The sequence below is a fragment of the Oncorhynchus clarkii genome, chromosome 20, assembly GCF_045791955.1.
Source record: "Oncorhynchus clarkii lewisi isolate Uvic-CL-2024 chromosome 20, UVic_Ocla_1.0, whole genome shotgun sequence".
Taxonomy (NCBI): domain Eukaryota; kingdom Metazoa; phylum Chordata; class Actinopteri; order Salmoniformes; family Salmonidae; genus Oncorhynchus; species Oncorhynchus clarkii.
In genome coordinates this window covers 32,337,838-32,459,733 of record NC_092166.1, presented here as the reverse complement: position 1 = coordinate 32,459,733, position 121,896 = coordinate 32,337,838, and the positions used below count along the sequence as shown (strand labels likewise).

General features: G+C 43.8%; 7 protein-coding genes, 1 long non-coding RNA gene and 1 pseudogene across 11 annotated transcripts in view; 4 read left to right on the top strand and 5 right to left on the bottom strand.

Moving 5' to 3' along the window:
- Positions 1 to 20,148: 20,148 nt before the first annotated feature.
- Positions 20,149 to 24,295, bottom strand: LOC139377388 (leukotriene B4 receptor 1-like). The gene is made up of 5 exons (XM_071120417.1): positions 24,146 to 24,295; positions 22,273 to 22,931; positions 21,815 to 22,015; positions 21,643 to 21,686; positions 20,149 to 21,524 (listed from the first exon to the last, which is right to left on the bottom strand). The coding sequence occupies exons 2-5, from the start codon at positions 22,912 to 22,914 to the stop codon at positions 21,260 to 21,262; spliced, it is 1,152 nt and encodes a 383-aa protein (XP_070976518.1). The 5' UTR covers positions 22,915 to 22,931; positions 24,146 to 24,295; the 3' UTR covers positions 20,149 to 21,259.
- A 2,567-nt stretch (positions 24,296 to 26,862) lies between these two features.
- On the top strand, positions 26,863 to 39,333 carry LOC139377387 (nuclear factor of activated T-cells, cytoplasmic 4-like). The gene is made up of 13 exons (XM_071120416.1): positions 26,863 to 27,559; positions 28,653 to 28,816; positions 29,743 to 30,252; positions 30,333 to 30,508; positions 30,628 to 30,790; positions 36,392 to 36,492; positions 36,601 to 36,702; positions 36,885 to 37,072; positions 37,255 to 37,395; positions 37,595 to 37,650; positions 37,758 to 37,884; positions 38,037 to 38,732; positions 38,893 to 39,333. The coding sequence occupies exons 1-13, from the start codon at positions 27,379 to 27,381 to the stop codon at positions 38,961 to 38,963; spliced, it is 2,676 nt and encodes an 891-aa protein (XP_070976517.1). The 5' UTR covers positions 26,863 to 27,378; the 3' UTR covers positions 38,964 to 39,333.
- Positions 39,246 to 41,888, bottom strand: LOC139377054 (neoverrucotoxin subunit beta-like). Its single transcript, XM_071120106.1, has 3 exons — positions 41,843 to 41,888; positions 41,470 to 41,529; positions 39,246 to 39,812 (listed from the first exon to the last, which is right to left on the bottom strand). The coding sequence occupies exons 1-3, from the start codon at positions 41,886 to 41,888 to the stop codon at positions 39,316 to 39,318; spliced, it is 603 nt and encodes a 200-aa protein (XP_070976207.1). The 3' UTR covers positions 39,246 to 39,315.
- A 270-nt stretch (positions 41,889 to 42,158) lies between these two features.
- Positions 42,159 to 52,524, bottom strand: LOC139377053 (E3 ubiquitin/ISG15 ligase TRIM25-like; annotated as a pseudogene).
- A 304-nt stretch (positions 52,525 to 52,828) lies between these two features.
- LOC139376241 (myeloid-associated differentiation marker homolog) lies at positions 52,829 to 58,037 on the bottom strand. The gene is made up of 2 exons (XM_071118559.1): positions 57,728 to 58,037; positions 52,829 to 54,924 (listed from the first exon to the last, which is right to left on the bottom strand). Exon 2 carries the CDS (start codon positions 54,788 to 54,790, stop codon positions 53,909 to 53,911), a length of 882 nt encoding a protein of 293 aa, XP_070974660.1. The 5' UTR covers positions 54,791 to 54,924; positions 57,728 to 58,037; the 3' UTR covers positions 52,829 to 53,908.
- Positions 58,038 to 59,899: 1,862 nt separating this feature from the next.
- On the bottom strand, positions 59,900 to 69,094 carry LOC139376240 (uncharacterized). Its single transcript, XR_011627895.1, has 2 exons — positions 68,790 to 69,094; positions 59,900 to 61,350 (listed from the first exon to the last, which is right to left on the bottom strand). It is a non-coding gene; the product is annotated as an uncharacterized lncRNA (long non-coding RNA).
- Positions 69,074 to 79,306, top strand: LOC139376239 (peroxisomal biogenesis factor 19-like). Of its 3 annotated transcripts, none has more exons than XM_071118557.1 (8): positions 69,074 to 69,421; positions 70,962 to 71,059; positions 71,285 to 71,447; positions 74,639 to 74,724; positions 74,886 to 75,059; positions 75,191 to 75,349; positions 75,441 to 75,485; positions 75,597 to 79,302. In XM_071118557.1, the coding sequence occupies exons 2-8, from the start codon at positions 71,024 to 71,026 to the stop codon at positions 75,681 to 75,683; spliced, it is 750 nt and encodes a 249-aa protein (XP_070974658.1). In that variant the 5' UTR covers positions 69,074 to 69,421; positions 70,962 to 71,023; the 3' UTR covers positions 75,684 to 79,302. The 3 variants fall into 3 exon arrangements, with proteins under 3 accessions (XP_070974658.1, XP_070974657.1, XP_070974656.1); XM_071118556.1 differs by having other exon boundaries at positions 69,092 to 70,108; positions 75,597 to 79,306; XM_071118555.1 differs by lacking the exon at positions 69,074 to 69,421 and having other exon boundaries at positions 70,687 to 71,059; positions 75,597 to 79,301.
- A 3,086-nt stretch (positions 79,307 to 82,392) lies between these two features.
- On the top strand, positions 82,393 to 102,384 carry LOC139376238 (coatomer subunit alpha-like). Of its 2 annotated transcripts, none has more exons than XM_071118552.1 (28): positions 82,393 to 82,696; positions 85,309 to 85,422; positions 85,524 to 85,597; positions 87,450 to 87,530; positions 87,704 to 87,780; positions 87,886 to 87,995; positions 89,938 to 90,047; positions 91,518 to 91,617; positions 91,900 to 92,118; positions 92,356 to 92,506; positions 92,674 to 92,740; positions 97,096 to 97,171; positions 97,312 to 97,394; positions 97,530 to 97,755; positions 98,000 to 98,138; positions 98,243 to 98,405; positions 98,494 to 98,640; positions 98,732 to 98,921; positions 99,015 to 99,110; positions 99,246 to 99,458; positions 99,589 to 99,678; positions 100,195 to 100,301; positions 100,415 to 100,561; positions 100,642 to 100,965; positions 101,053 to 101,163; positions 101,294 to 101,455; positions 101,553 to 101,747; positions 101,920 to 102,384. In XM_071118552.1, the coding sequence occupies exons 1-28, from the start codon at positions 82,657 to 82,659 to the stop codon at positions 101,977 to 101,979; spliced, it is 3,672 nt and encodes a 1,223-aa protein (XP_070974653.1). In that variant the 5' UTR covers positions 82,393 to 82,656; the 3' UTR covers positions 101,980 to 102,384. The 2 variants fall into 2 exon arrangements, with proteins under 2 accessions (XP_070974653.1, XP_070974655.1); XM_071118554.1 differs by having other exon boundaries at positions 82,504 to 82,696; positions 87,886 to 88,133; positions 88,345 to 90,047.
- Positions 102,385 to 115,368: 12,984 nt separating this feature from the next.
- The window catches only part of LOC139376224 (nicastrin), an 18,194-nt gene continuing 11,666 nt past the window's right edge, over positions 115,369 to 121,896 (top strand). The window contains exons 1-4 of the mRNA XM_071118537.1: positions 115,369 to 115,522; positions 116,212 to 116,313; positions 120,926 to 121,049; positions 121,179 to 121,297. Of these exons, the coding sequence (XP_070974638.1) occupies positions 115,465 to 115,522; positions 116,212 to 116,313; positions 120,926 to 121,049; positions 121,179 to 121,297 (403 nt within the window). The 5' untranslated portion in view covers positions 115,369 to 115,464. The remainder of the gene's footprint in view (positions 115,523 to 116,211; positions 116,314 to 120,925; positions 121,050 to 121,178; positions 121,298 to 121,896) is intronic.

The following is a 121,896-nucleotide window of genomic DNA, read 5'->3' as shown; positions in this document are numbered from 1 at the left end:
TCTCCCCTTTTAAATGTGCTTATGCTCATCCTTGAAAAATACCATAAGGTCTGAAATAGACACCCAAGTCGACATATTGTACAAACAATTATCTAGGCAAAGTAATACAAAATTATTTTTGGATCTACTGCTCTGCTAACAAGCTAGCTAAAGAGTAGTCAGTGGCTAGCTAAGACGGAGAAAGGGGACGGAAGAAGTTCAACACTTTATTCAATTCATTTTAGCACAGCACATGGATTCATCATGGATTGGGCAAGGGTCTTTGATCGTGCTGGTGAACGGTAGCTGACAGTGTCGGCTAAAAATTATGTTGGAACCATTCCGATTTCTGCCGGACCATACAGTTTGACGCAACTGGTGTGTAAGAGGCGTTAAACTAAGGCGTTGGCGGGACATATTACCGCATTCATGACTACCTTGGTTGGTTGAAAATAAAAGTACAGGCTTTGTTACCTGCAATACCTTTCAGATATTAAGAAAAGGAAGAAAAAATAGTTGGTGGCTTTTCGTCCTTGTTTGAAAGGGCTAATACTACATACAGTCTAATCCCCTCTTGGCAACATTGAGAGCATTACATGAACCTCTCTCTTTTTTATCCCACCACTCTTCCCTGATAAAGAGAATAGATCCCTCCTCTCCTCATTATCTCCTGGACTTCGGTTCAGAGTTAGAAACAGCTCTCTGGTAAGGATCAGAACAAAAACATAATTTCAGTTGTCTGTCTGTGTAGTGAGACCTCACATTAATATTCTTCCTCCTTTCCCCCAGGGCATCACACTCCTTTTGGACTGATACATTGAAGGAGATGGTGTGTGTGGACAACTCCGGGGCAATAACACTATAGCAGATCTCCTTCTTAGGGGCATGCATGTCCAGTCATTCATGTCAATGTACAGACAGACTGAGAGATTAAAATAGTCATTATACTGCCCTTTGTTGACCAGGCGGCAGTGAAAAAGATGAACCTGTCTAAGTTCCCGTCTTTGTGTCTGATTATGTGAAAAGCTAACAATGTGTTGGCTTTAGTGGTGATGATGATGCTGTGTATACTTTCAGCTGCAATTTGACTGGGGGTGGGGGACTTTTCTCTGTCAGAATTGGCCAGTCAGAAGGAGAGGGGAGATACCATACTCACTCTGTGGAGAAAGACCAGCTCCTCCTGTATACAATCAGTAATATTACCAAGAATTACCCCAACCTCTTTTCTTTGAACTCTGTTCATGTTGAAGGTGTTGGTTGAAAATGAGACCAAAGAGGGCCTCCAGATACTTATGGATACCAGAAACGCACAACTGCTAAAAAAAACGACTATCAAAAAGATAAGTGTCAAAATTATTCCATGGGGCGACGCACAATTGGTCTAGCGTCGTCCGGGTTAGGGAGGGTTTGGCCGGTAGGGTTATCCTTGTCTCATCGCGCACTAGCGACTCCTGTGGCGGGCCGGGAGCAGTGCATGCTAACCAGGTCGCCGGGTGCACGGTGTTTCCTCCGACACATTGGTGCGGCTAGCTTCCGGGTTGGATGCGCGCTGTGTTAAGAAGCAGTGCGGCTTGGTTGGGTTGTGTTTCGGAGGACGCATGGCTTTCGACCTTCGTCTCTCCCGAATCCCGTACGGGAGTTGAAGCGATGAGACAAGATAGTAACTACTAACAATTGGATACCACGAAATTGGGGAGAAAAGGGGGTAAAAAATAAAAACACATTTTAAAAAATTATTGGCACCTATAAAAATGATTTGAAATAAAATCGGACAAAATAAAATCTGCATTAACATTGTACTTTTATAAATTATTCTAAGTTTAAGGAACTGTACTGTGGACTTCCATGGCTTCTTGGGGTATAAAAATGAGGTAACACGCAAGTAAAATCCCTTTGTCATACATCACCATGGGAAAGGAAATTTACTCACAAATGAAGAGAGAAATGGTTGTTGACTTTCATAAATATGGCTATGGGTAGAGAAACCCACTGAAATGCCAAAATATTCCACTTACCTTTATTCGGGCAACATTTTCAGAAGTTTAAAGTCCCTGGAACAGTGGAAAACTTGCCTGGTAGAGGACCCAAATAAAGGTAGTTGGGGAAGCAAAGAAAAGTCCACAGGCCACAGAGAATTACAGAAGAGAATTACAGAACTTGGTCGCATCTAGGGGACACCAAGTCTCATAAATCTACAATTACACACCACCTCCATGCCAATAAAAAAGCCTTTATTGACATCAACCAACAAATGTAAACATCTGAAGTTTGCTCAACGGCATTGGCACTTGGATTGGAACAGAGTGCTATGGTCAGATGAGACGAAAGTAGAGCTCTTTGGCCTCGCACACCATCGGTGGGATTGGTATCGAAAGAAGTATGCATATGATTTATGAGACTTGGTGTCCCCTAGATGCGACCAAGTTCAGAAAGAAACTCATAACTACATTCAAATATGGTGGTGGAATTAATGCTATGGGACTGTTTTGCTTTCACTGCTCCTGGGGCCCTTGTTAACCGCTACGTGATCGGTGTGGTTGTTGCTAACGTGCGCTAGAATGACGTTGTTAGTAAGATCCAACTTTCCCGGCCATAGACCTGTCTTATTTGTGCGGAAAGCTTAAATTCGTGTTAATCTAACTGCACTGTCCAATTTACAGTAGCTATTGCAGTGAAAACATACCATAACAACAAAAAACTTTAATCACGTTACTTGGTTTGATACATTCAACTCTGAAGGTAAATAATGTAGTTACATTCAGTAATCCTGCTCTGATTTGTCACCCTGAGGGTCCCAGAGATAACATGAATCATAGTTTTGTTTGATAAAATCCATTTTAATAATCAAATGTAGGAACTGGGTTCTATAGTTTGAACCCCTGCTGTTTCAAGTTACATCAAGAATATGCATATCCTTGCTTCAGGTCCTGAGCTACAGGCAGTTAGATTTGGGTTTGTCATTTTACTCAAATTTTTAAACATAAAAAAAAGGATCTGATCCTTAAGAGGATAATTATAAGGTCAATAGCATCATGAACTCTACCAAGAACATTTTAGCCAGGAGGCTGAAACTTGAATACAACTTGAATACAAGTTAATCTTCCAGCAAGACAAATGACCCCAAGCACACATAAACATCCACATAGAAATGGTTTTGACCACAAAATCAACCTTTTGTAATGGCCATCTTAGTCTCCGGACTTGAATTCCATTGAAAGCCTGTGGTTTAAATGAAAGAGTCCATAAGTGAAGACTGAAGGATATCAAGGATCTGGAAAGATTTTATATGGAGGAATGGTCTAAGATCTCTCCCAATGTGGTCTTCAATCTCATAAAGCCTTATAGAAAAAGGCTAGGTGCCATTATCCGCGTAAATTATTATTATTACTTGTTATCATTTTTTGGGGTACTTTTTACCCGTTTTTCTCCCAAATTGGTAGTTACAGTCTTGTTCCATCGCTGCAACTCCCATACGGACTCGGAAGAGATCTATGCGTCCTCCGAAACTCGACACCGCCAAGCCACACTGCTTCTTCACACACTGCTCGCTTAACCCGGAAGCTAGCCGCACCAATGTGTTGGAGGAAACACCGTACAGCTGGCGACCGAAGTCAACATGCATGCGCCCGGCCCGCCACAAGCAGTCGCTAGAGCTCGATGGGACAAGGACATCCCGGCCGACCAAACCGTCCCCTAACCCGGACAACGCTGGGCCAATTGTGCGCCGCCACATGGGTCTCCCTGTTGCGGCCAGATGCCACACAGCCTGGGATCAAACCAGGGTCTTTAGTGACGCCTCTAGCTCTGCGATGCAGTGCCTTAGACCGCTGCGCCAGTCGAGAGGTCCCAATTATTATTACTTGTTAAACTGAATATTGTATTAGTATAAAATAATACAATTTTCCCAAAATGTTTTGCATACATTACAGCTCGGTAATTGTATTATTTATCATATACAGTCTTTTTTGCTCATCTTCATCAAGGGTGCAAATCAATTTGGAGGTGACTGTGCCTAGCCACGTACTTTTAATATCTAAATACATGATAGTCATTGAAATTACTCTGTCTTATCCCAGAAACAAGAAAAGGCAGCCAATGACCCCAGAAGACTGCAGTATGTTATTACACATTTTATTACCACGTTTGAACACACACTGATGTCTCATTTGCTAGTGTATTTCACCCAGTATTTCCACTTCTCTCAAGCCTACAGCCCACAATCTATGCATACAAACACAAAAATATATACGATTTATATATACTAAGTGTACAAAACATTAGGACCACCTTACTAATATTTGTCACCTAACCCTTCGTCTACACTGATATTGCATGGGGCTACAGAGGGTTGTGTGGACAGCCCAGTACTTTACGGTGGCCGAGCTCCCTGCCATTCAGGACCTCTATATAAGCGGTGTGAAAAGAAGGCCCGGAAAAGGCCCGGAAAATTGTCAAAGACCCCAACCACCCAAGCCGTAGACTATTTTATCTGCTGCCGCACGGCAAGAAGACTGGTGCGTCAAGTCTGACACCAACAGCCTCTTGAACAGCTTCCATCCCCAAGCAATACGACTGATAAATACCTAACTAAATAGTTACACAGACCGAGTTTACCTGTCACGCCCTGACCTTAGTTATCTTTGTTTTCTTTATTATTTTGGTTAGGTCAGGGTGTGACGAGGGTGATATATGTGTTTTTATCCTGTCTAGGGGATTTGTTTGTTTATGGGGTTTTACCAGTCTAGGTGTTTTTATGTCTATGGTTGCCTAGATTGGTTCTCAATCAGAGGCAGCTGTTTGTCTCGCTGTTTGTCTCGTTGTCTCTGATTGGGGACCATATTTAGGTAGCCATATGCCTTGGATAGTTTGTGGGTTATTGTCTATGTGTAGTTAGTTGCCTGTCAGCACTTGTGTGATATAGTGGCACGGTCGTTTTTGTTTCTTTGTTAGTTTGTTTCGTGGTTTTCCTTCAGTAGAAGAATGTATGCTTATCACGCTGCGCCTTGGTCTCATCAATATGAGGAACGTGACAGAATAACCCACCAAACCAGGACCAAGCAGCGTGAAAAGGAGGAACAGCGATTAATGGGGAAATGGACCTGGGAGGAGGTATTAGATGGAGCAGGACCCTGGACACAGTCGGAAGAGTATCGCTGTCCTAAGGAGGAGTTAGAGGCAGCGAAAGCGGAACGGCGATACTACAAGGAGAAATACAGGAGAATAGAGGGACAGCGACGATATGATGGTACACGGCTAGCACGGAAGCTCGAGAGGCAGCCCCAATATATTTTTTGGGGGGGGGGGGGGGGGGTGGGAGTCAGGTAGGAGACCTGAGCCAACTCCTCGTGTTTACTGTGGGGAGCGTGTAACTGGTCAGGCACCGTGTTATGCAGAGATGCGCACGGTGTCTCCAGTGCGCTATTCTAATCTGGTGCACTCTATTCCAGCTCCTCACATTTGCCGGGCTAGAAAAGGCATCCAGCCAGGACGTATTGTGCCAGGTCTATGTTCTGGATCTCCAATGCGTCTCCACGGTCCAGTTTATCCTGCGCCTCCTCCCCGCTACTCGCCCTGAGGTGCGTGGCACTGGTGGTACTGGGCTGGTGACAACACCACGCACCAGGCTTCCTGTGCACACACCCAAAGCCCGGGGTCTCCAGCGATGGTCCCCAGCCCGGGGCCTCCGGTGATGATCCATGCAGCGACGGTCCCCAGTCCGGGGTCTCCAGCGACGGTCCCCAGTCCGGGGTCTCCAGCGACGGGCCAATGTAAAGAAGGGGGGCGGCGTCCAGAGCCAGAGCCGCCACCAAAGCTAGATGCCCACCCAGACCCTCCCATATAGGTTTAGGTTTGCGACCAGGAGTCCGCACCTTTGGGGGGGGCAGCTGTTTATCGTTGTCTCTGATTGGGGACCATCTTTAGGTAGCCATATGCCTTGGATAGTTTGTGGGTTATTGTCTATGTGTAGTTGCCTGTCAGCACTCGTGTGATATAGCTTCACGTTCGTTTTGTTTAGTATTTTTCCTTCATTAAAAGAAGAATGTGTGCTTATCACGCTGTGCCTTGGTCTCATCAATTTGATGAACATGACATTTCCTTGTATCTCTATTGACCTTTTATTTCAGTTTTCTCTATGCAAACCCACAGGGCCCTACACACTCACACACTGTCTCCAATACACGCGCAAACACTCACTCCATTTGCTCACTCACACATAATATGCACATACATTTATACTGACTCTACACACCCGCACACCAACTCACATGCAAGCTGCTGCTACTCTGTTTATCTTATATCCTGTTGCCTAGTCACCTTACCCTTATATCTACCTCCATCACTCCATTGTCCCTGTACATGTAAATAGTATTGTAACTGACTTTTTAAACATTTCCTGTCTATATTATGCTTTATTGTGTATTTCATATTCTTATCATATTTTTTTCACATTGATCGATATGGAAATCTGACTAGCATCTTCCAGAAAAAGTGTAGTTCGTCAGCCAGCTGGTTTATAATAATTTATTGTCCCGCTATGGAAATACCTTGTACAGGACTATTAACAGAATTTGTAAGACGTTGGGTGACTAATAAAAACAGATACGGAGGGAAGCTAAAGTCATTCCGCTACCCAAAAATTGTAAAGCCCCTTTTTCTAGCTCAAATAGCTGACCAAAAAAATGGTGTTTGACCAGATACAATGCTATTTCACAGTAAACAAATTGACAACAGAATTTCAGCATGCTTATAGGGAAGGACACTCAACAAGCACAGCACTTACACAAATGGCTGAGAGAAATTGATGATAAAATGATTGTGGGGGCTGTCTTGTTAGAATTCAGTGCATCATTTGACATTGTTGATCATAGTCTGCTGCTGGAAAAACGTATTTGTTATGGCTTTACACCCCCTGCTATAATGTGAATAAAGAGTTACTTGTCTAACAGAACACAGAGGGTGTTCTTTAATGGAATGCTCTCAAATATAATCCAGTTAGAATCAGGAATTCCCTGGGGTAGCTGTTTAGGCCCCTTGCTTTTTTCAATTTTTACTAACGACATGCCACTGTTTCACGACTTCTGCCGAAGTCGAAGCCTCTCCTTGTTCGGGCGGTGCTCAGCGGTCGACATCACCCGGTCTTCTGGCCATCATTGATCCATTTTTCATTTTCCATTGGTTTTGTCTTGTCTTCCTACACACCTGGTTTCAATCCCATTCATTGCCTGTTGTGTTTTTAACCCTCTGTTTCCCCTCATGTCTTTGTCAGAGATTGTTTGTTATTCAGTGTTGTGTTGTTTTTGTATTGGTGCGTGACCTGTCCTCGTACCCACTTTGTTTATTGTTACATTTCGTGTTTGGAGTATGTTTCATTTATTGTTATTAAATAACTCCATTACACAGTTGAATTATCCTGCGCCTGACTTCCCTGCCACCTATACACAGGACTGACAGAATCTCTGACCCAACATGAAGTCAGCAGGAGAAGGTACTCCGGCCATGGAGGTGGAGGAGCGAGTCATGGAACACACGGAGATGATTGACAATCTAAGCGCCGCCATGGATCGCGTTGTCCATAATATGGACGGCTGGGAGAGACAGGGAGTTTTTCCAGCGCCTCCACCAACACAACCGGGGTCTCCCCTGAGCGCCCTTTCCCCGCCTGAACCCAGCAGGATCCATTTATCCCTGCCTAAGGGGTACGAAGGAGATACTGCCGGCTGCCAGGGTTTTCTCCTCCAACTAAGCTTGTATCTGGCCACGGTCCACCCAGCTCCATAAGACCGTGAGAAGAGTTACGCCCTCATCTCGTGCCTCACCGGGAAAGCCCTGGAGTGGGCCAGCGCTGTGTGTAGAGAAGAGGATGCGACGTTACCATTTTTAGGAGTTCACCCGCCATTTCAGGACAGTATTCGACCAACCACCCGAAGGCAGAGCGGCGGATGAGCGCCTCTACCATTTGAGGCAGGAGTCGAGGAGCACACAGGAGTTTGCTCTGGAGTTTAGGACCCTGGCTGCCGGCGCTGGATGGAGTGACAGGGCCCTGATCGACCATTACCACTGTAGTCTACGCGAGGACGTCCGTCGGGAGCTGGCCTGTAGAGACACCGCCCTCACCTTCGACCAGCTGGTGGACATGTCCATCAGGCTGGACATCATGCTGGCTACTCGTGGACGTCTAAATCGGGGTCTGGTTGTTCCATCCTCCCGCACCCTCTCTCCTGTACCCATGGAGTTGGGAGGGATGGTGTGCAGGGAGACAGGAGGGGGTTCCCGCTCAAGCATCATATATGGTCGCAGAGGTCACACTGCTGGTCGGTGCCGGGTTGGTTCCTCTGGGAATCAAGACAGCAGGCAGGGCACTCTGGCGTCACCCCAGGTGAGTAGGCACCATTCTCATCCAGAGCCCTCTGTTGCACATATGTTTGTCTCTGTCACTTTTCCTTAATTTTCCCTGCATTCCCAGTATAAGGCGCTAGTAGATTCAGGCGCGGCTGGGAATTTCATTAATAAAAGTTTAGCTCATAGTTTAGGATCCCCATTGTTCCTGTGGATATGCCTTTCCCTGTTCATGCCTTAGATAGTCGACCATTAGGTTCAGGGTTTATCAGGGAGGCCACCGCTCCATTGTGTATGGTAAAGCAGGGGGGTCACAAGGAAAAGATTAGTATTTTCCTTATTGATTCTCCTGCGTATTCTGTGGTGCTAGGCCTACCCTGGTTAGCTTGTCATATCCCCAGTGTTTCTTGGCCACAGAGGGCTCTCACGGGGTGGTCGCGAGAGTGCTCAGGTAGGTATTTAAGGGTTTCCGTTGGTGCTACTATGGTGGAAAGTCCAGACCAGGTCTCCACCGCGGGCATTCCCGCAGAATATGCCGATTTGGCTCTCGCCTTCTGTAAAAAGAAGGCGACTCAATTACCACCCCATCGACGGGGGGATTGTGCGATAGATCTCCTGGTAGACGCTGCACTTCCCAGGAGTCACGTGTATCCCCTGTAGCAAGCGGAGACGGTGGCTATGGAGACATATGTCTCCGAATCCCTGCCTCAGGGGTACATTCAGCCATCCATTTCACCCGTCTCCTCGAGTTTCTTTTTTTGTAAAGAAGAAGGATGGAGGTTTGCAACCGTGCATTGATTATCGAGATCTCAATAAAACCACGGTGAGATATAGTTACCCGCTACCTCTTATCACTACAGCGATTGAGTCAATGCACGGGGTGTGCTTCTTCACTAAACTGGATCTCAGGAGTGCGTACAATCTGGTGCGTATTCGGAAGGGAGACGAGTGGAAGACGGCATTTAGCACCACCTCAGGTCATTATGAGTACCTTGTCATGCCATATGGGTTGATGAATGCTCCATCAGTCTTCCAATCATTTGTAGACGAGATTTTCAGAGACCTGCACGGGCAGGGTGTAGTGGTGTATATTGATGATATCCTGATATACTCCGCTACACGTGCGGTGCATGTGTCCCTGGTGCGCAAGGTGCTTGGTCATCTGTTGGAGCATGATCTATATGTCAAGGCTGAGAAATGCTTGTTCTTCCAACAATCCGTCTCCTTCCTAGGGCATCGGATGTCCACGCCAGGAGTGGAGATGGAGAGCGACCGCATTGCAGCCGTGTGTAATTGGCCGACTCCCACCATGGTAAAGGAGGTGCAGCGATTCTTAGGGTTTGCCAACTACTGCCGGAGGTTTATCCAGGGTTTTGGTCAGGGTGCTGCTCCCATTACCTTACTGCTAAAGGGGGGCCCGGTGCGCTTGCAGTGGTCGGCTGAGGCGAACAGGGCTTTTAGGCAACTGAAGGCTCTGTTTACCTTGGTTCCTGTGTTGGCTCATCCGGATTCCTCTTTGCCATTCATAGTGGAAGTGGATGCATCCGAAGCTGGGATAGGAGCAGTGCTCTCTCAGCGCTCGGGTACGCATCTGAAGTTCCTCCCCTGTGCCTTCTTTTCGAAGAAGCTCAGCCCGGCGGAGCGAAACTATGATGTGGGGGACCGGGAGCTGTTGGCTGTCGTAAAAGACTTGAAGGCGTGGAGACATTGGCTTCAGGGGCCTTAACACCCTTTTCTCATGGACTGACCATCGCAATCTGGAGTACATCCGGGAGGCGAGGAGACTGAATCCTCGTCAGGCAAGGTGGGCCATGTTTTTCACTCATTTTGTGTTTACCCTCTCTTACAGACCAGGCTCCCAGAACGTTAAGGCAGACGCACTGTCCCGGATGTATGACACAGAGGAGCGGTCCATGGATCCCACTCCCATACTCCCAGCTTCTTGTTTGGTGGCGCCGTTAGTGTGGGAGCTGGACGCGGACATTGAGCAGGCGTCATATGCAGAGCCCTCTCCCCCTCAGTGTCCAGCTGGGCGTCTGTACGTTCCGTCTGCTGTCCGCGACCGACTGATCTATTGGGCCCACATGTCACCCTCCTTTGGTCATCCTGGGATAGGTCGGACGGTGCGCTGTCTTGATGGGAGGTACTGTTGGCCCACTTTAGCTAAAGACGTGAGGATTTATGTTTCCTCCTGCTCAGTGTGCGCCCAGTGCAAGGCTCCTAGACACCTGCCCAGAGGTAAGTTACAACCCTTACCCATTTCACAACGGCCGTGGTCGCACCTGTTGGTGGATTTTTTAACTGATCTTCCACCTTCACAGGGTAATACCACGATCCTGGTCGTTGTGGATCGTTTGTCTAAGTCCCGTTGTCTCCTCCCTTTGCTCGGTCTCCCAACGGCCTTACAAACTGCGGAGGCCATGTTTACACAAGTTTTCCGGCACTATGGGGTGCCTGAGGATATAGTGTCTGATCAGGGTCCCCAGTTCACATCAAGGGTCTGGAAGGTGTTCATGGAACGTCTGGGGGTCTCGGTCAGCCTTACCTTAGATTTTCACCTCGAGAGTAATGGGCAGGTGGAGAGAATTAACCAGGATGTGGGTAGGTTTCTGCGGTCTTGTTGCCAGGACCGGCCGGCGGAGTGGGTGAAGTTCGTGCCCTGGGCAGAGATGGCCCAGAACTCGCTACGCCACTCCTCCACTAACCTTTCTCCCTTTCAATGTGTATTAGGGTATCAGCCGGTTCTGGCTCCTTGGCATCAGTGTCAGACCGAGGTTCCTGCGGTGGACAATTGGTTCCGGCGTGCGGAGGAAACCTGGGAGGCCGCCCACGTCCACCTTCATTGCGCCATACTGCGCCAGAAAGTTGGTGCAGACCGTCACCGCAGTGAGGCCCCGGTGTTCGCACCAGGGGACAGGGTCTGGCTCTCGACCCGAAACCTGCCCCTCCGCCTGCCCTGCCGGAAGCTGGGTCTGCAGTTTGTGGGGCCGTTTAAAGTCCTGAGGAGAGTGAACAAGGTATGTTATAGGTTACAGCTACCCACTAATTACCGTATTAATCCCTCGTTCCATGTGTCTCTCCTCAGGCCGGTGGTGGCTGGTCCGCTCCAGGAGGCTGAAGTGCGGGATGTTCCTCCGCCCACCTCTGAACATCGAGGGGGTCCCGGCGTACTCCGTTCGATCCATCTTGGATTCGAGACATCGGGCGAGGGGCCTTCAGTACCTCGTGGACTGGGAGGGGTACGGTCCGGAGGAGAGATGCTGGGTTCCGGTGGAGGACGTATTAGATCCTTCCATGCTGCGAGAATTCTATCGTCTCCATCCGGATCGCCCTGCACCTCGCCCTCCGGGTCGTCCCCGAGGCCACGCGTCGGGGGGGGGGTACTGTCACAACTTCTATCGAAGTCGAAGCCTCTCCTTGTTCGGGCGGTGCTCGGCGGTCGACGTCTTCTAGCCATCATTGATCCATTTTTCATTTTCCATTGGTTTTGTCTTGTCTTCCTACAGACCTGGTTTCAATCCCATTCATTACCTGTTGTGTATTTAACCCTCTGTTTCCCCTCATGTCTTTGTCAGATTGTTTGTTATTCAGTGTTGTTTTTGTATTGGTGCGTGACCTGTCCTCGTAACCACTTTGTTTATTGTTACATTTAGTGTTTGGAGTATGTTTCGTTTATTGTTATTAAATAACTCCATTACACAGTTTAATTCTCCTGCGCCTGACTTCCCTGCCACCTGTACACACGACTCTGACACATTGACTTTGAGTAAAGCCAGAGTGTCTATGTATGCGGATGACTCAACACTATACACATCAGCTACTACAGCAACTGAAATGACTGCAACACTCAACAAAGAGCTGCAGTTAGTTTCAGAGTGGGTGGCAAGGAAAAAGTTACCATAAATATTTCTAAAACTAAAAGCATTGTATTTGGAACAAAACACTCACTAAACCCTAAACCTCAACTACATCTTGTAATAAATTATGTGGAAATTGAGCAAGTTGAGATGACTAAACTGCTTGGAGTAACCCTAGATTGTTGACTGTCATGGTCAAAACATATTGATGCAGTAGTAGCTAAGATGGGGAGAAGTCTGTCTATAATAAAGCAATGCTCTGCCATCTTAACAGCACTATCAACAAGGCAGGTCCTACAGGCCCTAGTTTTGTCGCACCTTGACTACTGTTCAGTCGTGTGGTCAGGTGTCACAAAAAATGACATAGGAAAATTGCAAATGGCTCAGAACAGGGCAGCACGCCTGGCCATTGGATGTACACAGAGGTCATATTAATCATATGCCTGTCAATCTCTCCTGCTGAAAGTGGAGGAGAGATTGACTTCATCATTACTTTTATTTATGAGAGGCATTGACACCGAGCTGTTTGTCTAAACTACTGGCACACAGCTCGGACACCTATGCATGCCCCACAAGACATGCCACAAGAGGTCTCTTCACAGTCCCCAAGTCCAGAACAGACTATGGAAGGCACACAGTACTACATAGAGCCATGACTACATCCAAATCAAGTAACTGACGCAAACAGTAAAATTTGATCTAAAAAACTGATAAAAAATACACCTTATGGAACAGCGGGGACTGTGAAGCAACACAAACATGGGCACAGACACATGCAGGCGATAACATACGCACTATACATACACATGGATTTAGTACTGTAGATATGTGGTAGTCGTGGAGCAGGGGCCTGAGGGCACACAGTGTGTTGTGAAATCTGTGAATGTATTGTAATGTTTTTAAAATTGTATAAACTGCCTTAATTTTGCTGGACCCCAGGAAAAGTAGCTGCTTTGGCAGCAGCTAAAGGGGATCCATAATAAATACAAACACAAATACTGTGGTATTCCAGTGAACGAAGAACTTACATATTTAGGGATAACCATTACTAAGGATCAAAAGTCTAGAGGCTTCCTAAATTTTAACCCTGTTGGTTCCAAAATAATATCCTATTGGTGAGCCAACTTGTAAATGCTGTTTTTTAAAACTTATTTATGAGGAATTCTTATCACTCGACAAGATCCCTGTAACACCTAAAGATTTTGCAATCGTTTTTGATCCCATTCCCAGGGGTGATGCTTTATTATTCCGGAACGTGTCAAGACCTGACCCTCAGAACGTACCTTTGATTACCCCTGTTGACTCACCACCAATAGGAAATATATATTTTTCTTTTGGTTCATACAAAAACAATAGAGCCATACATGCCTTGTTTCAACCGGATGTATCTATCTATACCTCATGTCATGCATTACTGGAATATTTTTATTGATAACATCTGTTGGAACATCTGTTGGAAACAAATGTTTGGATGTTGCCTCACACATACCTACTTATTAACAAAATCAAGGAAGTTTATTTTAAATGATTCATACATATTATTCTGCCAACCACTATATGAAATAGACAATCTCAAATTGTACCTTTTGTAACGACCACCCAGAGACAGTGTTAGATCTATTTTGGATTTGTATTCATGTAAATAATCTGTGGCAAGACATCAGTAGATTTATAATTTATCATGTTTAGGAAGATGTTACCCTATTATGGAGAGAGTTACTGCTTGGATTCTTTGACCTACAATAGAAATCATTTGTAAAAATCTTTTGGCCAAATGTAATATTCACAAAGGTACATTTACAGAAAAAAAGTTGTCTTACTTTACAAAAATAAATGTAACAATATCTCAAGGCAATTTAATACTCTACCAACAAAAAAGCTGTTGAAATTATGAATGTGTATATATCCCTTATGTTAAACTCTGAGCGGCTGTTTTTGGCCCTGTACAGTGCCTGGTGAGTTTGGGCGATACCAAACATATAACTTTAAAGCTACAGGCTACAGCTATAGTGACATAGCATTTCAAAGCTAGAGGCCTTGTCTTTTTGAAAATCGAACTCAAAACTTACTGCCGGCAATGTCAGAAGAATCACCCCCACCCCCCCAAAAGTGCAAACATTTAGTATGTGTCACGTTCTGACCATAGTTCTTTTGTGTTTTCCTTGTTTTAGTGTTGGTCAATACGTGAGCTGGGTGGGCATTCTATGTTGTATGTCTGGTTTGTCTATTTCTATGTTTGGCCTGATATGGTTCTCGATCAGAGGCAGGTGTTAGTCATTGTCTCTGATTGGGAACCATATTTAGGTAGCCTGTTTTGTGTTGGGTTTTGTGGGTGATTGTTTCTTGTCTTTGTGTCTATGCACCAGATGAGACTGTGTTCGGTTTTCACAGTTATTGTTTTGTAGTTAGAGAGAACACGGTTGGCAAGGAAGCCCGAGAGTCAGCCCCAAAAATGTATTGGCGGGTGTGCACACAGGAAGTGTGGCGAAGCCAGGTAGGAGACCTGCGCAAACTTCCTGTGCTTACCGGAGGGCGAGAGAGACCGGGCAGGCACCGTGTTATGCTGTGGAGCGCACAGTGTCCCCAGTGCGAGTGCATCGGCCGGGCTAGAGTGGGCATCGAGCCAGGTGCCATGAAGCCGGCTCTATGCATCTGGTCTCCAGTGCATCTCCTTGGGCCGGCGTACATGGCACCAGCCTTGCGCATGGTGTCCCCGGTTCGCCTGCACAGCCCAGTGCGGGCTATTCCACCTCGCCGCACTGGCAGGGCGACCGGGAGCATTCAACCAGGTAAGGTTGAGCAGGCTCGGTGCTCAAAAGCTCCAGTGCGCCTGCACGATCCGGTCTAACCAGTACCACCTCCACGCATCAGCCCTCCGTTGGCAGCTCCTCGGTGCTCAAAAGCTCCAGTGCGCCTGCACGGTCCGGTCTAACCAATACCACCTCCACGCATCAGCCCTCCGGTGGCAGCTCCCCGCACTCGCCCTGAGGTGCGTGTCCTCGGCCCAGTACCACCAGTGCCTGTCCAGCGCTGCCAGAGCCTTCCTCCTCTCCAGCGCAGCCGGAGTCTCCCGCCTGTCCGGCGCTGGCAGAGCTTCCGCCCCTCAGTCCAGAGGCACCAGAGCCCCTCAGTCCAGAGACGCCAGAGCTCCTCTGTCCACCGCTGCCAGAGCCTTCCTCCTCTCCAGCGTTGCCGGAGCTCCCCGTCTGCCCAGCGCCGCCTGAGCTGCCCGTCTGCCCAGCACCGCCTGAGCTGCCCGTCTGTCCAGAGCTGCTGGAGTCTCCCGTCTGTCCAGAGCCGCTAGAGTCTCCCGTCTGTCCAGAGCCGCCAGAGTCTCCCGTCTGTCCAGAGCCGCCAGAGTCTCCCGTCTGTCCAGAGCCGCCAGAGTCTCCCGTCTGTCCAGAGCCGCCAGAGTCTCCCGTCTGTCCAGAGCCGCCAGAGTCTCCCGCCAGGATCCGCCAGAGCCGCCAGTCAGCCAGGATCCACCAGAGCCGCCAGTCAGCCAGGATCCTCCAGAGCCGCCAGTCAGCCAGGATCCTCCAGAGCCGCCAGTCAGCCAGGATCCTCCAGAGCCGCCAGTCAGCCAGGATCCGCCAGAGCCGCCATTCAGCCAGAAGCTGCCAGAGCTGTCAACCAGCCTGAGCTACCCCTCAGTCCTGAGCTACCCCTCAGTCCTGAGCTACCCCTCAGTCCCGAGCTGCCCCTCAGTCCAGTGGGGCCCTTTGTTAGGGTTACTAGGCCAAGGTTGGCGGAGAGGGTCACCACTCAATGGACGCTAAGGAGGTGAACAAAGACTATGATGGAGTGGGGTCCACGTCCAACGCCAGAGCCGCCACCGCGGACAGATGCCCACCCAGACCCTCCCCTATAGATTTTGGTTGTGCAGTCGGAGTCCGCACCTTGGGGGGGGGGGGGGGGGGGGGGGGGTACTGTCACGTTCTGACCATAGTTCTTTTGTGTTTTCCTTGTTTTGGTGTTGGTTAGGACGTGAGCTGGGTGGGCATTCTATGTTGTGTGTCTGGTTTGTCTATTTCTATGTTTGGCCTGATATGGTTCTCGATCAGAGGCAGGTGTTAGTCATTGTCTCTGATTGGGAACCATATTTAGGTAGCCCGTTTTGTGTTGGGTTTTGTGGGTGATTGTTTCTTGTCTTCGTGTCTATGCACCAGATAAGACTGTGTTCGGTTTTCACATTTATTGTTTTGTAGTTAGTTCATGTTAAGTGTCTCTTATTAAAGAACATGAACTCTAACTACGCTGCGTTTTGGTCCGCCTCTCCTTCCCAGGAAGAAAGCTATTACAGTATGCATGGAAAGGGTACACCCTGATGGTCATTAGCAATGCATTTCCTTCTCCATCCACATGCGCTTTTTAGCTAGCTCATCGTTTACAATTTGAAAAGGGGGAAAAGAGGTTTGAAGTTTCTTCACCTGTCTGTGTCTGTGTTTTTTAAAACTCCATCTCTTAAAAGCCCTGATTGATATGGACATTTTAAGATGTGAGGTTTGAAATTCTGTTCAGCCATTTTGGCACAGTGACTCACTACCCAAAGCAGACGCAACTGGTTTAAACTGGCTAAGAGACGTCATATGCTCTCCTACTGCTATCTATTGGATTAACAGGGAATCAGACGGAGGATATGTTTATGTCAATGGATAGGAAGAGACTTCAGCTTTCTCCTAAGATGTACAGTGGGGAGAACAAGTATTTGATATTTGATTTAGCAGGTTTTCCTACTTACAAAGCATGTAGAGGCCTGTAATTTTTATCATAGGTACACTTCAAATGTGAGAGACGGAATCTAAAACAAAAATCCAGAAAATCACATTGTATGATTTTTAAGTAATTAATTTGCATTTTATTGCATGACATAAGTATTTTATCACCTACCAACCAGTAAGAATTCCGGCTCTCACAGACCTGTTAGTTTTTCTTTAAGAAACCCTCCTGTTTCCACTCATTACCTGTATTAACTGCACCTGTTTGAACTCGTTACCTGTATAAAAGTCCCCTGTCCACACACTCAATCAAACCTCTCCACAATGGCCAAGACCAGAGAGCTGTGTAAGGACATCAGGGATAACATTGTAGACCTGCACAAGGCTGGGATGGGCTACAGGACAATAGGCAAGCAGCTTGGTGAGAAGGCAACAACTGTTGGTGCAATTATTAGAAAATGGAAGAAGTTCAAGATGACGGTCAATCACCCTCGTTTTGGGGCTCCATGCAAGATCTCACCCCGTGGGGCATCAATGATCATGAGGAAGGTGAGGGATCAGCCCAGAACTACACGGCAGGACCGGGTCAATGACCTGAAGAGAGCTGGGACCACAGTCTCAAAGAAAACCATTAGTAACACACTACGCCGTCATGGATTAAAATCCTGCTACGCACGCAAAGTCCCCCTGCTCAAGCCACCGCATGTCCAGGCCCGTCTGAAGTTTGCCAGTGACCATCTGGATGATCCAGAGGAGGAATGGGAGAAGGTCATGTGGTCTGATGAGACAAAAATAGAGCTTTTTGGTCTAAACTCCATTCGCCGTGTTTGGAGGAAGAAGAAGGATGAGTACAACCCCAAGAACACCATCCCAACCGTGAAGCATGGAGGTGGAAACATCATTCTTTGGGGATGCTTTCTGCAAAGGGAACAGGACGACTGCACCGTATTAAGGAGAGGATGGATGGGGCCATGTATCGCGAGATCTTGGCCAACAACCTCCTTCCCTCAGTAAGAGCATTGAAGATGGGTCGTGGCTGGGTCTTCCAGCATGACAACGACCTGAAACACACAGCCAGGGCAACTAAGGAGTGGATCTGTAAGAAGCATCTCAAGGTCCTGGAGTGGCCTAGCCAGTCTCCAGACCTGAACCCAATAGAAAATATTTGGAGGGAGCTGAAAGTCTGTGTTGCCCAGCGATAGCCCCAAAACCTGAAGGATCTGGAGAAGGTCTATATGGAGGAGTGGGCCAAAATCCCTGCTGCAGTGTGTGCAAACCTGGTCAAGAACTACAGGAAACGTATGATCTCTGTAATTGCAAACAAAGGTTTCTGTACCAAATATTAAGTTCTGCTTTTCTGATGTATCACATACTTATGTCATGCAATAAAATGCAAATTAATTACTTAAAAATCATACAATGTGATTTTCTGGATTTTTGTTTTAGATTCCGTCTCTCACAGTTGAAGTGTTCTTAAATACTTTGTTCTTTACATAGTTGATTGTGCTGACAACAAAATAACACAAAAATTATCAATGGAAATCAAATGTATTAACCCATGGAGGTATGGATTTGGAGTCACACTCAAAATTAAAGTGGAAAACCACACTACAGGCTAATCCAACTTCGATGTAATGTCCTTAAAACAAGTCAAAATGAGGCTCAGTAGTGTGTGTGGTCTCCATGTGCCTGTATGACCTCCCTACAACACCTGGGCATGCTCCTGATGAGGTGGCGGATGGTCTCCAAAGGGATCTCCTCCCAGACCTGGACTAAAGCATCCGCCAACTCCTGGACAGTCTTTGGTGCAACGTGGCGTTGGTGGATGGAGCGAGACATGATGTCCCAGATGTGCTCAATTGGATTCAGGTCTGGGGAACGGGCGGGCCAGTCCATAGCATCAATGCCTTCCTCTTGCAGGAACTGCTGACACACTCCAACCACATGAGGTCTAGCATTGTCTTGCATTAGGAGGAACCCAGGGCCAACCGCACCAGCATATGGTCTCACAAGGGGTCTGAGGATCTCATCTTGGTAGCTAATGGCAGTCAGGCTACCTCTGGCGAGCATATGGAGGAAAGAAATGTCACCCCACACCATGACTGACCCACCGCCAAACCGGTCATGCTGGAGGATGTTGCAGGCAGCAGAACGTTCTCCACGGCGTCTCCAGACTCACGTCTGTCACGTGCTCAGTGTGAACCTCCTTTCATCTGTGAAAAGCACAGGGTGCCAGTGGCGAATTTGCCAATCTTGGTGTTCTCTGGCAAATGCCAAACGTCCTGCACGGTGTTAGGCTGTAAGCACAACCCCCACCTGTGGACGTCGGGCCCTCATACCACCCTCATGGAGTCTGTTTCTGACCGTTTGAGCAGACACATGCACATTTGTGGCCTGCTGGATGTCAATTTGCAGGGCTCTGGCAGTGCTCCTCCTGCTCCTCCTTGCACAAAGGCGAAGGTAGCGGTCCTGCTGCTGCGTTGTTGCCATCCTACGGCCTCCTCTATGTCTCCTGATGTACTGGCCTGTCTCCTGGTAGCGCCTCCATGCTCTGGACACTATGCTGACAGACACAGCAAACCTTCTTGCCACAGCTCGCATTGATGTGCCATCCTGGATGAGCTGCACTACCTGAGCCACTTGTGTGGGTTGTAGACTCCGTCTCATGCTACCACTAGAGTGAAAGCACTGCCAGCATTCAAAAGTGACCAACACATCAGCCAGGAAGCATAGGAACTGAGAAGTGATCTGTGGTCACCACCTGCAGAACCACTCCTTTATTGGGGGTGTCTTGCCTATAATTTTGGTACTTTAATTCAGTAAAGTACATATTTTTTTAATAGTTTTATAATCCTTAGCAGATTCTTATTGAAGTCACCTAACATGATCCATTCATTTGACCAATGCATTCAATTACTGTGGTGATAATATTGTTAATGGAGTCTACTTGGTCTGTAAATCAATGACATGTAGAGCTATTTTAACAAAAAAACTTCAAAATGTAGAGGGACAATGTCACGTGAAATCTTCATAGACAGTCATATATCGAGGACATACTCCCCCACCTAGAGTACACCTATCAATTCTATATATTATGTAACCCTGGATTTTTAACTCAGTGTTAGAAATGTTCCTACTCAACCATGTCTCTAAAATTGTTAATAGATCAACATCAAATCAAATCACATTTTATTTGTCAGATGGACCGAATACAACAGCTGTAGACCTGTAGACAGTGAAATGCTTACTTACAAGTCCTTAACCAACAATTTAGTATTTACTCAATTAAACTGAAGTAAAAAAATGAAAAAAGAAAACATCTTGGTCAGAGCCTTGGTTACATCCACCCTGCTTGCAGAGATTTTTCATCCCTGTGTGAATGATTATGTGAGTCGGTGGTCTCAGTCTCTGCTCTGATCTTCCTCACTCCTCTCTTTGGGAACAGCCGTCTTCCATCAAGATATTTGTCGTTGGAGTCACACAGGATGACAATGTTGTCCTCTGTGTGCTGCTCTCGCTGTGTGCTGCTCTGGCTGTGTGGTGTCTGGCTGTGTGGTGCTCCGGCTGTGTGGTGCTCCAGCTGTGTGGTGCTCCAGCTGTGTGGTGCTCTGGCTGTGTGCTGCTCCGGCTGTGTGGTGCTCCGGCTGTGTGGTGCTCCAGCTGTGTGGTGCTCCGGCTGTGTGCTGCTCTGGCTGTGTGGTGCTCTGGCTGTGTGCTGCTCTGGCTGAGCGCTGCTCTGGCTGGGTGGTGTCTGGCTGGGTGATGTCTGGCTGTGTGCTGCTCTGGCTGTGTGGTGCTCTGGATGTGTGCTGGTCTCGCTGTGTGGTGTCTGGCTGTGTGGTGTCTGGCTGTGTGCTGCTCCGGCTGTGTGCTGCTCTGGCTGTGTGGTGTCTGGCTGTGTGGTGTCTGGCTGTGTGGTGTCTGGCTGTGTGCTGCTCCGGCTGTGTGCTGCTCTGGCTGTGTGGTGTCTGGAGTGATGCTCTCCATGGGGCAGGGGTTGAGAATATGTGTTTGTGTGCTAGTGCTGTGGTTGTTGGGTGTGTGGCTGTCAACGCAGGGTGTTGAATGCCTGTGTGCAATTCAACAAACATTCAAGCGGCACAAACAATGAATTAAAGTAAAAAAGGCACATTTGACAAACACATTTACAGAAGAATTGTGGCAGAGAAGTTGGGTCTAGTGAGAAACTTGTGTCTCACATGAGGTGCACTGAATATTGTAGGGATCGTTTCAGATGGTCCCATATGCAAGTAGAGGAGCAGATCTATATAGCAATAAAAAAAAATGTAAGAAGTCTGTGTGCAGGAGTGCATCGTCATGATGAGTGGACAGCATGTGCAGTGCAACCCTGCATATGAGTGTCTATTTTCATTTCATCATAGCATTGCCCCCAGTGCTGCTGAAAGACAACGTCTCTTTGAGTCTCTTTCCCTCCCTGTCCCTGGTTGTCTGCTGGCCCTTCCTTATCCCAGTGTCCAGAGATGTCCCTTCGAAGAGGCGAGCCATGAAGGCCATGCCGTTCTCTCTGATGTAGGACTTCCCAGCGAACGTGTAGAGAATAGGGTTGGCACAGCTGCTGATGAAGGCCAGAGCGGAGGTCACAGCACGACTGGACCGCCATATCATATATAGTCTGCAGAGGGAGGGATGCAGTTCATGTTGCCATTAGTCTTTTTACTATCATTGTATGGTGCTGCTTATGTTATATTAAGATGGAAGGGGAAATGTTGGGTCAGTTGGTGAGCACTTACCTCTTTTTTGTTGCTGAATCGTCTTTCAAATGCTCAGCCACCACCTAGGAGAAGCAACCACAGAGCAAAACCTTTCCTTCATTCCTTCACTGTAAAATAGCACAACTTCCTGTGCTGCTCACCACATTCTGAGTGAAACGTCAAAATTAACCAATCCCTTATGATCACACACCTGTATTATGTTGATGACGTGATAGGGCAACCAGAAGATGGCAAACATCACAACGATGGCCAGGATGAGATTCTCACTGCGGACCTTGCGATGGAATTTGGTCTGTCTGAGGCGTCTCAGGATGCAGACGTAGCTGCTCACTATAATCCCGTACGGAACCAGGAATCCCACTACAGTCTCAAAGGTGTACTGGAACACCAACTGAACATGAAACATGAGGTAACGATTAACTGCTCACATGCATAGCATAGTGGAATACCAGGCGTATTTGAACATGAATGAGTCTGTCATAACAAGATCTCGAGCAAAAATGTAGGATTGGTTAGGATTTATGATTTTAGTAGTCATATCATGACCGTACCTGTCTCAACATAAATAACAATGCACTTAAACCAGAACAATATATTATGTACCTAACTCCACTATTAACTTAATATTCACTTATCTCTTGAACTTACATGTTGAGGCATTCTGTGATCTGAGGCACAAACCCGTTGGGTTTTGTTCAGTTCGTCACGATCATCCCTCTGCTCCCTGAACACCAGAGCTGGGATAGCCATGAAGAACACCAGGACCCAGAGCACAACTATTGCCCGCACTACCATCTTCTTGCTGGCCAGGGCCGCTACCCGCTGGGGCCAAACCACTGCCACCAGCCTGTGCAGGCTCATCAGCGTGATGAGGAAGATGGAGGCATACATGTTCGTGTTGCACAGGTAAAACACCCCCTTGCACATGTAGGTGCCAAAGTCCCAGTTCCGCCTAGCCAAATAGATGATGAAGAAGATGGTGAGGCACATGAGGGAGCCGTCGGCGCACGCCAGGTTGAGGATGAGGATGGTGGTGACGGAGCGTCGGCGGGCACGGGCCAGGATACTCCAGATGATGAAGAGGTTCCCTGGAACGCCAAGGAGGAAGACCAGGCCCAGGATCAGGGCCCCAATGGCTGTGGTGGCGCTGTTACTCACAACACTGGGATCCTCAACAGTGCTGTTCGAGAACAGGACATTGATGTAATCTTTGATCTCTGTGTCATTGAAGACATCAAGGAAGGAGATGGATGAGTCGGAAGAATGAAGGAAGTCACTGTCATTGGCCATTGGGATTGTTATTGATTCTGAGGGAGAGAGGTGAACAGAGAGAAAGAGAAAGAGTCATATATAGTACTATTTGGGTGAAATTCGACCTGTTCTTATGAAGCTTGGATTTGGGAAGTGGCATCGAGCTTGATCTTCGAACCCAAGTTAGGTGGATTGTTTTGCATATTACATATTGTTTGCACCAATTGAATCCAAGTGCCAAAGGGTTGGACTACGGTTTGATTTGGGATTGGAGATACATAGCTCTCTCTATCTCCTATTACTCTTCTCTCCTTGCGGTAGACAATGTTTTTGCAGCACACATAAAATGTGATGCCACTGAATCAGGCAAGCAAATATTCACATTAGGCCTCCTGGCAAACAGTACACTGGCAGAGCACTGAGACGGCATGCTAAAACATGCCAAATGTTAACACTGCTCCTTCGAAAGACTCTCTCTTTCTCTCACAATACTCAACATTGGCACAACCCCATCCTCCTATCATCAAAGGCATTGTACTTGTCTTCCTCCATGCTGTAAGTTCTGTTTCTAACTTTCTGTCAAGCTATGCAGAGGAATGACACCAAATAATGGTTCACAGAAGTGGAAATCGTGTCAGTCATCACACTAATTTGACAGGCTATTAACAGGGCAACAAGTTCCCCTCTTCCAGTTATTTTAACAAAGAAAAAAGGGGGGGGGGGAACGAAATTGAAACAGTTAAAATTGTACTGTATTATAATTGCACTATATGCTGGTTGAATTGCTAGAAAGAATACAACTGTTCTTTGGGAATGTGAGAACATAAAACACACCCTACTTTCCAGACTACGGCACTATAGAAGCTTTAGTGTCTTTCAAAAGCAGATCAGTGTAGAGATGTGTAAACATGAGGAACCAAGGCAGAGTTAGGTCAACAGCAAGGAACACAGAACCACACAGAGACAGGAAGGGCTCACCAACAGATGGAGAAGAGGGGGAGAGAGGAGACAGAGAGAGATGGAACTTGATGCAATGAAAAAATACATGAAGAGAAGAGGAAAGAAATGTAAAAGTTGTGTAAAGGAATGGAAAGAGAATGGAAAATGAATGAGGAACGATTAAAGAGATATGTAGAGAGAGAGAGAAAGAGAGAGAAAGAGAGAGAGAGAGGGAGAGAGAGAGAGAGAGCGAGACAGAAAATGACAATGAGCATACAATGATAATACAGTATGTGCCAGATAAAAGTTCAAGAGATTTGCAGCCACTCACCTTATTAACCAATTAAGCATTTAGAGGATGATGAAGATGATGATAAAGAGCAATGGATCTGAGTAGGGCATGTATTATGTGGTGGGATCAGTTTTCTATTTTTCTATGCTCTCTTTTTGTTTCTCTTTTCTGACAGCTCGTATCCCAATCCCTCTCTCTTTCCCTCTCTGTTCTTCTTTACAACTGCTTTCCCCGATATTGTGCCTAAAAAATGTGCTGCCCCATGCTGTGAGGGGCAAGAGAGGTGTGTTCTCTCTCTCTCTCTCTCTCTCTCTCTCTCTCTCTCTCTCTCATATTTTTTTTTACCTTTATTTAACTAGGCAAGTCAGTTAAGAACACATTCTTATTTACAATGACAGCCAACCCCAGCCCAGACCCAGACAACGCTGGACCAAATGTGCACCGCACTATGGGACTCCCAATCATGGCCAGTTGTGATACAGCCTGGAATCAAACCAGGGTCTGTAGTGACACCTCTAGTACTCAGATGCAGTGCCTTAGACCACTGCGCCACTCGGAAACCCAAATGATACTTCATCTGCTAGTGAAATCTAATAACAATTATGTTATTATGCTCTGCAAAATTTGTAAAAAACAATTGCTGTACAAATTGTTACAATCTTTAAACATTTCCCATTCTCATCCATCACAGTGGATATTTCTGTATCCCCAGGTTACCTATAAGAGTGTGTTGATGACGCAAACATACAATTTTCACAACCATGATCCACCAAACCACACAAGCGCAAACATGTACACAGAGAGAGTGTTAGACACGAATCACACACATGCACACACTTGCTCACAGAGCTCTGACACTTACCCAGGAATGTTGGTTATTTCCGGGGTAGGGCACAAGGTAAAAAGAGGACAGCAGAAGCAGAGACGGAAAGTTAAGGAGTGAGTGAAAAATGATACTCCCTTGTCCAGGTACATAAAGACATGGACCTCACCATCACACACACATTTGATTTCTTCAGAACTGACAGTTGTCAGTTCCTGTCTAACACACTCACCACCAAAACATGCATCCAGCCACTCTCTTTTCTGATTTTAGCTCTGTCGTTGAAATATAAATGTATTATCATAAACACTTCCTTCCCCCTGGTGTTTGGATACACTGAATATATGACATGAGTTTTTAGCAGACACTCTTATCCAGAGCAACTAGGGTTAAGTGCTTTGCTCAAGGGCACATCAACAGATTTTTTTTTTTACCTAGATGGCTCAGGGATTAGAACCAGCGACCTTTCGGTTACTGGCCCAACTCTCTTAACCGCTAGGATACCTGCCACCCTCTTTCATCTCCTATACCTCTCAAATTCAAATCTGGACCCCAAAGTCAGTTCCAGTTCTTTTTCCATTCTTCCCCTCTAATCAGAGACTCATTTAGACCTGTGACACCTGGTGGGTGCAGTTAATTATCAGGTAGAACAAAAAAAAGAGCCGGTACTCCGGACTTCCAGGGTAGGATTTTAACACCCCTGTCCTGTACTGTATATATTCCCTTTCTGGGAATGTTATGGAAAGACTGTTCCACCTTTTTACCTCATGGTGGCAACATATCCACATAATTCTATCTTCCTCCGTCAATGAGTATGACATTCAACTGTTGACATCAGCTGAAACCCAGCCTGAGGATTTGACCCACATATCATCCTTCTAATTTGTAACACTCATTTGCCTCCCAAATAAAACGCTACTGATTATATCAACTCTAAAGAGCTCTTTTTTAATTTCTTGCCAAAACTCCATGAAGGCCAGATAATTCTGAAAGACACCATAAACCTACTGAATTATCCCAATCCCCCCTAATTTAAACTATAACCCTAAATAATAAGCAGTCTTTAGGTAATGCTCAATCTTGATTGTGCAACAACATTCACCAAATTGAACTATCTTAATTTGGAAAAAAGATACCAGTACCCACATCCCCAAGAGTATGAACTATAGAAAGTGAGACACAAAAAAAAAGCTTCCAACTCCTGTATAGCATAATGATTGTGAGAACTGGAGGAGGGGTGAGCGACGGAGAGAAGGGGGGGATAGAGAAAGAGAGGGAGGGAGCATGTTTATTTAAGCTTTTCGTCTCCCGTCTCAGACAGAGTGCAGACAGACTACAGAGGATAATCAGAAACAGATCTCGCAAGGCAAGGCGAGGAAGGGAGGAAGAGAGGGAGGGGGTGAGCCTGGGAGAGCTGGAGGAGGGAAAAGAGAAAGGGGGAGAGGGGTAATGGGAGGAGAAAGGGAAGAAAACAGAAGAGGGGTGGGGGCTGTCATGTAAAACACCACAGGAAACAGCCTGGCCTCTTCATGCTCTCTGAGTGACAGCGAAGCATCATTGTCCTTCTTGTGACAGAGAGCACTGGGACATTCAGTGAGGCCACAGCAGGGAGGAACAGCCCACCAGCCAAACATCTGGCTCAAGAGGGCCAGTTCATTACTTGTATTACACTCGAGTTGATGCCATTTAAAAAGTTTGGTGATGGGGGAGGGAGGGAAGGCAGAAAACGCCTGGAAATACAAGGATGTGATGTCAAACTGTCAGAGGAAATGTATGCAATAATCTACAGTATATGCCACATAACTGATTAATTATTTATAAGAACTTGGTAAAAAATCTCAAAGCAACCAAACCTCCTCAGCTCATGGACATAAGCAGCGGGAGAGAGGAGGGGGTCTCCTTGACTGACAACCCAAATGTCCTATGGAATTCCAGTAACGGTCCAACTGTGCTGAGAAACCCACCCAAAGGCAATTAAGGGTAAAGTACTACAAAAATATTTGATACACTTTTTTTTCTGGTCGAATAGAAGAAAGGATGGCGAGAGAGCAATAGAATGAAACACTGATCGCCTGTGATGGAATAGATAGATAACGGTCCGATCGTTTACGAATTTCAAAGAACTCAACGATATAGGCTAGCCTACGCATAACATTTGTCTTCTCCAAAACTTCGAATGAAATAGATGAAGCGGTGGTCCAAAAATATGTCTTATCGGCGCAAGACATTATAAAAAGTTACAGAGAGAGTTTCTGAGCAAGAACGACCACAATAACGAATGTTGGACCTACCCTTGAACGTATACATTTTGCGAAAACGTCGATGTTTTTTTTTTTAAAGGACCAAGGAAAGTGTTATTATTATTGGATCACACTTGGGTAGATCTCAATCTTTTCAGCCAGGGTGTTCTCTTCATCAGTCTCTCTGATTTATTCAGCGTGCTGAGGGGATGGGGGCCGCGCCGGGTTCGGGCTGGGAGGAGGGGGAGTTCGAGTTCAAGTTGGTTTTTGAGGAGGACCCGCCGCGCCAACTCCGGGGCCCATCCCCGCTGCGCAACGCGGACCAGGAGCACACCGTCGCAGGGGAGAGGACAGAGAGCTCCCTGTCGCTCCCAACGTCGAGCAATACTGGTTAGAACACTTTCTTGGATAGTGTGTGTGAATGTGTGTGACAGTGAGAGAGAGATTGACAGAGAGAGAATGACAGAAAGGGGAAAAGAAGATGGTCAATGGTTCCCAATGTTGACGCCTAATCCACACTGTAATGATTTGTCTCTGTGTGGTGTATGTCATGAGAATTATTTAGTTTGACTTGATCTGAGTATGTTCACCATTGGTAAAAGTATGAGGCCTCCTGTTCTCTCTGCCCCCCCCCCCCCCCCCCCCCCCTCTCTCTCTCTACCTGGATATAGATAAGTTATGTGTCTGGATGTAGGCCTAGTGTGTGCTTGTCTGCGTGTGGGGGATGTGTGTGTTCGTGTGTATGGAGTTTGCGTGCTGTGTATTGCATGCTTGTGCTTGCCTGTATCTTGTGTGATTGTGTGTGTGTGTGTGTGTAAGGGCAGAATTCAATGTGGTTCTAATCAGCTGTGCGTGTGAGTGAAGTTAACAGCTGCCATCTGGATTGAAACCTCAATCTCTGTTTACCGAGCATGCACCACACCTCCCTCCCTCCATTCTCCCTCCTTTACTTTCTCCCTCCCTCTCCTTCACCCCCTTTCTTCTAACCCCCCCTTTCAGCTTTCATACACACCCCTCTCACCCACCCACGCATCTCTTTTCCGCCCACACTGGGCATAAAATAGTCATACCACACCCTATATCCTTAAACGTACTACAAGAGAAGTTACCACGGTGCGTACTGTACCTCTTCACTGCTGCACTAGGCTGACCAATGATCCATAATGGACACTGGACAGTGGTGGACACGGTGCTTTACAGTGACCCTAACTCCCTGGTACTGTCTACTGCACCACCACGCCACAGCAGGGTAATGTTTAGTGTAATGTGCAGTTAAAACACCAGTAAGGGACATTTCCTTACCTATTGTATTACCATTCTTGAGAGTTAGGGATACTTTTTCTAGTAGTAGTTTCACTCTTCAACGTGAATGTATTTTGTCTCTGTACTCTCTTAACAGTGAACTCAGTAGGATACAGCTTACCATGTCAACTGTAACTGAGAGACTCCTGACACTTGTTCCACCTTTTGTGTTTGGTCACAGACAGCCACCTGGCGGCCACTCATGTAGGCCAGCCAATCGGCATCCCTACCCCACCGTCTTCTTCAGCCAGTCAAAGGGCTGGGATGCATTCCCCGCCCCCCAGGCGTGCCTTGGTGAGGGAGTTCAGCGGGACTTATGAGAGTCTTCCAGCGCGATCTGTACAAGTGAGTGGTCAGAGATGGGCCAGTTACTCTCCTGGTCAGTGAGAGTGGGACAGAGATGCTGGAAGCCATACCTGTCCTTACAGTATGGTCCCTACTGTACATGTCTCTATTGTTAACCCTATCAGTCCCGAGACCCCAGCAAAAATCAGCTTTTCATTTTACATGACTTTCATTTATCTGCATATCTAGCCGTTATATTTAGCCTCACAATGAGGCGTTTTACCATTTCATTCTAAGGACAACAAGGGCTACAAGTACAACACAAAACCATTTGACATAAACTGTCGCCTTCAAATGTCAACACAAAAAAGGTCCAAAGCAAAGCAAAAAATTTTTTTTAAATCAAAATAATGCTGTAAGTACAGAAACGATTTTCTCAGTGGGAAATGAATATCCACCTAGTCAGTGACAACCGTGTGGAGTATGTGACAGCAACGATGTGAGCTTTTTACAGTATTATAGACGCTATGTCCTACAGATGTGCTATGATCTTCTATGTAGAAATAGCCCTTACCTTCCAGCGACTCCTATGCAGCTTGTGAGAGTCATAGAACAAAACATGTCCATGTTTCTGAGAGTCTCAGCTTTTCATAGATATGTTTAATAGTTTGTAACTCTAACCATTTGGACTCTACAGACGTTTCTGTAAAAAGACCCGTTCCTGGACCGCCTCTGGGATCTGCCCTTGTCTCACAAACACCGCTCTAGCTTAGCCCCGGTTAATCACACAGACTAATGGTTGTTACCAACAGAAGCAGAAGAAATAGACAAATTCATTGGTACAAGAGGTCTGTAGCTCAAACGCACAATGTTAAAGGGGTTAGAAGTCCAAATCGCACCTGCGTTGCAGTGGGACTCACTGGGTCAATGTTCTGACATATGTCTGTCTGTATGTCTGGTTTTCTCCATCTCTCTCTCTCTCCCAGGTCTCAGAGTCCCGTGTGTTGGAGTGCCCTAGCATCCAGATCACTACTATCTCTCCAGAGGATGACACTGCCCCAGCAGGAAGTAACTACTGGGACACAGGAGGTGGCTGGGAGAGGGAGCGCCTCTACCTCCCCTTACTGGACCCATTCTGCTACCGCGACGGCGGCACCGGCACTGGGTCCCTGAGCCCAAGCCCTGCCTCCAGCCCCTCTTCTCGTGGCTGGCTCAGTCCTGCGTCCAGCTGTGATTCGCTGCTAGTAGAGGAGGAGGATCTCAATGAGGTCACTTCCCATTTCTGCCTGTCGCCCTCCTCCCGGCCAACTTCCCCGGGGGGTAAGAAGCGCAGGAACTCCCCCCTGGCCTCCCCCTGCACCTCCCGCAGGAGCAGCTACTCTGAGGACCACTCCTGTAACCAGGAGGAAGGAGACTCCACCTCTCAGTCACAGGGTCCCAACAGCAGCTTTGAGCTGAGCATCCCACAGAAGACCAGGAAGACGTCACTGGAGCAGGTCAGCTGGTGGTTTGTAGATCTTAAGTTCCATAGTTTGTTTTCATGCTCAACCAGAAGTCCCTGGCTTGTGTCCTCCAGGTTTCCCCCAGGGAGGTGGAGCAAGTGCAGGCTCCAGCCCATAGCTCCCACTGCCCACTCCCAGAGCCGCTGCAGCAGAGGAGAGAGGCCCCTTCCATGGGCATGGACTACCTGTCTGTGCCCCCTGCTCTGGGCTGGGGGAGGACCAGAGCCAGCGCCCACAGCCCTCTGTTCAGGTTACACAATGTGTTTATACAGTATCCCTCAATAGTGTGTTGCCATTATTATTCTTTGGGTGGCCAGGATGTTCCCCTCAGCCCCGCCCACACATCTGACTGATCCATTGTTCTTACAGATCCAATGCTCTGCCACCACTTGATTGGCCTCTGCCAACTCAGTTTGACCAATATGAACTGCGTATCGAGGTGCAGCCCCGCCCACACCACCGAGCCCACTACGAGACGGAGGGAAGCAGAGGAGCCGTCAAGGCATCACCAGGGGGACATCCGGTTGTTAAGGTATAATAAGTCAATTAAATTGATTATGGTTTCAATCCCAAACTAACACATACTGTATGAACTGAGTGTGCAAAACATTAAGAGCACGTGCTCTTTCCATGACTGACCAGGTGAATCCAGGTGAAAGCTATGATCCCTTATTGATGTCACTTGTTAAATCCACTTCAATCAGTGTAGATGAAGGGGAGGAGACAGGTTAATGAAGGATTTTTAAGCCTTGAGACAGTTGAGACATGGATTGTGTATGTGTGCCATTCAGAGGGTGAATTGGCAAGACAAAAGATTTAAGTGCCTTTGAACAGGGTATGGTATTAGCTTCCAGGCGCACCAGTTTGTGTCAAGAACTGCAACGCTGCTGGGTTTTTCCATGCTCAACAGTTTCCCGTGTGTATCAAAAATGGTCCACCACCCAAAGAACATCCAGACAACTTAACACAACTGTGGGAAGCATTGGAGTCAACATGGGCCAGCACCTCTTTCGCCATTTGGCCCGGTCCCTTCGTCGACACGGCGCACCGCCGTACCACCACGACTGGTCCGCAGACGTAATTCCATCAGCTGTGCCTTCAACCGGCATTTGCTGGACGTCAGAGCAGACGCTTCTACTTACCCCGGCCTGCTAACTTTAAACGCTGTGTCTCCCGCGTGCTAGCGTAGCAACGACTGCCCCACGGCTTCCCTGTTCCATCTATTGCTGTACACTGGACCCTATGATCACTTGACTACATAGCTGATGCCTTGACTACATAGCTGACTGTTCATTTAACACGGTACTCCACTTTGTTTACCTTTGTTTATCTGTCGGCCCTAGCCCCGAACTCAGGCCCTGTGTCTAGTTAACCGACCCTCTCAGCCCATTCATCGCCATTTTACCAGTTGTTGTTGTCTTAGCTGATTAGCTGTTGTTGTCTTAACCTTTGTTGACTTAGCTAGCTCTCCCAATCAACACCTGTGATTGCTTTATGCCTCGCTTTATGTCTCTCTCAAATGTCAATATGCCTTGTATACTGTTGTTTAGGATAGTTATCATTGTTTTAGTTTAATGTGGAGCCCCTAGCCACAATCAACATGCCTTAGATACCTCCTTTGTCCCATCTCCTACACATGCAGTGACTTCACCCAGTATAACCAGCATGTCCAGAGATGCAACCTCTCTTATCATCACTCAGTGCCTGGGCTTACCTCCACTGTACCAGCACCCCACCATACCCCTGTCTGCACATTATGCCCTGAATCTTTTCTACCACGCCCAGAAATCTGCTCCTTTTATTCTCTGTCCCCAACACACTAGACAACCAGTTTTGCTAGCCTTTAGCCATACCCTCATCCTACTCCTCCTTTGTTCCTCGGGGATGTAGAGGTTAACCTAGGCCCTGCGTGTCCCAAGGCACTCTCATTTGTTGACTTCTGTAATCGAAAAAGCCTTGGTTTCATGCATGTTAACATCAGAAGCCTCCTCCCTAAGTTTGTTTTACTCACTGCTTTAGCACACTCCGCCAACCCTGATGTCCTTGCCATGTCTGAATCCTGGCTGAGGAAGGCCACCAAAAATTTGGAGATTTCCATACCCAACTACAACATTTTCCGTCAAGATAGAACTGCCAAAGGGGGAGGAGTTGCAATCTACTGCAGAGACAGCCTGCAAAGTTCTGTCATACTTTCCAGGTCTCTGCCCAAACAGTTCAAGCATCTAATTTTAAAAATGAATCTCTCCAGAAATAAGTCTCTCACTGTTGCCGCCTGTTATAGACCCCCCTCAGCTCCCAGCTGTGCCCTGGACACCATATGTGAATTGATTGCCCACCATCTTCAGAGTTCGTTCTGTTAGGTAACCTATACTGGGATATGCTTAACACCCCAGAAGTACTACAATCTAAGATAGATGCCCTCAATGTCACACAAATCATCAAGGAAACCACCAGGTACAACCCTAAATCCGTAAACATGGGCACCCTCATAGATATTAGCCTGACCAACTTGTCCTCCAAATACACATCTGCTGTTTTCAATCAGGATCTCAGTGATCACTGCCTCATTGCCTGCATCCGCTATGGGTCCGCGGTCAAACGACCACCACTCATCACTGTTAAATGCTCCCTAAAACACTTCTGCGAGCAGGCCTTTCTAATCAACCTGGCCCGGGTATCCTGGAAGGATATTGACCTCAACCCGTCAGTCGAGGATGCCTGGTCGTTCTTTAAAAGTCATTTTCTCACCAGCTTAAATAAGCATGCCCCTTTCAAAAAATGTAGAACTAAGAACAAAACACCCTGTGGTGGACTGCAATAGCATTGAATAGTCCCCGCGATATGCAACTGTTCAGGGAAGTCAGGAACCAATACACACAGTCAGTCAGGAAAGCAAAGGCTAGCTTTTTCAAACAGAAATGTGCAACCTGTAGCTCTAACTCCAAAAAGTTGGGGACACTGTAAAGTCCATGGAGAACAAGAGCACCTCCTCCCAGCTGCCCACTGCACTGAGGCTAGGTAACACTGTCACCACCAATAAATCCATGATAATCTAACATTTCAATAAGCATTCATGCTGAAAGACCCAGCCACGTTTCATCTTCAATGCCCTTGCTGATGGAAGGAGGTTTTCACTCAAAATCTCACGATACATGGCCCCATTCATTCTTTCCTTTACACGGATCAGTCGTCCTGGTCCCTTTGCAGAAAAACAGACTCAAAGCATGATGTTTCCACCCCCATGCTTCACAGTAGGTATGGTGTTCTTTGGATGCAACTCAGCATTCTTTGTCCAAACACAACGAGTTGAGTTTTTACCAAAAAGTTCTATTTTGGTTTCATCTGACCATATGACATTCTCCCAATCTTCTTCTGGATCATCCAAATGCTCTCTAGCAAAATTCAGACGGGCCTGGACATGTACTGGCTTAAGCAGGGGGACACGTCTGGCACTGCAGGATTTGAGTCCTTGGCGGCGTAGTGTGTTACTGATGGTAGGCTTTGTTACTTCCATTTCCTAATAATTGCTCCCACAGTTGATTTCTTCAAACCAAGCTGCTTACCTATTGCAGATTCAGTCTTCCCAACCTGGTGCAGGTCTACAATTTTGTTTCTGGTGTCCTTTGACAGCTCTTTGGTCTCGGCCATAGTGGAGTTTGGAGTGTGACTGTTTGAGGTTGTGGACAGGTGTCTTTTATACTGATAACAAGTTCAAACAGGTGCCATTAATACAGGTAACGAGTAGAGGACAGAGGAGCCTCTTAAAGAAGAAGTTACAGGTCTGTGAGAGCCAGAAATCTTGCTTGTTTGTAGGTGACCAAATACTTATTTTCCACCATAATTTGCAAATAAATTCACATACAATGTGATTTTCTGGATTTTTTTTCCTAATTTTGTCTGTCATAGTTGAAGTGCACCTATGATGAAAATTACAGGCCTCTCTAATTTTTTTAAGTGGGAGAACTTGCACAATTGGTGGCTGACTAAATACTATTTTGCCCCACTGTGTCTGGCTAGACTGTAAACTCTCCTTCCAGACTCATATCAAACATCTCCAATCCAAAATCAAATCTAGAATCGGCTTTCTATTTCGCAACAAAGCCTCCTTCACTCACGCCGCCAAACATACCCTAGTAAAACTGACTATCCTACCGATCCTCGACTTCGGCGATGTCATCTACAAAATAGCTTCCATGTGTAACTCTGTGTTGTTGTTTGTGTCGCATTGCTTTGCTTTATCTTGGCCAGTTCGCAGTTGTAAATGAGAACTTGTTCTCAACTAGCTTCCCTGGTTAAATAAAGGTGAAATAAAAAAATAAAAAAAATAAAAAATCCCTGTAGAACGCTTTCGACACCTTGTAGTCCATTCCCCGACGAACTAAGGCTGTTCTGAGGGCAAAAGGGGGGTTGCAAATCAATATTAGGAAGGTGTTCTTAATGTTTTGTACCCTCAGTATATACAGTGCCTTGCGAAAGTTTTCGGCCCCCTTGAACTTTGCGACCTTTTGCCACATTTCAGGCTTCAAACATAAAGATATAAAACTGTATTTTTTTGTGAAGAATCAACAACAAGTGGGACACAATCATGAAGTGGAACGACATTTATTGGATATTTCAAACTTTTTTAACAAATCAAAAACTGAAAAATTGGGCGTGCAAAATTATTCAGCCCCCTTAAGTTAATACTTTGTAGCGCCACCTTTTGCTGCGATTACAGCTGTAAGTCGCTTGGGGTATGTCTCTATCAGTTTTGCACATCGAGAGACTCACATTTTTTCCCATTCCTCCTTGCAAAACAGCTCGAGCTCAGTGAGGTTGGATGGAGAGCATTTGTGAACAGCAGTTTTCAGTTCTTTCCACAGATTCTCGATTGGATTCAGGTCTGGACTTTGACTTGGCCATTCTAACACCTGGATATGTTTATTTTTGAACCATTCCATTGTAGATTTTGCTTTATGTTTTGGATCATTGTCTTGTTGGAAGACAAATCTCCGTCCCAGTCTCAGGTCTTTTGCAGACTCCATCAGGTTTTCTTCCAGAATGGTCCTGTATTTGGCTCCATCCATCTTCCCATCAATTTTAACCATCTTCCCTGTCCCTGCTGAAGAAAAGCAGGCCCAAACCATGATGCTGCCACCACCATGTTTGACAGTGGGGATGGTGTGTTCAGGGTGATGAGCTGTGTTGCTTTTACGCCAAACATAACGTTTTGCATTGTTGCCAAAAAGTTCAATTTTGGTTTCATCTGACCAGAGCACCTTCTTCCACATGTTTGGTGTGTCTCCCAGGTGGCTTGTGGCAAACTTTAAACTTTTTTTAGCACTTTTTATGGATATCTTTAAGAAATGGCTTTCTTCTTGCCACTCTTCCATAAAGGCCAGATTTGTGCAATATACAACTGATTGTTGTCCTATGGACAGAGTCTCCCACCTCAGCTGTAGATCTCTGCAGTTCATCCAGAGTGATCATGTGCCTCTTGGCTGCATCTCTGATCAGTCTTCTCCTTGTATGAGCTGAAAGTTTAGAGGGACGGCCAGGTCTTGGTAGATTTGCAGTGGTCTGATACTCCTTCCATTTCAATATTATCGCTTGCACAGTGCTCCTTGGGATGTTTAAAGCTTGGGAAATCTTTTTGTATCCAAATCCGGCTTTAAACTTCTTCACAACAGTATCTCGGACCTGCCTGGTGTGTTCCTTGTTCTTCATGATGCTCTCTGCGCTTTTAACGGACCTCTGAGACTATCACAGTGCAGGTGCATTTATACGGAGACTTGATTACACACAGGTGGATTGTATTTATCATCATTAGTCATTTAGGTCAACATTGGATCATTCAGAGATCCTCACTGAACTTCTGGAGAGAGTTTGCTGCACTGAAAGTAAAGGGGCTGAATAATTTTGCACGCCCAATTTTTCAGTTTTTGATTTGTTAAAAAAGTTTGAAATATCCAATAAATGTAATTCCACTTCATGATTGTGTCCCACTTGTTGTTGATTCTTCACAAAAAAATACAGTTTTATATCTTTATGTTTGAAGCCTGAAATGTGGCAAAAGGTCGCAAAGTTCAAGGGGGCCGAATACTTTTGCAAGGCACTGTATCTAAACAATGACTCTCTTTTCTGTCTCTCCCAGCTGACTGGGTACACAGAGAGACAGCCTCTCTCTTTGCAGGTGTTTGTGGGAACAGCTGATGACAGGTCCATCCGACCTCATCCTTTCTATCAGATTCACAGGTAGGCGACCGTGCGACAATACTACAGTGAATCTGTGATTGTATGTGCCTCCTCAGTGTTTTGGTGTGTTTTTGTATTTATTGTAAAAGCGTTTCTTCTGATCCTCAGGGTGACAGGGAAGATGGTGGGCACTGCCAGTCAGGAGAGCGTCCAAGCTGGCACCAAAATACTGGACATCCCCCTCAACCCAGATACCAACATGACTGCGCTGTGAGTAGCAGAGAAACAAAGAGAATGGACACAGAAGGTTTGTATGGAGTAACAGAGTGGGCAGAAAGAGTAGCTTTCCTGTGTATGTATATGTGTGTGTACTAAGTAAGTGTGTAGATGGTATTTTGTATGGTGTGAGTGTGTGTCTATGTGGTGAATAAGACAGCCTTTCTGTCTCTCAGCATTGACTGTGCTGGCATTCTGAAGCTGAGGAACTCGGACATCGAGCTGAGGAAAGGAGAGACGGACGTAGGGAGGAAGAACACGCGTGTGCGCCTCGTTTTCCGTACCCACCTCCCCCTGGCCCCTCACGTGGCCCCGCCTGGACGGGTGCTGGCCCTGCAGGTCGCCTCCCTTCCTATAGAGTGCTGTGAGTAGCCAGCCAACAATCACAGTCAACTCTCCCTGTCCTGACACTTTCTTTGAGTTTGTATTTTGATAAGGTATCATATTTATCAATATCCTAGCGAATCATCTGTCTCTCTCTCTCTCTCTCTCTCTCTCTCTCTCTCTCTCTCTCTCTCTCTCTCTCCTCTCAATCTCTCTCCTCAGCCCAGCGCTCTGCTCAGGAGCTGCCAGTGGTGGAGTCGGTCAGTCTTACATCCTGCTCTGTGGAAGGAGGGGAGGAGCTACTGTTGGGTGGGTCTAACTTCCTGCCCATGTCCAGAGTGCTTTTTATGGAAAGAGGGACAGGTAATGACGTGTGTGTGTGTGTGTGTGTGTGTGTGTGTGTGTGTGTGTGTGTGTGTGTGTGTGTGTGTGTGTGTGTGTGTGTGTGTGTGTGTGTGTGTGTGTGTGTGTGTGTGTTTGTAAGCATGATTGTGTACAATTCTTCAATGTTCAATGTGCACCATCCATTAAATAAGGTATAATTGATATCCTTATTTACCAGATGGAAAGCTACAGTGGGAAGAGGAGGCACATGTTGACCGTGACAACAGTAGTGAGGTAAATAATATGTTTCTGGGTGTATGTGTGTTTGAGTGTGCGAGCATAAGTGTTCATGCACATGTACGAGAATTGTAAGGTACATTGTTAATGTTGTCCTCCCCCAGTGCTTGCTGTGTGTGCGAGTTCCAGCCTATAGCGACCTCTCAGTGAGCCGCCCAGTATCTGTGTGCCTTTACGTCTCCAACGGGAAGAGAAAAAGGAGCAGCACTCACTGTTTCAAGTACCTGCCGGGTGAGTCTCGCCTCACTTCATCCATCAGCCTCTCAGCTGAGACTGGAACTATCTTTGTTGTTTTTGGTTCATTTTGAACAATTAATCTCCATGGTATTTATCTACGTGGTCAGGGACCAGACTACATATTACCACTTATTTTTTACCCTCAGTCATGTTTAAAGAGGAGGACCCTCTGCTGTCGCATCCCTCTGCCTTGCCCCTGGAGGGGGTGACACTCTGCTCCATGAGGGGGCCCAGCAGGGTGGACAGCGGTGTGCACCGGGGGAATGATCCCATGCTCGAGGAGGGAGGACTGGCCTTCCACCTTCCCCCCTACCCTTCAGCCTGCTCTCCCCCCTACCCCGGCCAGAGCTACCAGGAGTACTGCCACAAGCCGGAAGCTGTGGAGGAGAGCAGAGGTTCTCTGTCGGAGAGACACCCCAGCTTTGAGAACTTGGAGCTGGGCTTCACTGAGCTACTGCCTCCCTTTTACCCCAGAGTCCACCAGCCTCCCTCCCCCTCCCCTTGGCTGGACTCCCCATACCTGTCTTCTTCCCCCTCTCCCTCCCACTCCTCCTCTCTGAGTCCCTTCCCCTCCAGCAGCCCCATCTCCTCCTCCCCTCGTCCCCCCATGACTACCTCTCCCTTCCCCCACTACCCCTACCCTAATGAGGTCTGCCCCTCGCCTCCTTCCAACCCTAGCCCGTATCAGGACTTCTACCCACCACCGTACTCCCACTATGAGGTATGGGACCACCAGGGCAGGGGACCTGGGGAAAGGGAAGCTCAGGCTGGACCTAAAATGCAGGAGAGCCCCCTGGAATTTGCCAGCTCATCATCCTTTCACCACATTACATTAGAGGAAGGTGAGAAGTTTGTGGGAGGTGTTCATTGGTGTTGGTCTCCATCGTTACAACAGTGACAATACATTTGTACCATGTTTGTTTGTATAGATTTATTGATACAGTATACAGGATGAATTCATATATAAATGTCTGACTGGTTGCTTTGTCTTTTTGCCTGCAGTGAATGAGTTCATAGGAGAAGACATCAGATCCTTCCATTCGGGCTCACAGATGGACAGCCAACCGGGATGACAAGCTCCGTACTGTCCTGTCTTGTTCTGTTTTTATAGTATGAAGTGCGTTATTGATATCATATCACACCTTTTCCTATGCACTTGGTTTCTGACGTATTGCTCAAGTATGGCAATACTGAATGGGGATTAAATAAAAGGGCACGGTTGTAAGTATGATCGAAGGTCACTGTTACAGTTTATATAAGGGAGACTAATGTTTTTTAACCTGTTTTCAATATAAATTATACAAGTAAATGTCTGTTATGGGTCTGTTTGTGTATATTGCTTTAGTGTGCTTGTGTGTGCTTGAATAGATTTCCTTTCTCACCACCTGGGAGTCTAATATCTGTTATCACTGGAGCAAAATAAATTTAGCTCTGTCCAAAGCCCCTTGGTTGAGTGGCCCGAGTGAATACAGTCTGGACAGTATGGAGGAGGGTAATTGTTTCAGAGACGCTGTAGAAGGACAGATCTCCAGCCCTGTGATCCAGGTACACCCCTACCCTACAGGACTCAGGGCCAGGGGCAGGTAGTTTAGTCTCTATGTTGTTATGGAAACTACAGGCTTCTTTGGTGCAAAGTAAACCCCAGTACGTATCATTGAGGCCAAACTGGGCTTCTGGACCAAAGCCCATCCTGCTGACGTTGTTGTAAGAGACTGCTATGTAGGCCTTCTTCCCTCTCCACTCTACCTCCCAGTTAAAGTGGGCCCCAGACAGACCATTCTTACACAGCACCTGGAGAATGTGGAACCTCTCTGGATGGTTGAGGCACAGTTTGGGTCCCTTCATTGTCACTTCCTGGTCTCCCTCAGTCAGGTGGAGGTTGTAGAAGACTGTGTTTGGGTTTAGTGTGAGCTGACAGGAATCTGTGGAGAGAGAGGAGAGGGAGAAAACAGAGCAGATATAATTAGGATGTGTGATTGGTGTAGAATAGACCTTACCTTGTGCGATAACATAAATGTACAGTCGTGGCTAAACGTTTTGAGAATGACACAAATATACATTTTCACATAGTCTGGTGCCTCAGTTTGTATGATGGAAATTTGCATATACTCCAGAATGTTATGAAGAGTGATCAGATGAATTGCAATTAATTGCAAAGTCCTCTTTGCCATCCAAATTAACTGAATTGCCCAAAAACATTTCCACTGCATTTCAGCCCTGCCACAAAAGGACCAGCTGACATCATGTCATCAAGGCTGGAGATCACTCTGTCATGCTGATTGAGTTCGAATAACAGACTGGAAGCTTCAAAAGGAGGGTGGTGCTTGGAATCATTGTTCTTCCTCTGTCAACCATGGTTACCTGCAAGGAAACACGTGCCGTCATCATTGCTTTGCACAAAAAGGGCTTCACAGGCAAGGATATTGCTGCCAGTAAGACTGCACCTAATCAACCATTTATTGGATCATCAAGAACTTCAAGGAGAGCAGTTCAATTGTTGTGAAGAAGGCTTCAGGGCGCCCAAGAAACTCCAGCAAGCGCCAGGACCGTCTCCTAAAGTTGATTCAGCTGCGGGATCGGGGCACCACCAGTACAGAGCTTGCTCAGGAATGGCAGCAGGCAGCTGTGAGTGCATCTGCACGCACAGTGAGGTGAAGACTTTTGGAGGATGGTCTGGTGTCAAGAAGGGCAGCAAAGAAGCCACTTTTCTCCAGGAAAAACATCTGGGACAAACTGATATTCTGCAAAGGGTACAGGGATTGGACTGCTGGGGACTGGGGTAAAGTCATTTTCTCTGATGAATTCCCTTTGTCCGGAGAAGACAAGGTGAGCGCTACCATCAGTCATGTGTCATTCCAACAGTAAAGCATCCTGAGACCATTCATGTGTGGGGTTGCTTCTCAGCCAAGGGAGTGGGCTCACTCACAATTTTGCCTAAGAACACAGCCATGAATAAAGAATGGTACCAAGACATCCTCCGAGAGCAACTTCTCCCAACCATCCAGAAACAGTTTGGTGACGAACAATGCCTTTTCCAGCATGATGGAGCACCTTGCCGTAAGGCAAAAGTGATAACTAATTGACTCGGGGAACAAAACATTGATATTTTGGGTCCATAGCCAGGAAACTCCCCAGAACTTAATCCCATTGAGAACTTGTGGTCAATCCTCAAGAGGCGGGTGGACAAACAAAAACCCACTAATTCTGACAAACTCCAAGCATTGATTATGCAAGAATGGGCTGCCATCAGTCAGGATGTGGCCCAGAAGTTAATTGACAACATGGCAGGTTAGATTGCAGAGCTCTTGAAAAAGAAGGGTCAGCACTGCAAATGTTGACTATGCATCAACTTCATGTAATTGTGAATTACATTTGACACTTATGAAATACTTGTAATTATACTGAAGCAGCAAACTTTGTGAAAATTTATATTTGTGTTATTTTCAAACTTTTGGCCACGACTGTATACTTTAGCACCAATGCGTCCTGGTCACCATAAAGAAAGAAATGGATGCCCAATTGAGTGAGATTTTTGATATTAGATAGATTTTTGAAGTATTGCTCTGAGAGGACAGATACATTGTAAGAATTCAGATATTGTCTGGGGCTCTGGTGTGTGGACAATCTCCACTGTATTGACTGCATATGGGAAATGTTCAGTGAATAACAACAAACGGCTATCCACAATTATGCACTAATTCATTTCATAAAACGATTGAAGAGCAAAACACATTTTTGTCAGTTTTATGAAATAGGTCATATACCACTGCCAGGTGGCAGGTAATGAAGCTCTATTTAAGTGCTGGTGTTGAATATTTTACATATCAGTGTTGGACCTGCTCTTAGAATCTGTAACCAATTCTCTTTCCAGACGTCTTCCAGTCTCTCTGTTAGTTCAGATGTGGCTTTTGACACCGCTCCAAAACAACAGGTCTGACCCAACAGGTCTGACCCTGGATAGATCTGTAGTTCCAGGACTGGGGGGTAGGAATGGGCATATCTAGAGAGGGAACAGTGAGCGAAGGATACAAAATGATAGAAATTTGAAATCCAGATCGAAAACCATATAGTTTTATGATCAAATATACTTGAGGAAGCTGAGGACGAAAGACTGAGCTGGAGAAGCTTTTACACACACAGGATCACATCAGATTCCTCCAAAAGCTTCTCCAGCTCAGTCTTTCTTCCTCAGCTAAGCTACCTCTTGCTCCAGTCTCCTCCTGGACTGTGATCGGCTCTCTCACCTCACAGTACCTCTAAGGAGTGAATCAGATCCCCCTCACTTTAAAGATCCTCTCAACGTCCTCCATTGCTGTCTGTGCAGAGTGCTGGTGGGAGACAGAGAGGAGTCACAGCGATGATTAAGCCTTTGCTTTTGCCAAGAACGTTCTGTGATGAACAGAGTTTCCTCCCTACATTGTGGCTCAGTGAACAGAGATTCCAAAGCCTCCCTCAGCTCCTGAACCTTCTTCTCTCTACCTGGGATTTTCTCCTGGGATTGGTCACAAATTCTCTCCAACTGTCTCTATTGAAAATAAAAATAGAGATAAGGACAGGCAAGCTGTGACTATCATGTTAAAATATTACTACTGTAGATTTTAGACAGAAATGTACTTTGGAATTCCACAAGGGTTGTAAACGATTTTCTTCAACTCATATGCTTCTTTCTCAAGTCTATTGGTAAACCATATGAAACTCCCTGAGGATTGATGTCTGCGCCCCTGCGGAAATCTAATTAGCATAATACAAAACATCACCATGAAAATATGTCAGTTTAAGATAAAGATGTCAGTTTTTTTGCATTGGAATGCGTCTCAATCCACCACATCTGCATATGTGACACTTCCACATCTGCGCTGAAAGGTGACAGAGCTAGAGCGGTGTTTGTCAGACCATGAGACATCCCGAAAATCAGTCTTCTCACAAAATCATCAGTAGCGTCCGAACGGTTTGGCCTACAAACTATTATGGAAAGATGAGAACACCATGGTGTCCTCCGTTTTGCCCTACGACCCCCCACAAGCGTCTTTGGACTCATCTGAAGTCGGTACAGCTGATCTGCCAACTTCTGTCCATAGCGTCCGAACAGTTTTGGCTACACACTAATATGACCCCTCTATGCAAAGGTGAGGCTCTCACGAACACGTACATGTCGGTTTTGTTCTAGGACAGGGCTCTCAAGACTCGTCTGAAGGTCTCCCAGTACCAGTCAAAATAATTCATGGAAGTATACAGTATATGGAGACTGTTCACTGAGAAAAATAAAGGGTTAAATACATGTATTTAAAAAAATATGTTTCCTGATCTTTCTTCTATCTCTCAGATATAGGACACACACTTCAGATCAAATTTCCTTTAGATATATTTTTTGGGGGGTGGGCGGGACTATCTGTTGTTCCATGTAGTGAATCTGTTATTCAATGCATTTGTATGGGCTAATAGCAGTAAGCCCAAAAACATTTAATCAAATATTTTTTTCAATATATTTTTTGGGATACTTCAAGGGGTCTTAAAATTCTAAATCAAATAGCAAAATGATCCTTGGTATGACCTTAAAACAATTCCAAATAGCTTAGTAGAACCCCTCCCCCAGCTTAGACAGGGCTTAGACTATTTTAGTGTAAGAAATAAGGGGTTAAATACATGTAAAAATGCTAAATGATCGTTGGCATGATTTTCTGAAAACAATTGCATATAGCTTAAACTCTTATGGGTTAAGACCATGCATTTGATAACAGTTCTCTGACATTACATCTGTATGGAAATGCTTCTCTGTGTCTCTTTCTCCAGTCTGATGAAGAAATAGAGGATGCATGTTGAATCATAATCGGAGGGTGATGACAAATATTTACTTTTGCACACTTAGAGAACACACCCCCTTTACAAAGTTGCGCAACTAAGAAGAGTAATACAGCACTCATATCCTCTGGTCCCTATGGGGTGTGTGAATGCAAGCCCCACCTGTCGGTCTGTCCTACCTGTTGTAGCTGAGACTGTATCGTGGCCCCTGTGTTTATCCATCACACACAGCAGACAGACCCTCCTGATCAATATGGCAGTAGATCTCCAGTAATCTGTCATGCTGTGCTGTTGCCACTGAGGTTACCTGTGACACTTTTGATAAAAACATACCACATCATCAGTGTCATTGATATTGCCATTGATATGAACAGTCATTTCCAACCAAACATCATTCAACTAAAACCACCACCACAAGGGGGTAGCAGCATCCTCTGCAAATGACAACAGATGTGTTTCTAACGCCATTTGTTTGGTGGCAACAGCTGATATCAGGCTTATGATAAAGAGCCGTTGGGCTAACAGTGAGGCCGTTAACCCAGAGCCTGAGTGAGGTTGATATAAAACAATATCCTCATAGGACACTAACTATAGCAAATCTGTTTTTGGGCTTTGGGGATTGAGAGTCGGATAGGGTCGGATAGGGTCAAGAAGACCTAAACGTGATAATGTGTAATGGGGATAGGATGACGACAAATGAAGAGTAGAGAATGGGGAAACAGGATCCACTTTTCTTTTCGCTTCACAACGTAGCAAGAAGGTATTAGTATTTCAATGATTGTACTTGACTTGTTTAAAGGTCTTTCTCACGTCGGCTGCGGAGAACGTGATCACACAGTCTTCCGGAACAGCTGGTGCTCTCATGCATGTTTCAGTGTTATTTGCCTCGAAGCGAGCATAGAAGTAGTTTAGCTCTTCTGGCAGGCTCGTGTCTCTGGGCAGCGCTCGGTTGTGCTTCCCTTTGTAGTCTGTAATGGTTTGCAAGCCCTGCCACATCCAATGAGCATCAGAGCCGGTATAGTACGTTTCGGTCTTAGTCCTGTATTGACGTTTAGCCTGTATGATGGTTCGTCGGAGGGCATAGCGGGATTTCTTATAAACTTCCGGGTTAGAGTCCCGCTCCTTGAAAGCGGCAGCTCTAGCCTTTAGCTCAGTGCGGATGTTGCCTGTAATCCATGGCTTCTGATTAGGGTATGTACGTACGGTCACTGTGGGGATGGCGTCATCGATGCACTTATTGGTGAAGCCAATGACTGATGTGGTGTACTCCTCAATGCCATTTCAGGAATCCAGTCTGTGCTAGCAAAACAGTCCTGTAGCTTAGCATCTGCTTCATCTGACCACTTTTTTATAGATCTAGTCACTGGTGCTTCCTGCTTTAATTTTAGCTTGTAAGCAGGAATCAGGAGGATAGAATTATGTTCAGATTTGCCAAATGGAGGGCGAGGGAGAGCTTTGTATGCGTCTCTGTGTGTGGAGTAAAGGTGGTCCAGAGATATTTTTCCCTCTGATTGCAAATTTAACATGCTGATGGAAATTCAGTAAAACTGATTTAAGTTTCCCTGCATTAAAGTCACCGGCTACTAGGAGCGCCGCCTCTGGGTGAGAGTTTTCTTGTTTGGTTATGGTGGAATAAAGCTCATTCAATGCTGTCTTAGTGCCAGCCTCACTCAGTCTGTGGTGGCATGTAAACATCTACGAAAAATACAGATGAAAACTCTCGAGGTAGTCAGTGTGGTTTACAGCTTATCATGAGATACTCTACCTCAGGTGAGTTATAGCTTGAGACTTCATTAGATATTGTGCACCAGCTGTTATTTACAAAAATACATAGTCCGCCGCCCCTTGTCTTACCAGACGCTGCTGTTCTATCCTGCCGGTACCGTGTATAACCAGCCAGCTGTATGTTGATAGTGTTGTTGTTTAGCAATGACTTTGTGAAGCATAAGATATTACAGTTTCGAATGTCCTGTTGGTAGTTTAATCTTCCGCGTAGGTCATCGATTTTATTCTCCAAAGTTTGCATGTTTGCTTGCAGAATGGAAGGAAGTGGGGGTTTATTCGTTCACCTGCGAATTCTCAGAAGGCAGCCCGCCCTCTGGCCCCTTTTTCTCTGCCTCCTCTTCACGCAAATCACGGGGATCTGGGCCTGTTCCCGAGAAAGCAGTATATCATTCGCATCGGGCTTGTCGGACTCGTTAAAGTAAAAAAAGGATTCTGCCAGTCCGTGGTGAGTAAGAGTCATAAGAGACGATAGTGGCAACATTAAGTAGAAAATACGTTTAAAAAACAAGTTACAAGCAACGCAAATAAACGAACGAAAAAACAGTCGATTGGGGACACGTACAATGTCAGCCTTCTTCTCCGGCGCCTAGAGGTTGGAGTGGGTATTCTAGTGGCCACATGATTGTGCCAGACATTTTCTGGAACAGAACAAACTCATTACGTCCAAAGTGGGAGTTGTTGCCCTCTCCTCTCCTGGTCATCTCTTTGTACGCCACAGCCATGTTAATGTCACTACCCCTCTACTCGGCCTCCCAGTAGTAGTGCCTTGACAGAGCCTCAGTGCACAGCACTCCAGTGATCAAACCTCTCTGGGTAGTCAGGACAGGAGTGGTCCCTGGCCCTCACTGGCACCACCCTGTTCTCCCCAGACATAAGCTGAGCTGACAGGGAAGAGGGAAGAGGATGGAGGGAAGGAAAGGAAAGGAGGAGTCAGTTTAGTAAAGTACAACACTAATATGAAAGGAATGGTAACAAGAGGATGAATAGAATCAACAGAACACTGCCACGATGCAGATTTAGCCCTGAGCTAAGACCAGATGCAGCACTCTTGTCATTAATGGAGTTGAAACTGACTTAAAGTATAATAAGATCTCTGGTCTGATCTGGGGCTCTGCAGGAGTTTCACTGTGCCTGCTATGAAGGAATAAGAATTGGACTTTTACAGTGAGGAGTAGTAATGTTCTATAGAAAATGTTAGAATGACAGTGAAGTGTCCATTCTCACCTGCCCTAGATTTGTTGGGCCATTCCCCTTTGAACATGTCCTTCAATCTCTACCGACGTCACACTTTACCAAAATCCCCCAGAGGAACCGATGTGATTCTGGGTGTTTCTGTGAGTTCAGTCGATGTAGAGATTGACTGGCACTTCTAGAAACCAGGAGAGAGGAACGAGAAAACAAATACATAAAACAGTACCAGTCAAAAGTTTGGGGACACACCTACTCATTCAAGGTTTGTCTAACAGTTTTTGCTTTGTCATTGTAGGGTATTGTTTGTAGATTGATGGGGGGAGGGGGGAGCTACAATTTAATCCATTTTAGGATAAGGCTTCAACGTAACAAAATGTGGAAAAAGTCAAGGGGTCTGAATACTTTTCGAATGCACTGTATATACAGAACCAGTCACCTACTCATTCAAGGGTTTTTCTTTATTTGTACTATTTTCTACATTCAAAACTATGAAATAACACATATGGAATCATGTAGTAACCAAAAAAGTGTTAAACAAATCAAAATATGTTTTTCTTTTTTGATTCTTCAAAGTAGCCACCCGTTGCCTTGATGACAGCTTTGAACACTCTTGGCATTCTCTCAACCAGCTTCATCAGGTAGTCACCTGGAATGCATTTCAATTTAACAGGTGAGCCTTGTTAAAAGTTCATTTGTGGAATTTCTTTCCTTCTTAATGAGTTTGAGCCAATCAGTTGTGTTGTGACAAGGTAGGGGTGATACACAGAAGATACCCCTATTTGGTAAAACACCAAGTCCATATTACGGCAAGAACAGCTCAAATAAGCAAGAGAAATGACAATCCATCATTACTTTAAGACATGAAGGTCAGTCAATCCAGAAAATGTCAATAACTTTGAATGTTTCTACAAGTGCAGTCGCAAAAACCATCAAGCGCTATGATGAAATTGGCCTTCATGAGGACCTCCACAAGAAAGGATTACGCAGAGTTACCTCTGCTGTAAAGGATAGGTTCATGAGAGTTACCATCCTCAGAAATTTCAGCCCAAATAAATGCTTTACATTTTTTTAACTAGGCAAGTCAATTTAGAACAAATTCTTATTTACAATGACAGCCTACCCTTGGGAAACCCAGAAGACGCTGGGCCAATTGTGCACTGCTCTACGGGACTCCCAATCACAGCCGGTTATGATGCAGCCTGGATTCGAACCAGGGTGTCTGTGGTGACACCTCTAGCGCTGAGATGCAGTGTCTTAGACCGCTGCACCACTCGGGAGCTCTGCTTCACAGAATTCAAGTACCAGACACATCTCAATGTCAACTGTTCAGAGGAGACTACGTGAATCAGCCCTTCATGGTCGAATTGCTGCAAAGAAACCACTATTAAAGGACACCAATAAGAAGAAGAGACTTGCTTGGGCCAAGAAACACGAGGAATGGACATTAGAGCGGTGGAAATCTGTCCTTTGGTCTGCACAGAGTAGGTGAACGGATGATCTCTGCATGTGTTTCCCACCTTGAAGTGTGGAGGAGTAGGTGTGATGGTGTGGGGGTTCTTTGCTGGTGACATTGTCAGTGATTAATTTAGAATTCAAGGCACACTTAACCAGCATGGCTACCACAGCATTCTGCAGCGATACGCCATCCCATCTGGTTTGCGCTTAGTGGGACTATAATTTGTTTTTCAACAGGACAATGACCCAACACACCTCCAGGCTGTGAAAGGACCAAGAAGGATTGCTGTCTCTGGCTCCACACCCACTCACGCCTGGCCAAAATACAGAACTGCAGACCTGAATGTGCCTCAGAAAAAGCACAGCGGGGAGGCGTCGTTGTATTCTCTGCCACAAGAAATCTCCCATCACCTGCACTACTTGTGCTGTTACCCTCTGCTTCACATCAGAAAGAGACTGCTATGGGACTTGGCAGCAGCAGCACAATCTGGTGTGGAGGACTGTGGGTGTTATAAATACTCTAATTGTAAATAGTGTGTAAATAGTTTTTTTCCCCACTTTGTGTTTGGTTTGTGGTGTGTGCACTTATGACATTAGATCAGTGTTGGCTGCTAACTTGGCCCTTATCTTAAATAGTTCACTTCTATGTTGGGAGGCATTGGATCAGCGTTCTCGTCGCATCTCCTGTTAGTGCCTTTTATGTAGGGAAGCTAATGATCCATCATGTATGACATTCCTGGGAGTTTGGAAACTTAAATGTTTTATTACCATAGCATTTTTGCATGTTCTCTATAGTTATGTAGTTGAAAATGTATCAATTGACCAATTTGGCCACCTGGGTACATTTGGGAAAACCCGTGAGGGACACCTGGGAGACTTCATACTAAATATTATGTCGCTCTCTCATTCTTGAATGTATCAGTCTGAAACTTTGCACACACACTGTTTCCCTGTTGTGGACACAATCCCCAGCTTCCTACCTCAATGTATTGCCTTTCTTTTACATTTCAAAGATGACAAAATTATAAGAAAACTCACGTTTTTTTGTTTAAAAAAATATTTTACCAGATCTATTGTGTTATATTCTCCTACATTAATTTCACATCTCCACAAACTTCAATGTGTTTCCTTTCAAGTAGTATCAAGAATATGAATACTGTATCCTTGCTTCAGGTCCTGACACAACAGTAGTAGGCCTGATTACCAACAATGACAAGGCAACCTACAGGAAAGAGGTGAGGGCCCTATCAGAGTGGCGCCAGGAAAGTAAACTCTCCCTCAACTTCAAACTAAATGAAGGAGCTAGCAGAGTGAGCATTATAGACACTCAGAGCCTGCAATGGCATTACCATAATCTCTAGGCTGTGCCAAGTTCAACGAGATGCCCGCTAGACCGTAGCTTGCTTGGTCTGAGCTCATAATGAAGCCTGGCCCTAAATTGCAGGTGCTTTTGGGTGACAGAGGGAGAACAGTTAGGGTTAGAAGCACAATTCGACCTCAGGAACATTCCTGAGGTCCTCCCGATCAGTGCAAGCCTAACCTTGACCGTGTGGCATTAACCCTTAACAGTTAACTACTCCTTTTTTTGCCAAAGATATTGATTATCAATGACCAATGGGATGCCAGAAATAACACCTTTTACCGGTGCCCTGCTCCAAAAATCAAAGCTGTTCACTTCATGCATCAATATTTTTTGCGAGCCACAATGCACGCTCCTTTTGCTCTTTAGATACACACGATATCAACACCATACCACTCCTGGTTACTTTGATTGAATCCACTTTTCCCAACGCCTTCTTCACAATCCTCGTGACTTCCAAAGGGTTTCCCAAATACACATCTTTATCCTCAAAAAATTGCTACAACAAGGAATGATTCATTTTTCCAAAACAATTTTTGCCCTTTTTGTTCCATTCTTGGACTTCGCTAACTGTACTCAACCGCTTTCAGCTTTAAATTACACTTCTGCTTCCGCCATCTCACAGTCCTCCTCCAATGCCAGTCGTGGCCCAGCACACAACTGATTTCTGATCCCTTCTTCTTCTTCTTCATCTTCTTTGGACTTTATATGGCGATTGGCAACCAACTAAGAATCGGAACCTATTTTTCAATTTTCGCCTAAAATGACATACCCAAATCTAACTGCATGTAGCTCAGGACCTGCAGTAAGGATCTGCATATTCTTGATAACATTTGAAAGGAAACAGTTTGAAGTTTGTGTAAATGTGAAATTAATGTAGGAGAATATAACACATTAGATCTGGTAAAAGATAATACAAAGAAAAAAAACACGATTTTGTTTTGTTTGTACCATCATCTTTGAAATGCAAGAGAAAGGCCATAATGTATTATTCCAGCCCAGGAGCAATTTACATTTTGGCCAATAGATGGCAGCAGTGTGTAGGCAAAGTTTTGGACTGATCCAATGAACCATTGCATATCTGTTCAAAATGTTATATCAAGACTGCCCAAATGTGCCTAATTGGTTTATTAATACATTTTCAAGTTCATAATTGTGCACTCTCCTCAAACAATAGCATGGTATTCTTTCACTGTAATAGCTACTGTAAATTGGACAGTGCAGTTAGAGTAACAAGAATTTAAGCTTTCTGCCAATATCAGATATGTCTATGTCCTGGGAAATGTTCTTGTTCCTTACAACCTCATGCTAATCGCATTAGCCTACGACACTGATCCCGAAGCTGACTTGCCAAGTTAAATAAAGGTTAAATAAAAAATAAAACAAAAATATGACTGAGCTTATGTGTGACACGGGTGCAACTTTTACTGGGGACGGAGGGTGGCATGTCCCCCCCACATTCTGAAAATGCATTTAGTATCACATTGGAATATGATACAAAACGAGGCAAGGGTGTGGTTTAGGACCATGTGGACGCCTCCGAGTGGTCAGGTAGACTGTTTGGAGTGTTTATCCGACTGGATAAAAATAATATAACAAGAAGAAGAATCATGTCCCCCCCACTTCTAACACTGTGATGCAATGCCTTAGACCACTGCACCACCCGGGTGGCCTTAGTTCTATAGATTTTGATAGAAACTTACCTTTAACCTTTAGATTTAATTTTGTTGAAATTATATCCATCAATCCCAGTCTAGAAGGCGCCAAACATATTGCTTCCTTATAGTTTTCAGTCACAGGAATGGGCATAAGTATTCTTTGTGCACATAACATGCTTTCAGAAATGGCCATATTCTATCATGGTTAAACAACTGAGGTTGAATGGCAAGAGATTATTGTTTTTCAGTCCTTACCTGTTTCTTGGTGCTTTGCGCTGTAGCTGAGTTTGTATCATGGCTTCTGTGTTCATGCATCACACACACAGACACACAGATCAGTACAACAGTAGATCTACAAAAGCCTGTCATGATGAGAGTAGATTCGCTCCTTCAGCTGCATGGTCACTTCAACCAGGTCTATCCTTCCTTGGGGTAGGACATTCCTTGGGAGAGTGGAGGTGAGCTGCACAGTAAGAGGCCAGAGACACCAGACAGGATCTGATTGATTTGAGCTGACCAATGAGGCAAAGATCAGATGCCACATCTCCAGCTCCAGCATATGGGCAGCTTTGACCAGAGGGAGCAGCTTAAAGTCCTCCTGTCTTCAGTTCCTCAACCAACTCAGCTAAAATGGTGTTTCTCTTCAGAATTGGTCTTGGAGTGAAGGTCTGTCTGCACTGAGGACAGCTGAAGATCTTTGAGGAGTAATCTTCACCCCAGCACCCCCTGATACAGCCTGTACAGTAGCTGTGTCCACTGGGAATAGTTACTGGTTCCTTCAAATTGAGTAACAGAATTGCTCTCTATCCGAGGACCTGTTTGTGCCATTCTATACCACAGAGGCAGAGGGAGATTGCATCAACTTCTCTGGAGCAGACTGTGGCATCTCATTTATAAACCAATATATATAAGGCAGCAACCCACAACCACACCTCCTACAGCAGTTTGGGATGTGGGTGGGATGCTACTGTGTGTGTGTGTGTGTGTGTGTGTGTGTGTGTGTGTGTGTGTGTGTGTGTGTTTTGAGAGAGATCAGGGGAGAGAGATTGAGAAATAATCTTGGTGTTAATGGTTTACTTTTATAATGAACAAGGACTGTTGCGGAAAATGATAATCAAGTGAGAGAGACTACCTTGTTTTCTTCTTGAGGCAATGAGTTGTGGGTCGCTCCTCTTTTCAGTTTGCTGCAGCTAGCAACTGGAAGGAGTTCAACAAACACTTAAACTGGACAGTTTTATCTCAATTTCTTAATTCAGACTCAATCATGGACACTCTTACGGACAGTTGTGGCTGCTTTGTGTGATGTATTGTTGTCTTTACCTTCTTGCCCTTTGTGCTGTTGTCTGTGCCTAATAATGTTTATACCATGTTTTGTGCTGCTACCATGTTGTGTCGCTACCATGCTGTGTTGTCACGTGTTGCTGCCTTGCTATGTTAGGTCTTTTTGGTCTCTCTTTATGTAGTGTTGTGTTGTCTCTCTCGCTGTGATATGTCCTATATGTATATTGTATTGTAGCTAGAGTGGAACCATTCCTTCAAATAAACACAGCATTAGTAAATACAGAAATGTCTTACTATTGTTAAGCATTAACTATTAATATTAAACAACTGAAGTAAATACGTAATTTATCTCTCACAGGACGAGAGCACAAGTAAATAGTTAGACACAAGAAGTGACTGTCACACAGGCTTTAATAATATATCACATGACTTTTATTGAACACTGGATTATATTCTCCCAAAACACTGATGTGGTAGGCACATTCTCAACAGGCACAGTGGAATAAAAAAAAAAACGAAACAAAGGACATGTCATGTATCAGTAACAGCAGGAAGTAGAGCCGAAGACAATGCCGCGAAAAGATCTCCCTCTCTATGACAAAGTGGACATTCTCATCCACGAGAGCAGACTGACACAGTAGTACAAACCAATGGGCCAGATTAAGGATAATACATGTAACTAACAACCTACTTTTTTATTCTAAGATGTTTTTTTTAGAGCTCATCACCGTCAGAGAATGAGTTATAGCAAACAATTGTCAAACAGTAAATGCGCATGACCTTTTGAATATAGTCTTTCAACATACAATAAACTCTTGACCAAACAGCTTGGCAGAATATGAAAATATATTTAAAAAAAATGTGAAAACGGGAATATAAAATCACCAAAAAGCTAGGCTAACACACAACTTAACATGAATTCCTAAACTTTCATTTTTTTCAAACTTTGGAGCAGTGTACACATTTTCTAGGAATTACTTAAGGGTTTGATTGACATTTTTTGTTGTTGTCACTTCTTAACTCCAAACTAGGTAGGTGTGAGTTGTTCTGTAAACTAAATATTACATCTACTAACAGTATTGCATCATTTCTAAAAAGCCATGCTTATAAAAAGACCATTCAAAGTTAAGATGTAACTATAGTAACATCAACATACTCAATAAATCCATCCTGTCTATGGAACACTGTGTGTGTTTGTGTGTCAGATAATCAGAGATAAAACTAAAAAATAAAAGATCTGGTCCATCTAATCTGAGTTCTTGGGTCCATAACACCATCATTGTATAAGGCTGTTTTCCTTTGCATGAAATACCACAGCAATCCCCTCAATGTATAGTCCCTCTCTGGGTGAGTAGGTGACCTCTGTCTGAACATTGATATATAAATGACGCAAAATACAGTAAGCAGTTTATTTCGTTACCTCTTCATTTCTACTCCTCAACCTCTCTCTACATTGTAATCAAATCAACTACCTCCCTCTTCCTTCCTCTTACACAGTAACAAACACCAGTCGGGCAGAGTAGATCAGGTCTGCCAGGTAGAGCACAAGGTTGACTGCGGTGAGCACAGCCACAGCCATCTGCCTGTCCCAGTCGCACAGCCCTGCATATCTGCCACAGCCATAGGGCCTGGAGGATCCCCCGTGCTTCTTGTCAAACTTAAAAATGGGCCAGATGATGGTGGCGGAGAGGTACATGGCGACAGCCAGAACGGCGTAGGCGGACAGGAAGCGGGCAAAGGGGAAGGGCAGGCAGCCGGTGCACTCACAGATACACAGCACTATAATGGCCGCCGACAGGATGAAACAGATGCAGAAGACGGCCAGGCACCACCTCAGTGCATCATGTGAGTCGTAGGACACTGGGTCGCTGATGAAGACGAAGATGACGCAGGCTACAAAAGTCTCACACACCTTGAGCAGACCCGGGGCGGTGGCCATGTAACCTGCTACCTCTCCTGGCCTGGCTTTGCTGATGCTCACCTCACAAATGTAAGCGATGGTTGCCAGGCAGGAGAAGACGGTGGCCACAATGCGGTAGTTTTGAGTCTCGCTGCGGTAGGTCTGACCCTTGAGGAAGTAGAGGGGGAAGATGATGGAGGCAGAGAGGCAGAGCAGGGAGGCGTAGCAGGCAAAGGTGATGGGGAAGTTCTTCCAGGAGACAGGGGCACGGGTCTGCAGGCCAAACAGCTCCACCAGCAGCACCAGCAGGGTCCCAGCGAAGCTGAAGGCCCAGCAGAACACACACCAGTCCCCTGTGCCATGGGAGAGGTTGGCCCCATGGACGGTCACAGCAAAGGCCACACAGGAGAAGACCAGAGCACACAAACGCACCCAGAACAGGGGGTTGGAGTGCACCACTACTATCGGCATGATGGGATATGGATGATGCTTGACAACTAGAATGGGTTAGAATAAAGTGAAAGGCTGAATAGGCTGGAGAGGAGATATTTATGTGGAATACTGTAGGACTACTGTTCTTGGTGCATCGGGTGCAGAGGGATCTTCTAAGGAGACACAGAATTGAGAGCAGCTTCAGTAACAAAGAACAAATTAACAGAATGCATTCATATAAAAACAATGAAGTTCTAATGGCAAGTCTTGATTCCATTATGGTTTTCATAAAACATTTGTGATGGTGTATCATATTTGACGACATGAGGGCAACAGTTATATTTTCTTTCCAATATCTCCTTGTAAATGCAACATAATAATGGGTGACAATACACAAAAGTTTATCAATTCAATCATGGATTTCGCATTTTAAAAACCATGTACAGTTGAAGTCAGAAGTTGATATAGACTTAGATTGGTGTCATTAAAACTTCAACCACTCCACAATTTTCTTGTTAACAAACTATAGTTTTGGAATGCCGGTTAGGACATCTACTTTGTGCATGACACAAGTCATTTTTCCAACAATTGTTTACAGACATATTATTTCACTTATAATTCACTGTATCACAATTCCAGTGGGTCAGAAGATTACATACAATAATTTGACTGTGCCTTTAAACAGCTTGGAAAATTCCAGAGAATTATGTCATGGCTTTAGAAGCTTCTGATAAATTATGTCAATTAGCCTGAGTCAATTGGAGGTGTACCTGTGGATGTATTTCAGGGCCTACTTTCAAACTCAGTGCCTCTTTGCTTGACATCATGGGAAAATCAGTTTTAATAACTCCAACCTAAGTGTATGTAACCTTCCGACTTCAACTGTATAAGAGGATGTGAAAGTATAGGTTCCTTCTTTTCATTTTCATTCTCTGAGAAGGCTTTATCAGCTGAGGGATTCCTGTTCTAAAAGTCAGTGAGTCAGTGTCACTGGACATGCTTTTACCCCGCACCCCCGCTTTTCAGACAGGCGTGGTGCTGAGAGACCCCCACCCGAACTCACAGCCAATCTGTCATCGGTCACTAACAGTCTCATTATCCAGAGACACTCAGGCCTGAGTAACTATTGCTCCCTCCCACTCCTCCAAGCCACTCTCTCCTCCAGTCCCCTCCACAAATGGTGAAGAGTCCATGCTCCCAGATTACATAACGTAGGAGGGACTAAAAGAGACACACCTGTTTACATTAACAAAATGTCTTGTTCAAACAGCAGGGGACAGAGAGTGGGAGCAAGAGGGAAGGGATATGGATAGAGAGAAATAGAGGAAACAGACAGATGAATAAAGATGTTCAACTATGGACAAACTCAAAGTGAGAGTGACCAAAGCAGTCAGGCAGAACAGGCTAGTTGAAGTAAGTAAAATGGGGAAATCCCTGTGCCTTAATCTCAGAAAGGCACACTTTAAACACAACTATGAAGAGGAATAGCAGAACAGTGAGTCACCTCCCTCTCTCATTCTCTCTCTCTCTCTCGTGCACCCTCCCTCTTGTAAGATTTTCCAACTCGTTGATTTATCCCAGCTATGCAGACTACTGCCGAACTGCTAACTGAGTCAAAAGGTGCCAAGTCCCCTCTCCCGATCTCTCTTTTTTTATATTGGACTCTTTTACCTTCATAAATCTCTCTCTCTTTCTGTATCCCTCTCTTTTTCTGTCTCTCTATCAAAGAGAAACACTAATCACGTAAAAAGAGAAACACTAATCACGTAAACCACTTAAAATAAACCTATGGGAGGAAGTAGTGGAAAAATCCATCCACTCCCAGCCATTACTTGGTACTTATGAAATCATGTTAGGAAAATGGGTAAGCCACCTTTTAGGGGGTGGCATGGAAAAGACAGCCTTTCCTTTAGAGAGGTGCTTAAAATAGGCTCATAGGCTCACACATAGCCTGGACAGGAGGGGAAACAGGATATACAATAGCATACTTTTGCAGTCACACACACACAAGCTTGAGGGTAGGGGTCAAGAGCGTTGTCATGACACAACATGGTTAACTCGATTTCACCCTTAATCCAGATAAAGAGCCATAGGCTCCCAGACTGCTGGGTATAGACACAAGGGACTCTAGTCTGTCAGCTAATGATCCCACAATGGAGGGAGGGAGAAAGGGAGAGAGGGAGAAAAAGTGAAATAGAGGCACAATACAGTGATGTAAACTGGAGACACTGAATACCGTAATATTGAGATATTTTAGTCACTGAGGATGTCACAGAAATACCCTAGGCCATGATGTACTGTATTGTTAAAACCAACGTGTCCAAAATGTTCACGTTGTTTCACCATGCTCCATAGGTGAGCTGGTCAGATGCAACAATATAGGGGGAAATGTTTGTGTTATAACAAGTGTTCTGATCAATAGTAGGGACTATAGGAACGCCTGCACCCACACTCCCACAAACTACCAGAGCCCTCATAATCAAAATATTCATCTGAAATCGTTTCACTACTTTCCTGTTATTCTGACAGCCGTAGCCTACTGTTATCCTTCCGTTTTTCTGGTTGCTCATTGATAACCAGTCTGGGGTGGGTGTGGCGCTCAATTGTGCCGCGCCCTGGAGTTTCTCAGTGTTAGAACAAAACGAGTGTATCCCCCCATCAAGTCATTCATATGAGGCAAAATACATTTGAATGGCAAAACAGTTTTACAACACTGCAGAAGTTATTTTCGTGACTATCCCTGTGTCCAAAATACTTCTAGGCTATTTGATGTGCAAAAGGGATGTTTCAATTGCATAGTGTAGAAAGCTGACTCTGAAAGATAAACAACAACAAAAAACTATAAAAGGCATGCAGTTAGGACACGTTTCAACTGGTTGTACAATTTGTAGTCATCGTGTTGAGAAAAAAAAAACTCTCGAATAGACCTCTATATTTCACAATCTCAAATATAACACTGTAACCAAAATGTATTACCTTTGTTACGTTGTGGCTGCAATATCCTCAGTTTCTCTCAGGATCTCCAATCGAATGGGAGTTTGCAAGCGTAGCCCTCCTAGTCCGTTCTCCCTAGTCATAGTAAGAAAAGCACATCCACCCAGCTCCCCGCCCAGTGCAAACCAAATTAGGTATCAAATGTCGCCATCATCTTTCTACTGCGCGCCATCCCATCCCTCCTCCACGCAAAATTGCACTCGACTAAGTAGGCTAGTTTCTAAGATGAATTGATTGTACGTTTTCTGTAGGCTACAAGTGTGTTGCCAAATTCTAGAAGTCTGGATCTGTGCGTCCTCCATCAATAGGTCAGTATCTGAATAATCACTATATTAACAACCCGATATACACAGTGCCTTCAACAAGTATTCACACCCCTTTAGATGTTCCACATTTTGTTGTGTTACAGCAGGCCTGGGCATTTTCCATGGAGGGCCACATTAGAATATATTTTTGGCATTGCGGGCCAGAATCATATTACAGGATTATACATCTTGACAGATATGTCTACTATAAATGACATCCAGATATGCTACTTATTTTACTTTTTTAACATGCAGAAATAAACCACATCCATTTTCTCCTTTTGGTAGATGGGTAACAAATAAAAAGCAGACATTGAATATCCCTTTGAGCATGGTGAAGTAATTAATTACACTTTGGATGGTGTATAAATACAACCAATCACTAGAAAGATACAGGCGTCCTACCTAACTCAGTTGCTGGAGAGGAAGGAAACCGCTCAGGGATTTTACCAAGAGGCCCATGGTCTTAAACAGTTAGAGTGTAATGGATGTGATAGAAAACTGAGGATGGATCAGCAACATTGTAGTTACTCCACAATACTAACCTAAACTACAGAGTGAAAAGAAGGAAGCCTGTACAGAAAACAAACTATTACAAAACATGCATCCTGTTTGTAATACGGCACTAAAGTAAAACTGTTAAAAATGTGGCAAAGGAATAAACTTTATGTCCTTATGTTTGGGGCAAATCCAACACAACACTGAGTGTGATGAGTGTCAATCTTCATATTTTCAACCATGATGGTGGCTGCATCATGTTGTGGGTATGCTTGTCATCAGCAGGGACTGGGGATTTTTTTTAGGATGACAATAAACAGAATAGAGCTAAGCATAGACAAAATTCATGGAAGAAAACCTGGTTCAGTCTACTTTCTAGCAGACACGGGGAGAAAAAAAATCATCTTTCAGCAATAACCTAAAAGACAAGGCCAAATATACACTGGATTTGCTTACCGAGATGACATTGATTGTTCATGAGTGGCCTAGTTACAGTTTAGACTTAAATTGCCTTCCAAATGTATGGCAAGACTTGAAAATGGCTGTCTAGAAATGAACAACTAACTTGACAGAGCTAGAACAATTTTTTAAATAATAATGTGCAAATATTATACAATCCAGGTTCTTAGAGACGTACCCAGAAAGACTCACAGCTGTAATCGCTGCCAAAGGTGATTCTAACATGCATTGACTCAGGGGTGTGAATACTTAGGCTGAATTAGATATTCTGTATTTCATCGTCAATAAATTTGCAAACACTTCGAAATACCTGTTTTCACTTTGTCATTATGGGGTATTGTGTGTAAATGAGTGAAACAAAATCTATTTAATCCATTTTTAATTCAGGCTGTACCAACAAAATGTGGAATAAGTCAAGGGGTATGAATACTCTCTGAAGGCACTGTAAATTAATGAAAATAATTACATGTTTATTAATTCAATTGATTGTCATTTAGTTATTACAGTTTCATTTGGCATAATGGTTCATATTTATAGCAGGCAATGTCCTTCAAATGGTATAATATTACATCTGTAACCTATAACAATATGTTATCAGTCAATGGCTACCAAGAAATTATTTTGCAGGTACTTCTTTGTTGTCGTTGACATTATTTGTATATGTTGCTAAGAAACAGAGACAGTTCCCATGGAAACCACTATTTATTTACTCCCCTAATGACTACTTTCTCAGAAACAGACTGAAGTTATCTGAAGTTTTACAATGCTGCACCACAAGTATGCAAGCACGCACACAACACACTCTCTCTCACACACACACACACTGGTGCCTGTTTTCAAATAAGGACTATGTCCACGAGCCCACAAGAACACCTGAGCCCTATACTACTAATGTAATTTAAAGTTTTATTGTCACGTGGCACACAAGTACAGTGAAATGCCTCTGGCAAGTTCAACTTTGGATTTCAAATATACATTTAATTTAACTAGGCAAGTCAGTTAAGAACAAATTCTTATTTACAATGACGGCCTACCAAATAGAAAAAGGCCTCCTGTGGGGATGGGGACTGGGATAAAAAAGAAGAAGATATAGGACAAAACACACATCACAACAAGAGAGACACCACAACACTACATAAAGAGAGACATAGAACAACAACATTGCATGGTAGCAACACCACATGACAACAACATGGTAGCAAGACAACATGACAGCAGCACAACATGGTAGCTGCACAAAACACGGTACAAACATTACTGGGCAGAGACAACAGCACAAAGGCAAGAAGGTAGAGACAACATTACATCATGCGAAGCAGCCACAACTGTTAGTAAGAGTGTCCATGATTGAGTCTTTGAATGAAGGGATGGAGATAAAACTGTCCAGTTTGAGTGTTTTTTTGCAGCTCGTTCCAGCCACTAGCTACAGCGAACTGAAAAGAGGAGCTACCCAGGGATGTGTGTGCTTTGGGGACCTTTAACAGAATGTGACTGGCAGAACGGGTGTTGTATATGGGCTCCCGAGTGGCGCAGCAGTCTAAGGCACTGCATCTCAGTGCTAGAGGTGTCACTACAGACCCTGGTACGATTCCAGGCTGTATCACAACCGGCCGTGATGGGGAATTCCATAGGGCGGCGCACAATTGGCCCAGCGTCATCTGGGTTAGGATTTGGCCATCACTGTAAATACGTATTTGTTCTTAACTGACTTGACTAGTTAAATAAAATACAAATGTGGAGGATGAGTGCTGCAGTAGGTATCCCAGATAGGGGGGAGTGAGGCCTAAGAGTGTTTTATAAAAAAGCATCAACCAGTCAATCAATCAAATTTATTCATAAAGCCCTTTTTACATCAGCCGATGTCACAAAGTGCAGTACAGAAACCCAGCCTAAAACCCCAAACAGCAAGCAATGCAGGGATAGAGGCACAGAAAAACTCCCTAGAAAGGCAGGAACCTAGGAAGAAACCAGGCTATGAGGGGTGACCAGTTCTCTTCTGGCTGTGCCAGGTGTAGATTATAACAGTACATGGCCAAGATGTTCAAACACTCATAGATGACCAGCAGGGTCAAATAATAATAATCACTGTGGTTGTAGAGGGTGCAACAGGTCAGCACCTCAGGAGTAAATGTCAGTTGGCTTTTCATTGCCGATCATTCAGAGTTAGAGACAGCAGGTGCGGTAGAGAGAAAGAATAGAAAACAGCAGGTCTGGGACAGGTAGCACGTCCGGTGAACAGGTCAGGACAGTTGAAACTGGAGCAGCAGCGCGACCAGGTGGACTGGGGACAGCAAGGAGTCATCAGGCCAGATAGTCCTGAGGCATGGTCCTAGGGCTCAGGTCCTCCAAGAGAAGAGAAAGAAAGAGAGAATTAGAGGGAGCATACTTAAATTCACACAGGACACCAGATAAGACAGAATAAATACTCCAGATATAACAGACTGACAGCATAATTACTGGAGGCTGAGACAGGATGGGGGGGGGTGAGACACTGTGGCCCCGTCCGGCCATAACCCCGAACAGGGCCAACCAGGCAGGATATAACCCCACCCACTTTGCCAAAGCACAGCCCCCACACCACTAGAGGGATATCTTCAACCACCAACTTCAACCAGCCGAGTATAGCCTACAAAGATCTCCCCCACGGCACGAACCCGAGGGGGGCGCCAAGCCAAACAGGAAGATCACGTCAGTGACTCAACCCACTCAAGTGACGCACCCCTCCTAGGGACGGCATGGAAAAGCACCAGTAAGCCAGTGAGTCAGCCCCTGTAATAGGGTTAGAAGCAGGGAATCCCAGTGGTGAGAGGGGAACCGGCCAGGCAGAGACAGCAAGGGCAGTTATTCGCTCCAGTGCCTTACCATTCACCTTCACACCCCTGGGCCAGACTACACTCAATCATAGGACCTACTGAAGAGATGAGTCTTCAATAAAGACTTAAAGGTTGAGACCGAGTCTGCGTCTCTCACATGGATAGGCAAACCATTCCATAAAAATTGAGCTCTATAGGAGAAAGCCCTGCCTCCAGCTGTTTACATAGAAATTCTAGGGACAATAAAGAGGCCTGCGTCTTGTGACCGTAGGACAACGACCCCAAGCAATAGGACAACGACCCTAAGCACACGGCCAAGACAACGCAGGAGGGGCTTCGGAACAAGACTCTGAATGTCCTTGAGTGGCCCAGCCAGAGCCCAGACTTGAACCTGATTGAACATCTCTGGAGAGAACTGAAAATAGCTCTGCATCAACGCTCCCCATCCAACCTGATAGAGCTTGAGAGGTTCTGCAGAGAAAAATGGAGAGAGAGACTCCCCAAATACAGGTGTGCCAAGCTTGTAGCGTCATACCCAAGAAGAAGAAGGCTGAAATCGCTGCCAAATGTGCTTCAACAAAGTACTAAGTAAAGGTGTCTGAATACTTATGTAATCGTGATATTTTTGCTAATTTATAAAAAAAATAAAAAAAATGTCTAAAAACCTGTTTTTGCTTTGTCATTATAGGGAATTATGTGTAGATTGATGAGGGAAAAAACTATTTAATCAATTTTAGAATAAGGCTGTAACCTAACAAAATGTGGAAAAGGTCTGAATACTTTCCGAACCGTAAATGGATGGGAGAGCTTCCCACTGCCTGAATTATGTGACTTTATACCCTGCACTCTTTGAGAGAGGTAGTTAGCATGCCAAAGATCCTCAGAGACACCAATAGTCCTTAGCCGGCCCACAAGAATGGAATGGTCTACCGTATGAAAAGCTTTGGCCAAGTCAATAAAAATAGTAGCACAACATTGCTTAGAATCTAGGGGCAATGGTGACATAATTGTGGACCTTTAAGGTTGCAGTGACACATCAATAACCTGAGCGGAAACCAGATTGCATAACAGAAAGAATAGAATAGACTTTAAGAAAGCCAGTCAGTTGATTATTGACACGTTTTTCCAACACTTTTGATAAACACGGCAAAATAAAAATTGGCCTTTAAATAAAGGACAAACTGTGGCTGCCTTCCAAGCAATGGGAACCTCCCCAGATAGGAGAGACAGGTTAAAAAGGTCAGAGATAGGCTTGGTGATGATAGGGGCTGCAACCTTAAAGAAGAAAGGATCTAAACCATCTGACCCAGATGGTTTTTGGGGGTCTAGTTTAAGGAGTTCCTTTAGCACCTCGGACTCAGTGACTGCCTGCAGGGAGAAACTTTGTAGCGGGGCAGGGGAAAAAATAGGGAGGAGCATCGGGGCTAGTCACATTAGAAGGGGTAGGAGATGAGGAAATGTTGGACGGGAAATGAGGCATGGCTGAGTCAAATAGGAATCCTGACTTAATGAAGTGGTGATTAAAGAGCTCAGCCATGTGCTCCTTGTCAGTAACAACCACATCATTAACATTAAGGGACATGGACAGCTGTGAGGAGGAGGGTTTATTCTCCAGGTCTTTAACCGTTTTCCAGAACTTCTTGGGGTTAGACCCACAGAGAGAGAACTGGTATCACGAAAACGGCTCACCTTTTCTGAGGACCAATTCAAATCAGATTCCGTCCCTCTTGCAAAAACTGCATCCTTCATTTGCGGAATACAACTGATTCAGTATTTTGAATCTGTTTTTGTGTGCTAAAAAATAGTAACGTTAAAATCACATTACACATTTTGTAATAACAAATGCATTTGAAATTTCATGCACAGTAAAACTTTTGTATGACTTATTATTTTATTTATAGGAGTGGGGGAAAAGGTTTTTGTGCATTGATAATATCATGACTTGCCAGTCCTGAGATGGAGATCGGGCGTGCCGGCTAGGCTAAGGTCTTAAGACCCCCCCCAGTTTTATGATGGTCATAAATACCTTCCCTTGCCAAGCAGTATGGAGGGAGAGACCTAAGTAGAACAAAGGATCATCTCCTGCCAAAACTCCTGCATCCCCAAAATTTGAGAATTAAACAATATTTCTATTTGTTAGAAATGGTCAGCGGAGACTAAAATAACCCTCAAGTTAAATTTGTTTTTATGTTGCGACGCCACGAAAGACAGTATAACCACATAACTGTATCTCTGTCTACACTTCTCAATTATGAGGTTTACATCTGAATGTTGTATAAAATGAATGATTAAGTATCAGAATACTTTTGAAAATATAGAAATGTAACTAAAGTCTTGTAAATTAGAAAATGTTTTTTAACGTAAAGTTTATCCAGTCAGTAACCATGCCCACGTGAGCACAGACATTATGCCAAACATAATGGAACACCCTTTTTCCCCAAGTGTTTAAAAGGACTTGCTGAAGAATTGACATATTAGACCAGTTACGTGCAGCACCAACTGAATACGTTACAAATGGTTACGAAATCTACCACTCTATAGACCAAGCAGACTAAGGCGTGAGCCAGATGTTGCAAAATGGTTTAAAACGACAACTCCACCAAAGGACAAGACCAGAGAATGTGAGAACGCTAGTCCCAGCGTTGAAATGGTTACATCTACAGAACAAGCCGAATGTTGCAAAATGGTTATAAACTATCGATCACTACAGAAGAAGCAAATCCTAGATGTCGCGATGTCGGTCTGCAGCTGAAAACATACGTAGCCCAGGAAGAGAACACCGGCAACCTCTGAAGCATTCTAACGAGATCCAACTCTAAGAACTACTGTACAGGGTATGTCGAAGTATCAATTCTTACCACCACCACGACTTCTACCTAAGGACATGGTGATCTCTGGTGACTGAACCAGAGTCATACACCCAACATCTCCGAGACCAAAGGATTTCGACGATCAAGGCCAGCTCAATCGTAAATATATAAATTGCATTCTCTTTTTCCAAATGAGCAGTTATTAGAGTGCTTAAGATTTTGTATTTTCGTGAGCGCAGCTTCCCAATGTCTGATAGGGAGACAAAGGAGTTACTCTTTCTCCCCCTTCCTCTCTCTGAATTTGCCACCGCGTTATAACCACTGTCCTGTTTTGTTAGTCTTCTAGAGACTTTTTACTGTATGTTGTTAGTGTGTATTCTGTAATTGTTTAATTAGTTGGTAAATACATAATTGACCTAATTTGTGTATCGCAGATTCATCCATAAAGTAGGGTTCGTGCAGACTACAAGAAAGTACGACGTTCAGAATGTCAGATGAGGTAATAATATATTAATAAGTGACTGTCGATAAGATATGAAAATATCTGAAGAGAGTTCAATTTGGGAAATAGTAACTCTAAACATCATTTTCCTGTGGTGCCCCGACTTCATAGTTAATTAATGTTTACATGATTAGTTTAATCATGGAATAATTACACAGAGAATTGATTTGATAATATAACAGTCTTCACTTTAATGATAGTCAAGACACGACAATAACCACACCAAAGCACAAGCTAATAAAATAAAGTCCATTTTACATGATAGCCTGCTGAATTTGCAAGACAACTTTTCTTTCATTTCGATTTTGGCACAAATGAAAATGTGAAAACCGACTTGCCCATGGATTGATGTTTCAGCTATAGAAATAAGAATACATAGAAAGGACATCTCCACTCAAGTCAATGATGACGTAATGGGTGGACTGGCTGCCATTTTGAGTGTACCCATGCCAGGAAGTTAAAGCAGGAAGTGTACCTTTCAATCTGTGCTGTGCTATGCTTTCAGAGCATGCGCAGACCAGCTGGATGGTGTGTTTACGGACATATTCAATCTCTCCCACCATTGTTCCTGTACCCAAGAAGGCAAAGGTAACTGAACTAAATAGCACTCACTTCTGTCATCATGAAGTGCTTTGAGAGGCTAGTTAAGGATCATATCACATCCACCTTACCTGCCACCCAAGACCCAGGCTTGATTACCAACAACAACGAAACACCCTATAGGGAGGAGGTGAGGGCACTCGGAGTGTGGTGTCAGGAAAACAACCTCTCACTCAACGTCAACAAAACAAAGGAGATAATCGTGGACTTCAGAAAACAGCAGAGGGAGCACCCCCCTATCCACATCGACGGGACAGCAGTGGAAAAGGTAGAAAGTTAAGTTCCTCAGCGTACACATCGCTGACAAACAGAAATGGTCCACCTAAACAAACAGCGTGGTGAAGAAGGCGCAACAGTGCCTCTTCAACCCCAGGAGGCTGGCGTTGTCACCTAAAACCCTCAAACTTTTACAGATGCACAATTGAGAGTATCCTGTCGGGCTGCATCACCGCCTGGTACGGCAACTCCACACCCATAACCGCAAGGGCTCTCCAGAGGGTGGTGCGGTCTGCACAACGCATCACCGGTGGCAAACTACCTACCCTCCAGGACACCTACAGCACCCGATGTCACAGGAAGGCCAAAAAGATCAACGACAACCACCCGAGCCACTGTCTGTTCACCCTACTACCATACAGAAGGTGAGGTCAGTACAAGTGCATCAAAGCTGGGACCGAGAGACTGAAAAACAGCTTCTATCTCAAGGCCATCAGACTGTTAAACAGCCATCACTAACACAGTGAGGCTGCTGCCTACATACAGACTTGAAATCACTGGCCACTTTAATAAATGGATTACTAGTAACTTTAATAATGCCACTTTAATAATGTTTACATATCTCGCATTACTCATATGCATCTTGCCTATGCTGGTCGATCATTGCTCATCGATATATTTATATGCATATATTCTTATTTAATTCCTTTACGTAGGAATGAAATACTACTATTAGGTAGTTGCTGTGGAATTGTCAGATTACTTGTTAGACATTGCTGCATTGTTGGAACTAGAAACACGAGCATTTTGCTACACTCACAATAACATCTGCTAACCATGTGCATGTGACCAATAAAATTTGATTAGATTTTTTGAGTCAACTCAACTGACATTACAAAAAATACATTCCATTGCATTTTTTTTTTTTTTTTTTTACCTTTATTTAACTAGGCAAGTCAGTTAAGAACAAATTCTTATTTTCAATGACGGCCTAGGAACAGTGGGTTAACTGCCTGTTCAGGGGCAGAACGACAGATTTGTACCTTGTCAGCTCGGGGGTTTGAACTTGCAACCTTCCGGTTACTAGTCCAACGCTCTAACCACTAGGCTACCCTGCCGCCCCATGCATGAGCCACATCAGTTCGCATCATTTGAATCAACATTCTACATTATCATGGCAATCCAGCATCAGTTGCTAAAACTGATGCTGGATCGCTACCAGCACCTGTCCTCACTACTCTGGACGGTTCGGACTTAGAATATGTGGACATCTACAAATACCTAGGTGTCTGGTTAGACTGGAAATTCTCCTTTCAGACTCATTTTAAACATCTACAATCCAAAATTAAATCTAGAATTGGCTTCCTATTTCGCAACAAAGCATCCTTCACTCATGCTGCCAAACATACCCTCGTAAAACTGACTAACCTACCGATCCTTGACTTCGGCAATGTCATTTACAAAATAGCCTTCAACACTCTACTCAGCAAATTGGATACAGTCTATCACAGTGCCATCCGTTTTGTCACCAAAGCCCCATATATACTACCCACCACTGCGACCTGTATGCTCTCGTTGGCTGGCCCTTGCTTCATATTCGTCGCCAAACCCACTGGCTCCAGGTCATATATAAAAGTCTTTGCTAGGTAAAGCCCCGCCTTAACTCAGCTCACTGGTCACCATAGCAGCACCCACCCGTAGCACGCGCTCCAGCAGGTATATTTCACTGGTCACCCCCAAAGCCAATTCCTCCTTTGGCCGCCTTTCCTTCCAGTTCTCTGCTGCCAATAACTGGAACGAATTGCAAAAATCACTGAAGATAGATATGACTCATATCTCCCTCACTAACTTTAAGCACCAGTTGTCAGAGCAGCTCACAGATCACTGCACCTGTACATAACCCATCTTGTAAATAGCCCATCTCAATACTGTTATTATTTTTTTGTGCTTCTTCGCGACCCAGTATCTCAACTTGTACATTCATCTTCTGCACATCTATCACTCCAGTATTTAATTGCTGAATTGTAATTATTTTGCACTATGGCCTATTTATTGCCTTACCTCCCTTAACTTACCTAATTTGCACACACTGTATATAGACTTTTTCCCCCATTGTGTTATTGACTATTTGTTTGTTTATTCCATGTATAACTCTGTGTTGTTGTTGTTGTTTGTGTAGCACTGCTTTGCTTTATCTTGGCCAGGTTACAGTTGTAAATGAGAACTTGTTCTCAACTAGCCTACCTGGTTAAATAATCGTTATTTTTTTTAAATTCCAAAATACCATGGACATTATTATATCACAATTCCAGGCAGCCATTGCAAGTGTACCCATGAGTTTACCAGTCAATTGCCAGAGTTAGAAGCCCATTATATTCATTGTTATTTCTATGGTTTCAGCATAGAGCCCCACAGTGGCGGTGTAGTACTACCCATAAAACCTAGCGGTTAAACAGGGAAATGGTTCCAATAGTTTTTACACCATAGGGGATTTTTAGAAACACTTAAAATAAGGACTGTGTTATGTGTAGACTAACCCTGGCATAACGTTTTGATAACCATGTAAATCTTTTTCGAACAAGACTACTTTTATCAGTATATTCGACTCTATTTACTCTTAGATTCAGAAATGCTAAATAGCATCTAAGTAGACATCATGCAAGATTACAAATTCCTGCATGCTGCTGCACGTCATCTCTAGATGACACCTGCTAACAGGTATTGTGTCACTTAAAAACTTGCCCAAGACAGTTTACAGAATTGTCAATTTAAAGAAATGTAGACAATTTATTAATTGCTACATTTATGCTAACATTAGATAGTTAATCCAGAGATTCATACCTTTGCCTCGATTCAGCAGTCTTGTCCAGATCATCATGGCGCTTTTACTTCACGATAGCCACATTAGCAGCTAATTAGCATTTCATTTGTGTGGGGGTAAATAGACTAATATATTTATAAGTCAACCTTGTAAATGTCTCTCGGACAAGTTATCAAAACGCCACTCCCGAGTAAGCCTTCACGAAACACAGCCCTTTAAGTGTTTCTAAAATCCCCTATGGAAAAAACGATTGGAACCATTTCCCGTTTGACCGCTAGGTTTTATGAGTATTATGACCCATACTGTGTGACACTATTGTCTCAATGAAGAGTTTGGCTTTCGACAAGCAAACGCAGTTACAAGCCTGCTGGGAGTTATGCTGCGTTCAAAACTGGAAACTCTGGAAAAATACGAGGTCAAGTCATGACGTCAGTGATCTTCAGGTCCGAAAGTTGGCGCTCAATAAAGAGGCCTCAGTTCCCGAGTTGGAAGAGTTCCCAGTTGTTTCGAACACACTGAAGTCGGACATTTCCGAGTTCCCAGTTGTTGTGAACGCGGTGTACGGACGAGCAATATTCAGAGCATGGTAGAAGGGGACTTTCTAAAAACACCCCACTTCGATACATCTACAACCAAAATGACTTTATAGCAGGTTAGGAGAGCATTTTCGCCAACCCTTTTCCTAACCTACCGGTATGTAATATTCATCATTAGGGTGGATAATTGTTGTTTCACATTCAGGCATATACTGCTTTTTACATTTTTTGAAGGTCATTTTCCATTCTCTCATGCCTCTTAGTGCTGAGCGATTCGTGCTTTTGAGGTCGGCTCGATTATTTTAAAAAAAATAATGGGTTTTGATTTCGGTTTTGATTATTTGCATTGAATGCTGTATTCAACACAGAATAAAACCATCAATAAAAGTCCCATGATGGTAGTGACTGCCCATTTACTGCTTATCATTTATTAACCATAATTTATTCACATTACTTTAATAAAATATTTCAGTTGTGTATATTAGGCTACATTTGTTTTATTTATTTCATTCCAAGTCATCACCTCGTCTCTATAGAGCTGCCGCCTTTGCTGTCTGACAAATTCACTATTTTGTAGTTTGACATTTGACATTCATCACATTGGAACGAATGTGTTCTTCCTATTCGTCCCTCCCACTGCAAAACCTAGCTGTGCCGCGTTCAGCACAAATAGGAACTGTGAACTCTGACAAAACATTTTATACTCACGTCATTTTACTGCGTCTACGGCACAGTTGTTTGGATAGAGAAGATGGCTTCAGGGTCAGCCGGACAAGACACAGAACTGGATGAGTTATTGGACAGTATGATTTTACATTACTCCCTGAGTGAAGTGTGATTGTTATCAATCCTGCCAAAAGATACATTCATTCAAGTATTGTGTAAAACGTGGATCAACGCGCCTTGTTAGCTAGCTAACTTTAGCTAGCTTAGATGGTGGAATTTGGTTGGACCTGCATGCCAAGTCCAAAACGAAAGCCAGGCATTATCTCACAAAATCTCATGCCTTTTGCTGTTTACAACGGGGTCATCATTAGCATTACAACGCTAACGCAGTATATATGATTTCATAATTTGTCGTTCGCTTTGACCCCGATTTGACAGAAATAGAACGGCATCAAATGTGGTTGCAAGTTAAACTCAAGCTGCCCTTGAATTATTATTATTTTATTTTTTATGGTTTACAGCTAGTGTGATCTGGATTGTCAGACAGCTCTGTCATTGTTTATGTCAACTGGATAACCAATTTGAATTCATAATGTATTGCATACTAGTAACCAATCCCACTTTGTATAGCCGGCTGCTAGACTAGAGACTACTGTTATCTTAATAGCAGGAATGCAATTACCATATCATAATCTGACGTTTTTAATAATTCCAGTAGGTTGGTGAAGTTGTACTCCTAACATCAGAGATGGTAATGGTGGTAATGTATAAAACAATTGGGTTTCTGAAGTAGAAGTAGTGACCTCATCATACTGAGTTTGATAATCAACTAATACATGACTGTATTGCACATTGACCCCGACGTTGAAGAGTTGACCTTTGTCCTCTAGCTACCTGCTCAATCTCTTCACCTTGTCTTGACCTGCTCCTGCTAAATGCTGATAACTGTGCCACAACATCTCCACTTCTACTGTCTTTCCTCTATTAAAGGTGCGCTCGATGACTTTGAGAAGACAAACTCGGCCACCTTGGGCCCAGCCACCGCTGCTGCCATGGCTCCCCCACCAGCCAAGGGCAGCGAGGAGAAAGTAAGTGAATCTTTTCCCTGGTTTCTAGAATGTCCCCTAGCTTCACCAATTGCCTGGTGCTTGCTTATAAGAAACTCTGGTTGTTGGTGTTCTGATTGTGGTACAGAAGGTATCTTTCAGTGTCTCCTCAATGTCTGTCAACCCTTTCCTATACATTTCTATCTGTGAATGGGGGAAGATCAACTGACCAAGAGTTTGTTTACCTGTTGATGCAAATCTCTCTAGCTCCCTCTACTGGAGGACAGTCAGTTCTTCGAGGCACTGTTTGAAGGTGAGATGGCCTCTCAGGCAAAGGAAGAGTGGGAGAAAGCCATGACTGAACTCGCACAGGAAGAACCTGAGCTGCTGCAACACTTTCACAAATTGTCAGAGGCAGCAGGGAAAGTTGGTAAGCATCCACATATTTTCAGTTCTGTTTTTACGTGCCCGTCTGTTTTTATCCATGTCAGTTTTTTCCCCCGTGTTTTGCGGAGATGTATGTGTATGTATATACAGTGCCTTGTGAAAGTATTCGGCCCCCTTGAACTTTGCGACCTTTTGCCACATTTCAGGCTTCAAACATAAAGATATAAAACTGTATTTTTTTGTGAAGAATCAACAACAAGTGGGACACAATCATGAAGTGGAACGACATTTATTGGATATTTCAAACTTTTTTAACAAATCAAAAACTGAAAAATTGGGCGTGCAAAATTATTCAGCCCCCTTAAGTTGATACTTTGTAGCGCCACCTTTTGCTGCGATTACAGCTATAAGTCGCTTGGGGTATGTCTCTATCAGTTTTGCACATCGAGAGACTGACATTTTTTCCCATTCCTCCTTGCAAAACAGCTCGAGCTCAGTGAGGTTGGATGGAGAGCATTTGTGAACAGCAGTTTTCAGTTCTTTACACAGATTCTCGATTGGATTCAGGTCTGAACTTTGACTTGGCCATTCTAACACCTGGATATGTTTATTTTTGAACCATTCCATTGTAGATTTTGCTTTATGTTTTGGATCATTGTCTTGTTGGAAGACAAATCTCCGTCCCAGTCTCAGGTCTTTTGCAGACTCCATCAGGTTTTCTTCCAGAATGGTCCTGTATTTGGCTCCATCCATCTTCCCATCAAGTTTAACCATCTTCCCTGTCCCTGCTGAAGAAAAGCAGGCCCAAACCATGATGCTGCCACCACCATGTTTGACAGTGGGGATGGTGTGTTCAGCTGTGTTGCTTTTACGCCAAACATAACGTTTTGCATTGTTGCCAAAAAGTTCAATTTTGGTTTCATCTGACCAGAGCACCTTCTTCCACATGTTGGGTGTGTCTCCCAGGTGGCTTGTGGCAAACTTTAAACGACACTTTTATGGATATCTTTAAGAAATGGCTTTCTTCTTGCCACTCTTCCATAAAGGCCAGATTTGTGCAATATACGACTGATTGTTGTCCTATGGACAGAGTCTCCCACCTCAGCTGTAGATCTCTGCAGTTCATCCAGAGTGATCATGGGCCTCTTGGCTGCATCTCTGATCAGTCTTTTCCTTGTATGAGCTGAAAGTTTAGAGGGACGGCCAGGTCTTGGTAGATTTGCAGTGGTCTGATACTCCTTCCACTTCAATATTATCGCTTGCACAGTGCTCCTTGGGATGTTTAAAGCTTGGGAAATATTTTTGTATCCAAATCCGGCTTTAAACTTCTTCACAACAGTATCTCGGACCTGCATGGTGTATTCCTTGTTCTTCATGATGCTCTCTGCGCTTTTAACGGACCTCTGAGACTATCACAGTGCAGGTGCATTTATACAGAGACTTGATTACACACAGGTGGATTGTATTTATCATCATTAGTCATTTAGGTCAACATTGGATCATTCAGAGATCCTCACTGAACTTCTGGAGAGAGTTTGCTGCACTGAAAGTAAAGGGGCTGAATAATTTTGCACGCCCAATCTTTCAGTTTTTGATTTGTTAAAAAAGTTTGAAATATCCAATAAATGTCGTTCCACTTCATGATTGTTTCCCACTTGTTGTTGATTCTTCACAAAAAAATACAGTTTTATATCTTTATGTTTGAAGCCTGAAATGTGGCAAAAGGTCGCAAAGTTCAAGGGGGCCGAATACTTTCGCAAGGCACTGTGTATATATATATATATATTATATATATATATACTGATCAAAAAATTAAAGGGAACACTTAAACAACACAATGTAACTCCAAGTCAATCACACTTCTGTGAAATCAAACTGTCCACTTAGGAAGCAACACTGATTGACAATAAATTTCACATGCTGTTGTGCAAATGGAATAGACAACAGGTGAAAATTATAGGCAATTAGCAAGACACCCCCAATAAAGGAGTGGTTCTGCAGGTGGTGACCACAGACCACTTCTCAGTTCCTATGCTTCCTGGCTGATCACTTTCCTGGTCACTTTTGAATGCTGGCAGTGCTTTCACTCTAGTGGTAGCATGAGACGGACTCTACAACCCACACAAGTGGCTCAGGTAGTGCAGCTCATCCAGGATGGAACATTAATGCGAGCTGTGGCAAGAAGGTTTGCTGTGTCTGTCAGCGTAGTGTCCAGAGCATGGAGGCGCTACCAGGAGACAGGCCAGTACATCAGGAGACGTGGAGGAGGCCGTAGGAGGGCAACAACCCAGCAGCAGGACCGCTACCTCCGCCTTTGTGCAAGGAGGAGCAGGAGGAGCACTGCCAGAGACCTGCAAAATGACCTCCAGCAGGCCACAAATGTGCATGTGTCTGCTCAAACGGTCAGAAACAGACTCCATGAGGGTGGTATGAGAGCCTGACGTCCACAGGTGGGGGTTGTGCTTACAGCCCAACACCGTGCAGGACGTTTGGCATTTGCCAGAGAACATGGTGTGGGGTGGCATTTCTTTGGGGGGGCCGCACAGCCCTCCATGTGCTCGCCAGAGGTAGCCTGACTGCCATTAGGTACCGAGATGAGATCCTCAGACCCCTTGTGAGACCATATGCTGGTGCGGTTGGCCCTGGGTTCCTCCTAATGCAAGACAATGCTAGACCTCATGTGGCTGGAGTGTGTCAGCAGTTCCTGCAAGAGGAAGGCATTGATGCTATGGACTGGCCCGCCTGTTCCCCAGACCTGAATCCAATTGAGCACATATGGGACATCATGTCTCGCTCCATCCACCAACGCCACGTTGCACCACAGACTGTCCAGGAGTTGGCGGATGCTTTAGTCCAGGTCTGGGAGGAGATCCCTCAGGAGACCATCCGCCACCTCATCAGGAGCATGCCCAGGCGTTGTAGGGAGGTCATACAGGCACGTGGAGGCCACATACACTACTGAGCCTCATTTTGACTTGATTTAAGGACATTACATCAAAGTTGGATCAGCCTGTAGTGTGGTTTTCCACTTTAATTTTGAGTGGGACTCCAAATCCAGACCTCCATGGGTTGATAAATTTGATTTCCATTGATAATTTTTGTGTGATTTTGTTGTCAGCACATTCAACTATGTAAAGAAAAAAGTATTTAAGAATATTTCATTCATTCAGATCTAGGATGTGTTATTTTAGTGTTCCCTTTATTTTTTTGAGCAGTGTATATTTTGTTTTACAGGTACTGATGTAGCCTCCCAACAAGAATTCACTTCCTGTCTCAAAGATACCCTCAGTGGATTGGCTAAAAATGCAGACAACTTACAGGTAGTTCAGATGATTATAATTTGGATGTTTTTTAATAAGTAATGAAAGGTTTGGTTATTACCACGCTTGGACAATGTTCTGAAAATATTGACCATTGGTGGAATGCTGCTTTCTTTGTACTTCAATGCATTTCAGACTGTTCTCGTGTTTTTATTAATCAGAGTGCAGGATTGGCTGGAGAGGATCTGGCAAAGACTCTGGAAGGGCTGGATTTGGAGGAGGATGGAGAGCGGGACGGGCAAGATGGAAACATCCTGCCGATCATGCAGTCCATCATGCAGAATCTTCTCTCCAAGGAAGTGCTCTACCCGTCTCTCAAAGAAATCACTGAGAAGGTTAGTGTGTGTTTTTTCTTGGCTTATGTTTGGGTTTTCCCTCAAATTATACTTATTCTTATTTTTTATATACCTTGCCCTTTACCCAACTTTCTAACTGGATAACTGATTGTCATTCACTCCTCATGAAGTATCCTGAGTGGCTGAACAGCAATCGTCAGTCCCTCCCCCCAGATCAGTTCCAGCGCTACGAACAGCAGCACAGGGTCATGGGAGAGATCTGCAGCCTGTTTGAGAAGGAGGGAGATGGGGAGAATAGCTTTGAGAGCATTCTGGAAATCATGCAGCAGGTGAGACAAATGTGCATGAACTGTTGGTTGTCATCCATACTGATGGTTTCCTGTGTATGGATATTGATTGAATTATTATCTGAATTTTCAGCTACAAGACCTGGGCCAACCACCCAAAGAGCTGGCTGGTGAATCAGTATGTTTCTCCTCTCACTTGCTCTCTCTTTCTTTGTCTACCAACCTATCTTTATTAGTGCAGCTGTGGAGTAATGTTAAATTGATCGCCTTATCTGTTTTCCCCCATCAGCCACCTGGCCTAAACTTTGACCTGGAATCCTTGAATCTCTCAGGAGCCTCTGGGACTGGAGCTGCAGATCAGTGCTCGATCATGTGATCTCAGAGCAGCCAGTTCAATTGATACACAGGCTAGGGCCGTGTGCTACCGGGCTGACGAGGGAGGACCATCAATCACTATAGCAGAAGGGCGAGGAGGAGAACGAGACTGTTTGCACTGCTCTCCTCCTAACATATGTTTCTGTGTCAAAATAGAAGAGCACTGTGAAGGGTGGCAAAACAAACCAATGTGACCACACCCTTCGGTAACTCACTGATCATTACATAACTGATTTTAAGTCAATTGCTTTGGTTTGTCATAATAGGCTCTTCCAGGTCATTTATAGTACAGGTAGTACCATTCCCACACACAGCTCAACTGACTAGCACTTGACTTATCTGGCAGTTTTTACACTCACCACTGTTTAGCCTAATGAGTACTGAAACTGGTTGAACTGCCCTGTTGGTTAAAACAGTGCCTTGCACATTTTTCTTCAGAATTTGAGAATGTTCATTACTGTTATGAGTCTTACAGCAGGGATATTAGGTTTCTCTGTTGTAAGAGTTGCTGGGTGAAGATTGAGTTGTATCATGGGGCTGCATGCCTAACAAAGGTTGTTGAGTCAGTGTCACGGTTCCACTCATCAATAAAGTAACACTAACACCTCGGGTTGATTCAGGTTGTTTCTGACCACTGGTTTAGATTTACAAAATGTGTCATTGAATTATTTAAGGAAAAGAAAATGGAAGAGTTAAACTTGCCTCCTTCTAATTTCATAACATAATCACAAGACGGCTAGCTGATTTTAGAGACTTTACCTGGGTTCTTGGTTAGTTATATCTTCCCAATAGCTGCCATGTTGTACCAGAGATGGTAAACTGGTCTGTGCACATGATTTGACCTCTAGTTTTCATGTTGGTTCAAAAGTCATTGTTATATCGATAAGAGTCCACAGCCGCAGAGCCAGTCATGCAGCCAATTGGGGCTTCCGAGTGGCGCAGCGGTCTAAGTCACTGCATCTCAGTGCAAGAGGCCTCACTACAGTCCCTGGTTCGAATCCAGGCTGTATCACATCCGGCCGTGATTGGGAGTCCCGCAGGGCGGCGCACAATTGGCCCAGCGTCGACGGGGTCGGCCGCCATTGTAAATAAGAAATTGTTCTTAACCGACTTGCCTAGTTACATTTTTTTAAATGAGGTGTTTATAAGGGACATTATTCAAGTGTTTAAACCGGTTAGTTCGTTTGGGGCTGTGGTTAGCTCATTGGCACTCTGACTAGATGGGTTCGAGTCGTGATGGGGCTAAAGCCAAGGTCAGTTAGCGACCGTCTGGGTTACGACGGCCCCAGATTCCCGGGGTCATCTGTCGAGTAGTAGGACCACAGACACCACTAAGATTGTTAACTTTTTGAGTACTGAAACCACCTTTGCTTTTTATGTCGCTACAATTTATGCCGACGTTGTGAAAAAAGGGTGTGTGACACCAACGTGACCACAATCTTGAAATAGGATTTGTGCCTTCTGGAGAAAATACTGTGTTTTGCACGATTATATTGAAACCGGTACTACTACCGATATGTGACCTTGCTTTGATCTAAAGAAAAGTAATACAAATTATGATAATATATAGTATTTGTTTTTTAAAGCGACAGATACAAATACAAACATTTAAAACCTTTTCTGAGAACCTTTACAGGTGTGCATTTTAAGTGATGTGCAAAAAATGACTTTTCCCAGTGGCCTTTGCTGTGGGCACAGTGATAGTAGTGTTAGAGATACCGTGGAAGTACCCCCCTCGTGTTTGCCAGTATATTGCTGTTTCTTTAGTTTAGACTGAGTGGAGTGGAGTGACCATGACATTCTTTATATTTCATATGCCAACATATGCATTGACTGAATCTTAGGGAGTAGCCTTAGTTAGTAATGATTTTCATTAGTTAAATTGGGTGACTTCATTAGACTACCTGTATGTCCTCTTCCCATGCCCTACATCCAGACATGTCCTGGTCATAGAATGTATTGGCAGCTGGCATCTAGAGCGGATCACCTCAAACAATGTGACTTACTTAATTTGCATCACTTGTGGTAAACATACATCAGGTTGATAGACTCATGGAACAGCTGATAGACTCATGGAAAAGCAGATAAGAAGAGGAGTGTGATAGAAATAACAGAGAATATATAGGCTTTCCATTTGCATATGGCTGTGAGGGGAGATGAAGGTAGCCTATTATTACCACATGTTACTGCAAGAGGAAAATTATCAGACATGTCACACTGTCAGAGCTGATAGCTTCTATTCAGGACTGGTGTCGTTCATCCAATTATTTTTACCCGATTAGCTACATGTCTTTCCCCTGTCATCATTCAATCATCTGCCTGAATATATTGTATAAATAAACTAACTGTGTAATATCCACTATATATACAAAAATATGTGGACAACCCTTCAAATTAGTGGGTTCGGCTAATTCAGCCACACCCGATGCTGACAGGTGTATAAAATCGAGCACACAGCTATGCAATCTCCATAGACAAACATTGGCAGTTGAATGGCCTTACTGAAGAGCTCAGTGACTTTCAACGTGGCACAATCATAGGCCACCTTTGCAACAAGTCAGTTCGTCAAATTTCTGCCCTCCTGGAACTGCCCAGTCTACTGTAAGTGCTGTTATTGTAAAGTGGAAACATCTAGGAGAAACAACGGCTTAGCCACGAGGTGGTAGGCCATACAAGCTCATAGAACCGAACCGCCGAGTCCTGTAGTACGCAAAAATCGTCTGTCCTTGGTTGCAACACTCATTACAGAGTTCTAAACTGCCTCTGGCAGCAACGTCAGCACAAGAACTGTTCGTCAGGAGCTTCATGAAATGGGTTTCCTTGGCCGAGCAGCCACACACAAGCCTAAGATCACCATGCGCAATGCCAAGTGTTGGCTGGAGTGGTGTAAAGCTCGCCGCCATTGGACTCTGGAGCAGTGGAAACGCATACTCTGGAGTAATGAATCATGCTTCACCATCTGGTAGTCCAGCGGAAGAATCTGGGTTTGGCGGATGCCAGGAGAACCCTACCTGCCTCAATGCATAGTGCAAATTGTAAAGTTTAGTGGAGGAGGAAATATGGTCAGGGGGTGTTTTTCATGGTTCGGGCTAGGCCCCTTAGTTCCACTGAAGGGATATCTTAACCCTACAGAATACAATGACATTTAAGACGATTCTGTGTTTCTAATTTTGTGTCAACAGTTTGGGGAAGGCCCTTTCCTGTTTCAGCATGACAATGCCCCGTGCACAAAGCGTGGTCTCTACATAAATGGTTTGTTGACATTGGTGTGGAAGAACTTGACTGGCCTGCACCTGACTTCAACCCCATCAAACACCTTTGGGATGAATTGGAACGCCGACTGCGAACAAGGCCTAATCGCCCAACAGCAGTGGCCGACCTCACTAATGTTCTTGTGGGTGAATGGAAGCAAGTCCCCGCAGCAATGTTCCAACATCTAGTGGAAAGCCTTCCCAGAGGAGTGGAGGCTGTTATAGCAGCAATGGGGGGACCAACTCAATATTAATGCCCATGATTTTGGAATGAGATGTTCGACGAGCAGGTATCCACATACTTCTGGTCATTATAGTGTATATTATGAAATAAACTAACAACGTTTATGAATAAACAAACCAACTCAGTTTTTTTTCCTTTTGTTTTATGCTCTGTTCAGATCTGAAAAAAGATCATTGCTGGTTGAAAACACTGTGTAAATAGTGAACAAATAGTGAACATGGCTGACGTTTTACATTGTCCCAACCAACTATTATGTTATTTTTTTAAAGTTTTGTGTAACTTATTTTTTAATTAACTTATTGTGTACATAATGTTGCTGCTACCGTCTCTTGTGACCGAAAAATAACTTCTGGACATCAGAAAAGCGATTACTAACCGCGGACTAGAATAAACTTTTTCCTTTAACGAGTCCGACGAGAAGGATATCCTGCTTTCAGTGGAACAGGCCCAGATCCACTCCTTTTGCGTGAAGAAAAGAAGCCGGAAAAGGGGACACAGATCGGGGATCCTTCTGAGAATCCGGAGGCGAGTGAGTAAACTCCCACTGACATCTGTTCTTCTTGCTAACGTGCAATCATTGGGAAATACAATTGATGACCTACTATTAAGATTATCCTACCAATGGGACATTAAAAACTGTAACATCTTATGTTTCACCGAGACATGGCTGAACGAAGATACGGACAACAAAGAGCTAGAAGGATTTTCCATGCACCGGCTGAACAGAGACGCTATCTCTGGTAAGAGGAGGGATGGGGGTGTGTGTCTTTTTTGTCAATGACATCACGCACCAGCTGTTTAATATTAAAGAAGTCTCGTGGTATTGCTCGCCTGAGGTAGAGTACCTTATTTACCAAGAGAGTTCTCATCTGTATTATTCGTAACCGTCTATTTACCACCACAAAGCAAAGCTGGCACTAAGACCACTCTCAACCAACTCTATAAGGCCAAAAGCAAAGAAGAAAATGCTCACCTAGAAGCAGCGCTCCTGGTGACCGGGTGCAGGCAAACTTAAATCCGTTTTACCAATTTTTTACCAGCATGTCACATGTGCAACCAGGGGGGGGGGAAGCCCTAGACTACCTTTACTCCACACACAGAGATGCATACAAAGCTCTCCCCCTCCCTCCATTTGGCAAATCTGACCATAATTCTATCCTCTTGATTCCTGCTTACAAGCAAAAACTAAAGCAGGAAGTACCAGTGACTCGCTCAATTTGGAAGTGGTCAGATGACGCGGATGCTACACTACAGGAATGTTTTGCTAGCACAGACTGGAATACGTTCTGGGATTCATCCAATGACTTTGAGGAATACACCACCTCAGTCATCGGCTTCATCAATAAGTACATTGATGACGTCGTCCCCACAGTGACTGTACGTACATATCCCAACCAGAAGCCATGGATTATTGGCAACATCCACATCGAGCTAAAGGCTAGAGCTGCCACTTTCAAGGAGTGGGAGACTGATCCGAATGCTTATAAGAAATCCCACTATGCCCTCAGACGAACCATCAAACAAGCAAAGCGTCAATACAGGATTAAGATTGAATCATACTACTACACCGGCTCTGACGCTCGTCGGTTGTGGCAGGTCTTGAAAACTATTACGGACTACAAAGGGAAATCCAGACGCGAGCTGCCCAGTGAAGCGAGCCTACCAGATGAGCTAAATGCCTTTTATGCTTGCTTCGAAGCAAGCAACACTGAAGCATGCACGAGAGCACCAGCTGTTCTGGATGACTGGGTGATAACGCTCTCGGTAGCTGATGTGAACAAAACCTTTTAAACAGGTCAACATTCACAAAGCCGCTGGGCCAGACGGATTACCAGGACGTTTACTCAAAGCATGTGTGGACCAACTGTCAAGTGTCTTCACTGACATTTTCAACCTCTCCCTGACCCACAACTGTGTGGCCAGGATTTGCTGAGGACACAATCACTGACAACGATCAGTTGCCATACTGCTCGTTGTGACCTCAGCAAACCTAATGATGGTGTTGGAGTCATGTTTGGCCACGTGGATGAACAGGGAATACAGGAGGGGGTTAAGTACACGCCCCAGAGGGGGCCCAGTGTTAAGGATCAGCGTGGCAGACGTGTTGTTGCCTACTCTTACCACCTGGGGGCGGCCCGTCAGGAAGCCCAGGACCTCCTCCTATAGGGATGAGACGGCCTATAGGCAGGAATTCGGAGAACTGGCAGTGTGGTGCCAGGACAACAACCTCTCCCTCAATGTGAGCAAGACAAAGGAGCTGATTGTGGACTACAGGAAAAGGCGGGCCAAACAGGCCCCCATTACCATCGACGGGGCTGTAGTGGAGCGGGTCGAGTGTTTTAAAGTTCCTTGGTGTCCACATCACCAACGAACTATCATGGTCCAAACATACCAAGACAGTTGTGAAGAGGACATAACAAAACCTTTTCCCCCTCAGGAGACTGAAAAGATTTGGCAGAAGGTCCTCAAAAGGTTCTACAGCTGCACCAGAGTGTATCCTGGCAGATTGCATCATCGCCTGGTTATGGCAATTGCTTGGCATCTGACCGTAAGGCGCTACAGGGGGTAGTGCAAACGGCCCAGTACCTCACTGGGGCCAAGCTTCCTGCCACCCAGGACCTATATAGTAGGCGGTGTCAGAGGAAAGCACATAATATTGTCAGAGACTCCAGTCACCCAAGTTATAGACTGCTTTCTCTGCTACTGCACAGCAAGCGGTACCGGAGCGCCAAGTCTAGGACCAAAAGGCTCCTCAACAGCTTCTAACCCCAAGCCATTAGACTGCTGAACAATTAATAAAAATCGCCACTGGACAATTTACATTGACCTCCCCCTCCCTTTTGTACATTGCTCCTACTCACTTCATCCTCATCTACATGTACATATTACCCTCCTGCACACTTACTTGGTACCAGTGCCCTCTGTATATAGCCTCCTTATTGTTGTTCTTATTGTTACTTTTTATTATGACTTTTTATTTGAGCCTACCTGGTAAATATTTTCATCTTCTTGAACTGCACTGTTGGTTAAGGGCTTGTAAGTAAGCATTTCACGGTAAATCCTTGTAATGCCACATGTTCAATGGCTCAAATTGATTAATTCACATGATTGAGGTTTTATGTGAGCTATATAAACGATAATTGTGAGGAAAGGTTTATTGCTACAGAATTAATACAGTACAACTCATTGGGATGCAAGCCCCACCCGTAGACTGTAGTAGTGACTCCATCACTGCGCCGTGGCGTGGAGCTTTTTGCATCAGCTGCAAAGACCTATGTGTATGAACTTTATTGTTCCCAAGCAAAATAACATTGCACCAACAGGTCGACGTGTCAGGAAATAGTCGGCGCAAGTAAATGGGCTAAAGAAGGGTTGGGTAACAGTCTGCGAAAAACAACAGTTTTAAAGACTTTAAAAAATACATTTTCAGCGTGAAATAAATATAGCTAGCTAACGTTGGTTGTCACCGCTTTCATACGATGTTGACCAAATTCGAGACGAAGTCGGCCCGTGTGAAAGGTAAGTTAATGCCGCTAAGTTAGCAACCTGTGTTAGCTAGCTAACGACGTTGCCCATGTTAATGTAAAATGTTGCTATCTTTAGTCGTTGTAAATTTACAAGACATATTTATTTATTATATTAGCAATGCCATTGTCACGATCTCTATATTGTTCATGACTTCGCTAGCTAGCTTCTTCCCTCTGATTGCAAGGAAACGTATGCTATCTTCGCTAATGCTAACGACACTACATGACCAAAACACATCTCGATTTGTTCAAACTTATGGGCGATTCACGATAAAACAGTACCAGTCAAATATTTGGACACCTACTCATTCAAGAGTTTTTCTTATTTGTTTCCTAGTTTCTACATAGTTGATGTCTTCACTATTATTCAACAATGAAACAACACATGTAGTAACCAAAAAGTGTAAAATCAAAATATATTTTATGAGATTCTTCAAAGTAGCCACCCTTTCCCCTGATGACAGCTTTGCACACTCTTGGCATTCTTTCAACCAGCTTCACCTGGAATGCTTTTCCAACAGTCTTGAAGGAGTTCTCACCTATGCTTTTCCTTTACTCTGCGGTCCAACTCCCATCTCAACTGGGATGAGGTCAGGTGATCTGATGCAGCACTCCATCACTCTCTTTCTTGGTCAAATAGCCCATAAACAGCCTGGAGGTGTGTTGGGTCATTGTCCTGTTGAAAACAAATTATAGTCCCACTAAGTGCAAACCAGATGGGATGGCATATTGCTGCAGAATGCTGTGGTAACCATGCTGGTTAAGCGTGCCTAGAATTCTAAATAAATCGTTCAGTGTCACCAGCAATGCACCATCACACCAACTCCTCCATGCTTCACGGTGGGAACCACACATGCGGAGCATTTTCAGGATTGACTTACCTTCATTTCTTAAAGTAATGATGGACTGTAATTTCTCTTTGCTTATTAGAGCTGTTCTTGCCATAATATGTACTTGTTCTTTTACCAAATAGGGCTATCTTCTATATGCCACCTAAACCTTGTCACAACACAACTGATTGATTGGCTTAAATGCATGAAGAAGGAAATAAATTCCACAACACCTATTAATTGAAATGCATTATGAAACTGGTTGAGAGAATGCCAAGAGTGCAAAGCTGTCATCAAAGCAAAGGGTGGTTACTTTGAAGAATTTCAAATATAAAATAGAAACGGGACCCTGTCTTTTCAGGACCCTGTCTTTCAAAGATAATTCGTAAAAATCTAAATATCTTAAAAGATCTTCATTGTAAAGGGTTTAAACACTGTTTCCCAACAATTAATGAACATGCACCTGTGGAACGGTCATTAAGACACTAACAGTTTACAGACGGTAGGCAATTAAGGTCACAGTTATGAAAACTTAGGACACTAAAGAGGCCTTTCTACTGACTCTGAAAAACACCAAAAGAAAGATGCCCAGGGTCCCTGCTCATCTGCGTGAACGTGCCTTAGGCATGCTGCAAGGAGGCATGAGGACTGCAGATGTGGCCAGGGCAATAAATTACAATGTCCGTACTGTGAAATGCCTAAGACAGTGCTACAGGGAGACAAGACGGACAGCTGATCATCCTCTCGGTGGCAGACCACGTTTAACAACACCTGTACAGGATCGGTACACCTGTGGGACAGGTACAGGCTGGCAACAACAACTGCCCAAGTTACACCAGGAATGCACAATCCCTCCATCAGTGCTCAGACTGTCTGCAATAGGCTGAGAGAGGCAGGACTGAGGGCTTGTAAGCCTGTTGTATGGCAGGTCCTCACCAGACATCACCAGCAGCAATGGTGGGTTTGTGCCCATAGGCAACGTTGTTGCTGGTGATGTCTGGACCAGTTCTCTAAATATGCTTTGTTATACAATTTTTAAAGGTCAAATACACTGCATTTAAAACAGACAGCAATAATCTAATAAATTCAGAGCTTGTGTAATTATACCTAGGCTGAATATATGCCTTCCAAACCATAAGACCCACTAATCATTTTGATTTTATAATTCATTTTTGCAATCACTGATCTGGCTTTTAGTTCTGTCTATAAAAATCCCCTTTTACAAATGTAACTAGAACAATCCATAATGCACATACAGTTTTAGTGACTCAGGCATTATAGAAAATGAACACCTGTCTCATATACAATCTCTCAAGCGCAAGCCCACGTGCTAGTGAGTCGGCAGCGTTTATGTGTGTGTGTGTGTGTGTATGTTTTGAACATGGCATCCGATCTCAGAAATCTGACTTCAGTGCGTTCAAGACAACTGATAACTTGGGGAAAAAACTAGCTCCGATTGGGGCTAATATTTTTTGAGCGGTCATCCAACTCAGAATTTAAAATCTGAAACTAGGGTATCTTTCTAGAATTCCGACCTGAAGATCACTGACATCGTTCATCGAGTTCCCAGTTTCTTGAAAGCACCAATAATCATTGATTGTGTACTTGATGACCATGTTGCCATTCATTGGTGTCATAGCTAGTAGACACAGGTTGTATAACTGGCTAGTCTCCCTAGGCAAACTTGTTACCGCCTACAATGTGTCAAGCTTTGCCAAGGGGCGGGTTTACAAAACTAGTAAGTCAACTTTCTAAAACCATTTATTTTCCATAGGGCTGAGTTTCCACCCTAAGCGGCCCTGGATCCTTGCTAGTCTTCACAATGGAGTCATCCAGCTGTGGGACTATCGAATGTGCACACTGATTGACAAGTTCGATGAACATGATGGTAAAATGAGTTTTGTAACAAATTTCAACAACAAAAAAATTTAAGAATTTGATCCAGTTTGATTGGTTATTGATTATGATGTTTGTGTTTTTATTGTAAAGGCCCTGTCAGAGGAATTGATTTCCACAAGCAGCAGCCTCTTTTTGTGTCTGGAGGTGATGACTACAAAATCAAGGTTAGACATTTATATTAGGGATGTGAAAAAATTACAATTTTGCTTAACTCTTAAACTGCCATTTGAAAAAAAGAAAAATTTTCGTTAAAATTATAACGGATAATGTCAATTCACAATGCAGAATAATGGTCCTGTTACATATGTGTATATACCCTTGAAAGCGCTACGACATGTTTGTTTGTCTGTAAGAGCATACAATGGCTTTTTAACATTAGAACCGCCTGACCTTTCAGCCTATTAGTACCCGCTAGAGAACATTGCTAACGTTGCCAGGCGTCCCCTTTAGCATTTCGCATCAGATGCATATCAACCCGCAAAGTTGTGAGGATATTCTTGGAGAAAGTGATATTTGGATAAAGAGCTGCACCTCTTTTGAATTGAGTTATTTGACAGAAGTTAGTGTCACAGAAAGTGCAGAGTATGTTTTTTTTGATACTATATAGAAATCAAAAAGTTTCACATGCATGTGACTGAAGGAGGATTTGATAAAGTGATGCAGGTAGACTGGCTCCGTTTGCTTCCCCTCGCTCATCAACTCAGTCAAAGATAGGTTTTGCATTATTCCAAAGGCCTACTGCAACAGGATATTTTTGTTTCCCTTACAGTAAATTTAATTCGTAATAATAGAATTATGGTAAATAAAACAGTCCCGTAAAGCTTATTTTAACAAAGTCAAATGTAAAATAGGATGATATCGACCTGCCAGGCACTTGGTCAAATTATTTGCCATAAACATGAGTGCCAATGCTGATTTAAATAGGCATAACGTAAACTCATCGTTACACTATTGTTCTAAATTAAATCAACCTCTTGACCCTCCTTGTCATTGTTAGGCCTGGCTGGGTACCGACGTCCTACATCACATTGTCCTTGAATAAGTAAATAAATAAAATACAAACATTAAGGAAAAGTCGGGGAAGGATGTAATTTTTTGGGTCCATTTAAAAAATATATAATTTCATTATTTTTTTTGACACCATCTAGGCTGTTCTATTTTTAAATACAGACATAAAACCTTCTCTGTAGATAGTATCAAAGCGCCACTGAATGGGCATTTTACTTGTCTTTAAAGGAATGCCGCTTCTGAAGCAGGACTAACGTCCATCACTAGGTGACCAGAACTGTCAAACAAATAATCTCAATCTGCCTGCATACAGCCTGTCTACTTCTTACGGGCAGACCACTCTTTCCTAAATCAAATTCAATGTTATTGGTCGCATACACACGGTTAGCAGATGTTAATGCGAGTGTAACAAAATGCTTTAAAGTTACTTAAATACTGTGCCCCTTCCGCTAGGAATCGACTCCTAAGATTCAGTGTTTTTGAAACGGAGGAGACTGATTAGCTTCCGTAATTTCGAGAACACAAACACTTGCATCTTTCCTAGATCGGCCACCAGGCAGATGGAGTCAGAACCATAAACTAGGCCTATCTATCGGCAATCAAAAGTTGTATCTCGCAATAAAATACTGTATTTAGCAATTTCTTGGCCTCCAATATCTCGTAACTTCAGTAAAGTAGGGCCTGTCATCAATGAACATGCCAGGATATTCTACACACAACAGACTGAAGACGGAACACACACTCATCATTAGCGAAGAGAAAGACCAAGCGAGCCAGCTGCACTGTGATTTACATTTTGTGAGGGGGGGGAAAAACATTGTTTTCCATTAGGGATTTTTCTTAACGGTAAGGATCCCAATTTCATTTGAACGTTTAAACATTTACACCCCTAATTCATACACCCTCACCTTCTCCCTCATATATTTGTTTTAGCAGAGAATACATCCTAAAACATACTGGGAAACTTTGATGTCACTGCTCTATTAACTGTTTATCTCCCTTTACCAGGTGTGGAACTACAAGCTGAGGCGTTGCCTCTTCACTCTTCTTGGACACCTGGACTACATCCGCACCACCTTCTTCCATCATGCGAGTCCTTTCTCATTTTTACATTCAAAATAGCCAGCCTACATCCATTTTGTTGTCACTTACGTTACGGCCCAACCTTTTGAATGTCATGTTTATCCCTTAGTTTCATGTTCTGGTATAGAATGACATATAGCCCTAATGCGTTCTGAAACCCATTCCTTTCCTTTCTCCAGGACTATCCCTGGATTCTGAGTGCCTCAGATGACCAGACCATCCGCATCTGGAACTGGCAGTCCAGGACATGCGTGTGGTAAGTCTGTGCCTGAGCGAAGAGTTGGCACCTCACTCAAACGCTTGCATGTGTCTGTTTTTCTAATTGTAAATGATATCATTTTTTTGTGTTTCTCTCCTGCAGTGTCCTGACAGGGCATAATCACTATGTGATGTGTGCTCAGTTCCACCCATCTGAGGACCTGGTGGTGTCGGCTAGCCTGGACCAGACTGTGCGCGTGTGGGATATCTCTGGTGAGGTCGTGGGGATGGGACTCAGGGTAGCGGGTGAGGTTTGGGGAGGGGACTGGGTGGTATGGAAAGGAAGCCAGGGACAGGACATGTCCTGAACCCCTTCCTCTCCTCTTTGTAGAGAATGAATCTCTATGGGCTGTTTGCAGAAACACCTCTCTCCTTAGTTGAGATGAACAGGTGAATAGAGAGATTGAAAAGGATATCGTTTTAGAATAGGGGAAGCGGATGACGAGAGCATAGCTATGAACGGAACTAAATACCTTTCAGTGAAGAATTGTAGAGCTTGGTAGTTAAATGAGCTATGGTAACACTTTGTTAGATGGTGAGAGAGAGAGAGAATATGGGAGAGGTGTTTCTGTGCTTCTGCATGTTTTAATATCTATTTGTCGTCTGATCATGTTTGACTGTCCTTCCATCATTCTTTTACTCTTCTCATATACTAACCCATTTTAGGTATCTTAAGTTTCCTACATAATTCTCAACTCACACACACACACACCACATAATTCTGTTCCTCCTTTGGTAGATCAGTGTTGGCATGCATGGCTTCAGTGACTTCTCATAACCAAATATAATTGTGTTTGTCACATGCTTTGTGAACAAAAAGTGTAGACTAACAGTGAAATGCTTAGTTACGGGTGCCTCCCAACAATAAAGAAAAATATAGAATAAATAATAACACAAGGAATAAATACACAATGAGTAACAATAACTTGGCTATATACACAGGGTACCAGTACCGAGTAAATGTGCGAGGTTATTGAGGTAGATATGTACTGTAGCTCACAATCCTGTGCAGCTGGGAGGTGTGGATTTCCCTTATTTATTCTCACTATTCTGTGCGCATGAATGTCCCAGATTACATGATAGCCAACCGCTGTCTCCAGGCTCAGTTGGCCGTTACCATTTCACCTCTCAAATACCCTAAGTGAACTAGGCATCAGTGCCGTGCTACTACTCACTATTAACTGCTCCCATTGATGATAACGCATCACCTCGCAAACTTACCAATTGTTATTACCCTTTACTAATAAGTCAAATGTCTCCACGGCACAGTCAGTAATACTGTAAGTAGCCATAACATCCTCTTTCAGACTTTCTCAATATCATCTTTGCATTTCCTGATCAATGCTGTAGATTACATTAACTTGTAATTGATAGGTTTGTTGGTCAGTAAGCATGAACTCTTGGCATGACTCAAACCTCAAAGCAGCAGAAAGATGTTTAGTTTGTAGTAGTGTCTAACCCAAGCATGGACTCTCCAAAATACTACTCACCCCTCCTGACATTCAACGCCCAATCAGAGCACCTCTTTACAACCCCAACCACCAGCCCATCAGCCAAGTCCATCCCTTCCCATTCCCACCTGTGTCACCTGTCCCCATGCTCTCCCTGGAAACATCCACACCTGCACATGGGTTCCTAGTGTAGTTCTCCTTCATGAATCCTCTTCCTGATCCTGTTGGCTTATTTGTTCACCACATGATTTCCCTGGGCTAGCGACACTGATACAAACTGTTCTCTCCATATTTAAGTGTGTGTTCTGACTCGAGTCCTGGACATCATCTTTTTGTGATTGATTAATTGTGATCCAATGACGGGGAACTGGGATGCTCTTTGTGTGTTGGTGATTAATTAACTCCATCATGGTTGTTTTGATGTGCCGTTAAAAAGAGATGGTAGTTCCTGGACTCGAGTTAGGACCACCCTGAGAAAACAGGTTGTGTTGTTGCTTTTCAGTGCCTGTGTGTGTGTGTTCCAGCAGCTACGTTTTTGTGTTAGAGCTCTCAAATCATGCACTGCCTTTCCTCTCACTGATGGTATCTCTGAGTGTATTAACGTGTGTCAATCCGTCTCTTTATCCCTCCCCTGTATGTGGGTTCCCCTGTGTAACGTGTATATGGATTCCCCTTGTGCGTGGTGCTATGTTTGTTGGTTCCAGGTCTGAGGAAGAAGAACCTCTCTCCCAGTGCCGTGGAGACTGAGGTGCGAGGCATCTCTGGCGTCGATTTGTTCGGCGCTTCCGATGCCGTCGTCAAACACGTGCTCGAGGTGAGTCATTGATGTCTGTTGAAAGTAAAGTCAGTGTTTCCCCTAGGATATTTTTCAACAGTGGTGGCAAAGTTAGCGTGGGGGCTGTGATAGTAGTGGGTGTGGTCAATAGTGCGGTTTTTAGAGGCCCTCTTGCCCACAGAGACATGTTGCTGTTTTAGAGCAAATTTCTTGCAATTCTACACATTTGCCATGTTTTATGCTTTGTTTTTATGCAATCTAAGTGACTCAAACATAATACAATCAATGGGATCAATGCCATGACTTAAAAAAAAAAAAAAAAAAGATTATCCCTTATCTGTAGTTTTTGTTTTAATTGTTAGGTCTCAAAGATTATCTTATTTTTAAAAATATATATAGCTCATTTATCTTTTCTACATCATTTATGTCTGGTTTTAGTCGTTTTAGGTTTACACTGAAAACGTTTTACCATGGTTAATATTAAAGTATTCACACACCTTTACTTTTTACACAAATTTAAAATGGATTCCATTTAGATTTTTTGTCACTGGCCTACACACCTAATGTCAAAGTAGAATAATGTTTGTAGATTATTTTTTTGAAACAAATTAATTCAATATTAAAAGTTAAATGGTCTTGAATCAATGTCCTTGTGCTGTGAACAATAAAAGGCCACTCTAAAATGTGCAATTTTGTCACATAATACAATGCCACAGATGTCTCAAGTTTTGAAGGAATGTGCAATTGTCATGCTTACTTTAGAAATGTCCACCAGAGCTGTTGCAAGATCATTTAATTTTCATTTCTCTACCATAAGCTGCCTCCAACGTCATTTTAGAGAATTTGGCATGACGTCCAAGCGGCCTCACAACCGCAGACTGAGGAGTATTTCTGTCTGTAATGTAGCCCTTTTGTGGGGAAAATCTGATTCTGATTGGCTGAGTTGGCTCCCCAGTGGGTGGGCCTGGCTCCCAAGTGGTTAGGTCTATGCCAGCCCATGCCCACCCATGTCTGTGCCCCTGCCCAGTCTTGTGAAATCCATAAATTAAGGGCCTAATTTATTTCAATTGACTGATTTCCTTATATGAGCTGTAAATCAATGATTTTAAGGAAGTTGTTGCATGTAGCGTTTTATTTTTGTTCAGTGTGTCTATCTATCTACATCTCTCTCTCTATATATATATATGCCATCCCAGGTCTATGCCATATATATATATATATATATATATATCTTTTTTTTTGTAGTGGCGACAACAATGTAGCTAGGGCATCCCGCTGCTGCTAAATGAAATCTGGGGGAAACACTGAAAGTAGTTGTGGTGTGCCTCTGAATTTTCTATGTAGTATTCTATATGCCCGTCTTTGGAGAAGCAGAGCGGTGTGAGCTGAGCAGATCACTGAAATGAATACATATTTAATTGGTAGGCCCTGGAGTTTGTACTGCCCAAGATTAGCTCTGAGCTGTCTGAGGGCCAGCTATGAGCCATGTGAGTTTTCTTGTCTCTACAGGGTCACGACCGTGGGGTCAACTGGGCCGCCTTCCATCCCAGCATGCCTCTCATCGTCTCAGGGGCTGACGACCGGCAGGTCAAGATCTGGAGGATGAACGGTGAGTGTGTTTAACTGGATGATGTATTGTCTTACTATGTACAGTGCTTTCAGAAAGTATTCACATCCCTTGACTTTTTTCACATTTTGTTGTTACAGCCTGAAATTAAAATGTATTAAATTTAGTTTTTGTGTCGCTGGCCTACACACATTACCCCATTCTGTATAATTACCCCATTCAATAATAGTATTTAACATGATTTTTGAATGCTTACCTCATCTTTGTACCCCACACATACAATTATTTATAACTTGATTGTCTTACTTTCTCCCACCTCTCCAGAGTCCAAGGCATGGGAGCTGGACACCTGCAGGGGCCACTACAACAACGTGTCCTGTGCTGTCTTCCACCCCCGCCAGGAGCTCATCCTTTCCAACTCCGAGGACAAGAGCATCCGTGTGTGGGACATGTCCAAGAGGACTGGCGTCCAGACCTTCCGCAGGGACCACGACCGCTTCTGGGTGCTGGGCGCTCACCCCAACCTCAACCTATTTGCTGCCGGTAAGTGACTGACGTATAATGATAACAATGAATCAAATTGATATGGAGCTTTTTATTGTGCTCAAAGTAGATTATATTGTAAGGCAGATGGTGGTATTCTTGACTCACCTCCTATGCAGATGGGCACACATACTGAATATTGTTGCACTTAATTTCACTGTTTGTCAGTGACAGTGTGTTGTTGAAGACATTTGTTAATTAGAGGTGGAGTGCGTAACCAGGCTGTTTGTCCTCCAGGTCATGACAGTGGTATGCTGGTTTTTAAGCTGGAGCGTGAGCGTCCGGCCTACGCTGTGTACGGAAACATGCTCTACTACGTCAAGGACCGCTTCCTGCGACAGCTCGACTTCAGCAGCAGCAAGGACACTGCCGTCATGCAGCTCCGCAGGTGTGTGTGTGTGTGTGCATGCTCATATAACACTGCGAAGTCTGTATTGTCCTTTAACTGAATTCTGAAGGATGAGACTGACTGCTTGCGATTTTCTAAAAGAATGTGAGAGGTCAGCTGGTTTTCTCATGATGTGATTTCTAACCACTGTTCTGTTTTTCTACTAGTGGGTCAAAGTTCCCAGTGTTCAGCATGTCTTACAACCCCGCAGAGAATGCTGTCCTGCTCTGCACTGTGAGTCTCGCTCTTAAAACAAACTTGCGTGCACATAATAGGTTATACAGTCATGTCCAAAATTATTGGCACCCTGAGCAGAAAAGACTATACAATAAATAATACAAATACTGAGCTATATTGTGTACTTATAAAATTTTTAAATTACATCAATTTTATACTAAGACCATTGAGAGATTTTGTCTTTATTATTTTTATTATTTGTAACCCAGTTTTCATTACCTCACCTTTGCGAGGATAACGGCACTGAGCCTTTTTCGAAAATGTTTTATGGGATTGGAGACAACATTGGGAGGGATCTTAGACCATTCCTCCATACAGAACCTTTCCAGATCCTTGATATCCTTCGTCTGTGCTTACGGCAGTGTTGTATGTAGTGCCTGAGACCGGTCTCGAGACCACGACTTATCAATTATGTAGTACAATAGAGAAGTCATGCACAAAGTAGCCTACACAATCGCCAAGCACGTGAAATATATTCACATGCGCGCCTCACAAAACCTAGTTTCAGCGGAATATCATCTGCAGGCAGCAAGAGTGTGCAGCTCTCAGCTGGTTTTGGCATGGAGCAGCTCACAGAAGAATGACATCGGTAGCCGGTAGAGTTGAAAAGACGTTGTCTAACTAAGCCAGCAATTGGTATGCAAACCAGGTATTGGAAAACGCTGAGTCTGAAGTGTTGGTTAGTAGGCTATTTGTGATGCACAATTGTCATTATGCCTGTTTGCATCACGGGCGTAGACATGGATGGGCCTTGATGTGGTGGTTTAAGCATTGTTGTGGACTTAGACATCACCTTTTTATTTCTAGAAAAAGTGTTATTTTAGGGAGTGGAAATCTGATCAATCTATAAAAAATTTAAAAAGGAATTTTCACACCGGGGGCCTTTCCGTATGGGAACTTTTTGGCAAAATTAGAGTATACCCACTTCTACAGACGCCACTGCATAGAGCCGATGGAAAGACAGCAGTCACACGCATGATATTAAAGGATAAGCAGTCCATAAACTCGGACATAATAAGCCAGTAGGTCCCAGTCATAAGAATACAAAAACAAAACCATTAAGGATTTCCCAATCAAAATGTACAACTACTACTTCCCATTGAAAAAAAATGTTCACGCAAAGTAACCGGTGACCTTAAGTTTACAGTGGAACTGACAGCATTTGAACTATGTTGTCTGTTTCATATCTGAAATCATAATATCAGTCAATATTTGAATATATAAATATCAAATTCTCTGTTTCTGCTACAAAACCAACTTTATAAGATGTTTAAAAAAATAGGTTATATTTGACTCCGTGTTCCATGACGTACGCTAAGGCATTGTTGGCAGAATAGATGGATGCAGTTCAATGCATGATTAATGTAATACACCACTACATGTCTATTAATTGTCAAAACGCACGGCCGCTTTCCTACTCTGCATTAGTATACGTAATTCCCAAACATTGTAAGAGTTGATAACTTGAAAATGACCATATCCACAACACAACAGTAAATAATACATTAATTGCACTATAACGGTAACAAACGGTGCCCACAAACTGTTGGGGCCTACTTAAAGCTCTCTCAACAGCAGAGTCCCAACACCTTTACACTGCTATACCTGGCTGTCAGCGGAGCCTTGTCTGGCAGCCTTTAAGAATAAAAAATGCTGATATGGCTGGCTTGCTTAAACAAATGTGGGTTCTACTGACAATTGAGATGTACAAACTTTGGCATAAGGGGACAACGAGCAGATAAGAGGCAATCCGCAATTTGAGCGAGCTAGGACGGACGTAGTCAACAACTTTGTTCAGCACTTTTGAAATGTACAGCGACAGAATTCAGAACATGGGCCCTTCTTACATTATTCTCCCTGTACACCAAGTCAGAACCACAGGATAAATAAAGGGGGCATATCAAGCAGACAATGAAATCTCTTACAATATTCAATGATGACATTTCTCTAAAACAGGCTATAGGCTACATGTGCACCACCAACAGTTAAGTTTACTACACAAGATACATTTAGTATTACTTTCTTAGCTACCGTATACATATCTCCCTGGCATATTACATAATTTATGCAGCAGCATACAAGACATTTTTGCACTCCCCTTGTTGTGCTGTATTCACTTTAACAGGAAGGTGGCGTGGCGGTCCTTGTGTGGGCAAATTTTGTCATCAAAGTCTGGCATTCTCTGGATTTATGGTGCTTTCAAGACAACTGGGAACTCTGAAAAAAACAATGTTGGTTCACGATGACTTCAGTGATCTCTAGAAAGCTCCGACTTGCAATTCCGAGTTGGAGGACCGTTCAAAACTTATTTTCCCAGTCTGTGGTGGTCATGAACGCACTGTAGTCAGATTTCTCCGTTACGAGTTACCAGTTGTTTTGAGTACGGCAGAAGTCATGCTGGATTGACGGCATGGCCAATGTTGATTGTTTATCCTTTTAAGCTTGAGAAAAGAGGCATTTAAACCCAGACTTGGCACCACACACCAGCTCCACTGAAAAGCAGGCTAGTGATTGCTTTACAATGCTTTGTTAGCCACTGATTCCTTCCAAACCACTCATGGTTGATTTTTGCGATTTCTAACTTGTTGTGTAATGTTTATGTCCGATGGCCGATGTGCACCAAAGGCATTTTATCTTCATTATTTCTCTTAATATGACAAGGATTGAAAAAGATTTACCAGTAGATTGGCGACTTGATTCATGATGATGACTGCTAGTTAAGATTTTGAAAGTATGGACTGATCATATCAACATCCTATCAACATCAATCAAAGCTACTGTAGATATGATTTCATGTAATTTTGTCTGTGGCCAATGACCTTGAGCCTTCTTGGATGGGCACTTCTAATGTAACTATGGCAGCACACAAGGGCCTTGAGTTTTCGAGCTCTACTCTTAGATTTTGCAGTGACGTAGTGTCCCCATGGGTGACAGAACACTGAGCCAATCACGGCGCAACTAGAGAACATTACCAACCCCTACGCTCTGTATTTTCTGCTGGCTGCCCCACCACAGAAAGCACAGAGCTAGGCTGAAACACCTGCATTATGGAGCTGCCTTACTGATGTGACCTGTATTAATGCCAAAATAACATGCAAGCTGGTACACCAAAAAAAAAATATTTTGTATTATTTTAACTAAACAGGTGGGGCTCAAAACAGGTGGGGCGCTCGTCATGGTCAAGTCATATTGGCAAAGTTGTTGTGAAAATGGAGAGCAGTATGTCTGTTATAAAAAACAGCGTTTTTGATTCAAATCAACTATACTAGATGTTCTAACGGTCTGCATCAATGGCTTGTCGGCTATTACGTGGAAGCCAGGAGATGCTTCATGTCTTTGTTAGTTAAATGGTCAATTTCCGTGAGACTGGCAGTTTATATTTGCTTGACAATCACTGGCTGACAAAATGTCATGACTGCCACAGTCCTAGGCTTTACTATCATATAGCACAATGTTTTATGGGTACATAATCATGATAGGACAAAGGTCGACCTCACCCGACCCTACATTCAACAAATGTAAACGCCACTTGGCTTGAAACCGGTGCTAAGGTCAGATGAGCCCTTTGGCCACGCACACGCTATTGTATTATTTATTTGATAGTCTTTTTTGCTCATCTTTATCAAGGTTGCCAATAATTTTGGACCTGACTGTACTTACACATACAGTGCCTTCAAGTATTCACACCCCTTGAAGTGGTTTAAATGTAGTTTAGTCACTGGCCTACACACAATGCCCCATAATGTCAATGAAATTATTATTTTATACAAAAATTACAAATGAAAAGCTGCGTTCCACCAGACACTGAGAGATTCATTCACCTATCAGCAGGACAATAACCTAAAACACAAGGCCAAATCTACACTGGAGATGCTTACCAAGAACACTGAATGTTCTTGAGTTGCCGGGTTACAGTTTTGACTTAAATCTATGGGAAGACCTGAAAATGGTTGTCTAGCGATGATCAACAACCAATTTGACAGAGTTGAAGAATTTTGTAAAGAATAAATGGCAAATGTTGCACAATCCAGGTATGGAAAGCTCTTAGAGACCTACCCAGAAAGACTCACAGCTGTAATTGCTGCCAAAGGTGATTATTATGGGCAGATCCAGAGTTAATTATCATAAATTATAATATTTGTAAAAAAATGTTTCTTCCATTTTGCCATTATTTTGTGTAAATTGTTGACCAAAGAAATGACAATTAAATCCATTTAATCCCACTTTGTAACACAACAAAATGTGGAAAAAGTCAAGGAATGTGAATACTTTCTGAAGGTACTGTACATACTCATCATTTAGACACTTTCTTTAGTTGTTGAAAATGTATTGACGTGTCTCTTCTATTGCAGAGGGCAACTAACCTGGAGAACAGCACCTATGACTTGTACTCCATCCCCAAAGAGAGCGACTCTCAGAATCCAGATGGTAAAAACGACACTCTTATTCTCTCTTTTAACGAGACAACATCTGTGAAATGTGAATGCATTTCCAATTTCATATCTTGCTTTTTAGATGATTTAATAACCCCACTAAACCCATGTTAATTCTTTCTCCCCCTCCTGCAGCTCCTGAGGGGAAAAGGTCCTCTGGTCTGACCGCAGTCTGGGTCGCCAGGAACCGATTCGCTGTTCTGGACCGCATGCACTCGGTAAGTGTGTGTGCACATGATTAAATAGCATGTATTGTCTGGACCAATGGCTGTAGTTATTCTAAAGATGGTTACAGTACAGTCAAGAGGTCAGAGGATGACTAGTAATGATGGTGAACCCTGCTCTCCCTCCAGCTGCTGATCAAGAACCTGAAGAATGAGATTGTGAAGAAGGTACAGGTACCTAGCTGCGAGGAGATCTTCTATGCCGGGACGGGCTCCCTGCTGCTGCGCGACGCAGACGGAGTCACCCTCTTTGACGTGCAGCAGAAACGCTCGCTGGCCACCGTGAAGATCGCCAAGGTCAAGTATGTGGTCTGGAGCGCCGACACCAGCCACGTGGCCCTGCTGGCTAAACACGGTATGTACTGAACACAACCTAAACACACATCTTATCAGTCTTTTCATCTCGGTTTTGCTGCCAAGATTTTCTCCCTACTAGTTGTTTTTCCAACCTTTCACAGATTATCTATCTCTCTCTACCTGTTGTCAACAACCTATCCTAAATGTACACCCTATCTAGCTGTTCACTCGCTTTCTAGTACCCCCAGATGTTAGCCTTCCTTTACCTGTTAATAAACCGGATTGTCTGCTTGCCCCGGCAGCCATTATGATCTGCAACAGGAAGCTGGAGAGTCTTTGCAGCATCCATGAGAACATCCGTGTGAAGAGTGGAGCCTGGGACGAGAGTGGAGTCTTCATCTACACCACCTCCAACCACATCAAATACGCCCTCACCTCAGGGTAAAGACACACCACTACTGCACAAGACACCGCTCTAGTGACGAGTTTGAGAGAGGAGAGCAGTATCCAACTTTTCTAATCACACTCCACTCCTCTTTCTGTAGTGATCATGGTATCATCCGGACTCTGGATCTGCCCATCTACGTGACCCGGGTCAGAGGCAACAGTGTCTATTGTCTTGACCGTGAGTGCAGGCCCCGCGTACTGAACATTGACCCCACGGAGTACCGCTTCAAACTGGCCCTGGTCAACCGCAAATATGAGGAGGTGAGGAGGTCATTTGATGCTCCTTCTCTCTTTTCCCTTTCTGGAGTTATTTTTTGACTGACTTTGTTTTACCCCTGACCTCCTACAGGTGCTGCACATGGTGCGTAACGCCAAGCTGGTTGGCCAGTCCATCATCGCCTACCTGCAGAAGAAGGGCTATCCGGAGGTGGCCCTGCACTTCGTCAAGGATGAAAAGACCCGCTTCAGTCTGGCTTTGGAGTGTGGAAACATTGAGGTGCGTTTGAGACCCCAAGTTTCATTCAACATCTCTGAGAGAACGTCTGTGTGAAACACTGTGTGGTGTAATTTGCCCTCCGATCCTGTAGGTGGCGTTGGAGGCTGCCAAGGCTCTGGATGAGAGGGGCTGCTGGGAGCGGCTGGGCGAGGCGGCGCTGCTGCAGGGTCACCACCAGGTCGTGGAGATGTGCTACCAAAGGACCAAGAACTTCGACAAGCTCACCTTCCTCTACCTCATCACCGGCAACCTGGCCAAGCTACGCAAGATGATGAAGATAGGTTAGACAGATAGAGGAGTGTGTTTTGTTTTAGACCAATAGTGCTTGTGTTTGTCAGAGTTATTTGATCAAGTGTTTGATCACTGTGTTGCAGCTGAGATCAGAAAGGACATGAGTGGACACTACCAGGGTGCTCTGTATCTGGGGGACGTCAGCGAGAGAGTCCGCATCCTGAAGAACTGTGGCCAGAGTGAGTCTTCTTAAATGAACACACACCTCTTACTCTCTCTTTCCAACTTCCTCAATGTTTCTGACATGGGACTCTTGTTTGTGGTGCTTTTGGTCTAAACTGCTTGTTAACTCTGTGGCTGTCTTCCATTTGTAGAGTCACTGGCATATCTGACTGCTGCCACCCACGGGATGGACGAAGAAGCAGAAGCCCTGAAAGAGACCTTTGACCCAGAAAAGGACACTGTCCCTGAGGTGGACCCCAATGCCCAGCTGCTGCAGCCGCCACCTCCCATCAACCCCCTGGATACCAACTGGCCCCTGCTCACTGTGTCCAAGGGCTTCTTTGAGGGAGCCATTGCAGCCAAGGGTGAGTCCCCTGCACGGACAGCACATTTTGTGTTAGCCATTTGGGACTAGCCTGGGGTAGTGTATTGTGTCGTGTCAGCATATTTGTTGTGCAGAGTTGTTACATTTGTTTTTTATTGTGGGTGTTGCAGGGAAGGCTGGTCAGATGGCTGCAGACATGGATGTTGATGCCCCAGGAGGAGAGGGCTGGGGAGAGGACGCAGAGCTTCAGCTGGATGAGGGTGAGTCCCTCTCAAAAAATCCTTAAATGAGGTGACAAGACTTTAGATTGCCACTATTTTACCCCATCTCTTTCTATGTTTCTCTCATTTATCTCCTCTCTCTCTATTTATTTGTATATTTTGTTTAGGGGATAGATCAGCTTTATAATTTCAGATAGATTGTAGTTTCCATCAATGTAATTTTCTGCATCACTTCCAATCGCCCACATATTTGTTTTGCAAATATACAGTACCAGTCAAAAGTTTGGACACACCTACTCATTCAAGGGTTTTTCTTAATTTTGACTGTTCTACATTGTAGAATAATAAAGTGTTAAACAAATCTAAATATTTTAGTTATATTTTAGATTATTCAAAGAAGATACCCTTGCCTTGACACTTTTTTGGTTACTACATGATTCCATATGTGTTATTTCATAGTTTTGATGTCTTCACTATTAAGCTCCTTTCAACCCCTCCCATCTATTAACACCATCCATATTGGATTTCTATTTGACATCTCTTTCTTTCCATCAGATGGTTTCATGGATGCCCAGGATGGATTAGGGGAGGAAGGAGGTGCCACGAAGGAGGAAGGAGGAGGCTGGGAGGTAGAGGAGGATCTGGACCTGCCTCCAGAGCTGGTGAGATGATTCTCTTCCTTAACATGAAATCTCCACTCTTTGGTTTAGCAGGACTCATAGCATGACTGATGACTAGTCAGTCTGAGAATGTTGCCTCTTCTCTCTCCCACTAGGAGTTGCCAGCTGGTGCCGGAGGAGGTGCTGAAGATGGTTTCTTTGTCCCTCCTACCAAGGGCATGAGCCCCACCCAGCTGTGGTGCAACAACTCCCAGCTCCCTGTGGACCACGTCCTGGCTGGTTCCTTTGAGACCGCCATGAGGGTGAGCTCTCTCTCTCTCTCACACACACTGGCCTTTTATACAGGTGTATACTTTATACTAGTCTCTCTTTCTCTTTTCAGTTGCTCCATGACCAGGTTGGGGTGGTGCAGTTCGGGCCCTATAAGCAGCTGTTCATGCAGACTCTATCCCGCGGGAGGACATGCTACCTGGGCCTGCCGTCTCTGCCCTGCCTGCGTGGTAACCCGCAGAGGAACTGGAAAGACTGTGGGGCCAAGCAGGGGCTGCCCGCTGTGGGTCTTCGTCTCTCAGATCTCATTGCCCGCCTGCAGCAGTGCTACCAGCTCACCACTGCCGGCCGCTTCGAGGAGGCCGTTGAACGCTTCCGCACCATCCTGCTGTCTGTGCCACTGCTGGTGGTCGACAACAAGCAGGAGATCGCAGAGGTACGTAGACTTGTTTAGACTAAGGTTAATCAACTGTGGGCCTGATGGTAGTGGTGATAACCTGATTGAGGTCACTGTCTCTCTTAGGCTCAGCAGCTGATCACAATCTGCAGAGAATACATTGTTGGCCTCACCATGGAAACGGAAAGGAAAAAGTTGCCTAAAGACACATTGGACCAGCAGAAGAGGCTGTGTGAGGTATTGTCATTGTGTTTCTTATCTACTTCCCAACTGAACCATTAATCCGCAATCTCCCTATTCATTGAAGAGCTCACTACCCACTACCCATTGATCCTTTTTAAAAGATTGTATGTGTTGTTTTTCCCAGATGGCAGCTTACTTCACCCACTGCAGTCTCCAGCCAGTCCACATGGTCCTTGTCTTACGTACAGCACTAAATCTATTCTTTAAACTGAAGAACTTCAAAACAGCTGCCAGTTTTGCCCGTCGTCTGCTTGAACTAGGACCCAAACCAGAGGTGGCACAGCAGGTAACAAAGTGTGTGTGTGTGTGCTATGTCCCTTTATACACATTAAATTATTTCTATATATTCACTGTCTCTTACCTTCTCCATCTCTGTATTAAAGACACGCAAGATCTTGGCAGCATGCGAGAAGACGCTAACCGATGCCCACCAGCTGAACTACGACCCCCACAATCCATTTGACCTGTGCGCTGCCTCGTACACGCCCCTGTACCGTGGACGCCCAGTGGAGAAGTGCCCCCTCTCTGGGGCCTGCTATTGCCCCCCCTACAAGGGCCAGGTCTGCAGGGTCACACAGGTCAGTCAAGAGAACTGCCCTACTGTGTTGTCATGTACAGAATTCCCCTCTATTTAGAAGTGTCCCGCTTTGATATGAAGTTGTATTAATTGCTTTGTAACTGAGTGTTACATATTTTAGATGTCCTCTCCCGTCAGTGGTATCGCTGACCGTTAACCTTATTGTTTCCAAGGTGACTGAGATCGGAAAGGATGTGATTGGTCTGCGTGTCAGCCCTCTGCAGTTTCGTTAGAGGAAGTGAAAAGGACCAGGAATGGGGAAGAACGACATTGATCCATTCAGCGGAAACACATCCACACTTTATTCTATATACACACACCGTTTCTTTCTTGGATTAGATAGAAGAAAACATGATTAATGAGAGAAAAGGGTTGGTAGGGTGACATACGATTTATTGGTGAGCAAATGTTATTTTGATGTTAAGCCTTTTTATGTTTCTGACTGTGACTGCCTGCTTTACCTTTCCTGTGATGCTGTACTTGTGAGTGTTATATCATCTCTGCTCCAATTAGAACCCTACTAGACAAACCTGTCCGTCTCTTTCTGACCTGTAAGCCCCATAAAATGAATAATACAAAATGAGCATCAATGCTTTGTGTAACTTGTTAAATAAAATAAAAGCTCTACTACTAATTTACTAATATGTGGCGTACACAATTCTGTAATTTCACAAGTGTCATTCTAGCTCGTGTCAAGTCCTGATTTTCAAACATGGACACCCCCAAACAATGCTTTGACAGCTCTGGATCAAAGTCATGTTCTGCTAATGTTGCAAGTACAACATGAAAGGGACAAAGTGGTGCAAATAAAAGTTGTCTTTAAGACCAAATGGCCCAACATTTAAATATAATTTCTTCCTTTTCCCCAGAGGAACAGGTTGAATCATTCATATGTAGAAATCATTGCCATTGTATCATTTTGAGGAACCCTCTTGGGAGTTTTCAATGTGTATTTCTGGTAATAGGAGAATGCATACCAGAGATTGGATATGCCTTTTAAACAATGGAGGACGGCTCATAATAATGGCTGGAACAGAGCGAATGGAATGCCATTGCTGTGTCTTTGGCTATGCCGGATTAAGTGATATGACATGCTATTCTATAAAATAATTTCTCTGTAATTAATATTACCTGATTAAGCTAATCAGGTAAATGTAATTAACTAGAAAGTCGGGGCACCACGAAAGAATGTTTAAAGAGCTGTTATCTTCCGAATAAACTCTTAAAGATCTAGTCATCTTTTATATCAGTAGCAGTCAATATTTAATCGTCACTTTAATTCAGTCTCATCTGAAAGTTGTAAATTCTTGGTTATCTTCACGAACCCTGGCTAACAAGTTGAATCAGCAATGCAAAATTGGGTTTAATTATTTATTTACTAAATACCTAACTAATCACAGAATTACATATACACAATTAATCATAACTTGATTACAAATTACGTCATAAAGGAAAACGTCCCTAGCGGGCGGAACAGATATGACAGCTTGTTACACAAAAGAAAAGGGGCTGGGTTTGAGTGAAAGAGCGGGAAGAATGAGGACCAAAGGAAGAAGCTGTGCTATCGTAAATATAGTATCTTATGCATTCTAAATTACCGCCCATTTGGAAAAGGAAAATGCAATAAATATCTACTCTGAGCTGCGCTTCAGTAGGTTGGTGGTAGATGGAAGGCCGTGTTGTCTCTTGTGGTCAATTGGATACGTTGTAGTAACGTTGTTGTGTGATAGACGGAATACTCTTGTCTGTTCCTTCCTAACCCTTGTTTGCAGCTGCTGTTGCTAACTCAACGGCTAGGAGGTATCACTGCTGTAGTGAGTAAGAGTTCAAAGTTCATACCATTCGCAACCAAGGCTCACGCTGATGTTGGCTTCGTTCTGTAGTTATCTGAACCATTCTGACATCGGACAGTCGTCCTCACATCCTCGGAACAGGAGGTTACATTGTCGTCAAAGCTTTATATAGGAAGGGAGAGGAGGGCGTGTTTGAAAAGTGTTATAGCCCATGTCCCTTCACAGGCGCGGGCCACTGATTGAGCATAGCCCTAACCTTATGAAAATCCAAATCTCACATTTTAGAAGCTAAAAATTTGATTTCATCCCATCACGAATAATTTCATATTCAAACATTTAAATTGAACAACAATTCCATGTGAATCCGATAACTCTGATGTGTAGACTTTCCACGGTAGAGTTTATGTCATCTTATCATTGATGAGAATGTCTCCGATGACAACCGAACTGACATCATATTCATTAAGTACCACCGCATATGTTCAATTGGTCGGATTACCAGAATATAGTTCATTACCCCCCACCTTCTGATGTTCCCAGAATCTCTATGTTAACCAATGGGGTTTGCAAATGTAGCATCAGTAGGGTAGAGAGAGGAAAAAGGGGAGAAGAGGTATTTATGACTGTCATAAACCTACCCCCAGGCCAACGTCACTACAACGCCACAGGATGTTTTTGTGCTGGTCAAGGGCAGTCAGGTCTGGAGTGAACCAAGGGCTATATCTGTTCCTGGTTCTAAATTTTTTGAATGGGGCATGCTTATTTAAGATTGCGAGGAAGGCACTTTTAAAGATTAACCAGGCATCTTCTACGCAAGCAATGAGGCAGTGACCGCTGAGATCCTGGTTGAAGACAGCAGAGGTGTATTTGGAGGGCAGGTTGGTTAGGATGATGTCTATGAGGGTTTCTGTGTTTCCGGATTTGGGGTTGGAGCTGGTGGGTTAACTGATCATTTGTGTGAGATTGAGGGCATCAAGCTTCGATTGTAGGATGGCTGAGGTGTTAAGCATGTCCCGGTTTAGGTCACCTAACAGTACGAGCTCTGAAGATAGATGGGGGCAATCAATTCACATATGGTGTCCAGGGCACAGCTGGGGGCAGAAGGTGGTCTATAGCAAGCGGCAACGGTGACTGACTTGTTTCTGGAAAGGTGGATTTTTGAAAGTAGAAACTCAAATTGTTTCGGCACAGACCTGGATAGTAAGACAGAACTCCGCAGGTTATCTTTGCAGTAAATTGCAACTCCGCCCCCTTTGGCAGTTCTATCTTGTCGGAAAATGTTATAGTTAGGAATGGAAATGTCAAGGTTTTTGGTGGTCTTCCTAAGCCAGGATTCAGACACGGCTAGGACATCCGGATTGGTGGAGTGTGCTAAAGCAGTGAATAAAACAAACTTAGGGAGGAGGCTTCTAATGTTAACATGCATGAAACCAAGGCTTTTACGGTTGCACAAGTCAACAAATGAGAGAGCCTGGGGGATGGGAGTGGAGGTAGACACTGCAGGGCCTGGATTAACCTCCAAATCACCAGAGGAACAGAGGAGTAGGATAAGGGTACGGCTAAATGCTAACAGAACTGGACGCCTAGTACGTTCAGAACAGAGAGTAAAAGGAGCAGACTTCTGGGCACGGTAGAATATATTCAAGGCATAATGTACAGACAAAGGTATAGTAGGATGTGAATACAGTGGGGGTAAACCTGTGCATATAGTGATAATGAAAGAGATATTGTCTCTAGAAATAGCATTTAAACCAGGTGATGTCACTGCGTGTGTGGGAGGTGGAACTAAATTGTTAGCCGAGGCGTGTTGAGTAGTGCTAGAGGCTCTACAGTGAAATAAAACAATAGTTACAAACCAGAACAGCAATAGTTAGGGAAAGGCATGCGTAGCCGGGTTATCATACAAGTCCAGTGCATGGCTTCAGGTCCAGTGCGTATATATCACATGTATATTTGAAAATCTTTTAAGAATTATTTGTATGATTACTTGTATAAAATATATAGATATTTGTGCTCATTTTCGCTCTAATTATTCCTTTACAAAGTGTAAAGGGCAGAACTCGTATTCTGAAGCATTCCAAAAATCAGTGATCAGAGGGAACTTAGTTATTCTTGCGTGTTTCACACAGGCCCCCATTGTTTGGAGCTTGAAGTCACGAGCTATACTTGTCGGCTACTGCAAGCAACCTGGCAGTGACAAAAGCCCTGGTGTGCAGTAGAAAGCTTAGGTTAATTATGATCGCAAAAACGGTCCCCCCCAAACAATTTGACGGCCGTTTGGGATCTAAAATGAGTTTTTATGATCAAGTTCGATCACAACAGTGAATTATTTTAAAGTTCCTTACAAATTCATTGAATGAGTGATCCATTCTGTCTATATAAAATACATTTCAGAAACTGCTTCCAGAAACTGCTTCCCCAACAGACATCCCCAATCACAAAGGCGATGTCTTGGCGACGTTGGCTAACAAAGCACAGACGTAGAAACGGTTTCTCCCGCCAAACTGCGCATGTCAAGTCGTCAAATAAAAGGCACTCCTTCAATATATAGCTGTTTTTGACGGAAATGGAAACATGTCAGTTTGTCATTTTCTCGAGATTGGAGTAATAACATGTTTAACTACCTACGACATTGGCTCGAATCTAGGTCGTGGCATTAGATTTCGAGAAAATTAACAACTAAGGAATCGTTTTTTACTTCTCTCCTTTACTTCTGAAACCCCCAAATTCCGGTGTGGTCGGCTTGGTCTGTTTCAGAAGCGTGCCCGGAAGTCTCGCGATGTTGCACCTCTATGTTTAGAAATTCTGTGGCATGACCTTTACAACAACCATGTGATCATAAACGTTTGACTGTTGTGACTGGAAATGTCTATCATTGGTTAATATCAATGCATGTTTACTGTTTTGGGTGGATGACTATTGAGAGCTTATCTTTATCCTTACAATGTATTTACATAGGCCTACATGTGATCCAAATGTCTAACATAAATAAATATCCTACTTGTGACAATATAGCTAATGTATTTATCTAGATGTTACTTCAATGTTGTGTCCCATGTTATAACCTAAAGTTTGTCTTGCCAGTAATATTGTTGTTACAAAACAAATTCAAATGTGTTGATTGTCTATTAAGTGTGAATACATGTTGTAGGCTACACAAGGGTTATTGTGGCGGGTTTCTACACTGGAAATTTTAGAGGCTTAATCTGTGTCCGGGAAACCATCCCTTAATGAGCAAGTACCGAAGACACCAGTCGTGAGGTCAATACCAAATGCATTTGACTTCATATTGTTTACCTTATGTGAACTGATGTCCGTGTATTGTCGAATCCTTTTCTGTACGGAGTGTCTTGTCCTTCATGTGATTGAATCAAATTCTGTTCTTTACATGCTTACTGACAAAAGCTATTTCAATATTAAGAATTAAAGAAATAAACTGCAGGCTGTAGTAATGCTGACATGCAATCAATTACCATACATGCAATCACATCTGTAACAATTCCATGTTGCACAATCACAACTAATAATTAGGAAGGTACAAGGGCATGGCATCAAATAACATTTTATTGGTCGAGTACACATATTTTACAGATGTTATCGCAAGTTTAGCGAAATGCTTATGTTTCTAGCTCCAACAGCTCCAATAGTACAGGATTTCAGTCCTTCACAGCGCAGTGTTTTACCAATTGTTTTCTTGGTGACTATGGTCCCAGCTGCCTTGAGATCATTGACAAGATCCTCCCGTGTAGTTCTGGGCTGATTCCTCACCGTTCTCATGATCATTGCAACTCCACAAGGTGAGATCTTGCATGGAGCCCCAGGCCGAGGGAGATTGACAGTTCTTTTGTGTTTCTTCCAAATTCGAATAATCTGAACAACTGTTGTCACCTTCTCACCAAGCTGCTTGGCGAAGGTCTTGTAGCCCATTCCAGCCTTGTGTAAGTCTACAATCTTGTCCCTGACATCCTTTGAGAGCTCTTTGGTCTTGGCCATGGTGGAGAGTTTGGAATCTGATTGATTGATTGCTTCTGTGGACAGGTGTCTTGTAAACAGGTAACAAACTGAGATTAGGAGCACTCCCTTTAAGAGTGTGCTCCTATTCTCAGCTCATTACCTGTATAAAAGACACCTGGGAGCCAGAAATCTTTCTGATTGAAAGGGGGTCAAATACTTATTTCCCTCCTTAAAATGCAAATCAATTTATAACATTTTTGACATGCATTTTTCTGGATTTTGTTGTTGTTATTCTGTCTCTGACTGTTCAAATAAACCTACCATTAAAATTATAGACTGATAATTTCTTTGTCAGTGGGCAAACGTACAAAATTAGCAGGGGATCAAATACTTTTCTCCCTCACTGTATAGACAGGTGTGTGCCTTTCCAAATCATGTCCAATCAATTAAATTTACAACAGATGGACTCCAATCAAGTTGTAGAAACATCTCAACGATGATCAATGGAAAAAGGATGCACCTGAGCTCAATTTCGAGTCTCATAGCAAAGGGTCTGAATAAATATGTAAATAAGGTATTTCTGTTTTTTATTTTTTTAAATAAATTTGCAAAAAAATCTATAAACCTGTTGTTGCTTTGTTAATATGGGGCATTGTGTGTAGATTGATGAGGAAAACAATTTATTTAATACATTTTAGAATACGGCTGTAACGTAACAAAATGTGTAAAAAGTGAAGGGGTGCCGAATGCACTGTATGTACATGATGGTGTGTGTATAGACAGTACGGACAGTACAGTGGTTGAAGCGACATCTCAAGACATCAGTTAGTTAAAGCTTGGTTGCAAATGGGTCTTCCAAATGGACAATGACCCCAAGCATACTTCGAAAGTTGTGGCAAAATGGCTTAAGGACAACAAAGTCAAGGTATTGGAGTGGCAATCACAAAGCCCTAAACTCAATCCTATAGAAAGTTTGGGGGCAGAACTGAAAAAGCTTGTGCAAGGAGGCCGACAAACCTGACTCAGTTATACTAGCTCTGTCAGGAGGAATGGGCCAAGATTCACCCAACTTAACGTTTGACCTAAGTTAAAAAATGTTAAGGCAAAGCTACCAAATACTAATTGAGTGTATGTAAACTTCTGACCACTGGGAATGTGATAAAATAAATAAAAGCTGAAATAAATCATTCTTTCTACTATTATACTGACATTTCTTATTCTTAAAATAAAGTGGTGATCCTAACTGACCTAAGACAGGACATTTTTACTAGGATTAAATGTCAGGAATTATGAAAAACTGAGTTTAAATGTATTTAGCTAAGGTGTATGTAAACTTTCAACTTCAATTGTATTAAATGGGGGATGCAATATGTAAAAACAATTTAAAAGTGACTAAGATACCGTAGAATAGTGTGGAGTGTGGTTTATACATATGAGATGATTAATGCTAGATACGGAACATTATTAAAGTGGCTAGTGATCCATTTCTAAAAGTGGCAGGTGATTCCTAGTCTCTGTCTGTAGGCAGCCGCTGCAGATGTGCTAGTGATGGCTGTTTAGCAGTCTGATGGACTTGAGATAGAAGCTGTTTTTCAGTCTCTCGGGTCCCAGCTTTGATGCACCTGTACTGACCTCGCCTTCTGGATGATAGCAGGGTGAACAGGCAGTGGCTCGGGTGGTTGATATCCTTGATGATCAATTGCCGTACCAGGCGGTGATACAGCCCAACAGGATGCTCTCAATTGTGCATCTGTAAAAGTTTGTGTGGGTTTTAGATGTTGAGCAAAATTTATTTAGCCTCCTGAGGTTGAAGAGGCGCTGTGGCGCCTTCTTCACCACACCGTCTGTGTGGGTGGACCATTTCAGTTTGTCTGTGATGTATACACCAAGGAACTTGATACTTTCCACCTTCTCCACTGCGGTCCCATCGATGTGGATGGGGGGGTGCTCCCTCTGCTGTTTCCTGAAGTCCACAATCATCTCCTTAGATTTGTTGACTTTGAGTGAGAGGTAATATTCCTGGCACCACACTCCCAGAGCCCTGGGCTGTCTCATCGTTGTTGATAATCAAGCATACTACTGTTGTGTCGTCTGCAAACTTTATGATTGAGTTGCCGGAGGCGTGCTTGGCCACGCAGTCATGGGTGAACAGGGAGTACAGGAGGGGGCTGAGCACGTACTCTTGTGGATCAGTGAAGAGGGGGTGGTGTTTCCTACCTTTACCACCTGGGGGTGACCCGTCGGGAAGTCCAGGACCCAGTTGATGATGAGCTTAGAGGGTACTATGGTGTTGAATGCTGAGCTATAGTCAATATTAAGCATTCTTACATAGGTTATCCTCTTGTTCAGATGGTACAGGGCAGTGTGCAGTGTGGTGACGATTGCATCGTTGGTGGATCTATTGGGGCGGTAAGCAAATTGAGGTCTAGGGTGGCAGGTAAATAAACAAACAAAATAATGCAGAGTTGCTTAAGAGCTAGTCGCAATGCTGCCATCTCCATTGGCGCCATCATGTCTCCATTTGTAGTCTCCAATTGTTGTGGGTCTAGTGCAGACCTGGGCAATTCCAGTCCTCGGGGGCCTGATTGGTGTCACACTTTCTCCCCCATTAATAGCAAACACACCTGATTTAATCTAATTGCATTTTTAACTGAAGATCATGATTAGTTGATTATTGGAGTGTTAGCTGGGGCTGTGTGGCAAAAGTGTGACACCAATCAGGCCCCTGAGGACTGGAGTTGCCCAGGCCTGGTCTAGGGTGTTGGGTAGGGTGGAGGTGATATGATCCTTAACTAGACTCTCAAAGCACTTCATTATGACAGAAGTGAGTGCTACGGGGCAATATAAATTTAGTGCAGTTACCTTCGCTTTCTTGGGTACAGGAACAATGTTGGATATCTTGAAGAAAGGAGGGACAACAGACTAGGGACAGATTGAATATGTCCGTAAACACTCCAGCCAGATGGTTTGTACATGTACGGAGAATGAGAGCTTTTACAGTCCTCGTGAGCGGCGGTGGCCTGCGTCGGCGGCACTGTGTTTTTCTTGAAGGAGGCGAAGAAGGTGTTTATCTTGTCTGTGAGCAAGGCGTCGGTGTCAGCAACGTGGCTTGCTTTCCCTTTATAATCTGTGATTGTCTGTTGTCTCTGCCACATACGTCTCGTGTCTGAGTTGTTGAATTTCAACTCCACTTTATTCCTGTACTGTCGTTTTGCCTGTTGGATTGCCTTACTATATGTACTCATCCATGTTCCCAGTCACCTTGCCGTGGTTAACTGTGGTGGTTCACACTTTCAGTTTTGTGCGAATGCTGCCATCTATCCATGTTTTTTGGTTTGGATAAGTTCTAATCGTCACAGTGGGAACAACATCCTCTATCCACTTCCTGATGACCTCAGTCACAGAGTCAGTGTATACCTCAATACTACTCTCAGAGGCAACCGGGAACGTATCCCAGTCTGCCTGATCAAAACAAACTTTAGGTATAGATTCTGATTGGCCAGACCAACGTTGAACAGTCCTTAACACGGTTACTTCCTATATAAGTTTCTGCTTATAGGCGGGGATGAGCAGAATGGAGGCGTGATCTGATTTTCTGAAGGGAGGGAAGGGGAGGGCCTTATAGCCGTCCCGGGAAGGGGGAGTAGCAATGGTCAAAAGTGCCCTATGAACAAGTAGCACAGGAGAAGTGTTGATAAAACTTCAGTAGCGTTTTCCTCAGATTTCCTTTATTAATGACCCCAAGTACAATAACTGCGGCCTCAGGATATGCGGTTTCCAGTTTGCACAAAGTCCAGTGTAGTTCTTTGAGAGCCATTGCAGTGTCAACTTGGGGGTGAATATCCATGGCAGTGGCTATGACCAAAGAGAATTATCTCGGGTGGTAATGGGGACGGCATTTGAGGATGAGGTATTCCAGATCGGGAGAACAAAAGGACTTCAGTTTCTGTACATTACCACAATCACAACATGAGCAGTTAATCAGGAAACATACATCTCCACATTTATTTATCCTAGAGAGTTCTTTCTTCCTTTCCGCTCAATGGCAAACAACCGAGCATATCCCATATGCTGCAAAAACACCTCTGTCATTCTAGTAGCCAATGCACTCACTACCTGGTTATATTTTGAGAAAACCATCACAAAAATGAAAAACAAGTTTTGTGAATGTTAAAAAGAGCTTGGGCTGGTATTTAATTTTATTACCATCAAGATATTAATTCCTTGGACCATGTTGATCATGTTCTGATTTGTGTAGAGGTGAAATTTCAATAGCATCCACTTCATGGGTAATAAAAAAGGTGAATGCCATGCCTGCAATTGTCGCGTTTCCTAGAAAAAGCAGAAATAGTTGTTGGTGCATATGTACCTCCTCTGACTTTACTTGTCGACTTCCGTCGCTACTTTCGGCTGACCACTCAAACGCGCCCATAGACATTAAGGTTAACTCTCTCAGGCAGGAGGAGAATTACGACATCCTTTGCTAGTTCCAACTATTTCACCATGATCCTTCGAAAAAAAAATGTGTCCTAGAGAGCAATAGTAATGGCGTCATTTTGAAGGCACTAACTCCGCCATGAACAAAGCCTATGTAAAAATTCATGGAGTTTTTGTAGTTTTTTTTTTGATAAACGCTGAAAATAAGGTATGTGGTAAACACAGGCTTAGGAGATCTTATATGTTTTGACCTATCAGATCATCTTAATCAGCTAACGTCACTTTCTGTGATTTTTTTTTTTTACCATTTATGTTATTTAGAAAGCACAAAAAGGCTTCATAATTCATAAAGGTCATGTTAACTGAACGACATTATCTCATAGAACAAAACTTATACGATCTCATATGTCTGTGTTAACCTCAGACCTTATTTTCGGTGTTTATTCCAAAACTCTATTCTTTCCCCATACATTTTTTTTAGAAAACTACTTTTCTACGTAACTACACATGTCACATCACATTTGTTTACATTTGTTTACTCAACCTGCATATTTCCATGAACTTTCCCGGGGTATAGATCATCTTCACATCATACTTTTGCAGTCTGATCAACATTCTCTGGATTCTCATTGGATAATCATTCAGTGGCTTAGACATGATTGACACCAATGGTTTGTGGGCGGTTTCTACTTCGAAGTCTCGTCCGTAGACGTATTGGTGAAACCTTTCGCAAGCATATGTGCTTGCCAGTAGTTCTTTCTCTATTTGTGCATACCTTGTCTCTGCGCCTGTCAAGGCTCTGGACGCATAAGCGACGGGTTGCCATGTGTCGTCATGCTGTTGCAGAAGAACTGCTCCCAGGCCAAACTGTGACGCGTCTGCAGAAATCCTTGTGCTTTTCTCTGGATCATAGAACCTGAACACTGGCGCTTCTATGATTGTCTTCTTTAGGTTTTTGAAACAGTTTTCCTGATCATGGGACCATTCCCATTCATTTTTCTGTTCCAGAAGACATCTGAGTGGAGCGGACTGTGCTGAGGTATGAACTTTGCAAGGTAGGTGATCATGCCCATGAAGCGTCTCACATCGTCCTTGTTCTTTGGGCGCTTCATGTTGTTGATGGCTGATGTTTTCCTCGGGTCTGGTTTGACTCCCGTCATCTGAAAGTACATCTCCCACGAAGGTAAGTGTTTTCACACCAAACTCTCATTTGTCCTTGTTTTGTTTTAGGTTGATTTTCCGTGTCAGGTCCAGCACTTGTCTCACTCTCGCATCGTGTTCTTATTTTGTGGACCCCCATACAATGATGTCATCCATCATAGTCTCCACTCCTGGAATGTGCTCGAAGATCATGTGGATTGTCTTGTGGTAGACGTCTGGCGCTGAGAGAATCTCATATGGTAGACGAAGAAATCTGTACCTGCCCTCAGGTGTGTTGAATGTGCATAGCCTTGAGCTTGCATCGTCTAGCTTCATTTGCCAGAATCCTGATGAGGCATCAAGCTTACTGAACCACTTTGCTCCAGCAAACGGCGACATTATCTCTTCTCTGGTTGGCAACTTGAAATGCTCTATCTTGATTGCTTTGTTGAGATCTCTCGGGTCTAGACATATCCTGAGATCGCCGTTCCTTTTCACCACAATAACCAGTGAGCTTACCCATTCTGTAGGTTCATCCATTTTTGTGATGACATCCATCTTTTCCATGTGTCTGAGTTCCTCTTTGAGCTTTTTCCTTTGTGCAAATGGAACTTTTCTGCATGCATGCACAACTGGGGTAATTTTGTAATCAGTACATATTTTGTGTTCTCCTGGTAAACATCCAAGACCCTCAAACACATCCTCATTCTCAGCCAGTATTGATTCTTGGTGATTTTCAGTCTGTGATGTCACTACATACACTCTTTTCAACAAATTGAGCTTTTCACATGCATTGATTCCTAGAATAGGCTGTACACTCTTTTCCACAATCAGCAGCTGTGCTCTGAACTGTTTTCCTTTATGCTGTAAAGTTACTATCCAGCTACCTTTGACTGGTATGTTCTCCCCAGTATAACCAGTAACCTTAATTTTCACAGGGTGTATTTTGCTCTTCACCTTCAGTGTTTTGTAGTCATCCAGCGACAACAGGTTTACCTGTGCTCCAGTATCAAGCTTGAATGGTATTACAGTTTCATTCACAGTCAATGGCACACTCCATTCAGCATTTACTGCATTGCATATTTCCACAGAATCAACAAAGAATTCTTCCATCTCCTCGACTGTGTGAACCTTTTTCTTTGTAGCATTTTGATAAATGATTATTTTTCCCTACAGTTGTTACATGATTTGCCATATGCAGGGCATTTTTTTGGCTTGTGGACAAATCCACATGTTTTGATTTCTCTCTTTTGCTTGTTTTTGTTTTGTAAGGCGTTGTGTGTGGTGCTCCTCTCTTTTTATTGCATACACTGACGTCTCATCTCTATACAGCTCTTTAGCTTGTGCTCTGGTGGTTTCAGCTGCTCCACACATATTCACTGCTTTATCCACAGTTAAATCTTGCTCACGCAGCAATCTCTCCTTGAGTCCATTATCAAGTATGCCACAGACTATCCCGTCTTTCACTGGTGAGTCTTTCAGATTTTCAAATTCACACGTTTTGCTCAGTGTGTTCAGCTCAGTCAAATACTGGTCAAAACTGACTCCTTGTTTCTGATTATGAGAGAAAAACTTGTATCTCTCAAACGTGACGTTCTGGCTTGGTACAAAGTACTACTCCAATTTTGTCATTAGCACAGTCAATGTCAAGTTTGCCTCGTCTTGCTGAAAGCTATTGTAAATGTCCAATGCATCCTCTCCAATAACATGCAGAAAAAGGGAAGCTTTCAATTTGTCATCATCTCCCCCTGCACCACTGGCTGCTAGGTAGATATTGAATCTCTGCTTGAAACGTTTCCAATTGTCAGCTAAATTGCCCTACAAAATTCGCTGCCCTTGCAGAGCAAGGGGAATCACTACTTCAAGGTCTCAGAGCAAGTGACGTCAATGATTGAAACGCTATTAGAGCGTACCACCGCTAACTAGCTAGCCATTTCACATCGGTTACATAGGCACTAACTCCGACCGACATGGTGGAGTTAGTTAATTACGTTTTTGGATAAATGCCGAAAATAAGGTGTGTGGTTAACACAATTCTAGGATATGTTATTCGTTTTCTTCTATGAGATAATCTTGTGTTAACCTCAGACCTTATTTTCGGAGTTTTTTCTAAAAAACATATTCTTTCGCCATTCATTTTTCCCATATGACTGAGCGAACCAAGTCACAGATTTCTGGGTTTTAGGACGACACGCAAAAACAGAAACTCTCTGCTCACCCTTGCAATTCTCATTCATGCCACAAGGTGGTAGACTATACGGAGCGCTTCAAATTAAAATACTTCCGGATTCATGCGCCATTGGGAGTTTCCCCATAGCGCTGACGTCATCCATGTATCCCATCTCTTGGTTTTAATATCTATGGCTTCACAGCGTTGTTTCTGAAATCAGGAAGATGGGTTTGGAATCGTCGAAATGGGCTATAATATTCTTAGTTTGTTGGCTTTACAAAAGTAAGTTTACCCTTTGTTTATAATACTAGCTACATGCGTTCAGTTACCTATAATTACCGTTTTAGTTTGGCTTAGCAAGTTATCCTCTTTGTTGGGGTATTGCATTGGCTATTTCCATTGTAACTCGCAGCTAACGTTACTGTAAACGGTATAGTAGTTAGCTTATAGCCCAAGGCTATATCTAGATTCTAGCCAGTTACAACGATTATAATTACCGTTTTAGTTTGGCTTAGCAAGTTATCCTCTGTTAGGGTATTGCATTGACTATTTCCATTGTAACTCACAGCTAACGTTACTGTAAACGGTATGGTAGTTAGCTTATAGACCAAGGCTATATCTAGATTCTAGCCAGTTACAACGATGTTGCTGACAGTGAGGTCATATTTTTACCCCATTGCACTCTTCGGCAAACACAATTATGTATCTAGTTTGTTGAAGTCCCGTATGAGGTGCACTTAGCTAGCTTAGCCAACTGGCTAGTTAACACGATTGTGAAACTGATATCTACTGATAGCTCGTGATCTTAAATCAAGCAGTGAGTGGGCGGGCTATACAGGCATTACAGGCTTCAGGATGAATCTGGATGAAATCTCATTGGATGTGTAGTAATATGGTTAGATGTCTTGGGGATGGGAATACATCCCTACAGAAACTGGCCACTTCAATTGTATTTTTCTTTTGTCTTTCAGATGTGAGCTGTAACTCTGTTGAGCAGAAGATTTATGTGGAGCTGAATAACACTGTACCATGCGTTCGACTGCTCAATGCTACACATCAGATTGGCTGCCAGTGTGAGTGACATAGCATGACACACACTGGATTTCTTTGTAGAAGAAATGATGGTGTCATTTCCAGTGACTTTTTAAATGGACATTCTAATCCAAAATTAATTAAAATCTAATGGATGCCCAAACCATCTCTCTACCCCCCCTCCCCCCAGAAATGAACCCAGGTACATATTGTTTTTTTTTATTTTATATTTTTTTATGGTTGACTCTTTTACGATAGCATTTTTAAAAAAAAATAACATTAAATATGCCTAATACTACTACCGAGGGGCACTTTCAAGATGCTAGAGAGCTCAACCTGTGAGACTGTGTGTGTGCATGTAAGATGGCGCTGCAGTGCATAGCAGCTGTTTTACGGGCTCCTGACCAATTCTGATAAGTTTATATACAGTCAAGTCAAGTTTGTACACACCTACTCATTCCAGGTTTTTTAATTTTTTTTTAAACTATTCTATGTTGTAGAATAATAGTGTAGACATCAACACTATGAAATAACACACATGGAATCATGTAGTAACCAGAAAAGTGTTAAACAAATCAAAATATATTTTATATGTGAGATTCTTCAAAGTAGCCACCCTTTGCCTTGATGACAGATTTGCCCCCTGTAGACATAAGCAAGGCCTTTTCTGTATCCAAAAAGTGCTACTTTCCTGTAATTCCATGTTTTTCTCTCGTTTTTATTTATTTTTTATTTCACATTTTATTTAACCAGGTAAGCCAGTTGAGAACAAGTTCTCATTTACAACTGTGACCTGGCCAAGATAAAGCAAAGCAGTTCAACACATACAACAACAGAGTTACACATGGAATAAACAAACGTACAGTCAATAACACAATAGAAACATCTATATACAGTGTGTGAAAATTAAGTAAAATTAGCGAGCTAAGGCAATAAATAGGCCGTAGTGGCGAAAAAATTAAAATTTAGCAAATTAACACTGGAGTGATAGATGTGCAGAAGATGAATGTGCAAGTAGAGATACTGGGGTGCAAAGGAGCAAACAATATATATATATTTAACAATATGGGGATGAGGTAGTTGGATTGGCAATTTAAAGATGGGCTATGTACAGGTGCATTGATCTGTAAGCTGCTCTGATAGCTGATGCTTAAAGTTAGTGAGGGAGATATGAGTCTCCAGCTTCAGTGATTTTTGCAATTCGTTCCAGTCATTGGCAGCAAAGAACTGTATGGAAAGGCGGTCAAAGGAGGAATTGGCTTTGGGGGTGACCAGTGAAATATACCTGCTGGAGCGCGTGCTACAGGTGGGTGCTGCTATGGTGACCAGTGAGCTGAGATAAGGCGGGGCTTTACCTAGCAAAGACGTATAGATTACCTGGAGCCAGTGGGTTTGGCGACGAATATGAAGTGAGGTCCAGCCAACAAGATCATACAGGTCGCAGTGGTGGGTAGTATACAGTGGGGCAAAAAAGTATTGTGCAAGTTCTCCCACTTAAAAATATGAGAGAGGCCTGTAATTTTCATCATAGGTACACTTCAACTATGACAGACAAAATGAGAAAAAAAATCCAGAAAATCACATTGTAGGATTTTTAATTTATTTATTTGCAAGTTATGGTGGAAAATAAGTATTTGGTCAATAACAAAAGTTTATCTCAATACTTTGTTATATACCCTTTGTTGGCAATGACAGAGGTCAAACGTTTTCTGTAAGTCTTCACAAGGTTTTCACACACTGTTGCTGGTATTTTGGCCCATTCCTCCATGCAGATCTCCTCTAGAGCAGTGATGTTTTGGGGCTGTTGCTGGGCAACACGGACTTTCAACTCCCTCCAAAGATTTTCTATGGGGTTGAGATCTGGAGACTGGCTAGGCCACTCCAGGACCTTGAAATGCTTCTTACGAAGCCACTCCTTCGTTGCCCGGGCGGTGTGTTTGGGATCATTGTCATGCTGAAAGACCCAGCCACGTTTCATCTTCAATGCCCTTGCTGATGGAAGGAGATTTTCCCTCAAAATCTCATGATACATGGCCACATTCATTCTTTCCTTTACACGGATCAGTCGTCCTGGTCCCTTTGCAGAAAAACAGCCCCAAAGCATGATGTTTCCACCCCCATGCTTCACAGTAGGTATGGTGTTCTTTGGATGCAACTCCGCATTCTTTGTCCTCCAAACACGACGAGTTGAGTTTTTACCAAAAAGTTATATTTTGGTTGCATCTGACCATATGACATTCTCCCAATCTTCTTCTGGATCATCCAAATGCTCTCTAGCAAACTTCAGATGGGCCTGGACATGTACTGGCATAAGCAGGGGGACACGTCTGGCACTGCAGGATTTGAGTCCCTGGCGGCGTAGTGTGTTACTGATGGTAGGCTTTGTTACATTGGTCCCAGCTCTCTGCAGGTCATTCACTAGGTCCCCCCGTGTGGTTCTGGGATTTTTGCTTGTGATCATTTTGACCCCACGGGGTGAGATCTAGCGTGGAGCCCCAGATCGAGGGAGATTATCAGTGGTCTTGTATGTCTTCCGTTTCCTAATAATTGCTCCCACAGTTGATTTCTTCAAACCAAGCTGCTTACCTATTGCAGATTCAGTCTTCCCAGCCTGGTGCAGGTCTACAATTTTGTTTCTGGTGTCCTTTGACAGCTCTTTGGTCTTGGCCATAGTGGAGTTTGGAGTGTGACTGTTTGAGGTTGTGGACAGGTGTCTGAGAGCCAGAAATCTTGCTTGTTTGTAGGTGACCAAATACTTATTTTCCAACCTTAATTTGCAAATAAATTCCTTAAATCCTACAATGTGATTTTCTGGATTTTTTTTCTCTCATTTTGTCTGTCATAGTTGAAGTGTACCTATGATGAAAATTACAGGCCTCTCATCTTTTTAAGTGGGAGAACTTGCACAATTGGTGGCTGACTAAATACTTTTTTGCCCCACTGTATTGGTCTTTGGTGACAACGGATGGCACTGTGATAGACTGCATCCAATTTGCTGAGCAGAGTGTTGGAGGCTATTTTGTAAATGACATCGCCGAAGTCAAGGATCAGTAGGTTAGTCAGTTTTACGAGGGTATGTTTGGCAGCATGAGTGAAGGATGCTTTCTTGCGAAATAGGGAGCTGATTCTAGATTTAATTTTGGATTGGAGATGCTTAATAGGAGTCTGGAAGGAGAGTTTACAGTCTAACCAGACACCTAGGCATTTGTACTTGTCCACATATTCTAAGTCAGAGCCATCCAGAGTAGTGATGCTAGGCAGGCGGGCAGGTGGGGGAAGCGATCGGTTGAAGATCATGCATTTAGTTTTACTTGCATTTAATTGAAGTTGGAGGCCGCGGAAGGAGAGTTGTATGGCATTAAAACTCGTCTGGAGGTTAATTAACAGTGTCCCAAGAAGGGCCAGAAGTATACAGAATGGTGTCGTCTGTGTAGAGGTGGATCAGAGAATCACCAGCCGCAAGAGCGACATCATTTATGTACAGAGAAAAGAGTCGGCCCAAGACTTGAACCCTGTGGCACCCGTATAGAGACTGCCAGAGTTCCCGGACAACAGGCCCTCCGATTTGACACACTGAACTCTGTCTGAGAAGTATTTGGTGAACCAGGCAGTCATTTGAGAAATCGAGGCTATTGAGTGTGCCGATAAGAATGTGGTGATTGACAGAGTCGAAAGCCTTGGCCAGGTCGATGAATACGGACGGCTGCACAGTATTGTCTTTTGTCGATAGGACATAGGCAGCTCTTTCAGAACATCAGCTATCTGGATTTGGGTGAAGGAGAAATGGGGATTCGATGCTAATGCAGTACGCCACAGAATGTTTTTGTGCTGGTCAAGGGCAGTCAGGTCTGGAGTGAATCAAGGGCTATATCTGTTCCTGGTTCTACATTTTTTTGAATGGGGCATGCTTATTTAAGATGGTGAGGAAAGCACTTTTAAAGAATAACCAGGCATCCTCTACTGACTGAATTAGGTCAATATCTTTCCAGGATACCCAGGCCAGGTCGATTAGAAAGGCCTGTTCGCTGAAGTGTTTTAGGGCGCTTTTGACTGTAATGAGGGGTGGTTGTTTGACCGTGGACCCATTACGGACGCAGGCAATGAGGCAGTGATCGCTGAGATCCTGGTTGAAGACAGCTGAGAGAAAATGTTGCAGTTTTTCAATAACTTTTTTTTCTGCAATTCTACACATTTTGCCATGACTAATTTTGTGTTTTTATGTTCAAACAACAAAATCAAACAAGGATCCCAATTTGGGCCTGTGGCCTGCTTGCCCGGTTGGTTATCAGTCCATGCCAATAGTACTCCTAAATTCATAGTCTATTTTATTGGTTTCATTGTTTTAGCTTTTATTTTGGTGATTTCTAGCTCTTAAAAGTTTAGATTATTAAAAATATATAAAGGTCAATTATCTTTTCTACAAGCTTTCTGACAGGTTTTAGTCTTAAGTTTGCACTGAATGCATTTTTCCCTCCTGAAAATGTATTTTAAAAAATGGCGACAACAATTTCGCAGCAGCGGTGTGCCACTGCTAAATAAATACAGGGGAAACACTGACTGTGATTTCTATCCAAGCTGTACTTTTTGTAATGCTGGAATACAGATTAAAGATTTGCATACTAAGACGAGCGTTTTTTCTATCCTGCGTGTCAGCCTCGATATCAGGTGATACAGGTGTGATCCATGTCTTGGAGTCTGAGGCAGATCTGGAATGGCCTTTGAGCAAAGGACCCAATCCTCCTTATATGGTTCTGTTGGAATCATCCCTCTTCACCAGGTAGGCTATACACACAGCCAAAAACATTTAACACAGTCAGTGAGTGAGTATCGTTCATCACAGCCGCACAATGATATGATCCATGTCCTAGTAGCCGCGTCACGCTCAAGGATTGTCTTCTCTCGACAGGTCCATCATGATGAAGATGAAGAATGAATCCAACAGGGTAGCTGGGGTTGCAGTGGTGGTCCCAAATACTAGCCCACCAGAGTTCTCGCCACACACGACATGTCCCAATGAGAACACAGGTAGGTGGATCAGACGTTAGGACTCCAGTCTGTCAAAATGACTACAGTACCAGTCAAAAGTTTAGACACACCTACTCATTCAATGGTTTAAAAAAATATATATATTATTACTATTTTAGACATTGTAGAATAATAGTGAAGCCATCAAAACTATGAAATAACACATGGAATCATGTAGTAACCAAAAAAGTGTTATATTTGTGTTTCCTCAAAGTAGCCACTCTTTGCATTGATGACAGCTTTGCACTCTCTTGGCATTCTCTCAACCAGCTTAATGATGTAGTCACCTGGAATGAATTTAATTTAACAGGTGTGCCTTGTTAAAATTTAATTTGTGGAATTTCTTTCCTTAATGAGTTTGAGCCAATCAGTTGTGTTGTGACAAGGTAGGGGTGGTATACAGAAGATAACCCTATTTGGTAAAATACCAAGTCCATATCATGGCAAGAACAGCTCAAATATGCAAAGAGAAACAACAGTCCATTACTTTAAGTCGTGAAGGTCAGTCAATCTGAAACATTTGAAGAACTTTGAACATTTCTTCAAGTGCAGTCACAAAAACCATCAAGCGCTATGATGGAACTGGCTCTCGTGAGGAC

What these genes read in the sequence shown, in the direction of transcription:
- LOC139376241 (XM_071118559.1), bottom strand. Translation starts at nt 54,790, where the DNA reads ATGCCGATAGTAGTGGTGCACTCCAACCCCCTGTTCTGGGTGCGTTTG.
- LOC139377054 (XM_071120106.1), bottom strand. Translation starts at nt 41,888, where the DNA reads ATGCCCATTCCTACCCCCCAGTCCTGGAACTACAGATCTATCCAGG. An exon ending in GAACTACAGATCTATCCAGG is followed by an intron (nt 41,530 to 41,842) that starts GTCAGACCTGTT and finishes TCCCATATGCAG; the next exon opens with TCAATACAGTGGAGATTGTC. An exon ending in AATATCTGAATTCTTACAAT is followed by an intron (nt 39,813 to 41,469) that starts GTATCTGTCCTC and finishes CTCTCTCCACAG; the next exon opens with ATTCCTGTCAGCTCACACTA.
- LOC139376239 (XM_071118555.1), top strand. Translation starts at nt 70,907, where the DNA reads ATGCTGATAACTGTGCCACAACATCTCCACTTCTACTGTCTTTCCTCT. An exon ending in AAAATGCAGACAACTTACAG is followed by an intron (nt 74,725 to 74,885) that starts GTAGTTCAGATG and finishes TTTATTAATCAG; the next exon opens with AGTGCAGGATTGGCTGGAGA. An exon ending in TTCTGGAAATCATGCAGCAG is followed by an intron (nt 75,350 to 75,440) that starts GTGAGACAAATG and finishes CTGAATTTTCAG; the next exon opens with CTACAAGACCTGGGCCAACC.
- LOC139377388 (XM_071120417.1), bottom strand. Translation starts at nt 22,914, where the DNA reads ATGGCCAATGACAGTGACTTCCTTCATTCTTCCGACTCATCCATCTCC. An exon ending in ATCACAGAATGCCTCAACAT is followed by an intron (nt 22,016 to 22,272) that starts GTAAGTTCAAGA and finishes TTTCATGTTCAG; the next exon opens with TTGGTGTTCCAGTACACCTT. An exon ending in ACGTCATCAACATAATACAG is followed by an intron (nt 21,687 to 21,814) that starts GTGTGTGATCAT and finishes TGCTTCTCCTAG; the next exon opens with GTGGTGGCTGAGCATTTGAA.
- LOC139376238 (XM_071118552.1), top strand. Translation starts at nt 82,657, where the DNA reads ATGTTGACCAAATTCGAGACGAAGTCGGCCCGTGTGAAAG. An exon ending in TTCTGGACCGCATGCACTCG is followed by an intron (nt 97,395 to 97,529) that starts GTAAGTGTGTGT and finishes CTCTCCCTCCAG; the next exon opens with CTGCTGATCAAGAACCTGAA. An exon ending in ACAAGCAGGAGATCGCAGAG is followed by an intron (nt 100,966 to 101,052) that starts GTACGTAGACTT and finishes TGTCTCTCTTAG; the next exon opens with GCTCAGCAGCTGATCACAAT.
- LOC139377387 (XM_071120416.1), top strand. Translation starts at nt 27,379, where the DNA reads ATGGGGGCCGCGCCGGGTTCGGGCTGGGAGGAGGGGGAGTTCGAGTTC. An exon ending in GCCCACAGCCCTCTGTTCAG is followed by an intron (nt 30,509 to 30,627) that starts GTTACACAATGT and finishes TTGTTCTTACAG; the next exon opens with ATCCAATGCTCTGCCACCAC. An exon ending in CTGTTTCAAGTACCTGCCGG is followed by an intron (nt 37,885 to 38,036) that starts GTGAGTCTCGCC and finishes TTTTACCCTCAG; the next exon opens with TCATGTTTAAAGAGGAGGAC.